Consider the following 144,179-nt stretch of genomic DNA (forward strand, 5'->3'; position numbering starts at 1 on the left):
GTGCCCTGCTACTTTCTCCACTGTTGCATGCAGGTGTTCAAAGACGAGATCTTTATATTTTTTACAAAGACACTCTTTCGGTCTACATTTTATGAAAAAATAATTCTGTAATAACCAGGAAAGACACAGCCTTAATGAATATCAATGAATTCTCAATATTATCTCTCACAGAACCAGGGTTTCAGAAATTCTTCAACTATCACGGTAGCTCATTTATTGAGCACCTAATGTGTGTTCTGAGCAGTGTACTAATGAGAGCCCAACATTTAAAGAGAGCATTAAACACTTAGTTCCATGCTCCAGTTGACTTAGGTTGCTAGAGGAAAAGTTTTTGAAATTGTGACTGTATAAAATAATTAATTTGACTAACAATTTGCACGTGAAGACCTCTTCGTTACTACACAGTTATATCACATACATTAATAAAAAGTATCAAAAAATATAAGACAATGTAACATCTTTCATCAGGCAATACAGGTCTACCAGATGTGTGATGTAGACTATACTCCGCCATGAAACTGTAAGATCATTATGGCTGGACATATAGAGAAAAATTTATTTGGATGGGATATTTGAGCTGGTCCTTATTTATTTGCTTTTGATTTCCCCTGCCAACTCATTTGTCAACCTGTGAGCCACTCTCCCTTTCCACCCTACTTAATACATACTAGTGCTTGGCTCACTCAAGCAATAATCTCAGATAATTCAAGGGGTCACCCTCCCCACATCATGCAGACCAGTGAATGGTTGAGCATTGTTTTCATGGTCAGCAAGTTACCTGGATTGTCGCTTGTGGCTTCCCATTAAATAGCTAAAATTTACAAAATGCAGAGTTGGAAAAAATTATCTTTGAAAAAATATTTTTATTTGTATGACTACAACTCATCCACACTTTGGTATAGACAGTTCTACTATATTTATCATATAGACATGTTTTGCCTTCCTGGAGTCTAGTTAAAATACAAAATTTTGTAATGTAATTCACTCAGTCATGGAATGCATTAGGTCATTATAATTGTGATCCTTTTTGTTTGCTTGAAGCAAGTACTATGGATGCTTCCTTGCTCAAAGGGATTTCTTATTCTGCCTTAATTTCCTGGCTTCTAAGTACACTAGGACATTGTGCATAGAAGATGGTCCACAGTAGATTGACATAGACAACGTTTCTAATTACCTCAGTTTAAGGAATTCCTCCTCTAAATAGCTGTGTAGGAATACAAAGCCATATAGGAGAGAATATCTTCTGTTAATTTTTCAAACCTAGTGAATAGAGTCGACGTGATTTTTTTCACCAAGTTAAAATGGGCAATTTAAGAATTTGTGACATTTTCCAAGCCATTCTGGTTTAAACACTGTTTTCTGAATGTGTTATGTCTCACTAGCCAAGATGATGGTCCTACCTTGCCCATTTAATATGCATGCCTCCAAATAAGGTTGTCATTATGTTCCCTCTCTGGGCATCCTCTTATCTTGGACTCACACATGGTTCAAGTGTTTCATTTTCAATATCACACAAACACTGAACCCTCATCAAAACTGTGAATATCCAACAGGTTTCCTGGCATTTGCCTATAATCATCTTTCAAATAAACTGTCATCACTGTCCTCAACTGACCTTGGCGGCCGTAATTGTTCCCACCTTACCTGCAAGTTTTTCGCCACTTGAAAAGTTTTGCCATGATTTTAAATTTATTCATCAGTCATTGTGAAACTGTGTCCAAAGAGATGTTACTCAGCTAAACACAGGGAAGGCCTTATCTGAGCACCACCACTGTGTCGTGGGAGCAAGCCGTGAAACTCCTCATGTTGGATCTGAGTCCATTGCTCAACATTCTACCTTTATCTCATTTGGAGGAAGAATTAAATATATGCAGCATTTACACCATTACCAAAGCGATGATGGTGATAATCAATTATCCAGATGTTTTCCTGATTTGGTGCCCAAAGGCCAGATGTTTGGAAATATCCATGAGTGGCGTGCTGTGAACACATCCAAAGCATGTTATCCCACTCTGCTGAAAGAGATAATGTTCCTCTCAGATAATCTATTTGGCTAATAATGCCTTGATATACTTTTCCTACAGTCCACAGTCCGCAAGGCAAACAGGAAACCAGAAACAAGTCAGTTCTGCAGTTGCTACTGAAAGATTCTACTAGACACAGAATCATCCCACCAGATTCCTTTTGGTCTACTGCCTACCTTCAGAGGCCAAGGAAACAACAGAGGAGGTCAGTAAAACTTACCAGCATCCACGTCACAGAAAAATTCAAATTCAATATCAAAATACAAATTTCATACACTGACTAAAGTTGTCTTTATTTGTCTTCTGGTCTAGAATGACAGTTCCAGCTCCACATGCTCTGTAGCTGTGATCGGTTCTTTCCTTAATTATGTTTTCCATGAAATTTTGCAAAGACAATACAGGAAAAGTTTATGATTATCTCCCTGGCAGCTACACATATTACTCCCATTGTGTCCTAGTTGAATAAAAAATTGAAGGTGCAGAATTGGCAGGGGAAGTTTGACTGGGTGGTAATTGAACTTTCTGATAGTGATGTAGAAATAGAACAGAGCCCCAGTAATGGAGGGAAATATGAGACTAAGTATTGGAAAGTAATTAGCGAGCTCATCACTGACAACCCTTTGATGGCCTGAATAGCTTCCAGAAAGATAAGAGTATATTGTTTAAAAAACAATTAAATCCCGCTCGCACGTTCATGGAATTATTTCTCATTTATATGCAAATAGCGAGGCCCGGATTTGCTGAATATACCAACATGTATCAACAGAGAAGCATTATATTTGGCACTGGCATATTTGGGTATTTAAAAGGCACCCACAGGAAACACATCTCCTACAGACCTATGGATCTCATAAGGTCCCTTGAAATTGTGGTCATACTCTGCAACTTGGCTAAGGTCCACCAACAAACAGAACATGTATAGATTCTAACAGATTTCTCAGGAGGTATGAAGTTATTTGTACTGACATCAGAAACAAAAGAATAATGAAAAAAACTGTTACCAGAATTTTGCCCTTTTCAGGTTACAGCCCTTATGGATGGGTCAGTGGGATGAGTGTGCTTAGTAAATAAAATGCACAACATCGAAAGTAAAAACACTCAAAGTCTGGGTCTTGCGCATGTGATTATAATACAGGAAAATGGAAAGCTCCTCCCCTTTTCCTTTTTGATAGTAAATAAAACCTAACTCCCCATTGTTGTAATCACTTCCCTTCACAATCCAGCAGTAACTCTTCATTGTGGTTCCAGTTAAGCCCTTTTCTTCAACAAATCAATACACTTCACTCCTCTAAACTCCCACCTCTTTCTTTCACTTACACTATGTTTGTCTGTATGTTATTGTCCATTCTTTTTTCATGACTGTATCTTTACCAGTTTTCAAGGCCCATGTCAAGGACTGTTGCTCAGGGCCCCCGCTGTCCACAAACACCACATACCTCACTGATGCTGCAAACTCTGCCCCCTACTTTTCTGCTCCGTGGTCAGTGTTAGATACTTTCACTGGCCGCATCTTCTATATTTTAACTTTTATGATGTCAACCTCTATTTTTTATTCACCAGGAGTGAATGTGTGCATGCGTACAGGTGTATGATTGTGTGTACATTATACACAGCTTAAGTGTCCATTTAGATTGTCAATGCTTGGAAGTACAAAGGGTATCTAATGCCACACTTTTCTGGTCTTCATAATTCCTAATCAAGTGTCTTGTCCAAAATTATCTGTTTGGGGGGAGGGTATAGCTCAGTGGTATAGTGCCTGCTTAGCATGCACAAGGTCCTGGGTTCCAACCCCAGTAACTTCACTTAAAAAATAAGCAAATACATAAACCTAATTACCACCTCTAAAAAAAAAGGCACAATTATCTGTTTGATAACTCTTTGGGGATATTTTCCTATATTCAAAAAATTGCTACTCTTCAAAATGTGTATCCACAGAAGCAGGGACAAATGACATAGTGTATTTATAAACATATTTTATAAAAGTTAAAAAAATTTGCTTCTGTGTAAACCCAATGATCATTTCTGAATGATGTTTATGGTCACAGAGATGAGCGAATATTATATAAAAGTAAGAGATGATCATAAAGCCAAGAAAAGAAGCCAGAGATATTTTGTATCAATGATGGTATCTAACTTCTCAATTATAGGAAAAATATGTAAGATCAGGAAGGAAGCTCAGTGATCTTCTAAATCAGACGAAATAACTCCTGATATGTGGAGCCAGCTGCCCCCCTGCCCTGCAGTTTTCTGGAAGCTCCGACATGGGTGCTAGAACCACACACGGTCTGTACTCTCAGTTCAACGTGCTGCCCTTGAATGGGATGGCGTTTCAGACCCATCAGCATGGTGGACTCTGGACTGTGCACTAGACTCTAACTGCACCTGTCTCTTGCTTTTGCTTCCTGTGTGTAAAGCCTGAAGCCTAAGTTCTAATTTTTAAGTCACTGTGCAAACGGCAGACCTACTTCTCTTGGCTCATCGCTGGCATCACACTGGTTTTAATTGCCTAATGTGGCTTTTCATGAACCTTGATCTCTGTTTTGGTTTTAGCTTTGGTCTAATCCATACTGCTTAAGTTTATAGACTCCCCCTCTCTGTGTTTCCCAGTACCTAGAAGAATGCTTGGCATCATGGTGTCTTAGTAAATATTTTGTTTAATTGATGACTATTACATGCCTAATTGTACTATAATTAATAGAAATATCCCTATCTCTTTGCCCAAACAAGGATGGAAGTTCCTTGAATCATATACTTTTGGAATCATATGCACCTCTAATTCCAGCTGAAGCCACACGTCCTCTTCATGACAGAGAACTACATGAGACATTGACAAGCCGGTCCGGATGTTCAAATGATTCCTAGTGGAGACTCGATGTCCAATACTTGACATCAAAGCCGTGTGACCAGAGGTCTCCCTCATGGAAGTCCAGCAACAAATATCGTGTGATGGAAATGTACTTAGAGGGCACAAATTAGTCACACAGACACTTAGTCCAGACCCTCTGCTTCACATTTATGATCTCTTATTCTTGACTCACACTTAAGACCTCTTCAGAGTTTTCTCAAAACCACCTGACCAGGTCTGGATCAGGAGTGAGTTGGGTTTGGTTTGTGGTACAAATTGCACCACAGTCGTGCAAGGGCAAAGGCATAAAGACATAAAGGCCAGGGAAATTCTTCCAGTGGGCAGACATCCAAACATTAAGTTTGGTGGAGAAATTTATACCCAGGGAGATATGAGTGAAGGGAGGATATACAGAAACTCCTAGGCAGTGGCATGTGGTTTAGCCCATCAATCAGGTGCCTGGGAAATGCAAGGTTCGAAAATACAAGACAACAAGAACCCGCAAAGACGCATGTGGATAAACTTGAGGGACTAAGCACATTGTTCTCCAATCTTCTTCCTCTCATTTCATTTCCCACCAGAAAGCATCCACTGTGGAGACCCTTAATCAGGTGAACCTAATTGTCTGCTGGCTGTTGGCTAGATCTGTCCTCAGCGTCTGCAAGGTTTGCACAATGAACTCTCAGATGAAACAGCCATGGTTGCAAAGGTGGAGACTCTAAATGAGCCCGCGCTGGGACTCCGTATCAGCACTTTGCTGCTGTTGCATGCTGAGACCTGGTCAAGGTGCCCCCCGCCCTTGAGAAGACCAGCAAACTGCCTGGTGTGTTGATTACATCAAATTCCTTCCACCTTCCAGGGGATAAACATTTGTTCCTACCATCACTTTCCTCTCCTCTGAGTATGAATTTGCTTCCAGCATCAGACCTTGCAGGGAATTTCCTCTGAGCAAGGGACCCACTTTCCAGTGAAGGGGGTGTGATGGTTTCACTTTGCAAGATCATTTATGAAGATGAGAGAGAATTCATCAAGTCATCTAACCTTTAGAGACAACTCATCAACATTTTGAGTTCTCACAATAAATATAATGACAGAAATTATTACTTACTGGACTCTGCTTTGGTGGGTATTTTAAAAGTTTAGAAGAGAAACAAAGAAAGTTAGCATACATAACAAGCTTAAGGTCATGTAGCCAGTCATTGGAAGAGGTGGATATAAATACACTGTTTGATTTCAGAGCCTAGTCTCTCTATACTGTGGCACATTATTCCTCCACAATGTGATGCCATTGAGTCAGATGACACAGCACAGCCAGCTCGTCAGCAGCTGTTCAGACGTGAGCATGCGTCTACTTGGAGAGCCTTTTAACATTAAAGGGTATTAATAATTAGTTTTCTTAGATAAAACAACAGAAATGATTGCCTGTTGAGAGTGGAACTGATAATTTCTCTAAATCAAAATTCACTCTTAATAACTCAGTTCATTGAGTGACAGTTTCAGTGTCAGTACTATAGGTAAAAATCACGTTTATCCAAAAATTTCAATTAGATAAATGAGGGGGCTCTGGTAATTTCAATAGAAGGATGGTAGAGTAAAGTGAATTTGGGATAAGGCTGCTGATGTGAATTCCCAGGGCCAGACCCCCAATCAACCGTGTCATCCAGAATTTGACCACACACCTAAGAAGTTAGGGTTGATTTCTGAGTGCAACAGAAATGTAAGTGCACAAATGTATAAGTCTTGGTGAAGTATGGAAGATCACTTCTAAAGTAGGCAATTAAATGTGAGACTTGTCAATATATTAGAATGTGCAAAGAGGAGCGAGAAACACTGAGAAGCCAATGAAAGTGATGGAAAGATAAAGACTGCTGAGGTCATTTAACGCAGGGACAAATGTTCCCCCAAGCACCCCTATTCTAAAGTGCAGTATAATGTTTACACATATAATTATGACACATACGAGATAGCTCTCCCACTCCCTCCAGTAGTATGCTTAGAGATGTGTGCAATGTAAGCATGCTTTATTTTAATGCATGTATATAAGTATTAAGAATTAAAGAATGAACTTCTGTCATCTTAGAAATACAATTTAGAACGTTCTCCCTTTGTACCGGTGTATATAAAGGAACCGCCCTGTTTAGTTTTCACAGCATTGTTTAAAAAGACTAAAGAAGCAACAGAACATGCCCTCCACACATGCCACTGCCTGAATTCTCATCACGTCATTCAAGAATTTCTTTTTCTTTTTTTTTTTTTCCAATTTCAGAGGAGGCAGACTAAGGCCCTTAGACATAGTAGCCAAGCTAAAAAGTATGTGAAAAAGTATAATAAATGCCTATGTAGGTAAACGTCAATGCTAAATATAGGTCATATAGGACCAAGCACTTTTTCCCAGAAACCTGAATTCACAGCACATGAAGTAACAATGAAAATAAAGCGGTGCTGCAGTGGCTTTAGACTTGAGTGGCTCCCAGTTGACTGGATTGGTTTTCCAGGCCCCTTCAGTGATCTAACTTTTCTTTTATGTTTCAGGATACTGATCAATAGAGACTCCCTCCCTTAACTAAGTCTCACAAGGTGAAAAAAAAGTCACTAAATTAATATTTATTTTGCAACATAAAAGAGCCAGTGCTATCTTCAAACAGTATAATTAATTGGGATTAATTTCATGTGCAAATTTTGTCATTGCAGGTGTTGATGGAGTAATACATCAAAGGACTTCACCTCTGTAAAAATCAATGCTAACATAACCTTGATTACTGTTCTTGTGGATGTCACATGCAGCACTCATCAGTCATAGTTTGTAGCAAACATCTTAGAGAACAAATGTAATTTGCTTTTTTTATTGGCATTTTTCAAGATGAGAGATAATATGCATTCATGGGGCAAGCAATTCGCTGAAAGGACACGGTGTCTGAGGGGAAGCAAAGGAGGCAGGGTGGGTGCATGTGGGAACAGCTGAGAAGAAAATTACAAGGGGGTGGAAAACATTCCTCACATTGATATGGAAACCACCAGTTCTGTTTGGGGAATATAGACTTCCCAGGATGCTTGCAGAAAAGCCAGAGAGCTTCAGTTCTATAAAAAAACAACATTTTGTAGTACCCAAAGGGGGAAAAAATAACCTAACTTTATGGTAACAGACCTTGTATAATTCTTATCCCTATTTCTCGTAAGTAACGTAGACCATCCACTATATCAGTTAGGACCCCAATGGTGGAGCAAGTGGAAGGGAAACTCAGTTGGGCTAACCTTAAGCTGACATTTCATGATTCACTGGGTAGAAAAAATTATCATTGCAATGCCATTTTCCAGATGTGTGCATCTGGAATTTTCTCTCTTAAGTAGCTGTCATTTCAGCCTTTCTGTCATTTCTCAACATTAAGAGAATTATCAATACTAAACCTATCACGTTAGCTAATCAATTAGCATGTATTAAACACCTATTGGTGTACAAATTATATAAAAATTAATTATTACTTATCTTGTAATAACCTTTAATGAAAATGAATATGAAAATGAATATATGCATATATATGCATAATTGGGACCTTGTGCTGTACACCAGAAATTGACACATTGTAACTGACGGTACTTCAATTAAAAACAAAATAAACAAATAAAATAAAATTAGTAACCATTATGGAGGAAACCTGGTGCAGAGACCTGACATATGCAAGGTGGTATATGACTGATTTCATTTTAAAGAAAATTAAGGATTTCAATTCAAAGACAAACTGTTGCAGCCTGAAACTGATAGATATGATTTCACAGATCTTAAGTTGCACTCCGTAGAAGAGAAGATTTCCATGAGCAGGGAAGAATTGAGGCCAGGGGGTAGAGCTGTACGTACAGGCATATCAGAAAAAGGATGAACAAAAACCAAACCTTAGAGATGAGAATGAAGTTGTTCTGTCCTGAGCATCTTCTTTTCCATTCTTCTCATTCCATGTGTTTTCAGATAATTTGAAATTTAGAAGGCCAAGTTTCTAATTTTAGCACTAGACGCGTGCTAAAATTGCATGTTATAAAAAGCAAATGCTTTGGAGAAAGCAATCATATTAAATGTCTTTAACAACAGAGTCTTAAATGCCTTTTGATTTTTACTTTAGTCACCCATAATGGAGGCAGCAAAAACGCAGTGACATTTGCAGCCGTCACCTTCTAAGTCGTCTTCCTCCATCCCAAACTATTCCTGTCTCATCCCAGACATACATGAAATGAACTCCTGGTTCTATAACCTCAGTTTTGCCTCAGAATTGTGTTTGGGTGTGATCTTTCCAGTATTAAAACTTAGCCTTCTGCTTTGAGTTTATGCTCGGCTAGTCCCCCTGGCTCTTCCATTATTTCAAAATCACTCACTGTCTCTTAGGGTTATAAATGTAGCAGGAAAAGCAGTTTCTCCCTTGCCCAGTTGTGGATACCTGGTTTCTCCATAACACCCTGAAACTTTGCATTTGCAGCTCTGCATGGTGATTAACTTCTGGGAGTGTGTAAATCTAGGAAAATCAGATTTAAACTATTATCTGGTCAATAAATAAGTAAACCTAATTGCCATCCCCCCCACACACACAAAACAAAAACAAAAACAACAACACAAACTACTACCTGGACCACTATATCGACATCCAGATATAAACACGACTTTGTCGTGAAATTTCTCAGGTATCTGTGACCACGAAACCCCTTAAATGAGAGAGACTCGGCGCACACAATTATCCTCAGGGCAAAACAGCCTCAAATGCCAAAAGCAGTCTTCTGGATTTCAATATTCCCTGGGATCTTGGTCTAAAAATTTCTTACTATTTGTTGGTTCTTTGGTAACTTTGAGATTTTTCTTCAGAAGAAAATCATTAGTCCACCTTTTTTTTTCTTTTTTCAGTTGTATTCAGCAGCATGATAGATATAAACCAGTATTTATCACCAATCACATTAATACATCAACTAATTCAATTACAGGACAAAGAATGCCAGGAAAAAACCTAGGTGTTTGTAAGACACACATTTGATAGCAACACTTCAACAGGAAGACAAAGAGTCTAAAGTTGTTTGTGTTAACTATCACGGTCTCAAAAATTAAGACAAAACTTAATAAAAACATACAAGGCATAATCAAATCCCCATTCATAGTGAGAAATTTGAACATAGGTTTCAGAGTCACATATATGAAGACTACAAACATTAAATAAGAATGTGGAAGGTAATATCTATATAACTGTTCAAACAGAGGGAACACAGCTTCCATAAAACACATTACACATCCTCCAGTACACAAGACGTATTTACAAAAGATGATTACATACAAGTCTAGCAACATTCTTGACAAATTTCAAGTGACCAGCTGGCCCCAAAAGCAAACAAGCCAGAAATAAAAAAAATGAGAAGTCGTACTGAACAAAAATATATACTATGTATTTAAAATTAAGTACTATGCTTTTAAATAACTCATGGGACACTAAATAAATCACAAGGGAAAGTAGGAAATATCTTGAACTTAACGACAACTGTCTGCAGCCTTAACTGTTTATATGTAAAAGAAACTGAAACATAAATCAAGCATCCGTGAAGTTTGAAAAACAAAAGCAAAATAAATCTAACAAGATAGAATGAAAGAAATAATAAGCATAAAAACAGAGATCAGGGGAAAAAACACTCCTTCTCTAACAACAATGTTAAAAGTGTATTCTTTGAAACCAGTGTTAAAATTAGTAACCTTTTCAATGATCTGATCCAAGAACACGAATAAGTATTATCAGACATGTAAAAGGTGATGTGATTATATGTCTAACAGATAAATAAAATAATTAGAGGATGCATACAGTAGTGGTATAACTCTAAGAGAAAATAATTAATAGAAATAAAAATGATCTCTACTTTGAAGGGACGGGGGAGTGGGGCACGGGCTTGTTACTGGGTAGTCATTGAGGGGCTTGTGGAGTGTTGACAACTCTGCCTTTCTTTGACCTACTTAAATAGCTACTTGCTTCACAGGAAGTTGTTAATCAGTACCTTTATGAGTTATGTCAGTATGTACTATATTTCACAATAAAACAATATATTTTTGAAATGCCTTAATCTTATAACCTAGCATGGATAACTATGTATATCTGGGGACAAATGACTGGGAGGCAGACATTCAAATACTTTATGAAAGATTTATACATTCATCAACCTGCTGACACTTGTATCGCTGACTAATGGATACACTTGGAACAAGTGTACTTAATTAGACTTTCCACTTCTTGTTTCCATGCTATAACTTGTCAGAGACATCAATTATTTGTCTCCGAAGAAGTCCTGGTAACAAGGTTGGAAATGAATCTAACTGTTGTGCATACAGAAATTCAGGAATGAATGTGTGGATTTCTGCAGCCGTAACACCAAGTTGCTATTCAATCCCCATTTGCAAGTCGGCGTCCTCTAAGACCGGGTTGGTTTATATCACATCATTCAGGCTGGTCCTTAGCAAACTAATGCAGCAGAGAGTTACTGACACCCTCTGCTTCTTTTTTTTTTTTTTTTTTTTGCCCTCCTGACTTCCTCCAGTCCTGCCATATTTTTCATGGACTTGAGGCAACCAAGACAAAAGGAGATGACAGACAGTTTCACAATTTAGGGTGAAAGACCAAAGATCACAGTTTCCCACAGAAGTCTGCATATTCAAAGAAGCCAGGAGAGAGCAGTCGTCAATGCAAAGATGGCTGTTTGGGGGGAAGAGTTTCCGGCACTTTGATCATTACTGGTCATATTTGGATGAGCTTCTGTTTCTCCTACAGAGGACCTAATTAATTAACCAAGCAACAGAAAGCTCGGAAAATTGATAGAATGCAGCTAGTTCAGGTTAAAGAATTCTTGTTGTTTCATAGGCTTGTGATTCTGAAAAGATGGGCTTTATATTAGGAATAGGAACATCATTATTCTATGTGGAAAAATGAGAAGGGAAATAATGGCTAGTTAGGCAGTATTCTCTGTTCCTATGCTTTGTGTAGTAAGATGTATGCTTTTTCATGAAGCCGTTCCCCGGATGCTGCAGACCTCTCTCTTCCTGCAGTTCTATGACAATTTTTTTTAACCTTTAAAAACTCCTTAACACAGCTGATATTATTGTTTTATTGCAATGTTGTGTGTGTGCGCCTTCTTCACTTTTCTGCTGTTGCATATTTAAGTCTTCCTATGCATTTAGGTTTAAACCTTATTATGTATCCCATATTTTAATTTTTTCTAGCCATCTGTTGTCTTTGACTAATCACAATGTTTTAACCGTTTCTTTTTAAACATGGGAAGTTATAGAAATGTCTTTACAAATATACACTAGTCCAACTTCTCCTGCAATTGGAAAAAAAAATCTGGGGACAAATATTCTGATGATAGAATAACACGAGTCATCTCCATGCATATCCACTTAATCTCATCTTTCTTTCTTAAATTTCCAACATTACCACCTATGCAGGACCTCACAGATCTCCTTTGAAAGTTTAGCCCAAAAAGGAGCAGCATTTGGTAACTATATTCCATTAAATATTTTTCAAAAATGAAAACCCAAAGGAAGCACAAATTCTGGCTTCTGTAGTTCCAGAAAGAGTAGAAATGTTTTATTAGATCAAAAACTACTAAATCCAACTGTCCTAGACTCAAATGAGGCAGAAGCATCATATTGATAACTTAACTAAACTTCCTAGTGCTCATTAAACCAGATGACATTTGTTTATCAATGATTGCACTCAACAGTGTCAGCTATTAATATCTAGCAGATATTTTAAGAAGATACTTTCTACTCTTCACAGCAACCTCGATTTTACAGATGAAGGGATATTTTCAAAGGAGTTAAATATAACTTTCTGAAAGTCACATATCTGGCAAGTGACAGAGACAGAAGAATTCCGTCCCAGGTGGGATTGACAGCAACATTCATGTGATTTTCACAAACCAGACTTTCCATCTTTTATTCCTAATCTCACATGGTAGACTACCTGTCAGTTCTCTTTTATATAAATACAAATCCTAAAATCCCTTATTCTGACTTAATTTCCCAGAAACTCCAGCCCCCTCACTTAATCTGAGGTTCTTATCTAAGAAACCCTTTTAGAAGCCAAATGATTTCCCCATAATAATTGGCAACACTGAAGCCCAGTGAGCAATCTGGCACTTAAACACATAGTGTAGAGGCACCCAGTCAACTTTGGGTCTTTTCCTGAAAACTTGTCATGGCAGTTCCTTTCCCTGAACTGCAAAATGTATAACCATGTAGTTAGAAAAATTTAAAAAAAAAAGCAGTGAATTTACATCCAGTAGGAAACAGAGGACATATTTGATGTATGTGTGTTTGGTGGGATGGTAGCTGGTAGCTACGGAGATCTGGGCGGAGGGGTTGCCTCCCAGGCATACACTAGAGGTACCACCTCCCTGCTCTCTGCCACACTTATTCTGATTTCTTGACAGAAGTGAGTTGGCCATTTAGAGTAAAGACAGATGGAGCATAGTTTTTAGCAAATTAGCTTTTGCTGACTTTTTTTCTCATGGATATGAGACTTCAGTAATTCTCCTACCTTTATTTTGTCCTGCCAGAACAAACTGAAAAAAAAAAATCTACCATATGATCCAGCAATTCCACTGCTGGGTATATATCTAGAAAAAAAAATGAAAACAGTGATTTGAAAAGATGTATGCACCCCTATTTCATAGCAGCACTATTTTAAAAAAGCCAAGGTATGGAAGGAAACAACCAAGCTGACCATCAACAAGTGATTCGTTTAAGATGTGATATACATACCCATGCATAATGGAATATTACTCAGCCATAAAAAAGAATGCAACATGGATGGGCTTAGCGAATACCATACTCAGGGAAGTAAGTCAGAGAAAGACAAATATTATATAATTCAATTATATGTTAAATCTAAAAATTAATGCAAATGAATCTATATACAAAACAGAAACTGACTCATAGACATAGAAGACAAACTTACGGTTATCAAAAAGGGGGGGAGGAATAAAATAAGAATATGGGATTAGCAGATACAAAGTACTACAAATAAAATAGATAAGCAGCAAGGGTTTACTGTGTAGCACAGAGAACTGCATTCAATACTTTGTAATAACCTATAATGGAAAATAATCTGAAATATATATATATATATATATATACACACACATATATACATAACTGAATCACTTTGTGATACGCCTGAAACTAACACAATATTGTAAATCAACTATAATAAAATTCTTGATGTATTGATATGTCACTGACTTTCTATACTGTGGACAACATTACTCTTTAGGGAGTCCCTGGACTAACTGACTAGGCAATTCTGTTAAATTAAATATTTACAAACATCGGCCTCCCTTGGCTCTTGAACAAAACCCTGAGTCAGCAGAGACCGCACAGAGAGGGTTAAAGGCATTTATTAGAATAATTATTGTATTTGCTTGAGAAAAACCTAAATGGGCATGGATTTTTCGGTGATACATGTATAGCTCCCGTCAGTTACTTTCTGTACCTTGAAACTATGCTCTTTGCATAAAGATTTGTGATTATAATACCCTCTTGGTAGATTCAGCTTACCATCAGGTTATACCTCTATTTCTCATACCACTCTCTGCTTTAGACATGATTTTGTATGTTACTCATGTTCTTACTTTATTATTATTCACCAGCATTTTTGGTTACTATGTATTTGTCATATCTAAATTAAATATAGATAAATATATTAATCTTTTCATCCTCCTCCGTTTGGAGATGAGACCTTAGATTTCTGCACTCCCTACCTGGTCCCTTTCTCTTTTTTGTGATTGATGTCCCCACATCGAATCTTCCCCAATGGATAGGTCTAAGCAAGTTATAGTAACTCCTTTCTCACCTCCAGGTCTAGGGATGGATACGTGCTTTAATCTCGGTCAAGAAATCATGAGGGAAGGGACTCCTTTCCTTGCTACATTTTTTTTTTTGATAAGCAGTCTGAGAATAGACCGTTTATTCCTCTGAGACTGGTTGTTCCTTGGTATCATTCGGGGAACTACTACAGTTAATTTATGGCTCCAAGGTTAGCTTGCAGTCAAGTTCAGGTTGCACCTGAGGTCAAAGCAGTATGTTGGGCCCTTGTTAATATCAGTTAGTTGTAATTTACTAACCTAGAGCCAACTGGACCTCCTCATCTCTGTTAGTCATTTTTTTTAAACAATTTAAGCCATTTCAGGTTTCTGTTTCTTGGAAGCCAAATGCATCCAAAATATATAAGTATTATTTTTGTTTTGTTCTCTATCTAACTCTCTCTTTTTCAATAGGGAATACCTGTTTAGATTTCCCAAAAGGTTTTACCAATGTCTTTGGATCAAAAGGGAAAATACAAAAGCAATAATCTGAAGTTCAATCTTTATTAGATCTTCAGGGAAGGTCTGCGTATGGTAAACCCCTTCTGTCTTTGCCTGAGAATGTTTTTATTTCTCTTCACTCCTAAGTGATAGGAGTGAAGCTCCTATACAATTCTAGATTGGCAATGATTTTCTCTAAGTTTCTTGAAAATATTATTGTATTTTCTTGCATTTATTGTTGCTGTTGAGAAAGTCTAGGGTCAGTATAATTGTTAGCCCTGGTAGTTACTTTTCTTATTAAATCTTCTTTGGTTACATTTGATACATTCTCTTTGCCTTTGGTGGTTCCTAATTCCATCATTATGTGTTTGGATGTTGATTTATTCTTATTTATGCTTCTTAAGACACAGAGATTCTCTGGTGTTGAATACTTTGAGCTTTTTTCAAATCTGGAAAATCCCCGGCCGTTATCCTTTAAGCACTGCATTTTCCATTTTTTTGTCCTTTAAAATTCATTAAAGTTAACTTGGTCCTTTTTATTCCATTCTCTATGTCTCTTAATTTCGTCCTCATATATTCATTCTCTTTATTTTTCTGAGATGCATCGTGAATAACTTCCTCAAATCTATCTTCTAATGTATATGTCTTGCTTCATGTATGTGTAATCAACTTATTTAATACAACTATTATTTCAAAAATTGTTTATATTTGTATATGGCAATTTTTCAAGTATGACATTCATTTCTTTTCATTGTATGCTCTACTTTAGTGTTGCTTTCCGAGTGTCCATTTCCCCCTTTTGTGAGTACTTATTGATACCTTATTGTGATTTGTAAATGCTGATGGCTGTGTCAGCTTTAATGGGTACGGTGTTCTATGAAGACCCATGTCTGTCCTTGGGAAGCACTTTAAGGTGCGTATCTTTATTTCTCACTCTGGAGACTCGCAGGTTCCGTTAAACTGGGCCAGACTTCTTATTAATTTCGCATGGTAAGCTTTTTGCTACAGGTGAGTATTATGAGTTCAGATCTCCCCACCCCCCTGCCTTTCGCATGGAGCAGGTTTGAATTTCTAATTCCAAATGCATGAACCTGCTCCTAGTCACAGCCCTGGGCATCCGGTTTCCAGCTTACCCGTGGCCGGGGAATAGAGTCTCTCACGACTGATTTAATAAGCATGAATCTGTCTATACTTATTTCCTTAGTGATTTCCTCTTGTCAAATGGCTTTAGCTATTATCTATAGGCTGATGATTTCTAAATTTGCGTCTTTAACCCAGACATGTCCTATCAAATCCAGACTCATATATCGAACACTATTTGATAGCTACTTAGCTTTTTAAGAGACATCTCAACCATAGCATATCTCATGACTGAGTTCTAATTGTTCTGGAAAAACAAACAAAAAAAATGCAATCCCCAAAATCTTCCTCATCTCAGTTAACGACCTCAACCTTCCAGTACCGAAACAAACATGACTGTTCTCTAACCATCTCACACATTTACGACCTGCAAGGAAATCCTGATGACTTCACCTTAGAATAATATCCAAGCTATGACCTATTTTTTCACCTCTGATATCACCTGTCTGGTCCAACCCACCGTCATCGCCTGCTTGGGTGAGATGCATAGCCTCAGAATTCAACTTCCCACTTTTACCCCTACCTCCCTTTAAAGTACCCATATGATCTGGCTGCTCATTAGCAATACTCTTATGACCTAATTTTCTTATATTTTACCACTCTGTTTTAAGCACAACAGTCACCTTACTGTTCTTGAATTTTTCTAGGAGTCCCCTGCTTTTGTGACTGTGGCTTCCACTGCCTGGGCACACACGTGGGAATGCCTTTCAAGACTTGCCTCAAGCCTCCTCGAAGTCATTTTTTTGGTAAAGACGTCTCAAATGACTCCACTTAGCCTCGCAGAAATCATCATATTCTTTTTATCTCTTATCTGTTTTTTTCACTTCTGCTTCCCCTCCCCTCCATGACTAGAATATAAGCTTCATAGGGGCACAAAACCAGGATTTCTTTTTAATTTCTTTCTTCTTTTTTATCTCTACACTACCAGCGCCTAGCACACAATGACCCTTAATCACTGTTTGTTCAAGGAATAACTAAAAACAAAACAACCAAACAAAAACAATTGCCTGCAGACATTTGCAGAAAGCTCTTTATTACCATTTTGATATTTCCTATTATTCCCTATTTAAAAAAAAAATACATCAATCTAAACTTATGCGGTATAGTAAAGATTCAAGTTGTTAAAAAAAAAAGGCTTCTTTAGGTCAAGGACAGAGGTTTTTTGTTTTTTGTTTTTTGTTTTTTTCTCAGTAACCAAACATTTTGGTATGCCTACTATGTGAAAGAAGCATCTTTCTCTTTTGTAAATAAATTTTTAAAAAGAACTTTTATTTCCACAGAGCATCAAGCCTAGAAAATGCTTTCTTAACCAGCTTGAAATCAATTACTTTACGCTCTTGGTGTTTGAACTAGTGCTCATTTTCAAAAGCCGGGGTAAAGTTGTTGAAGACTTGGGAGTGGGATTTCGCAAAACGAATGTTTGCGTCACGTGCACAACCAAAACAGATGACATGAATCAGCAGGGGATAAATGAGATTCCAAAATCAGCAGATAACTTCATTTTAGCATTCAGTCTGCTTCTGCATTAGCGACATGAACAACATCCAATTTATTTTTTCAACATTGCACAACAGCATCAGATACACATTCCAGCGTTCGCTGTGTTTCTATCTGTGTTCACATCTGAACCTGGAACTATTCCATACCTTATTGCATTTCTTCTGAATACATTCAGCTTGGGGATTTCATGGTGAGCAAAGAGCTCTCAGAACATAAGTTGCAATATGGTGCTTTTAGCAATTCAACATATTCATTCGTTGGAACTCCCATCTTTTTGCATTGATTTCCCCACCAACATGTGCATATACATCAACACATTTACATAAAGCATTCAAAGAACAGACACGTAGGTTTGTGGTTTCTCCCAAGAACTTTGTAAAGTTGCCAGTAGGGCATCTTTCTCTGTTGGTCAAATGTCCTTTTCAGTGTTATAAAGCATGGGATGTTTCAGAGCTTCAAGGAGTCTGCTGGAAGTGCGTCCTCTTCAGCTACATCCCTACTGTCGGGCTGAGGGGCAAATCAAATTGACCTGTCAAGGAAGAGGAAATGTTCATGACTGAATTATTTTATTCAAACTAAAGCATGTATTTGTTGTTTGTTTGTTTTCAAAGAATTGTTGGGTTCTCATAGCTGAATTTGTTTTCCAGGGAAAACTTACCTTCCTCGTCACATGACTACAACAGTGAAATACAGAGACAATCTCTTTATGCCACAGGGTTCAAAAAATTGAACACCGGATTTTTTTAAAGTTTAGTTCCTAGTTGATGTAAACAAAGCCACATTTAAGTTAGTGAGGTACAGGTAGAGAGCCAAAAAGCCAGGAATGTCTATATTTTTTCCTCACTCCAACCCACACAATGCCTCACCCTCAGCTTCTCTTTCGGCTAAAAGCTCACCTGAGCAGTAGATTATTTTTTCTTCTACAGTCCTTAATTCAGAGCTCTGCTCTGTTCCTCCTGGTCCAAGGCCAAAGCCTTCTTGCCAGCCCTTTGTCAATGCTCAGTTCAGTCCCACTGACTTTCAGATCCTTATCTCTTATCTCTGTGTCCTGTTCAAGGTCATTGACAGCCTTGCAGAGTGATTATAGATTTTTATTTAGTCTTTAGGTTTCTTCTAAACTAAAGTTGCCGGGTGTGTTGGTGGAGAGGAGCGATGAGGATTTCTTATAAAATTAAATTGTCTATTTTTTCCTGAAAAGTCAGGAAATTTGACAGCTCCTAGGACAAAATTCACTACTCATTCACTCTTTCATTCAAAAATCATTGCTGAATAAAAATCACTCTTGATTTTTATAAGCAGTATGCTGGACTTGAAGAATGTAAGTCTTTGTTTCTAAGCTTTATTGCAAAAAGGGAGACTGTGATTTAGTTGAAGTGAGTAGACACAGAAACACATAACTCTTTAAAAGAGGTCCTCTAGGGAAACAGGAAAAGGAGCACCTTACTGTGCCTGGGGTAGATGAATAGATAATTTTATAAGATCTAGGTCTTAAAAAATGAGTGTGACTTCACCAAATGTCTTAGAGGGTAAAGTCATTGTCAGCAAAGAAAGAGTAAGCTGGATGGCCGTGCCTAACGTTTTAGTATAGTGGAATGAGGGAAAAAACACCATTGTTAATCTGCTAAAATGAAAATTATTGAAAGCAATAGTCTTGTGTATTTTCACAACACAGTAATTGACTGGGATGGAATGGGGACCAGTCTGGGCCTGGCAGAGCATGTAATAAAACACACCTACATTTACTAAACACACCATCTGAACTGAGGTAGAATTTGTAGGCACTGCAACATGGACACCATTTTTATTCATCCTATCAGTCTTATTGGGGTTAAAGAACTCACGATATTGTAGGAATCTTTTGGTGAATGGAAGGTCTTCTAGGGTGAATAAAAGGTCACCTCTCAAGTTCTTGAATAAAACATATAAAATTTGGTCTGGGAAAATTATGGCCTTAATTAATATTTTTCTCTCATATCAATTATGACCCATTGTATACAGAAATTAATTTTTCAAACAGGCACGTATGTACAATACACAATAACACACATATTTTTTTTCTTTTACAAAATGTATTCTACATAAGTTTCATAGATTCATCTGTGATGGTTAATTTAATTATATTTAAAGTGAAAACCACCAACAATTTTTTTGTTAACTGAGCTTTTTTAAACAATTCTTGAAACCACATTGATCGTATTCCTTTGCTTTAATTATTTTTTGATTTGTAAGCTCAAGAGAGAAATATTATTAGCTAAACTAAAATATGCACGAATTTATTCTAGAAGTCTTTTCTCCATGTCTTCAAGATAAGGAATTTTGGTTCTTAGACCTCTGAATATTCTTCTTTCGGAAGTTAAAATGTTACTGAAATAATTATTACAGCTCAAAAATACAGGTGGACCAGAGGATGTGTAAGTGACCATTTGAAGAAGGACCTGCTTTATTTATTGTCGTTTGACAACCATTCAGCACATTCTCCTCTCAACCTTGGCAAATAGAGAGGTCCAGTGAAGAACCAGCCTGAAATGAATATGGCATTTACACATGCTTATCTTGACAGAAAAAATTGTTCAAATGCACCTGCTAGATTTGGACATCTATTCAGAATCATTAAAAAAAAAAAGTGGAAAATCCCATTTAGTGTGAATCCTTCTGAGAATCTATAATCCTGTCATAAAATTGTGCCTGGAGGATTAGCAGCATCCTTTAGTGAGACAACCTGGGGCTGATGTTTGAGGGAGTTTGTGAGATTCAAACAAAACCACACATACCCGGAACATTTTTCTAAATTTCACCATCACTTCAGTCATGCATGTGGAGAACCAACTGTGAAACTCCACTTCAGGATTCTTTTCTGTTCAGATGCTCAGCGGACACCTGTGAACAGCTCTGTCTGCCCTTCTAGAAGTCATGATAGGAACGTTCCTCCCCACAATGTGATGACCTCCGTCAGCTGAAAAATGTGAAAGTCCGTGTGTGACACATATGTGTAGTCACCATTGGAGGCATTGTTATCTTCTGGTTTCCTCTCATTTCTTTTTTTTTTCCCCCCAAAAATAAAAATCTTCATAATTTGATATTGCTTCAAGTCCCTCACATTAGGATTTACTTTGTAATGTTCAAGGAAGGAGAAAATGAGGGACATTGAATCTTCACTAATGAGACTTCAGGGAAATTTGCTGATGGGTTTCTGAGAAGGCTTTATGCTCTAATTTTTAAAAAAGAAATGGATGAAGGGAAATATATCTTTATTATGATTCTGAATCCAGCTATATAAGAATGTGCTGGTTCAGATTTGCCAAATTTTAATTAATTCATTTATTTTGGGGGGTAGACAAAGTTTATTCTAGGAAGAGCAACTCATGGAGAGATAAAGCTGTTTTAAAATTGACATGTATGTAGTGCTCATTGTTTCCAAAAAGAGTTTAGAATTTTAGCTTTCTAACCTTACATAGTTATCAAAGGAATAAAGCCAACCATAAAATACGAATCAACAGAATGCGGTAATCCAATCATAAAGGATGGTCAAATGTGCTTACACATATTCAAGAAATTAATCAACAAGTTCTAAATAATAAGCAATTCATCTGTGCCCTTTTTTTTTAGGTTCTACATATAAGTGGTATCATATTTGCCAATGATTTTAGCATCATGAGTTGCGGACCTAAGAGCCAAACTGCCAAGTTCAAGATGATGGAACAGAGAGGGGAAAGGAAGGATGGGAGACCTATAATGATGATGTTGGATTTCTAGCAAGATTTCATCAATCTTGAGAATCCCTAATTCCAGGCTTCTTAATAGATGAGAGGCTAAAGTTTTCTCATTTGAAGCTGCTCTTAAATTTTGAAGCTAAATTAAACTAATATATATATATATATATATATATATATATACATATATATAAAAATATATCTTTTATCTCAACATAATGGCTGCCTTGGCAGTGGTTCTGCCTTGGTAATTCCACCTGACAGGGGTGGCTAGACAGGTAAAGGGATCTCTTTGTAACAGGGATGGCAAACTTTCACTGCCAAAGGGTGAGTAGTGACAGTTATGAGCCACAAGTTTTCTGCCACAACAGTTAAACTCTTTATGGTGGGAAAACAGCTATGGAAAATTTGTATCATACTTGTAAATAAAGTTTCATCAGAATACAAGCACACATGAGTGTGACTGCATGCTGATGGAACTTTATTTACAAGTCTGATATGGGCGAGGCCATCGCTTGGTAACATCTTCTCTGTAACACCTGCTTTGAGAGTGTAGTAGGGACCCACAATATTTTACCTAGGAGGAAAATTATTGAAGCTGTTTCAGGAAATATAGCTATAAAATAAACCCTAACAGGGTTGGTTTTATTTGTTTGTTTTTTTGTTTTATCAGTAATGCAAGAGCCTGATTTAAGCTTTGATTGCTGTAGTCAGTCATCCATTTCAAAGAGGCACCCACTTCAGAGATCTGAAATAAACACATTGCCAACCACATGACTAGACAAGGAGCGTTCCCCAGCTGAGACCCCTTTGTTTCAGGGGTGTTGGAAAATTTTAATAACAGACCACATGGGCTACTTGCTTTTCTCTTGCCATGCTTTAAATTCCCCACTCTTAAGTTTTAAATTCACTGATAAACAGTGGGCTTGGAAAAAAAAAAGTGAGCCTGTGAAACCCTAGGCCCCCACCCTTGACCCCAATAAAAGCAGAACCCCAAGCTCACACGCTGTCTCTCTACCCGTGACCTCCTTGCGCGGCCCCAGGTGCGCTGTGTGATTTCTCGGCCTTGCAAGTAATAAACCTTTATTTTTTCAAAGTTCCCTGATAGTTGTTGCTGAAGTACATCTTGCAAACATAACAAGAACCACAACGGCCGGTCCAACCACAGCGTGGGTTATTAAGAGTCCAAGACCACACAAAACAGTAGCAGCGATGCTCAGTACTGTTCATAATGTAAACCGACCATGAGACACGCCCTAGGGTTGCAAAGGGTGACTGTGCCTGGGCACGCAGGAGGACCAAATCCTCACTCTACCAGGGAGAAACGAGGCGGGGCAGAGCATCTGTGGGGCAAGACACTGCCTGCTCAAGGGTCAGGATTTTCTCCATGGGGATAAACATGAGAGCTGCCAATGGTAATTCTTAATAATGTTGAAAAATAAACGATTAATAAGTGATTATTTATTTACTTATTAACTAAGAAAATAGCAAATACTGATGTCAAATGTCCCGTTTCTTAGCAAAAATCCTGCTGTAAGACAAGAGTTGAGACTCTCAAATTTCTACCATATTCCTTAGAAGAACTTCAGTTATAGTTTTTGCTATTCATTCAGTAGCTCTATAAATATTTCAACAATGCAGACTTCATATATCATTTACCTTAATTTTTGATTGTTTTCAACTCTGTCCTCCAGCTAATTAATTGGGAGTTTGAGATTTGCAGATACTAACTAATGTATAAAAAATAAACAACAAGTTTATACTGTATAGCACAGGGAATTAGATTCAATATCTTGTAACAAGTTGTGGTGAAAGAGAATATGAAAGCAAATATATGTATGTTCCTATATGACTGAAGCATTGCGTTGAGCATCAGAAATTAACACGTTGTAAACTGACTGTATGTCAATAAAAATATGTTAAAAAAAAAGAAGACTGAGAAACGCTATGTGTGATGCATCACATCCTCTTTAAAGGTCTTTGTGCAGCTGATTGACTCGTTTCAAATTTTTGCCTAAATTATTGCAAGACCTCAGAAGTGTAGCATTCATTTAGAAGCCATACCCATGCTTCCAGCAGCTTCTGACATGTTCTAGTCAGTGGAACTAAATTAAATATACAGATATTTATATCTGGGTCTTATTCAATATACAGATCAGAGTATGGGTCCTATTCAATTATGAAGGACTTTGCACAATTCACTTTTATACAGTTTTCCATGTGCAACCAAGAAAGAAACCAGACATTCACATGCATAGAAGTAACAAAGTATGAACAAGCAGATTTTAAGGCATGCAACAGCCCGGCGAGGGTTACAGAGAGCTGTGTTGGGAGAACTTTTGTCCAAAGGAGGTTCCCACAGAGACAAAGGAAGAGGACACGTAAATTAACACAGGTTCTCGGAAACCTTAAGTACGTCTAAGCAAGCGTCAGTCAGGAGCTCGATCTGAGGAGGGCTCCCACTTGTGAAGTGAATGAGCTGAGAGAAGCATGGCGCTATTCCTTATTTTTCCAAAGCAAGGCGACTCTTCTGCTGACGGATTAAAAAAAAAATGGCATGCTCAGCTCTTTCTCTGTTTTCATCTTTGCAGCCCTCTTGGCACCACACTCCAGAATGGACAAATTAAAATGGTTTGTGTCTACTCTCCTCGGAGAGGTTTGATTGTGGAGAGAGAGTTGAGGAGGCTTAAAACTTGATGCCTTTTTGAAGCCTAATAGTTGTGCTGGTGTAATCAATCCTAATAGGTAACATTTGGGATGCATGTGCGGCTCTCCCAGGCCCCGTTTTCACAGTAAGAGAGGAAAGGCGGGGCATCGTTGCTGGTCTACATGGGAACACGAAGGGGGCGGGGCTTACAATCAGGAGCCGCGCATGCTCTGTCTCACAGCCAGAAGCTCCTCCCCCTCCCCCTGAGTGGGAATAGGAAATGGAAGAAAACTTAACAAGGTTGCAAGTTAGAAAATGTAGTGGATTAACACAAAAATGAAGTTGCCAATCTATTCTGCAGCAACATGGGTGGGGTCAGTCCAGATAGTCTGATACCCGTGGGATCAAAGAGCCTTGAAGGGAGAACCGCTCACTGGAGAAGTATGACCAATTGTCTTCAAGTGGAAAGAACTGAGGCTCCCAGCAAGATTGTGTTGTCACGAAATTATCTATGTGAGCTTAGATCTAATGGCTTTGGTCCTCACACTCCTCTTCTGCAAGATGCAAACCAAGTGCAAGAGCATCTGGGGAACTTTGCTCCCTAAAGTTCCCACATTTTAGGCACACCATCCTTGAAGATTTTCAAGACCCTTTGATTTTTTTTCAAAGCTTCCTTTTTATTTTTGAATTTAAACTTTTATATTTTGAGATATGTGTAGGGTAATCTTCAGTTGTAACAAATAACAGAGAAATCTTGTATACCCTTTACCCAGTACCCCCATGGTGACATCCTCCATTGTCACAGTACAACAGCAAACCCAGAAATTGACATTGATACATTCCTTCAAAGTTGTTCAGATTTTACCAGTTTCACATGCATTCCTGTGTGTGTGTGTGTTTGTGTGTGTGTGTGTGTGTGTACTTAGCTCTATGCAATTTTAATCACGTATGTAGACTCACATAACACTACCATGGTCAAAATGCAGACCATTTCCATCTACAAGAATTTTTCTGTTATCCTTTCATAGCCTTCCTCACCTTCCTCACTCCTTTCTTCTTTAACCCTTAGCTGCTATTAGCCATTCTCCATTCTCTATAATTTGTCATTTCACGAATGTCAAAAGATGCAATCCTATGCTGAATAATCCTTTAGAATGAGCTTTTTAATTTCAGCATGAATACCTTGAGTCTCATCCAAGTTGTTTGTAACCATATTTAAATATATATATATTTCTGTGTAGTACCTCATGGCAGGGATAAACCAATTGCTTAATCATTTCCCCAGCAAGAGACATTTGGGTAATTTCCATTGTGTGGTTATATAAGAATAAAGCTTCTATAAATATTTGTATCCAGGCTTTTTTTCTTGAACATGTCTATTTCTCTGGAATCAATGGTTAAGTGTAGAACTGTTTGGTCATGTGGTAACTGCATGTTTAGCTTCATAAAAAATGTCAAGTGCCAGCAAGAAACTGGTTAAAACTCAACAGCCACGACTGCTTGGTAGCAGAAAGGACTTAACTGGACACGATCCGATGCTCATTGTGTTATAATTAACATTGCGGTTTAGCCTCCCCACTCCAGTGAGCTGTCCTGTGTACACCACGGGTAAGGACACGCACAAAGGGGCCAAACATGACTAAGCGTTCCAGGGACAAGAGCTGTCAATCAATCAAGAGACCTCTTCTAAGCAAGGGTATAAGAGAAAGAGGAGACAAAACCCACCATTTTCCCTCCCTGGGATCAGCCTGCCTCGCATTCTCGGAACAGTCCCTTCCCTTTATTTAAATAAACCTTTTAAAATCTTTTGCTACACAACACACCGTCATCCGACTCTAAACTTGTCCTTCAGGTGTGACAAAATTCAGGGTCTACTTTACTTATTTATTTATTTATTTTTAGGGAAAGGAGGGGGACAACCTCCCAAGTTTGGGGGACGTGTGCATCACTGCAGGGCCATGCCTGGCCAAGCAGTGAGATAGCTCTGCAGGCCACCCTGCCTGTTATTCCCAGAAGGGCCTGGGGAAGGGATGGCACTGATGGTGAAATAGTTTAAGGCTGTCTTGTGGGTTCCTCTTTAAACCCCAAGCTTGCTGGGTATAAAAGAACAGAAAGGAAACAGGCCTTGGAGGCAGCAGTGAACAGATTCTTTACTGTCGGATTATACACCATCAACCACCCACTGTGGTGACCAGCCTCCTGCTCAGGGCCCTCCTTCTAGGGGCGGTTAATACAAACAAAAATAATTCTCTACAAAACGAAGTTTCCAGTCCTCCAGACCCTCCTTCCTAACTCCCTCCCCCAGACAGTGAGCTCCTTGGTCACCAGGCCTCTCCCAAGGCCTGGGGTCTGGTGGGTGGCAAAAGAAAACAAAGAAAGAATATAAAAGAGAATCAAGTCAGCGACTAGAGTTGTAGGCAACTGGAATTCCGGGTCCCCTGGCTGATTGAGGGCCAGGGACAGGCGCAGCGGGTGTCTGCAACAGTCGTGTGTGTGTGTGTGTGTGTGTGTGTGTGTGTGTGTGTGTGTGTGTGTGTGTGTGTGTGTGTGTGTCAGGAGGCAGGACCTGGGGGTGTTGGGGTGACACCTCTGTCTCATCGCCAGCAAAAAAAAAAAAAAAAAAAAAGAAAAAGAAAAGAGAAAAGAAAAAATAAAGAAAAGAGGTGATGGGTAATACGAAAGAACAACTAAAACCAAAATCCAAAATCGCAGGGCGCTGGGGCCAGGGCCCCACAGCGCCCCAGCTGCAGTGCCGGGCAGGGGACAGGTGCCACTTGGGATGTTTGGGGCGGGAGGAGGGCGGGAGGACTCTGCTGAGTAGCACCTGGGAGCAGCTCAGGCCGCACCCTTCTCGCCGACTGGCCTCGGACGCCGACCCCGGGCCCCCCCGCCCCCCCCCATCCGCCGGCTCCCTGGGCGCGGGGCGAGGCGGGGCGCGGCGGGGCGCGCGGACTCGGCCACCCGGCGGCCGCGGGTCCTCCGGCGGGCTCAGCAGTCCAGGCGGGCGGCCAGCCCCAGCAGCAGCAGGCAGCCGAGCAGGGTGGCGGGGCGCGGCGCGGCCCCCGGCGCGCGGTCGCAGTCCAGGCCGCCGCCGTCGTCCGCGGGGTCGCAGCGGGGCTCCTCGCAGCGCACGCCGGTGTAGCCGCGCGGGCAGGCGCAGCGCTGGTTCTGCACGCAGGTGCCGCCGTTCTGGGAGAGCAGCTGGTCGTCGTCGCACACGTTGGCTGCGGGGCGGAGGGGCAGTTAACGCGGAGGGCGGCCCGGTCCAGCCCCCACGCTGGAGCTTCTGCGACTCGGACGTCGCGGCCTGGCCCAGGGGGTGCTGGAGGCTCAGGGCCCACTTGGTAAGAAGCGTACCTGCGTGGATGGTATCAAAGGCCAGGCGAGACCTGGCCCCCGCCTCCCTCCCGTCGGAGCCCTGGCTCTCCCCTCCCCGGGGCACTGGCCTTGGAGAGGTACTTCGGCTGCACCAGCTCTCCGGCCTCCAGAGCTTTGCACGTGCTCTTCCATGTGCCAGGGGCGCCCTTCCACCCTCTCCCGTGGCTCACCTTGGGTCTCCGCCACCCAGCATTTCTTTGGACAGCCTCCCCTCCTCCCCGCAAACTCTCTGACTTCCCGGAGCCTTCAGTCAACTCTAGCCAACCCCCAACTCCGCTTTTGCCTCCAACCCCTTCAAGGACCGACTCCCCACCAGGTCGCCCCAGGCCCCGCCCACCTGGCCCCGCCCACCAGCAGACCCTGCCTTTGCCGGCGTCAGTCCCCGCCACCCCGGGGCCCCACGGCAGCCGGCCCCGCCTGCGGGGGCGGCGCGCACTCACGGTAGCAGCCCTGGCGCCAGTAGTGCGTGGGGAGGCAGTCGTCGCACTTGGGCCCCGCCGCGCCCTCGCGGCACTCGCAGAAGCCTGTCTCGTTGCACCGGTCATGCAAGGAGCCGATCTGGTTGCAGTTACACTCTGGACGGACACGTGTAGTGCGCGATCAGGGCGACTTAGGCCCCGTTCGCTCGGACCCACCCTGCCCGACCCCGCCACCCTCCCAGCCGGATCTCCGCGCTCCCGGCTGGACGGCGGGTGGGGGTCTGCCAGGGTGTCTACATCTGGAGGGAAGACTACTTTCATTCCGTCACACCCACTGACTCCCTTGCCCTCTCTGGCCCTGGCATTGTGTGGCCCCCGCCAGCCCCCTCCCCTCCCTGGACCTCCGTCTCCGCGTCTGTAACCGGACGGGGCACTGCTCCCTCTCACCTCTAAAGAGCTGTGACTGACAGGTGGGAGGAGCCTCGTCGGAGGCCACCGGGCAGCTCTCCTGGGGGCTGTGGTTGTGCGCGTGTGGGGGGGGGCGGGTAATCGGCCACCATAGCTCAGTGCTGGGCCTGGGGGTGGAGGCAGACAGGCAAGGAGAAAGGAGGGGGCTGGGGGGTGAGTGGTGCCTCTAATCGGATCCAGAGTCCCCGCCCTGTCCCCGCAGCTGGCCAGTGTGACAGGCCAGTGCAGTTCCGTTGGGATCACTTTAGAGGTGATGGAATTATCTGAAGGCTGCTGCCGTAATTCAGCCTGACAGCTGCAGGTTCGTGGGCAGCCCCCCTGCGCACAGCCAGAGCTGCCCGGGGCGCTGGGGAACAGGCAGTGGGTTCCCAAGTGGGCAGGACACCTTAAGGCCGAGAACTGGCCTCTACTGGAGACAGCCTTCTAGGCTAGCGGGTATTGGTGTGGGCCATGAGTTTGTCCTCTTGGGATGGTCTGTCCCTCCCCTGCCCTGGGCCCAGGACCCATGTAGATTTCTTTCTTTACCCCAAAAGCCAGTCCTGGAACAGTTTGAAGAAAGCAGACCATTTTCCTACTGAGGGTGGAGGGCAGCTTTATGAGCTGGGCTCTGCTTATCAAGCATGAGAAAAACTTCATTTAAAGAAAGGCTTCAGTCACAAAAAGGGAATTAAAAGCCTTTGATCTGCTCCACCTTCAGGTTTTGCAAACAGGGGAACAGAGCCAGGAAGAGAGTTGCCCAAAGGCACACAGCAAGGCAAGCCCTACAACCAGTGTTCGACTCTAACTAGTGGATCTGAAACTCCAGGGTCTGCAGGGAGGACTGCATGGGGAGGTTATCATTAGAGCCGGTTCTGGAAGCTTCTGTCTTTAGAGATGCCCAGCTGGAGGGGGCCCTGGGATTGGGATTTCCACAGCCGCCCCAGGGGACTCTTGAGGCAGGGGTCTCCACGCCCCATCTCACACCGCTCTTGCACCAGGTGCCCGTCCCACGCACTCTCGCGCTGCGCCCCCGCATCCCGGTCGGCGGCTCACCGATGCACACGTTCTCGTCGTGCAGCTCGGCGGAGCCGTTGCGGTAGTAGCCCAGACGGCAGTGCTGGCAGTGCTGGCCCCGCGTGTTGTGCTTGCAGCTGACACAGGTCACCACGTTGAGGAAGCCGATGTAGCTGCAGCGGTTGGAGTGGCCGTAGCACTCGCAGTCTGGGCCGGCCGAGCGTGGGAAACACCCCGGGTCAGCGAGCAGAAGGAGTCTGTGCCTTCCTGCTGCCCCTTCCCCCATGCACTCCGGACATTTGGGCACTGGGAAAGGAAGGACCCACCCGGGACAAGCAGGGGGCGGGACCCTGTTCGGGCAGCTGCCTTGGGCCTGCTAGCTTTGAGCCTGATCAAGAACCAGTGCAGGCGCCGCCCACTAATTTCCACCTGGCCCTGTGGGTAGGGGACCAGGGAGGGCCCGTGGGCAGCACCTGCTAAAGGCCTGGCCAGGTGCCAGGGGAAAGTGCCCTTTGAAGGGATGCCCGCAGGATTCTGGGGTGATTAGAAGTGATTCATGCAGGGAGAATGGGTCATGATGCCAGACTGTGAGCTCAGGGAGGGCGGTGCCTGGGTTCATGGTGTTCACCACGTTATCCCAGTGTCAATGAAGGAGAGACACATGCGTGAATGCTGGACAAGATGGAAAGGGCCAGGAGCTTCCTCCCCATGCTGCTTTGGAAGACGGTTGGAAGGAAAGCATCCACCTGGAGGACCCTGTCTTATTAGCCTGAGCAGTTCTGCAAATTTGATTGGCATCAGAGGGCCTGCTCTTGTAGGAGCCCGAGAGTGAGCACTGCCTTAAGGTTTGTGCCCTGAGCATCTCCTGCTAGTTTTGGACCAGTTTCTAACTCTCACTGGAGGTACACGGCTCCATGCCGAGGACAACCATCTCCCAGCCATACTGCTGTCTCCTCTAGCCCTACACCTGCTCCAGGGACTGACTTGAGCAAGGCCCCCAGAGGTTGGAGTTAGCTCCTATGACTTTATCAAGGGGCGGGATTTGGGGAGAAGGGTCACCTTCCCTGCCACAAGAAGGGGGGCCATCCCTTGGTGTCCCTCTTCAGGGGCTCAACACCCTTGAACAAGAAAGCTGATGTAGCTCCCCTTGAACAAGGAAGGATGACAGCCACCCTCTGTGAAACACCGTGTTTAGCTCTAGAGGACCCAACCTCCCCTTTGTGACGGGGGAAGGAGGGACTGACAAGGTGTCAAGGCCAAGGGCACGGAGGACCTTGGAGAAATGAGCCTCGGGGATGTGCCCAGGAGGAGGTGGTGGGCATTCCCACACCATGGCCTTCTGGACCCGTCCCCTGCACCTTGTCCTTCCAGAGACAGAAAGTGAGGCACCCTCCAGGTGTCCCAAGGAGTAGTGTTGGTGACCCCTCTGTCCCACAAATCTTGCTTCAACCAAGACAAGCCCCAGGCCACACCTCCCAGGGGAGCCAGGACATGCTATTTCTGGAAGTTGCTCTCCCCGCCCTGTGCCTGCCCACTGTGCTTCTGACTCACACCTGCTCCCAGCTCCCTTGGGGAGGGAGGCCTGGAGGGGAGAGAGCTCGGTTTCACCTTGACCCAGCTCTCAGGGAGGGTTTTCTGAGCCAGGCACCGGTCCTTGTCCTGCATCGTGTCTTTTCCCCAGTGGGAGTCAGGAAAGAGGTGCTGGAGGAGGGCCGATTCGCCCTGGGTCCTTCCTCTTACCTTGGAATTCTTCAATAGGCATCACTTGAGGAGATTTGGGCCTGAGCTGGAAGAGTTTGGAGACCTTGGCAAGGGCAGGGGCAGCAGCGGAGGTACCCGCGGCTTGGAGTGATGAGAAACAAGCTCTTTTATCAGCCATGGTCCAGCTGCCCAGGGCGGGGTGCTGTCTGGGCCCAGGTAAAGCCCAGCAAAGGCTCCCTGGGTGCCCTGGGCAAGCTCTGGGGCAGCTTTGTTACCTGCTCAGATTTGAGATGCCACAGCATGCAAAACCAGGCTGGCATTTGGTCCCCCCTCAGAGACCATCTACATATCCAGCTGGATTAATCCTCCAAACTACTTCTCTAACTCCCCTCGTATTAAGCTAAATACTTTGCTGAAGCTGGAACACTCTTTGACTGGTTGGAAACATCTCTTTGCACCCCCTTCTGCTCTTGTTCTCCCCTGTCTTCTCCAAACTCCTGTGAGCATCAAGTCCAAAGTCTGAACCTGGCATTCAAGATTCTGGCATCTCCCTTTCTTCCTGAAACAATCTCCCTGCTCCAGCCAAAGCGAGCCCTTTTCCGTCCATAGATCCACCACCCACAGGTTCTGTCCAGCCACGAGCACAGACTGCCCTGCCTCCCACTACCCAGAATCTCAGCCCTGTGTTTGGGGGGGATCACGCCAGGTCCTGGGAGCACCATCGCCTTGGCTTCCCCCTGGAGGCTGTGGTGCCCTAGTCGGTCCAGAGCTGGGAAGGGTCAGCCCTGGCCTACTCTTTCTGACTCCGCCACCGTCACTGGGGAGGATGCTCAGACTCAGAGGCCTCCAGGTGCCTGGGAACTGGACCCTCACCAATTGTGGGACTGGCTCTGGAACGGCTTGCCAGCAGGGGGCGCTCAAAGCTCTGCTCCCTGTCCACAGCTGGCACTGGAGGAGAACTGGAAGTGTGGGCGGGGTTGCTGCCCAAGCTGGGGATTAGGGCCTAACGTCCAGGGAACTCTGAGCTGGGACTGGGGACAGCTTCCCTTCTTGGAGACTCAGGCAGGCCCTGTGTGCTTCCTGCGCATGTCCCCCATGGCCATAGGCGAGCCCATGCACCCATGAGTGGAGAGTGCGGCTCTGGGCTTGGTCTCAGTGCCTTCCACGACCCCTCCTTGCATCCCGCTTTGTCAGGCCATTGCTCACTGCCATGCTGCCGCCAAGCCTTTGTCCCAGCTGGTCCTGCTTCCTGGAACACGCTGCCCTCTCCCTTCATCCACTCAGAGCCACCCCACCGCAGAGCCCTCTGACCCTCTCTGAGGTCCACGCGGCCCAGGTGTCCTGTGAACACGGTGGCTGGAGAGAGGGGATTACTGTTACCAAGGCAGAGTCTCCGCTTGGCTTGGGAGCCCCCAGGGGGTGTTGGATTAGAAGCGGTTTGTGGTGAGGTCACCCCCGCTCTCTCTAAACCGCAGAGTTGGGGTGGAGGCGGGTAGAGCCCCGACGCCCCTCCCCTCAGCACCCTCTGGCCCCTCCCCCCGAGCCCCCACCGCGTGCCCCTGCTACCTCCAAGACCAGGAACTTGCCCCCATACCTTCTGCACTGGACGACCCCTGGGGCCAGGGGGTGCTCTCCCAGAGGGGAGCAGCGGTGGCTGGCCTGACCCTCTCTTGGGGGAAAGAAGAGAAGAAGCCAGGTTATCCGAGGGGCTGAGGCGGGGCTGTCCTGGGGACCCACTGAGGCATCACCCACTACAGGCCCCTCACAGGCAGCAGCACTATAAGAAGCAGCTCTGTCTACACTAGCCACGCAGAGCTGGGTTCAAATCTACGGGAGAGGCAGCGTCTACACTACCGTACCCTGTGAAGGGCACATGGAATCCAGATGGAAGGGGGCCCCATGCCCGAGAATCCGCACACTTTGGGCAGTCCTATCTTCAGCGGAACACCTGATTCTTGGAGCTCTTCCTCCCTCCCCATGTAACCCCTTGTCAGACTGAAGGGCAGAGTGTCTGAGCCCCGTGTCTGGGTCTAGACCTCTCGGTGCTGGTGTCTGGCTAATGGCTGTAAAGGGGACGTGTGATCTGGCTGAGACATCAAACGTGTCCAGAGGGTCCTCAAAGGCTTCCCATGCAACCCTCATCTGGGCACTGGAGCATCCTCCCTGACCCCTATTTGGGCCCTTTTTCACCAGGGATCCCAACGCGAGTCAGCTCCCAAAGGCCCCAGTGCCCATCTCCAAGACTTACTGGAACAGCAGGGCACACAGGCAGGGCCAGTAAGGCAAGGACTCGCTCTGCACCGAATTTCAAAGACAAACCCAGAAGGACAGGGGAGAAATCAGATTTTTTCCCACTTCTTAAAGGGATTACGCATGATGCCGGTTGGCGGGGAAATGAAAAATAAATCTACCAGCTAAGAAGTGCGGGAGACTTTCCAGCTGGGAGCCGGGAGCCGGGAGCTTCTGGACATCAAGTTGACATTAATGTGATGTTCAATGAGAGGTGGCCAAAGGACCCAAATTGGCCAGGGCTTAATTAGCGCTGCAATAAGCCTGCCCTGAAGGCATTCTGCTTTGCAGCCCCTCCCACCACCCTCCGCGGCCAGGCTAGGGAGAGGAATGGGGTCCTGAGCAGCCTTTCTGCCTGCAGCCCCTGCCCTACAGACAACTTGACACTGGCAGGAGGGAGAAACATCTGGGCCAGGGGTTTACAGGTCCAGCTGGACTCTGGTCAAAGAGCCCGGAGCACCTGTTGGGAGGCACCTGGAGAGACTCAGGACCTTTCTGGGGGCCAGGAGCTGGGGGTGGGAAAGGTTCCGGCTGGGCCTTCCAGGGACACGCTCAGGTGTGCAGGAAGAACCTTCTCGCCATGGCCCGTGTAATGTGCCAAGACCAGATGGAGGCCCCTTCTGTTCCTTCGGAACTGGGGAGTGCTGCAAATCAGGTCTTACAGGCGGCACCACCTCACAGCCCCCCAAGGCCTGGGGCAGTGGCATTGGGCCGCTGAGGGGGCAGGGAGCAACTGGAGTCAGTGAGCCCCGAGTTCCAGTCCAGCCTGTTACCTCGAGCAACTGCTTCTTTCTTTTTCAAACAGCTTTATTGAGATATAATTTACCTACCATAGAAGTCCAGCGGCTTCTCCCTAAGCCTTAATATCCTCGCCTGTGGGACTAGGAAATTAGCAGCCGCATCTCTCGGAGCTGAACGAGAAATACGATACCAGCTCCCAGTCCAGGGCATGTCCACTCTCCACCAGCTGCAGTCGGGGCCGTGATTAGTGGGGGTCCAGGCAGAAGCTCCAGTTGCTAAAGAGGAGTGATGATCCCTAAGGTGACTCAGGTCACTGGCTGTCACACTGCAGCCGCCTTCGTCCATTCATTCCTGCTGCCCAGCGCTGGGCTCAGGATGCAAAGCAGACCGTGACCTCACCAAACATCTGCTAGTCCAGCCTGGATGGAGCGCTACCTCCTTCTCACCATCTGAGTCCTGGAGACCCTCATGATTCAAACCTTACCTCGTCCAGGCTCACCGCCCTGGCTCTGACTGACCCTGCCCTTAATTCTAGTTTTGCAATTTGTACCCCTTGTGCTGTCAGAAGCAGCTCCAAAAATGGAACTTGGGTTCCTCGGCATGTGTATGTGTGTGTGTGTGTGTGTGTGTATGTGTGCACGCCTGTCTGGCCTTCCAGACAGATCACCATTTGCAGGCAGACACAGCACCCACCACGACTATTTTTGGACCAGTCTGCCCATCACAGGCTCAGCGAAAAAAGCGCAAGTCTCAGGACGCTGGACCGACTTATGTCCGGAGCCCGGAATTCCCAGGGTGACTTGTGTTCTTCACCCCGAAGAGGATTCATGGGTCAGGAGGCTCTCCTGAAATCGTTGAATCTCCTGGCTAGCCCCTGCCTCCTGCAAATGCCTCCCAGGGAGAAGGGAGGGAGGCAGAAAGAAGAGGTGTGATGTGCCACTCCCTGGTCCCAGGGAGAAGCTGGGCGAGGGGAACTTCCCACGGCTTTCACTGGCTGTGAGAGGGCTGGGCGCCCCACCCCCTAACAGGGGAGGCAGGAGAGGCCGGAGTGCAGGCGGACCTCTCCCCAGCTGACAGAGGGCTCTCTGCCTTTTGGAAATGCCGGCCCTCCCAGGGTCCCTGAGCATCAGAGAGAGGAAGGCCACAGCACTGCCCAAATAGTAAGGAGCCCCCACAGTGTCATCCCCCCCACGCAGAGGCAGGTGGGGACAGGGTGGGGGTCACTGTTGGGGTACCACTTCCTGGCTGGTGGGACCAGGAGGAACTGCCCTTGGCCACATCCTCCTGGCACCCTCTGGGAAGGATGAATCCTTTCGGACTCCTGGCACCTGCAGTAGGCAGGGTCTTGTGGGACTCCCAAGGTGACCCGAGGTGACACCAGAGAGCCACCCCCACACCCCAAGCCTTGAACACACCCCTGGCCTGGCCCTGCCCCCACACTCAGTCTTGAAAGGCCCAGCAGTCTGTAATCTGAGGACCCCAGCTCAGAGGTTCCCTTCTGCCTTGCTGATCTGAGGAATCAGCCTTCTTGGCTGACCCTGCACCCCCTAATTTCTAGGGGCGGGCTGCTGAGGGGCGATGGGGACAGAGCTGGGTGTGGGTGGAGCTGGGCTGGCTCCCTGGAGGCAGGAACATCACTGGGAGACAGGCCCCAGCTCTGAGGGAACTTTTACGTGGCCTTCCAGCCACAGGGCCCCATCCTCCGAGGTCACACCCTGTCCTTTTGGCCACACCTGTCTGGGGTCCTCCTGAGCAGTGCCTTGGGGCAGCGCAGGAGGAAGAGGATTTAGGACCTTGAAGTGAGCCCTGGATCCCCTGGCTGGGGCCCCATGACAGGTGGATCCAGACGGCCTGGAGGCCTCCTGGCCTCACGCTCTGGCGGCTCTGGCTCTGCAGCTCTAGCCTTCTCTACACTAAAAGCCAAGCCCCTGCCCTCCCCGGGGCTGATGCCTCCCACATCATACATCACAGAGAGAGGCGGGGACTCGGGCAAGAAGCGGGAAAGGGCAGGGCAGCTGGGGCTGTACCTGGGTACCCACCTGTGGGTTGTGGGGTGCTGGGGGCCACGGGGGCCCCAGCAGTGGACGTGGAGGGGGCAGGAGTGGTGGGGTCCACCCTCGTGGCCACAGTGGCCACAGGGACTTGGGGGACGGGGTCTTTCTGGGACCTGCTGATGCCTGGTGAGAGATGAGAAAAGTAAGAGAGGGTGGGGGGTCGGTGGGGGACCGAAACACAGAGGAGCAACTTACTTACGACCCCACTGAGTGGACAGGTGTCCCCACCAGATCCAGCCGCCTCTGGCCCCCTCTCTGTCCACTGGTGTCCCAGCAGGGAGCCACCTGGGGGCGAGTGTGGGCCTAAAGAGCCCTGGAGGAGGGAGGCCGCGCCCCCGGAAGCCTTTCTGAGATGTGGGGGGGGTCTGCCGCTAGCTGGCGGTTTGACTCTGTCAAGTCCTCTCCTGCCGCATCTCAGAGCAGGTGACAATACCTACCTGTCCGGGGGGCGGGAGCTGGAAGGAGGAAAGGACATAATCCAAGTGTCCTGCTTAGCCGATGCCCGGTGCTGTGAGTACTTGATGGTGACTCATGACAGTCTGTCCGTCACCCTCCCACCCTCCCTCACATTCCCTGTTGAGTTCTCAGGACTCCCCGACTCAGATGGTCTGACTGCTCTGGGACCTGAGCTGACCTGGATGCATCAAGATGCGGACTTACCTCCCCCAGCCTCACTGCAGGGGAGCGGCTGCAGAGGTGACAGCTTCAGGCTGCCCGGAGGGAGGCCAAACCCCACGGTCAGCCCCAGGGAGGTGGGGGTGGGGATTCTGCCACTGGTTGGGGAAGGTCACCCCCCCTTGCCTGACAGGAGAGGGAGAAGCGGGGAGTTCACCTGGGGGTGCGGAAGGGGACCTTTCCAAAGCAGCACTGGCCAAGAGGCTGGAGGGGAGAAATTAGGAGACAGGCAGGAGGCAGTGAGGAGGGGGAAAGCAAATGTGGCGTGATTAGAGGAGGGGTGGGGAGGCCCCTGGGCTCAGTGGGGGCAGCAAAGCCCCTTCTTCTCTCTCCAGCTCTTTCCAGGACGTGCAAAGAGGCTCGTGCACTGAGGGTCCCAGTCACCTTCCCCAGGGCGGTGACCCAGCTGTGTACTTACTGCCAATGGCGGAGCCCGCAGCGGCACCTGCAGGAAGAGAAGGGTCACAGCAGAGTAAGGGGCCTGGCCGCCACCTCCCTGCAGAGGAGGGGGAGGCAGGGCCAGGGGCAAGAAACTAGGGGGCCTGGGCACCTCACTATGTGAGGACTGGGTTGGATTATCCACTCCATCCTCACCGGCACCCTGAGAGGGATTGCTATTAGCCCATTTTGCAGATGGAGAAACTGAGTCTCAGAGCTGTGACTTACCCTAACCGGGGACGTACTGATAAGGGCCAAACATTCCACTGGGGGCTTTGCACACACCCTTCTTGTTTGATTTTAGACTCTTGGGTCCTCCAGTGCAGGACAAAGAGGCAGGGAGACATTCTCTGGAGGGCAATGGGATGTCACAGAAAATGAGGGTCTCAACCACGGGGGCAGACTAATTTACTGGGCACCAAAGAGAAACCACGGTGCCTGCTCCCTTCAGGGGAAATTCAGGGACAGCTGAACCACTGATTGGAAGATAATCTCTCAACTCACAGGTGTTGAGAGAGTTCTGCCTGCGGGCCACTCAGGCCTCACAACAGTCCCACAGGGGTTTTATTAGGGTCCTGATTCTACAGACGAGAAAACAGGGCTCAGGAGAAGAAATGGTTTGTCCAAGGCCACCCAGCTGTGAGTGGCCGAGGCCTGATCCCAACCGGGCTTTTCTGTCCCTGTGTGTCTGTGCCCCAGGGACGGGTTTGACCAGGGGACTTACGATACTAGGGCAGGAATGATCAGTCTCAGGCGGAAAGAGCCGGCGCCCAAGCTCCACCCCCCACCCCAGGTGTTCCTGACCGAGGATGGAGCCGCTCTGCGCTCCGGGAAGCCCTCAGGTGGAAGCTGGGGTGTGGGCAGGGGTGCATGTGGTGGGTGGACCTCTCCTGGTGACCCTGGCGGCAGGCAGTGAGGGAGTCTTGGAAGCTGAGCCTGGGGACCCCACAGTGCATGACCTGCAGGTAAGGGTCTCTGTTGTGGGTGCCGGGGGACCTCAAAGGATCCTTCCAGGAGGAGGATGGGGCACAGAGACAAGGCAGGGAGCAGGCGGGGAGGAGGTGGGTGAGGTCAGCAGGACGGATGAAAGGAGGCGAGACTACCAGTCAGAGGGAGGTGACAGCGACTAAAGAAAGGGTTCAAGAAATGGTTTTGGCACCAAAGAGACGGGTCAGGCACCCCGTGGGGAGGGAGCCAGGCGGGGCCGGGCTGTTGGCGCCCCGAGCACAACCTGTGTCTTTGAAGACCCGCACGCTGTGAGCCTGGCAAGTCACCCTTCAAAAGCCTGTGGAGTCGCTGCCCAGAACACATAGGACAGGACGTGTCTGTCACAGCCTCATTGTGAGGCTTCCAGCTTTGATCAGCCTGAAGTTACATAAATCTTTCACTGGTCGGTGGCAGGGGTGCCGACGGAGGGGCTGCCAGGAGTGCGCCCTGAAGGCGCGGGCGGAGCCGTCCTGCTGCAGAAGCCTGCCGCCCTGCCTGGCTTTGGAATCGGGTCCAGTTGCTGGCACCTAACTTGCTGCTAAATCGAGGGGCACTGACAGTCACTGGGCCTCAGTTTGCTCATCCAGAGAGTGGGGGAATTCTAAAAATACCCCTCCAGAGGTTACGGTGAGGGCTGAGAAGCTGTGTACACAGTGCCACGTGCAGCGTCCTTGTCAAAGCACGAATGTCAGACATCAGTGAAATCACTAGGGTGGGGGGACTGGGGAGACCCCACCCAGTACCAGCCCGGGCCCTTATCCGTGGCAGTGCAGCAGCGCCCGGAAATTCTTGGTTTCATGGAGACACCCGTGGACTATGCTGGGGGCTGATAATGGGTGGCCCCCCAAGGGTGTTCACGATGCAGGGGTGTACGGGCACCCCCTGAGGCTGGCCTCCGGCACAGGAAGGCTGAGCCAGGAGAGGAGAGGATAGTGCAGAGGGCAGGGGCCAGGGCCTCAGAGGACCCCTCTGTAAAATGGGATAAGGGAAAGCCCACTTCCAGGAGCCGCCCTGAGGGTCGAGGGCGTGGGGACCCCCGCCCAGCACTCGCTGCTGTGCAGCACCTTGTAAATGCCCCGTAAGGCTGGTTAGGAGGAATGGAGCTGCTCGCCACGGTCAGCCTGGAGTGAAGGGTCCCCACTGCTCCTGACACCCTGCGGGCCCTCTCTCCTGCCTTGGGGTCAAGAAGGGGAAGGAAGGAAGGCAGGGAGGATGCTGAGCCGCTCCCCTCGGTTCCTGAGGACGGGGTGGGCAGGATGCAGTCACGCCAGAGGGTCTGATCACAAGGCCTGGCGCTCAGGAGCTGAGTCACAAGGAGTGCGCGCGCGTGTGCCTGTGCTAGTGCCTGTGTGTCAGCGTGGGCATGCTTGCAAGTTTGTGCATGCCGTGTGTGCATGGGAGTGATGGAATCCACAGCTCCTGGAGACCGGGACCTCGCGGGGCCCTGGTGGGGAGGGGCGCGGTAGGCACACGCGTTGGGAGAGCCGTGGGGCAGCGGCAGGTAGGAGCCGGCCCGCCAGGAGCGCGTGCGGAAGCTCCTCTTGCACTTGCCGCAGTCGGGGCCCGTGGTGTTGTGTTCGCACTCGCACTGCAGGCTGCCCTCGCGCACGGAGCACAGGTTGGCGTGGAGGTTGCACTTGCACCTGGGGGAACACGGAGGGGGCAGGGGCGTCAGCGAGCTCGCGGGCGGGCCGGCCTGGCTCCCAGGAGGGGCTGGGAGGGGCTGGGAGGGACCCTTGAGGCTACTGGTCCAACCTGCCACGACTCTCCCCCGGGACAAATGTTCCCGATTCCCCACCCGTCAAGGGAACACCCCCGTCCCCGGGCCTTCCCCTGGCTCACTGCTGTGGGTCTTCTCCAAGATGAGGTGCCCTTGTCCCAGGTGCTGCATTTCTTAATAACGCAGCTTCTGATCACCTTTGCTCTCAACCGTGGCGGGTTGACAGGGAGTGAGGGGGACCTGCCCCTGGTTGTGTAGAGGTGGACCTGGCCCCAGGCTGCACCTCCGCTCTCGGCTGCAGCCTGCACCCATGCCCTTGAGGGCAGAGAGAAGCCCCGACTCAAGCCCCTGTCAATTCATCCACACATGCATTATCCATTCCTTCATTCAAATATTTATAGGCAACTCATTATTCTGAACCCAGTAAATAAAAGGAAAGAATCAAGTATTTGCCTTGCCTGTCCTATATAACTGTTCCTCCAGGTAACCAACAGTTGATGAGAGGATGTTTCTTTTTATAGAAGCATTCTAGCTGATAATTGGAGAAGGAAAGATAGAATTAGTCCCCACTTAGCGTCCCCTACTGAACAGACGGCTTTAGGCACAGAGCATCCACAGAGAAGCAACCTGAGAACAGCTTCCTGATGGGCGGATACACTCTACCCTGAAGCAGCCTTGTCAAGACACACTGAACTTGAATCTGATCAACACTCTGGACCCAGCTACGAATTCACAGGAAATACAGAGGACAGAGAAATGTACTAAACAACACCGGGGGGACGCAGTCAGCAAAATCCAGACTGTGGGAAACTCCAGAAGTGATGACATAGTTTCTAGAAAGGATGAATTGCAAAGGGGCAAAACTTGATGTGGTGGGTGGATGACCAAGATCAAGAGAAATCTCAAAGGCATCACGACCAAGGGCAGGGCGTGGACCTCACTGGGAGCCTGGTTCAAACAGCCTCTAAACTCAGATGAGCAAAACACATATTCACAAGACGACTGGAAATTTGAACACTGACTATATTTGGTGATATTAAAAAATGAATGTTTGTTAAGTTCAGTGATGGTATTGTGGTTCCTTTTTAAAAAGTCCTTATCTTTAGGGACACACACACATCCTTACAGATGAAATGATCTGATGTCTGGGATCTGCTGCAGAATAACACAGAAAGGGGGAACATGGGCAGAGATTCAGGCGAAACAAGAAGAGCTATGAGGTAACGGCTGAAGCTGTGTGTTAGGTATACGGCAGTTCATGAGAGTACGTCCTAGTTTTGTGTGGATGTTGGAAATAATTCATAATGAAAAGTTAAAGAGAGAGAGTGTGCTCTATATTTTGATATGGGAAGATTTCCAAGATATAGTGTCAATATTTGTAAAAAGCAAGTTGCAGAATAACGTGTTTGGTAGAATTTTATTTTTATTAAAATATGCAAAGAAACTTATTTATAGGGTGCCTGTTGTATGCCAGGCTCTGAGCTGGGAAGAGCAAGTCTAATGGTCGACAAAGCAGATAGGCGTCCCTGCTCTGATGGAGGATAGAGTCCAGCAGGGAGATAATTTTAAAAAATCAGTGACTGGGGGAGGGGCAGGAACTGGATAGCTGGAGCCCAGGGGATTTTTAGGGCAGTGACACAATTCTGTGTGACACTGTCATGGTGGATACATGACATTATGCATTTGTCAAAACCCAGCTCAACCCAGCTCCAAGACAGAGCCCTAACGTTAACTGTGGACTCTAGTTGGCAATAACACATCAATGATCGTTCATCAGCTGTAACAAAGGTACCACATGAACGCAAGAGGCTAGTAACGGGGGAGCTGTGTGGGGAAATGGGTATTGGAACTCTCTGTACAGTCTGCTCAATTACCTGTGAACCAAAATTAATCAAGACAATTTAAAAATAATAATCATGCAAATCTTTAATGAGTGTCAGTTGTTACTCAAAGGAGAAGGTGTCATGGGGGGGGTCTTCGCTTAGTCTGGGGAAAGCAGGAGAGGCTGCCAGGAAGAACGGCTTTCAACTAAGACCTGAAGGAGCATCCAGAGTTACTCAGGCAACTGACAAGGGCTTAATTTCCAGAATACAAACAGCTCATACAACTCAGTAACAAAAAAACAAACAACCCAACCAAAACATGGGCAGAAGACCTAAACAAACATTTCTCCAGTGAAGACGTACAAATGGCCAATAGGCACATGAGAAAATGCTCAGTGTTGCTAATTATCAGAGAAAGGCAAATCAAAACTGCAATGAGGTATCACCTCACACTGGTCAGAATGGCCATCATTCAAAAGTCCGCAAACGATAAATGCTGGAGAGGGTGTGGAGATAAGTGAACCCTCCTACACTGCTGGTGGGAATGTATTTTGGTGCAGCCATTATGGAAAGTAGTGTGGAAATTCCTTAAAAATCTAAAAATAGACTTACCCTATGATCCAACAATCCCTCTCCTGGGCGTGTATCTGGAGGAAACTCTATTCCAAAAACAATACGTACACCCCAATGTTCACAGCAGCACTATTTACAATAGCCAGGACATGGAAGCACCCTACGTGCCCATCAACAGATGACTGGATAAAGAAGTAGTGACACACACACACACACACACACACACACACACACACACACACACACACAGTGGAATACTACTCAGCCATAAAAAAAGAAATAATGCCATTTACAGCAACATGGATGGGCCTAGGGGTTATTATACTACGTGATAAACCAAAAGGAGAAAGACAAATATCATATGATATCACTTATATGTGGAATCTAAAAAAAAATGACCCAGATGAACTTATCTACAAAATGGAAACAGACTCACAGACAGAAAACAAACTTATGGTCACCAGGGAGGAAGGGGGTGGGAAGAGATAAAATGGGAGTCTGGGATTTGCAGATACACACCACTATATACAAAACAGAGAAACAACAAAGACCTGCTGGATAGCACAGGGAACTATATTCAATATCCTGTGATAACCTATAATGGAAAAGAATCTGAAAAAGAATATATGTATGTATATGTATAATGAATCACTGTGCTGTACACCAGAAACTAACACAACATTATAAATCAACTATACTTCAATTTTAAAAATTAAAAATAAAAAGTTTTTTAAAAAAGTGACTCAGGCAAGGTGGGGAGAACCTTCAGGAAGGAGGCAAGAGCGTGAGGGAAGACCCTCGGGCTAAGAGCTCAACCTGTGAGTTCTGAGATGAGCTAAGAGGGGAGGAGGAGGCCGGATGGTGACATACAGTCTGGATTCTGTCTGGAAGCCACTGGAAGGCTGGAGGTGTCCTGCTCTGGCTCCGACCTTGTATACCACTGTGGCTGCTCCGTGGAGGGTGCTCTGTCTGTGGGGATGACAGCCACGGTGGGGACAGCAGGGAGAAAGCTGCGCCCAGTGGGCCACTGAGGACAGGGGTGCCTGGCGTGTGCAGCCCTTCCCCTCCCTGACCCCCAGCATCTCAGAGATTGTCTCCCAAACACTCAACCAGCATTTCTTCTCTAGCTCGTAACATCCCCGTTCTCTTTACACCCCACCTTCCACTGGGCCGAGTGATGCTTCTCATCCGCCCAGGATGTGACTTCCCGCCTTGCATATCCATCCCGCCAGCCCCTTCATTCCGGCTCTTCTGCTCTCCTCCTGCCCTCTTTGTCTCCATCTGACCAGAGCACGGCTGGGAGGCCAGCCTTCCATGCCAAGTTTCTAGCAGCCCTGCAGATTAACACACTGCCTGCTGGCTTCAGAAGTGCCAGGGCCGCCTTCCTCGTAATTTCTCTCTGCCCTCCAATCACCTAGCAGGATGGTTACGGAAATTAGGCACATCCGTGCTCTGGAGTGCTATTAAATATTAAGCTATTAAAAATAAAGCTATTGAATATTATGTTGTCCAAGGCTTTTGGGAGCCCTGGGGAGTGCTCCTAACACAAATGAGAAGACCACACATGGCGAGTGCTTGCTGTGCGCTGCTGGGCATCTCATTCAGCCAGAGACTGACCACAAGAGCTGGTTCTGTCTTCAGTACTTCATTTCACAGACGAGGAAAAGGAGGCTCAGAGAGGTTAAGTATCTTGCCCAGAGTCACAGAGATCCCAAAAATGTGATCGGGGCTGGAACTCAGAGGTATTCAACTCCAGAGTCCAAGAGGCTAATGTGGGCTAGACTATGGATTGAAAATTTTTTTTAAAAAAAGGAAACCGAAGTGCATGTATTATAGTGGTGTGGACCGAACCGTGTCCGCCTCAGGTTTATATGTTGAAGCCCTAACCCCCAATGCAACTGTATTTGGAGCTGGAGTCCTTAGAGAGGTAACTAAAGTTATAGGAGGTCAGAAGAGTGGGGCCCTGATCCAATAGGGTTGGTGCCCTTATAAAAGGAGGTGCCCTTATAAAAGACACCAGAGCTCGCTCTCTCCCATTTGAGGACAGTGGGACGTTGGCCATCTGCAAGACAGGAAAAGCGATCTCACTAGAAACCAACCCTGCCAGCACCTTGATCTTGGCCTTCTGGCCAGCAAAATTGTGAGAAAATAAAAAAACGCCTGCAGGTTAAGGCCCACCCCCCAAGTCTGTGGTACTGTTGCAGCAACCCAAACAGACCACCCAGGCAGCTTCTGATTATGTTTAAATATGAGCATCCATACCCAAAACACCAGCAGACAATGCATCTGAGTGTATTCCTGCACCTGTCCTGGGGCAAGGGGCGGGTAGGATTATAAATGATTTCTGTTTCCTTCTTTTGTCACTTTGCATGTTTTGCTATGTTCTTTAATAGTGAGCAGGTGTTACTTTTTTAAGCAGGTGACACATGTTATTTGAAAACCGGAAACCAGGTTAGGTGGGGAAGGCGGCTGGTTCCTGAGCTCACACAGCCCTTCCTCTCAGGAGAAGCAGGTGCATCATGGACCTGTTTGGGAAACAAATATTTGCTCTGCATCACACACCATGTACTGTTTGTGATTCTCAGTTCCCAGGTCCAAGGATGTCTTTTGAATTCTGATGCAGAGCGAAGGCGCTGTCCGTGGGGGTTAGCCGGTGCTAAGTCTGTGTTATTTTAACCCCATGTTACCTGGACCCTAACCGTGTCAAGGTTTTACTGCAGCAGAAGTAAACAGGGCATGAGAAAGGCTGTTCATTCTTTCTCTGGAATTCCGACCCACTCCCACACAAGTACTGTGGGCCTGCTATGTGCTCAGCTCTGGGACAGAAACAGAGGACAACGGGAAGGCAGCTTTGGTATTTTGGATGGACCCTTCTTCCTGGGGACACTAGAGCCCAAAGATCATCCATTGCAAAGAAAGGTCTTGTGCTTGAACCTTACTGGTCAACATATATGATGCTTTCCTAGTGCCCTCACACCCTGCTCCCTGACCAACCCCTCCACGCAGTACGCATCTGCATATTAAAGGCTCTGACAAGTCCTGCAGGAAAGAAACTGGCTGATTTTAACAAATATTTATTTGCAGAATGTATTTGACCTTGGAAAGTTTTAACTTTTTTCATCTGAATTCATATTTAACATCCCACTTAGCTAGCTGGAGAGGAACACCCCAGCTGCGTGGAGCCAGGAATGTACTCCATGCCCCTGGCCTGAGGATGGGATATTTTTAGATATCAGCTACATAAAGAAAAGATGCCATCTCAACTTCGGGTGACAACATTGAACTTGGCTGGTTAAAAGTCCGTAAAAGAGCAGCTGAATCTGAGACGTCTATTGTTAATGATGATAGTACAGGGTTGTGGGACATGAGAGCTGGACTGGCCCATGAGAGGGGGGGGACAGGTGAGGGAGAAGCTGGTCCGAAGTCACGCACTCTGGACCCAAATCCAGACGTCCCTCTCTGACTCCGGCTCTGCTCAGGCCCCAGGCTGGCCAGCCCCTCCCACCATCTTCATCTCCCAGGGGGTGTCTGGGCTTCCCTGCCCTCCCTGGTTGAGCCCTGGAATGAGCACGGTGCTTTCTCAAAGAGAGAAGAGGTTCCCTGCTGGGCAGGGCTGCCAGGAGGAGCCTACACAGTGTGGGGGAAGCCTCACAGGGGCTGGCACAGAAACAGAACCCAGTCAATGGAGGTGCTTCTCAGATGTCCTGACTTTTGCAGGGAGCTCTGGGTGATGCTGCCCGTGTGTGTGTGTGTGTGTGTGTGTGTGTGTGTGTGTGTGTGCGCGCGCATAGGGCTCGACCTTTCTGGCTCTCTTTCTGTGTTCCTCTATGCCTCTCCTTGTCTCTGTGTCTCTCCCCAGCTCTGTCCAGCAGGCCTTCTAACCCCGCTTTCCTCTGGTCCTTTGCACGTGCTGTTCCCTCCACTTGGATAGCACGGCCAGACTCCACCCCCTTCTCCTAAAGCTAACACCTAGAGGGAGTGTTAGGTTCACGGCCAAATATCACTTCTGCATGGAAGCCTTTCACAATCCCTGCCTCCCATCAGCCCCTGCTATATTCTCCCTCCTCCCAGTACTCAGGATAATCAGCACCTTCTCCCAATGTGGAGCAGACAAGATGACGGGGAAGATGTGGGCAGGAGCTATAAAACAGTATGATGGTTACTGTTTATTTTTGATTACACAGGATTTTCTTCAAGTGACAAACTCACCAAACCTGGGAATCTCAAAAATATTATTGCCTAGGTGAGGCCAAATTTTAAAAGAATATTCATTTAAAGAAATTATTAAGTAAGAAAAGAAAGAAATAATGTGAGATCTCTTGATGTAAAAGATTGAAGTTGGAATTCTACCTTATGTCCTAAACAAGTCAATTCAAAGTGGATCAAAGGTCTCTATGAAATAGCCAAAACCAGGTACCTTTGGGAAGGAGATGCAGGAGTGAATCTTCATGATGCTGGATTAAGCAATGGTTTTTTTCACACATGACACCCAAACTATAAGGCACAGGATAAAAAAAACAGATACACTGGACTTTATCAAAATTAAATACTTTTGTGTTTCAGAGGATGCCCTCGGAAAAGTGCAAAGCTAAGTCACAGACTGGGAGAAAAATGTTGTGAATCTTATCTTTAATAAGAGACGTATCATTTAATAAACTCTTACAACTCAATAATGAAAAGAATTCAATTTTTTAAATGGGAAAAGGATGTGAATAGGCATTTCTTCCAAAAAGACACACAAATAGCCAAGAAGCACATGCTCACATCATGAACCAGCAGGGAAATGCAAATCAAGTCACAAGGGGTTCCTACCTCACACCCTCAGAATGGCTATTATCAAAAACACAGAGAAGGATTAGCCCAGGGAATGGCATTTGATAGCTTGTAATAACCTATAATGAAATAGAACATACGTACAATTGAAGGACTATTCTGTACACCAGAAACTAACACAACATTGTAAATCAACTACACTTCCATTAAACATACACGTACACAGATAGTAGCACATGACTGTGAGACCGTGGAGGAAACAGAACCTGTGTACACTGTGGGTGGAGGTGCGAAATGACGCAGCTACTTTGGAAGGCAGGCTGGCCCTTCCTCAAAAGGCGAGACTGACTTATGAGATGACCCAGTAATTCTGCTCCTCAGTATCTACCCAAGAGAAATGAAAACATGTCCACACAAAAACGTGTCCATGAATGCTCACGATTCATAATAGTCGAAAGGTAGAAACAAGTCTCAGACGTCCAGCAACAGGAAAACTAAATGCGATGTGTCCGCACTTTGGAATATTACTCAGCCACAGAAGGGACACCTGCGGCAGCGTGGGTGAACCTTGAACACATCATGCTACGTGCAGAAGCCAGACACAAAAGGCCACATATTGTATGAATCCACTTACAGGAAATGTCCAGCACAGACAAAAAGTAGATTCATGGTTGCCGGGGGCGGCGGGGGTGGGGGAGGGGAGAACGGGAGTGGCCGCTGGATGGTCCGGGGTTCATTCTGGGGTAAGGAAGATGTTCTGAAATTGATAGTGGGGATGACTGTCCAACTCTGTGAAGATACTGAAAGCCACTGAATTGTACACTTTAAATGAGTATATCTGGGCATGTAAATGACATTTCAGTAAAGCTATTAATAAACAAATGAATCAGTAGTTGGGATGTTTGGGAAACAGTGAAGCGGTGACCTGAATGACTCAGCCTGGGAGCCAGGGTTCTACTGTGATCTCTCGTACAAGCCTTCAGAGGTTGGTTTTACTCTCTGCATCAACCTATCACGTTGTGCCTTGAAGAAAGTCTGGCTGGTGAACACAGCCGGTACAAGGCACCGTTCTCAGAGCTCCACCCGGATGAACACAGCCCTTCACAATGGTCCTGTGAGCAACATACTATCATCACCTGCGTTGTGCAGATGGGGAAACAGGCCTGGGGCGGTGCACTGAGCTGCCTGAGGTCCCCTAGTTGAGAAGGGGGCAGACCCAGGACTTGAATCCGGGCAGCTGACACCAGAGCCCAGACTGAACGTCCGCCCTCCTGGGGGGCCGGTGCCGTGGGAACTGGGGTCCCCGGATCAGTGGACGGAGCTTCTACCCCGCCCCCGCCGCCCCCATGCACAGAGCTGAGGGGCCCCGCACAAGTTCTTCATCAATCTGAGCACCAGTTTTCTCACCTGGAGAAGGGGGAGCAACCGTCCTGGCTACGCCACGGGCTGTCGTGAGGACTGGTGACACTGGTCATTCACGAACTTGGAATAAGCCCACGGACATAAGCAACGCACCTGCCACACCACCCAGCCTGGCAAACGGGAGCCCGTGGGGGCTGGCACTTCTCCTCCTGCCCTTCCTGCTGATTGTAAGATGGCAGCCCCGGCCCCTGGGCGCACTGGCCTGGGATATTCTGCCACTGACCGGGTGAATTTAGGAGAGTCGCTAAACTTCCCTCGGACTCAGTTTTCTAATCTGTAAAATAGGGATGGCAGTGGCACCTACCTCATCCGGTTGATGGCAGGAGCAACCCAGACACAGCCCATGAAGCACTTTCTTAATGCATTTAAGTGCTTGGCAGACGTTAGTGTCCTGCTGGTTTTCTCATTTCTTGTACTTATGAGTGTCTAGACGCAAAGAGCTTTCCTTGAATGAATGCATCCGTTCTTCACAAGAACCTTATGAAAACTACTATCTCCATTTTACAGATAAGGAAATGTGCACAGAGAGGTTCAGTAAGTTGCCCAAGGTCACACAGCTGGTGAGCCTGACATTAGGAAGTGTGTCAAGCGAGCAGCAGGGTGGTGGCCTGGAGAGCGTCCAATGCTGGCTCTGAGACAGACATGGGCTCAGAAAAGCCCAGCCCACCCACAAGTCCCCCAAACACAGCATGTCCGCCTTCCCCGCCGCCCAGAACTGTCGGCTGCTAGGCAGACTTGGACTTCATCGCTGCGCTCTTACCCTGTGTCTCTGTGGACTCTCGTCTTATGCCGATTCCACTTGGATAATGCAGGCCGGTGGGGAAGACCACCAGGGGCTCCTCGCATGCCCGCCACCCATAGCCCTGCTTGCCAATTCTGAGGCCCAGCCTTGGCCAAGGAAATCGGGGAGAAAGAAGTTCGCTTTCCCACCTTCCCTCCCAATACCAGCTGCTGCAACTAGACCCAGGAGGGTGGTCCAGACTCCTGTCTGCACCTCTAGCCCGGATATCTCTCCTGCATCCATGGGATCAATTTTCCCAAGGAATTGCTTTCTGAATCTGACCTTCAAGAACCATCCACCTCACCAGAAAACCATCCCCTGAGCCGTCTGACCCCGCTACCCAGCACTTTTTGGCTCATCCATCAGGAAGCATCATTTAATAATGAACAGAGAGATGGTGCAAGGCCAGTCAGCCCAGGGGGCCTGCCCCTGGCCAGCAGTCCACCACTAGCCCATCGGGCTGTGCCCCCTCCCCGCCCCCACCCCATCACAGAATCCCAGGGCTTCGGCCCTTTGGATGCAGCAGGAGCGGCTCCGAAAGGGAGCAGGGTGGGGGTGGAGGAGGGAGGGGGAAAGCGATGCTGAGTCAGCGCTGGATTCAGAGCACACGCTCTACTCCTGATTTGCTGGGTGACCTTGAGCCAGTCACTTCTTCAGGTCTCAGACCTCTTGTTTGCAAATGGGAGGGGCTGAATTACATCTTAGATTTTTAACTTTTCTGTTTGGTTATTCGTGAGTGCCGAACACACTGTCCGACACCCAGTGGGCCCTCAATCGATAGCTGTTGAGTGAACGGAGGTGGAGGAAGGAGATAAGGCTGAGCGTCTGGCACGGAGGGCCAGCTCAGCGAAGGCCAGGCAGTGTCACGGCTGGAGCAGGGTGGTGGCAGGTGACCAGCCTCAGGGTCTTAGTCTCCTGGTCTGTAAAACTGGGGAATTGATGGTTCCCATGGGACAGGGCTGTTAGAGGATGGGACAGGCTGCCACATGGGGAGTGCTTAGCACACGGTCGGGCACATAGCGACTCTTCCATCAATGCCAGCGACGTTGCCATTGCTAATGGCCAACAAGTGACAGAGGTGGGAGCGTGGGGATTCCTGGGAACCAAGATTGGCCTGACCCGGCAGCTCCCAGCTGCTCAGCCTCAAGGGACGGTTCCCCTTATCCTTACTGTCCTGCCAACACCCCACCCCAGAGCCCCTCAGCACCAACAGCCCCCCAATCAGATGACCCGTTCTCTAGTTCCCTGGGGGCCACCACCAGGGGGACACGCCCACTGTCCTCTTAGAGTCCCTTCCCTGAAGAGCCTCCTGTCACTATGGCTGCCAGATTAACAAATAAAAATGTAGGATGCCTGACATTTGAATTTCAGGTAAGCAATGAATAATTTTTTAGTATAAGTACAGGCCCGTCTCGAAGACATCGCAGGCTCACTTCCAGACCAAAAAAGCAACATCGTAATAAAGCGAGTGACATGAACGCTCCGGTTTCTCGGCACATAGGAAAGCTCTGTTTACACTATCCTGTAGTCTGTTAGGTGTGCAACAGCATTACGTCTCAAAACCCAATGGATGTTCCTTGATTTAAAAAACACTTTATTGTTAAAAAAATGCTAAGCATCACCTGAGCCTTCAGCGGGTTGTAGTAGTAACAGCAAAGACCACAGATCATCCATCCCTGTGACAAACGTAACAATAATGAAAAAGTTTGAAATGTGGCGAGAATTACCAAAATGTGGCGCAGAGGCGAGCAAATGCTGTTGGGAAAACAGCGCCGACAGACTGCCCGACGCAGGCTTGCTGCAAACCTTCAAGTTTCAAAAATGAAATAACTGTGAAGTTCAGTCCATTTAGCGCGGTAAAACGAGGTGAGCCTGCATGTCCCGTGAAATATTGGGGACACACTTATACTAAGAAAATGACTTGTTCTTTATCTGAAATTCAAATGTAGCCGGGCATCCTGCATTTTGCTGGCAGCTGCCACCCCTGCTCACACACATGGTGAGTCATGGTCCTCTGGCCTGACCCCTGACCCCTGGCAAGGCCCGCTGCGGGGTGCAGCCACTCACCCACCGGAAGCTGGCCCAGCTGCCTGTCCTCCAGAGAGGGGGCCGCAGCTGCCTTCTCCTCTAAGTCACTAAGTGGTTCCTTTTCCTCGGGTTGATGAGTCCCTAACGGGCCCCAGGGGACCACAACCATTTGGAGGCAGGGCCCGGCCTCACCTCCAGGGGAAGACCGTCCCAGACAACCCAAGTTCTTGGGAAAACGTATTCTGCTCCTGCCAGGAGGAGACTGACGTGTTTCTCCATCCCGTCTACCCGCCGGGCCCAGCTGGGGCCTGACAGCCTCGTGAAGCCCCAAGCACGAAGCGGTCGTCAGGGCGGCAGGGGTACCAGCCTGCGCCAGGCCCGAGCATGCCCTGCCCGGCAGGGAGGGGCGGGCAGTGCCTGGGAGCTGCTGGCGGGGGCGCCATCTGGACCCAGGACTGGCACCAGCGCTTCACGAAAATCGTGCACCGGGCCCTCCCCTCCTCAGGGCGAGAGGAGCGGGTGTTTGGAGCGCCTCCCAAACAGGAGGGCGGAAGAATGTAGGTCAACTCCTGGCTGCCGGGAAGAGTGATGTCATCGCTCCTGGGAAAAGATGGGGCGGCAGTGAGTTTGGGGGCTGGTGCCGGAGCCAGGGAGGAAGGGCCAGGCTGGCTCCCGCTCAACAATCAAAGCCACAGGGATTTAAGAGCACTCAGGGGCCCCTCAGTGTGAGCCTGGGGGCAGCAAGGAAGGCCCAGGGGCCCGGGGGTCTTGGGAATTGATCACCCCTGCCCAGTGTCTCCCCTGCTTTTTCCCCACTGGTCCGAGCATCATTCCATGCGGAGCCTTCAGGGTGTGGATATACACGTTCCCGACACCTTAAAGGCCAGAGTTGCTAGAAACAAACTTCTATTTTAACGCAGCCGGCAGCGTTTTCCCATTTCTCTTGCCGGAGAGAGCATTTATCTTTGGGTAAAGACGGTTCTTTTGTTTCAGGAAAAACATTTCAGTGGGCCGTTGGGTTTATAGGGCAGTGGACTCCGAGCCCACGCTGGACTGGGAATGTTAGCAGGTGAGGGCGGACATGGGAGGAGAAGGCCGACCTCACATAGGGTGCTCCCCTCACAGAGGGGCTCATGCATCTGGGGTTGGGGCCTGGACTGCAGGGAGGAAGGACGTGGCCATGGGTGGGGGCTGGGGGCTCACAGGACCGGCGCTCAGGGTTTCCCTTCCCAGCCAGCAGGTGGCCGTGGCCGTGGCCAGCGGCTGGACCTCAGGGTCAGTGCTAGCTAAGGGCTGTCCTTTGGGGCGTTTGCTTCCTAGATGAGAATTCTCATGGGCGCTCCCCAAGCCTGAGTGAAGTTGTGACAGAACCCTGCAGCGGGGGGTGTCAGACCTTCTTTGGGGGATTCAGGGGGCGACTGTGTCCTTGACTGGGGCACAGCAGTGTGGAGAGATTGGAAGCCATCAAAGCAACAAGCAGTGGTCAGGAGAAAAGCCTAGAGAGGCGGCTGCAGCAAGGAGTGATGGGTGATGAACAGGACAGAGTTGGGGGTCGTGGGAAGGGGAGCCTCTAAGACACTGGACTTCCAGCTAATTAGTGGGACTGGGGCAGAGCTGGGGTACTAGAGGGGAGAGGGTGCCTGGATGCTGGAGACCTTGAACTGTCTGGGTCCCAAGGCTACGAGTCATGGCCCGAGACCCCGAGAAGAGGGGGACGGAGGGCAGAGCTGCTGGGCGCAGGTCTGCATGGCCTTGGCCGCCTGCCGTGACCTGGCTTTCTCAGGGTAATGTGGATAAATGTCGGCTGGTGCGCCTCCTGGAATGCAATCAGGCCAGCAGTCGAGTTCATTGGCCAAATCAGATTTGGGCTTCTGTGAGAAGTCCTTTTTATATTAAGTGCTTTAACATACATCACCTCCTCCAGTCCATTGATAAATCCTATTATCCATTATAAAGCCAGAGGCAGCTTCCCAGGGAACAGGCTGGAGGCTGCTGGAGGGGGTTGCTGAGGGGCTCCAGGGAGGGTGGCCTGGGGGTGATGTGGTGGGTATGGCCAGGCCCGGGGAGGCACCCCACCCAGGCTGATCAGGCTGGTTGACTAAAGCAAGATCCCTGTGGGAGGTCCCAACACCCAGGCGGTGGGCAGGCAAAGGTGAGGGGGGCTGGGTGTGATGGTGGAAGAGGGAAAGTGACGGGGTGAGTGTCTGTAAGCTGTGCACGTGTGTGCATGCGTGGCTCTGCAGCTGTGACGATGCAGTGGCACCCCTGTGCCCCTCGAAGGCCAGAGAAGGGGATGGAGTGGGTGGCTCCCCAGATCCAGCCTTCGGGAGCCCCAGAGAGGCGTTCTCCCAGCCAAGCCCTGAGGCATGAGGAGTTCGCCAGACAGGAGGGGTGGGGACGGCCAGGTTGTGTTCCAGGCAGAAAGAGCAGCCCAGAGGCAAGTCAGAGGCACCCAGCATCTGGGGCACGGGCCGTGATGGGGGCTGATCTTTGAGGACTAAGAGAAGGTGGGAGGAAGAGTCCGTGGTCCATGTGAACAGAGTTACCATGTAGCCCTGATTCTAAGGTCAACCAAAAGCTGCTGAAAGGTATTGTTCAGGGAAGTGACGTGACTGGGTTTGGGTTTGGGGAAAAACCTCTGCACGGAAGGGGCAAGGCTGAAGGGGTCAAGGCCAACTCCTGATGTGGCATGTGCCCCTCTCTGGGGCACAGGGCTGGCGATAGGGTCCGTATGGGAACCTGCTCAGGCTGAGAGAGTGGGATGGGAGGGGTCGGGGGGAACCCAGAGGTGGGTTTTTTCCCAGAGAGTAGGAAGAGGCAACTCCAAATAGGGGGGAGGCACAGGACTCCCCAAGGCCAGGGCAGCCCAGCCAAGACCCCCGGTTGAGCCTGGGATCCTGCAGAAGCCCCAGCTCATCCTCCATGAGCCCGGGTGCAAGGCGTGTGATGTACATGCGACTGGTGCTTGTGGAAATGGGTTCGTGCGTGTAGGTGGGGCAGGTAGGGGTGTGTGGCCCGGAGCAGGTACATATCAGGGAGCACGTGCGAATCTAAAACGCGCTTGCTACGGGTGGCACGCCAGCGAGCCTCCAAAATGACCCACTCCAGGCTCCCTCGGTTGAGGGGTAGGGATTGGCCGCCCGGCCAAGGGCAGGAACAGAACAAGACCTGGAAATTAGTCTGGAGTTGATCTGCCTCTTCCCCAGTCTGATTTCCCCTCTCCAGCCCTGTCTGTCTTGCCCATGCCTCATTAGCCCCAGTTACAGCTGATCAGGTCCTGCAAATTGCCAAGCGGGGGGCAGGCACAGGATGCCTGGTCCTCTGGGTTGGCCCGCGAGGCACTGGGCTGTGCGGGCGTACATGCCCTGATATGCTGTTAGCAGTAACGTTCTCTGTCTAAGATGTTAAGATATGGTTCTTTTTCCTGCCCACCTACTGACTAATGAAGGGGGCCGGGCAGAGAGCCAGACAGGAGCTGAGATCCAGGGGTTCAGTTTGGCTGGAGAGGGACCTCCAAGTGAGCAATGTCCCAGTGGAAACGGGGTTCTGTTCAGGTGACTCAATACTGACTCCTTACAAATAACAAGGGCTCCCATTCCCAGAGCACCTGCTGCGCATTGAGTCTTCAGCTGACCCGCGAGCTGTCAGACAGTCCTCACGACAGTAGGATCCTATTTCACAGATGGGGAGTCTGAGGTTCGGGGAAGTTGAAGAGACTTGCCCTGGGCCATAAACCAACCAACGAAAGAGCCTGAATTCAAAGGCAGGCTTCTCTTGGACGCCAAGACGTGCTGCTTCCATCCGTTACAAAGAGACCTCCTGGAACCCCGAGGATGGCTACCCTTCCTTGCCGGGACTGACATGAGGTCCTTAGAAGTGGCCTAAAAGTTAAATCTGCCGGCCTGCACCTGCCCTCTTCTCCTTACACGTGGTGGGAGGCCTCCTCCACCCTCTCAGGGTGTCCGCCCCACGCGGACCACTCTCTGCAGTGCTGCCCCTCCTCTCCACTCCCCCGGCAGCAGCAGCAGAGCCCAGCGTGCTGCGGTGCCCCCCTGCCTCCCCCAGTCTCCCCGCCCACTCACGTCCCATTGCCCTGCTCCTTTTCAGGGTCAAACTTCTTAAAACCTTATCATCATCACTTTTTTTCCCCCTCAATCATTCTTTTAACATTTTTTTTTTTTGTATTCACCCTGGAATCCACCCAAGATAGCCTTCGTCCCCAGCTCCCCCAGATCTGCTCTCTCGAGGTCACATTTGACCTTGTGTTGCCTTCACTGTCCACCTTCCCAGGGCTCCATCCCCAGCCAGCACTGCCCTCATCCTCCCCCTCTTTATCAGGCTCTGGCAATTTCTTCCCATGGCCTAGGGGGTCAGCTCTAAGCCCAGGACTCCTGGTGCCCAGTCTTGCATGCACTTCAGACTTGGATGTCCGCAAGGGCCCCTCACAACAACAGGTCCAAACAGAATTCCGTCTTCCTCCGGGGCACAGACGCTGGGGAACACCATTCTGCAGTTTCTTATAGTCAGACACACTTATCACGTGACCCTGCAATTCCACAGAAGGGTATTTACTCAAGAGAAGTGAAAGTTTTATGCTCACCCAAGACCCTTACATGACTATTCAGAACAGCTCTTTTCATGGTGGCGCCAAACTGGAAGCAGCAGGTAAATGGACGGAACCTTGGTGCCTCCAGCACCTGGGTGGGATGCTATTCAGCAGTAAAAAGGACCATGCTCGACGCCACAACATGAACACCTCAAGGGCACTGGGCTGAGCACAGGAAGCCGCTTACATGCTGCCCGACTCCATTTGTAAGACTTTTTCAATGAGACAAAACTGCAGTGAGAGAGAGCTCAGTGTTGGCCGGGGGCTGGGGGCTGGGGGCTGGGGGCGGGGGGAGGGTGTAGCCACAAGGGGGCGTCTGTGGGGAGATGGGCTGTTCTTGCTGCGTCTTGACTGTGGTGATGGTCACATGAATCACATTAAAATTCATAGGACTCTCCCCTCAAAGGTCAATCTTACCATATGATAATATACAAAATGTAAAAATGTAAAAAAAAATTTCTTCCAGAAACTTCTTCCCCTCATGAGTTGTCCCCTTTGACTAGGAACAACCTCCATGCACCCAGTGTCTCAAGCCAGAATCCTGGGAGTCCCCTGGATGTCTCCTGCTCCCTGCCAGCCACTCCATCCACTCCATTGCCACCTCCAGGTGGCCCTCAGCTCCCACCTCCACCTCTAGAACCCGGTCCAGGCTGTGGCTGGTCTTAGAAACACTTGCCTGGTCTCTCTGCTGCCCCCAGATAGCCCTCCCAACTCAAGTGTCCAAGCATCAGAAATCAGATCATGTTACCTCCCTGGCTAAAATCCTGCAATGGCTTTCCCTGAACTTAGAATAAAACCAGCTCCCCCTCAAGACGGCAGGACTGGTACCACCTGGCCCCTACCCGCCTGCTCTCGGGGCACTCACACATAGCCGCAATGCATTAAGCCTTTGGAAGACACCACCCGTGGGTTGAACACAGGGCCTTTGTGCCTGCTGATCTCCTGCTATTAATGCGCCTGCACCTGCTCCCACTGACCCTTTCACCTTCAAAGCTGCCTCCTGGGAGGGCTTCCGCCCCACCTGGGACCTGGTGTCAGGTCAGTCCTCCCAGCCCCTTTCTCTAAATTCCCCTCCGGTTGTTACCTTCCTAGCACCTTTAGGTACCTGTGGTGGTTTGGTTTGTTTATTCCTATCTCCCTACTAGACTGTAAACCCCCTGGGGCTCTTGGATCTGCAGCACCTGGCTGTGTCAGACACATAGAAGGTACCCAGTAGAGGTTGAACTGTGTCCCCTCCCCCAAGTGATACACTGAAGTTCTAACCCGCGGTGCCTGTGATTGTGACCTGATAGAGAAACAGGGTCTTGCAGATATGATTAAGATATGAATTAAAAGGAGGCGATCCTGGACTAGAGTGAGCCTTTGGTCCAGTATGACCGCTGTCCTTCTAAGAAGAAGAGATCCAGGGAGAACTGTAGAGTCAGAGGCACAGAGGAAGGACGACACGAGAAGACAGAAGCAGGGATGGGTGATGCACCCACAGCTAGAGAATGCCAAAGACGCTGGCTACGCCCAGGAGAGCAGATTCTCCCCCCGAGTTCCCAGAGAGAGCATGACCCTGCCCACACCTTGACTTCAGACTTCAAGCCTCCAGCACTGCAAGATGATAAATGTTTGAGCCCACCTAGTTTGTGGTACTTGGTTACAGCAGCCGTAGGAAAGTGACACATACAAGTGCCCATTAAATATACTTGTTGAATGAGTTACTATGATAGTGACGAAACTCTCAGAAGGAAATCCTTCCCACTCAGCGAGAGAAAGGGGGGTCCTGGTTCCCCCAGCACCGTTGGAAGGCACTGCTGTCAGTGATTCCGCTCCTAACTCACTGGCAGGACTTCCCACATCTTCTGCACCCCAGCCAAACCCAGGAACCCCCTCCCGGTGGGGCCACACCTGGTAGGTGAGCAGCCCAGGGCTCCCAGAGGAGCCTGCAGAAGTGCTGCCTGAGCCACACTTGGCAGTGGACACCCCTCCCCACATCTTCAGCACAGCTCTGCCCACCCACTCCCCTGCAGAAAATAGTTTGTTCATTCCTCAAAAAACTAAGCATAGAGTTACCACATCATCCAGCAGTTCCACTCCTGGGGAGAGAGCCAGAGGAATTGAAAGGGGGGACTTGAATAGAGGATGGTGCATGCATGTTCCTAGGAGATTCACATGATTCCATTTCTCAGCGGACAACAGTATAGTTTTCAACTGTGCATGTCCCATCTTTGGTGGGAGCAAGAGTGCAGGAAACTTGGCAGCTGTAAACTGCACCCAACAAAATCTTCGTCCCTAATGAGCTGGGATCACATATGTTGGACTGAAAAAATAAAAAGGAAGACACAAAACCATCCCTCCAAACATTCCGGGATCATGCACCACCTTGGAAATGGAATGAAAACTGAGGCCCACAGCCGGGCGGACCGCACACCCACACAGCACTTAACGCGCATTTCTGGGAGTCCCGGATCCTGAAGTCCACCCTCCTGAAAGCCCGTGTTCCCCGTAGAAGGACCTCCAGGCTGTGCCCAGCACTTACTGCAGGCTCACCACGGCCTGGCCACGGCTCTGAACGCTCTTCGTGGGTTATCTCATTTAAACCCCCTGGCTACTGCCTGCGTTTTATGGAAGTGGGAAAGGAGGCACAGAGAAGCTAAGAAACTTGCCCAGGGTCGCAGCTGAGCCGGGATTTGCACCTGGACAGTCTGACATGGAAGCCTCTACCCATTTCTTATTCTTCTTTTGTGTCTCTCTCTGTGTTAAAATACACCAAAACTCACTATATTGCCACTTTAAAGTGTATAGTCCATTGGCATTAAGTACATTCGCATTATTGCGCAACTGCCATCAATATCCTTTCCCAGAAGTTTTACATCACCCCGAACAGAAACACTATATCCACTAAAGGAATCCTCCACCCCGCCCCACCCCAGCCCCTGGTGGCCTTATCCTACTTTCAGTCTCTCTGAATTTGCCTTCTCTAGGTGACTCACATATGTGACGCACACAGTATTTGCCCTTCTGTGTCTAGTTTATTTCACTTGGCGTGAAGTCCACAAGGTCCATCTGAGTTGTAGCTATTTGGCTATTGTAAATAATGCTGCTACAAGCATAGGGGTACCCCTATCTACTCACGCCCCCAGTTCCGATCCCTCTGGGTCTCCCCCCAGGAGTGGAACTGCTGGATGACATGGTAATTCTATGCTTAGTTTTTTGAGAAACCGACAAATTATCTTCTGCAGCAGCCGCACCATTTTGCATTCCTACTATATACTGCTCAAGGGTTCCCGCCTCCCCACATCCTCACCAGCACTTGCTTACTGTTTTCTGACAGTTATTTTCTGTTTTTTTGACAATCGTCATCCCAATGAGGTGCATCCATCAATTTCTTTTTTTTTAGTTTAATCTTTTTTAAGTTGAAGTTCAGTCAGTTTACAATGTTGTGTCAATTGCTATTATACAGCATAATGTTGCAGCCGTGTGTGCACATACACATACTCCTTTCCATACTCTTTTCCATTATAGGTTACTGTAAGATAGTGAATTTAGCTCCTTGTGCTCCACAGTATAAACTTGTTCTGTATCTTTTTTATATGTAGTAGTTACTATCTGCAAATCTCGAACTCCCAATTTATCCCTTCCCACCTCCTTCCCCCACCCTGTAACCATAAGTTTGTTCTCTCTGTCTGAGTCTGTATCTATTTTGTAAATAAGTTCATTTGTGTCTTTGTTTTCAATATTCCACCTATGAATGATATCACATGGTATTTTTCTTTCTCTTTCTGGCTTATTTCACTTGGAATGACGATCTCCAGGTCCATCCATGTTGCTGCAAATGGCATCATTTTATCCTTTTATCCTTTCTCATGGCTGAGTACTGTTCCATTGTATAAATATACCACAACTTCTTTATCCATTCAACATCTATCCATCTTTTAACCTCCAAGCTTCAGTTTCCTCATCTGCAAACTGGGGGCAACGACACTCATGGGGCAGGACTTAATGTGGAAACACACATAAGGGACTTAGAAAGCCACTGGGCCTGTGAGAACTGTTCAGTAATGACAATTAATATGACTGAAGGAGGAAGCCCCACCCCCCAACCGCGGGTGAGGATGGCAAAGCTACAAGGGCCAGTGTGGGCAGAGTCACATCACACCCTTCCTTCTCGCTCATGTTTCCTGTGGAACAGCGGAGGAAGAGACCAGAAGGAGGGCTGAGCACGTAAGCACCGTGAGTGCGAAGGCCTCTGCTCTCTCTGCTCCCGCCCCCTCCCGCTGCCCACCACACACACGTGCCCAAAGCCTTCTTCCCTCCTGTGGTTTCTATTCTCATCCTAAGTTCCATCCATCTCCAGTTACCAGGGGATCAATAGGAACAAGACGTTTATGGAAGAAGACGAGAAAGCAAGAAAGGGGGTGGGGGTGGGGCAAGGGAGGAGAAAACCAGGCGGGTGTTGGCCGCCCAGGGTGAGAAGCCAGAACGCAGCAGAATCTGGGGAAGCCGGCGGGCTGACCCAGTCCAAGGTCAGAGATGCCACCTGGGTCTTCTGCCTCACCAAGGGCTTCCTGGGTAAAATGGCGTGAGGATGTCACGCCTGACACTTAACACTCACCACGTTTTAAACCTGTATCTATAGTTCCTGTTCACTTAATCAGTGGTGAATGGATCAGGTGCATAGGACCTTCACTTGACGCACGGGACCTCTCTCCATCATCTCGCACAAACACCACCTTGCTTGACTTGAATACCTCCAGGAACAGGGAACTCACTCTTCCTTTCCTGTCTCTGGCTGGCTAAGACCCAGCTGGACTGCTTCCTTGGAGCCTCCACGGGTTTTCTGGGTGGGGAACTTTGCCCCTGGGCAGGGCCTGGGGGTGAGATGGTCACCTCCCTTTCTCTCTGTCCCAGACCCAGAGTCAGCAGGATTGGCAAGGTGGCTTACCCAGATCCCAGGGTGCCTGTGCTGCCAGGGGCCTGCTGAAAACTGTCAGTACAGAGCTCTGCTATCACAGTTGGGAGAAGACAGGACGGTCTCCGAGCAGAGGGGTACCATCAGCTCATGAGCTTCCCCGGGCTGCAAGTCTGTTTTGTTTTACCTGCACACGATTTTCAAAAGTTTTTGAAATGGGTGCCAGTATTTCAAAAATCAAGAGATTTCACGTATCTGTCTGCTGTGTGCTCTCCCTTGCAACGTCAGACGATCTGGCAGTATTTGGTCCGCCTCTCTCCCTTTCCTCTCTTGACATCTTGCCAGAGGAATGGGACACTAGGGTAAGCTCTTCAAACACATCATTTTGCTGAAACCTCATTACAAGCTGGTGAGGTTGTTACTATAGTTCCATTTTGCAGGTGGGAAAATTGAGGCTCGGACAGGTTAAGGAAATCTAGCTAATTAATGGCGGAGCCAGTGTACAAACCCGGGTGGGTCTAAAGATGCCAACTTCTACCTGGGGGTTCCCATGTCTCCAACTCCCTTGAGGAACTTTGTAAAGACACAGCCTTCTGGACCTCACTCCAAACTTATGGGATCCAGAGCTCTTAGCAGTGGGCTGGGGAGGCTGCTGTCTTAAAATGCTCTCCTGTGCCTGGGCTGGTAGCAGCCATAATATCAAAGACCTTTGGATTCCATAGAGAGGTGAACTTGAGCTTGGACACACTTGGATAGGATCTTGACCGTCTGGTGTTTAGTTTAGCTGTGTGATCTCCTGATGGCCCTTGACCTCAGTCTCCTTATCGAAACACATGAAGCAGAGGGGAGAGCTGTCCCCATGGGGAAGGCTCCACGGGGCGGGCATCAGGTCCGGCTTGCTCAGTGCTCCACTTGTGCAGCCTGAGGGATTCAATAACCATCGAATGACTATTGATTAACTCAGAAGATGCATGTGAGTCCTTAGCTTGATGCTCAGCAGGAAATGAGCCTGTAGCATATGCTCAATAAATATCAGTTACTATTGTTAGCAGGGCACAGAAAAGGGGGCCGTGTAACTTCGGGTCTGAAATTCCGAGCAAATACCAGAACAGGTTTGGTCTGAAATTCCAGCACCTGAGAGCCCCGGGGTCCCCAGGCGCCTACTCAAGAACACCAAGGGCTCATCTGGGTGGCCCATGGCCACCTCTGCCACCCCATCCTGGCTCTCCAGCCTCTCTGGCTCCCTGGCACAGCTGGGCTTTCCCACCTGGAATCTGAAAAGGAAAAGCAGGGGAAGTCACGGCCCTCTGCTGAACTGTCTAACCAGACCTAATAAATCAATAACCCAAGCCAACCAGCCGCCTGCAGAGTACTTACTTCAGCCGTGAATTGATTGCGCACTTTCGCCAGAACTACGGCTCATCCCCGCCGCCCACAGAGGCTGGGTGCCAGCGGGAGCTGCCGGGCAGGGGCCGCCCTGCCACCTTGCCAGGGAGGCGAGGGCTCCAGGCAGCCCTGGTCCTCAGGTTACAGGAAACAGGCCCAGAGTGGGGCACAGACAGGTGGGCTGGAACCCCGCTCACCCTGCCCTGGGTCACCCAGCACCAGAACCGCACCGCCCTCCTAATTTGAATGAAGCTGAAAAACTGAGCCTCCTTCCTGCCCCTCTGGCCCATCCCGAGTACGACTCACCCTACTTCTGTGTCTCAGTCCCTCCTATGAGAAAAATTACCTCCACCCCTGCCTGAGGTTTAAGGTGCAGGCCCTGGCGGGCACCATCCCTGACCCTGCAGCCCACCCAGGCATCAGGACCCCCGTGATGAAGTGGAAGGCGGGCCCTTGACCGGACTCCTAAAGGTGAGGGACTCCATCCAAGGAGGTTAGAAAAGGGGCCACAGCCCCCAAAAGGGCTGGGCATCTGGTTCCCACCTCCAAACTGCTAATCTGGAGGGTCTGCGGGAGGGAGGGTCCTAAACCAACCAGGCCATTGCATCCCTAGTGCAAGCGGAGGTCACCGCAATGACCAACAGCCCAAATCCTGGGCACAGATCTGAGAGATGGGAGCAGGAACTCGACACTTGTCTCCCAGCTTCTGCAACAGCCACCATGTATCGGGCAGTTTCCAGAACATTCCTGGTTTAAAACAGCCTGCCCCGAGTGAGGGAGGGTCAGAGATCATGGGTATCAGAACCACAGGCCCTGCACGTGCCCCTGCCTGGCTCCCACTGCCAGCCTTGAACCTGGCCCCCCTTCCTGGACTGCTTGCCTTTGCCTTGGCCCACCTGGAATCCATGTACAAAGTCAAAGTCAAAGTGCAAACATCTGCTGACAGCCAAAGGCCCACGCCCCTGCTTGGCCCACTCCGCAGGCGCCACACAGTGAGGGGTTAGTGCACAAGCTTTCAGAACCTCCCTCCTCTCCATGGCGCTCTGCCCGGCCTGCACGGGCTGCTTTCCAATGTCAGTTCAAGATACAGAAATTATGCATGTGGGCATATTATATATTTTGCAAAAGTGGGACTGCACTATACACACGATGCAGTAAACGCTCTCCTGCACTCGTCAGCAGCTACATACTCGGGCCGTCTTCCGAGTCTGCTGTGGAAAGATGCCCAGGGTACGCTGTCCCAGCCGAGTTCTGGGGCAGCCCCAGCCCAAACTGGCCTAAGCTGTGCTCCTGGCCCTGATTATGCCCCGACAGCCTTGAGTCTCAACTCAGTCCTTCCTCCACCTGGCCCAGCTCTCTGACGCCATTCTTTTGACCACTACTACTTTTATTCAACAAAGACCTTTTTAGCAGGAGTTGCGCACCAGGCAGGTAGAAGCTCTGAGGGCTTCGTCACAATCTGAGGAGACAAGCATGGTCATTACCATTCCTGTTCAAGGGATGGGGAGCCAGAGGCACAGAGAGGTCCTTGTCTGGAGGCTCACAGCCAGCGGACGGCAGAACTAGGAGTTCGACCCAGGCCATGCGGCTCCAGACTGCCTCCTCCCAGCCGTCCCCCTGGCGGTTCTGAAACGTGACTGTGCACCAGAATCCTGCAGAGGCTTGTTAAACCCCGGGTTGCTGGGCCCTACCCCCTACCCTTGCTGTTTATGGTACAGCAAGTCTGGGATGGGGCCTGAGAATCTGCATTTCGAGCAAGTATCCAAGAGACGCTGATCCTGCCGGTCCAGGAACCAGACTTAGACGTGCTGCTGCCCCTCGTGACCGACCCCTTGGTTACCAGGGATGGGGCCTCCCCTGGCCTCGCTCCTGAGTGCAGACCAGAATGTCATCCACACAGCTTGGGACAAAGGCCCTGTCCCTGTTGACCAGCACATCATCTGTCCAATGAACAAATGATCTGGGACAGCGTGGAACCATCTTATCATCCACAGTCTAAACAGTTCCTGGTAGTCAAAGGCTGTTTGATCTCCTGTGACGGTCTTTTGTGTCCCCCAGAGTGTTCGCAAAACATATTCTTCTCTCAAGCTGGGAGTAAAGGAATAACTTGGCAGGTTTGCATTTTCCAAAGCAAAGTCTGGCCCTTGACTAGCTCCTGGGAGGTAACCCTGAGCCTTGGAATGTCTTGGCCAGCAAGAGTGTCTTTGTTTACCTGGGGCCTTGGGCCACTCCAGATAGTTTACCCCAATGATGTGATTTATGGTGGTGGCCTTGGGCCACGTGGTATCAGCTCCACCTCTGGGTTAAGGACGTGGGGACCAAGGTCGGCCACACCAGAAGTCAGCCACGCCTACGTGATCAAGTCCCAGTAAAATCCCTGGGTACTGGGCTTGGGCGAGCTCCTCTGGCTGGCACTCCTCCTCATGTGTTGTCACACATCATTGCTGGGAGAATCAAGTGCTCTCTGCACGACTGCACTGGGAGAAGACGACCGGATGGGTGACTCGAGGGCCGGCAGCTTTGACTGGTGCCTCCCAGAGCCTGGCCTCTGCACCTTTCTCTGTTGCTGATTTTAATCTGTCCCCTTTGATTGTAACAAACTGCAAGTGTGTATGTAAATGCCGTGCTAGGTTCTGTGAGTCCTCTGACAAGTCATGGAGCCTGAAGACAGTCTTGGGGGCCCCCAGATACAAGTGTGCATTCACTGAGTCAGTGGACAGTGACAGCACACATCCTGAACGCCAGGCTTTAGCCCAAGCCCCACCCACACTGCTCAGCCCTGCTCAGCTCCACCCTGCCCGCCCCAGACCTCCCAGTTCTGTGGCCAGAGGTGGACTGGGTCCTACAGAGGACATTTATCAAACATCATTCACCTCCCTCCATGGAAAAGGCAGCCCCTTTGATGTAACACTAGGTAACATCCCAGGTACCAGGTAATGTCTCAGGTATCAGGTCACATGCCAGGAAACAGGTACCATCTTGGGTACCAGGTAACACTCCAGGTATCAGATAACATCCCCCAAACCAGGTACCATTCTGGGTACCAGGTAACATCCCAGGAACCAAGTAACATCCTGGGAATAAGACAATGTCCCAGGAATCAGAGAAGATCCCCGGAACCAGGTAGCATCCTGGGTACCAGGGAGCACCCAGGCCTTACCTGCCTATGAGCTCGATGTTGGAGATGGCGTAGAAGTACTTGTAGAGGTTCTCGCGCTGCACGTAGGTGCCCCCCAGCGCCGGGCGCAGCAGCCGCATGCGCAGGTCGGTGAGGGTGAAGAACTCCTTGAGGCCCTTGGCTCTCTCCAGCCGCGTGTACAGGTTGTCCATGTTGCGCAGGTCGGGGCCCGCGAAGATGGCAAAGCGGTCCCGCACCTCGAAGCGCACGTGCTTCTCCTTCTTGGAGCCGGCCCAGCGGGAGTACTCCTCGGTGCACAGCACCCGGTGCGCGCCGGACGCCGACAGGTCGCGGGCCCGGCGCGCGGGCATGCCGAACGCCTCCATGCAGTCCTCCGCGAAGAACTGGTAGGGCTGCCACGTGCGCCCGTTGTCCAGCGACTTCTCCAGGACCATGACGGTCTGCCGGCCGTACTCGAAGGTCACCACCACGTCATCCGTTAGCTCCACGCTCTTGTTCCACGACAGGGTGATGTTGGCTTCCAGCGGGTTGGGGTAGCGGCTCCACATGACGCTCTGCCAGTAGGTGGCCAGTCCCTCGTCCTCCTTGTCAAACATGAGCAGGGGCGGGTGGGCCAGGTCCGGGTTGGAGGCGTCACACTCGTTGCTGCACAGGTAGGGGTTCTCCTGCAGAGGGGAGAGGACGGGGGTGGGCGGTGGCTGCTCCAGTGGCCCTGGGAACCTCAACCCAGCCACGGGTGCCCAGGCGCCTGCCCGGGATCCCAAAGCCTTTGCTCTGACGTCTGGGCACTGGGAAGCCTCTCCTTCTGCAAGCACATAAAGGCTTCCCAAGAAAACAGACACTTGTTCCTTCTCTAAGCACAGACAATAAGAAGAGTGGCTGATAGCCACGTACTCCAAGGTCCCCTGTGGCTCCCCATTGCCTTGAGGATTAAGTCCTACCTCTTTACTACATTGACCCCAACCTCCTCCCACCATAACTGGAGCCACCGTTCCTGGCCTCCTGGCCTCCAAGCCCCAGTGGTCTGTGCCTCTGAGCCTTTGCAGATGCCATTCCCTCTCCTCGACATGCCCTTCCACTCTGGGTCTGCCTCCAGGTTCCTACTCACATTCTTGACTCTTTAAACATCTCTACATTGAGACACCTTCCTAACCCTTCCAACAATACAATTAGTAGCAACAGGAGTGGCAGCAGCAGGAGTCAAAGTCACGGCCAGTGTGTGTCGACTCGCCGCCTGGTGCCCAGGATGATCTCACTTGCAGCCCTTGCTATCCTGTTTCTCTCCCATTTAGTGTCTCACCTCCAAACACAGCGTTAGCTCTGTGCTCTGGATGAAGAAACCCAGGCTCAGGAAGGTGGTGGCCCAGGGCCAAGGCCCCACTACAAAGAGCTGGGAGCTGTGCCCCAGCTAGTCTGATGCAGCGCGTGGCCATCATGCCTGTCTCTGTCCCCCCAGGACACGTGTCTGCCACATGCACAGCCTGGGCATGCTGAGTGCTTCTGGGTCCCTCTCAAGGGGGGTGTATCTAGTGGCAAGTCGTTTCCAGGTCCTTCGCACGTGCCTGGCAGGGGAACACGGGGCCCCCACGGGTGTCCTCTCCTCCCCTCCGCCCCCCCCAGCATCTCCGAAAGCTGGCAGCCGCCTCCCAGGCCCAGTGGGCACCAGCTGTGTCTCCTCTCCACAGCAGTTCACATCCATTCCCTGTGTCTGGTCCTCTGTGTGAACTCACCCAGAGGCCTGGAAGTGTCACTAACATGGTAGTTCCCCAGGGTTGGAAGGATGAATAGGTGGAGCCCAGGGGATTTTTAGGGCAGTGAAGCCATCTCGTATGACACTGTCATGGTGGAGACATGATATTATACATCTGTCAAAACCCATAGAATGTACAACACCAAGAGTGAACCCTCCTGTCAACCGTGGACGTGTGTTAACAACCCCAGATCTCTGCTGGTTCATCAGCTGTAACCAACGCCCCACAAAAATGCAAGACGTTCACAGCGGGGACTGTGCGGGGAAACGGGTATTAGGAGCTCCCCGCACTGTCTGCTCAATTTTCTGTAAACCTAAAACTGCTCTGAAAAATCAAGTCTATTCATTAAAAGGAAAAACTGTCACTACAAACCACACGCGCCCCGGACCAATTGCAGCCCCCTTTGATGAATATTTCAGGTCTCTGGTTTGCTCAGAAACAAAGCAGCTTGGATCCGAGTTAAAGCCTTCCACTGCGAAATGAGGCTTTGGGCTCCCAGGGGGAGTGGGTGCCTGGTCTCCCGAGGGGCTGACCCAGTGCCTCCCACTGCCCTCGCCAGCACCACTGCAGCGGCCTCAGGCCATCACCTTTGATGTCCACTAGTGGAGGACCACATCCTGGGTCGGTGGGCAGGCTGGCTCTGGGGTTTACTGAAGTAGGTTCCACCAAAATAGCTCTGTCCTGGATCCCCATGGTGCCAATATCCGCCCCACCCGGCCAGCCCTGATGCCGATTGCCGGGGTGGAAGGGGTACAGCATGGAGTCGGACCCTGAGCAGATGGGGAAACTGAGGCCCAGGGTGGGGCAGGACGGGCCCAGGCCTCCTTGAGAGTGGGAGGGATTTGGAGATGAGCCTGTTCTGTCCTGGACAACCTCAGGGGTGTCCCAAAACACAGCAAGACAGGGAGGGGGCCTGGCTCAGCTCATGGCAGTTCGAGCTTCCTCAAGCTCCAGTTTGAGTGATCCTGTGATGTCACTCCGAATGGGAGGGGCCGAAGGCCCCACGGGCATGGCTCAATGGCCTGCAAGGGCTGGTGAGGAGAGGGCAGCAGGCCGCCAGGGCTGGAGGAGGCAGCTCTGCCTGTGGGGGACAGCCCCTCCCCAGGCCCTTGGCCGGCCCACAGCAGAATGGCTCTGGTTGTGTCATGCGGGGTAGAGCCTGGTAGGCAGATGACCCAGAGCTCACACCTGGGCACTGGGGACTGGAGGACACCATTTGCACCCAGGTGGGCATCCTCCCCTCCCCTAGCCCAGCAATCACCCTCTTCCCACAGCTCCCCCTCCTCCTACTGGCCCTGGCATCTCATTATGCACGAGACTGTCCCCCCTCCAAATTCATATGTTGAAGCCTTAACCCCCAGGACCTCAGAATGTGACTGAATTTGGAGGTAGGGCCTTTAAAAGGGGATTGAATTCACCTGAGGCCCTTAGGGTGGGTCCTAATCCCATGTCCTGACAAGAAGGAAAAATTCTGACACATAGAGAGATACCTGGGGCAGGGGTCACAAGAAGCAGCAGCAAGAGGGAGCCATCTGCAAGTCAAGGAGAGCACCTCAGAAGAAACCAACCTGCCTGAGTCTTTAAGGGTCAAACAAACCTTGACCTTTGACTTCCAGCCTCTAGAACCCGAGACAATAAATTTCTGCTGTTTAAGCCACCCAGGTCCTAGCAAACTCACAATTGCCTCACACCCTAGGGAAGCAAAGGACAGGTTAGGGTGGGAGGAATGCTCAGAAGCTCTCTCTAGGGCCCTCCTATACGAGCCCACTTTGCACACCGGCACCGGGTGGCATCACCCTTCCCTGCCGCCCTGGAAAGCTACCCACCCAACCCTGAAGCTGTGCCTTTTCTCTGGCTGTCTCATCCTTTTTCAGCTCTGAACCTGCGCTCCTGCAGCCAGTCTCCCTCCTCCAGGCTTTTAGAGCCTAGCCCATGTGCTTCCTCCAGGAAGCCCTCCTGGCCTGCCTCATCTTTGAAACCAGTTCCCTTGTCATCCGACACAGGGTTGTGACCGTGCTTCTCTAGGACAGTAGCGTGAAACCTCAGCAGCCACCCACTAAGTTATAGTTATTACTGTCATCCTATTCATACGTTATAATAGAATGATAGTTAGATTAATATGAACAGATCTTGTATTGAATGTTGATATTACGCCTGTCAACCTCCAGCTGCTGTAAATCAGCCACACCGCATCCCCCTGCCTTCCCTTCCTCGCCCGACCCCGGCTCCTGTGGTCCCCACCTTGGGACCTCGGAGTCCTCACGGGCCCAGCTGCGCCCGCCCGGCCTGTGTCATCAGGAAACTGATGCGGCCAGCTCAGCCGAGGGGTGGGGGCTCCAGCCTGGCTGCCGGCGCCAAGCTGCCCTAACCCGCGGGCCCGCTGGCCCCCCGCCCCCGGCCCGGGAAGCAGATGGTCAGAAACCAATGAATCAGCCTGCGTATTTACCGGCCTGCGCCTGCTGCGGAGTGGGCTTAATCAACAGTGAGTATGATGAGCAAATCCCAGGCCGGCGCCAACGCAACTCCCTCTCTCCTTCTCTTCTTTCTTCCACTGCCCTCCCACCCCAAGAGCTCAGAATTCCATTTAACCATTTAGGGGACAGAGCGCCTCTGTTGAAGGTACCTTCCACTCGGAGCCCACTGCCCTTCCCAAGCATCACTGGCTCACACTGTCCCTCTCCTTCTGTTTTTCGATAGGGAGGATTCTGAGGAGCGAGCCTGGGACTTGAAGCCCATTCACCCTCACCCTGAGCGCTGCTGCCTCTGACGACTGATCACTGTGTGCGTGGGGGGGCCTGGCTGCGGGACCAGCGCCTGCCAGCCTCCTTGGTCTGCACATCTCCACTCATCTCCATGAGATCAGATTAACTAATAATGAAACAAGCCATCAGGATAAAGTGGCCAAAGACCAAGGAGAAAAAGCCAGGGGTGTTTGGGACACACCCAGAACTTTTCAGGATGGCACCAGAGCCAGCCTTTGATATGATCGAAAACGCTAACTGCTTCCTTAGACATTTCATGAATATCATGCGCACATACATAAAAAATCACACCTCTGATGAAAACCCTTGCAACTTGCTCTGAAAAAATGTGACACACCACGTTTTCCATTCAGGGTACTCAGGGAGTCCCCATCTCCCCAATGAGGAGCCCCTGTTCCAGAGTCGAGCAGTTAAGGAAACTGCTTTTGGGGTCTGGGAGCCTTGGGGTCAATCTCAGTGCAGTCCCTTGAGGCTGTGTGACCTTGAGGAAATTGCTTTGCCTTCTGGAGTCTATTTTCTCATCCAATATCATGTGAGATAATCTGTATGAAATGCCTAAAAAAAGTCCCCAAACGGTAGCAATTATTATTAAACAGCAGCTTCATGTACACTAGCCCAGGGGCTTTCCCAGCCACCTCCCATGGGAAGAAGTAAGGCTGAGGGCAGCCGGCTCCTTACTGGTAAAGCCAGGAACTTCTCACATGACACAGACCGCCTTGGGGACTGCTGGCTTGAAACAGCATGATGATCATGACATCCATCGGGTGCCAACCAGGGGCCCAGGTGGGCTGGGTGCTCTGCATCCATCCCAGCTGCACCCTCCCAGCAATGCCAGGAGGTGGGTGCTGTGAGCATCTCCATCTCATGAATGAGAAACCAAGTACTTGCCGGGCCCACATCACTTCCTCTGGATCCTGAGGGATCCAAGCAGGGAAATCTTGGGGAATCCAAGCCCATCCCATCTGCAGCTCTCCTATCTCTACAGACACAGGCAAGTCACTTGTAAGGCGGGGCAACGTAGCTGGAGGGTGAGGGGAAGGCAGCCAGCCTGGCCGCACCAGCGGAGGACGGGATGAGAAGACATGTCCTCCACGGGCACTGAGCAGGAGTGAACTATGAGCTGTTCTATAGAGGAACATTTCCTACCAGGCTTTTCTCATTTAAGAGATCTTGCCACTGTCTCTTGAATGCTTTTACTTTCATGTTATTTTTTTGTACAAAGGGTGCAGCTGGAGTCACAGGCCAGGCTGTAAACAATGCAGACAAGCTGTCGGCAAAAAATGCCATCGGGTGGGAAAGCCCGCTGTCCGCAGGGACAGAGGTAACCTACACGGGGACGTCCGGCTCTTCCGAACTCCCAGCCCCCAACCAAGGAATCCATGCAGGGGCAGTCCCCGGAACTGTAACCATGTCTTAGGAGGAGGAATAAACTTCATGCCGACTGGCCTTGCAATTCAAACCTGTGTTGGGACAAAAATCATGCTATGGCTTGGCACTGCCAAAGCCGGTGTGGGTCTCTGCGAAGTTGCTGCCACAGTGTGGAGGGAAGGGTTTTGCACCCTGCATCTGGGAGAGCGGGGTCAGTGGCTCAGCTGCTCACTAGCCATGTGAGCGGAGTCACTCCACTGCCAGGAGCCTCAGCTTCCCAGCTGGAGGGGAAGCACCACAAGGGCCGTGATCACCCCCGCTTCCTTCCCCTCTGCAGCCCAGACCTTGGGAAAGCTCTGTCCAGCGAATGCAAGTCCAGTGAAGCTGAGAACGCTGACCTCATGGGCTGTCCTGAGAATTACACTTGGTGCCATATGGCAAGCACCTGGCGTAGCCTGGGCTCGTGGGCATGGGTGTAGGGACGGCATCACGACCTTCAGCAGCCCTGAGGCCGGGCAAAGAGCAAGGTCCACGGCCGTGCCAAACACAGCATGTGTGTTATCCTGGAGGGTGGGGTCCTGTTACTTACATTCTGCAAAGGAGGGAGACAGAGCGGCGCCTCACGGTCAATGTGGGACAACAAGCCAAGGGGTCGGGCTCTGAGACACACTGAGAAACTGTCCTTCACCCCGAGGGAAAGGCCGCTGCCACCCCAGCCCTGTGCCACTCCCCCGAGACTCAAGCTCGGGTGCCACCGAGGTGTGTGGGCGGACGCAGGGAACAGTTTAGCAGCTGACAGATTTTTTGGAACCCGTCTGCCGAGTTGCCAGCTGAAGTCAGCCCCGTCAACCTCAGCTGGAGCTGGGGCATCTGCCGGTGGGAGGCTGGAGGTGGGAGGCTGCCAAGGAGAGCCCTGGGCACAGGGGGCTGGGGGGCAGCGGGGATCCCGAGGGGCACTGAAGGGAAGGGAGGCAGCACGGCTCCCTCTTCCAGAGCAGGACTGGGCAAGAGCAGCCGTGGGGAGGCGGCCTGCAGTGGAGTCAGCCCCAGCCTCCACCTTGGATGATGCTTCTGGAACTTAAGGGGAAAGTCTCTGGGGCTGGGTGGGTGTGTCAATCCCACATGGGGTCACAGAGTCAGGGTCCCGGAGACTGCCCCAACCCCATGTGCCACCTTGGGTGGCGTTCTGCCCTCTTGGTGCCTTGGTTTCCCCTCAGGAGAAGACGGAGCTCTGACTCTGACCTCCCCAAGTGCAAGTTCCTCAGCTCCACCCGAGTTGGGAGAAAGGAAGGATGCGGAGGCACAGCCCCACCTCCCCCTGTTCTAGGGAAGAAAGCCGGGGTACTGCGGGAACTCTCCTTAACAAATTATTTCCTATTTATTGGTAAGAAAAGTTGCAGCGGGGATAAATTATTAACAAATCGGAAACGGAGATTCTGTTGGGAGCTGATTCTAATTCTAGCTGCCCTGAGGTCTCTCTCTGCTCCCTCCCTCAGCTCCTCTCTTCACGCCCCCCACCCTGCTTCCTCTCTCTGTGGTTTCACTGATCCCTGTTCTGCCTCTAACTCTCCCTCCTCCCCCAGGCTTCTCTCCCTTCCCTTTTTCTTTTTGAGCAAAAGCCCTGGACAGCAGCAAGGTCACCCCTCTCCGCTCATGAATCAGCGGAAACTGACCCGTGTGTTATTTCAGGGCAGGAGCTGCAGCCGGCCAGGGAGCCTTCTCTTGCTTTTTCAATTTTTGATTCTCATTGGAGCTATTTCTTCCCAGCCCGGCCGTCACTCATGCAGGAGAAGGCTCCTGGGACTCATCCAACCTGGCAATGAGTCTCGAGAAGCCATGACGATGTCCCCAACTCCCATCCCAGACCCTGGCCCTGAGCCAGCCACAGCGAGCATCTTATGGTCCAAAGTCCACCTCAGACCCAGAGTCCCAGACCACCTCCTGAGCCTGTCCCGGCCTGGCCATAACGAAAGGAAACGTACCTCAGTTCTGCACCTGCCTGGAGCAGCCTTCCACTCTGCCTCAGGTCCCCTTTCGTTTCAACTCTGCCCACAATTTACCTCCTTCCAGAAGCTTCCGTGACTGAGCCTGGACTCTGGCCTACCCTTGTCTCCCCACCCCCAGCAGTGGTTTGCACATAGTGGCATTTGATAAACATTCTCCAACTTGGTGAGAGTCCTCACCAGCTGGGCCTAAGGATGGTATCTGCTGATACACCTGCTTGCTCAGTGTGACCTTCCTAACTCGCCTCACTGATCCCCCTGCTCTGGCACGGCTCAGAGAGGGTAAGCGGCCTGCCTGGCAGCACCCAGGGGGTACTGTGTGGTTACCGAGGCGAGTGGGCAGCAGCCAGCCTGGACGCTGTTCCTTGTCCTCGTCCCAACGAGGTTTCCCTAACAGACCCAGCCAGCAAGCCTCTCCAGCGACCCCGGGCATCGGGCTGCGCTGGCAGATGGGCCGTCCCGGAGCAGGGCAGGGCCGCGGGGCTGAACACCGCTTGGCACACTGCAGACCCAGACGGCTGTCCATCAGCCGAACAGCTGGAGGAAGTGGGGTCTTGCCAAGGCTCCGGCTAGACAAGGGTTAATCTCTCCAGGAACTGAAAATTGCATTCCTTTAAAAAAAAAAAAGATATATTTCGCTTTGTCCTGGGCATATGTGGATTCTTCCCACGGCCAGATTTCTAGGAATGTTTGGGGTGGAAAATTCTATCCCAGCTGCAGAGTGCCTGGGCTGATCCCTGGCCCCCACCCAACCCTGGCATGGGCACCTGCTACATCCCAACCCCTTGCCTGGTACCACACAACTGACCAGATCCACAAGGGCATGTGTCTCAGGCAAGAGATGGCTCCTCTCCACTTGCACACCCCCCACGACAGGGAACTCATCACTACCAAGTGCAGATAGGCCGTGCTGGACTATGCTCGCTCCTTCAAAAGTTGGACGATGTTTTTGACTCACACTCCGAGTATTTCCTTGACTCCAGGGCTCCTTTCTTTTATGTGTTTGTCCTGTTTTTGCTGGTTCTGCTGTAAACATTTTCTAATTGATTGAGAAAGGAGCATGAGAGGCTGGATTAGCAAAAGGCCTCGCCTGCCCGCTCTGCCCGCGGCGGGAGCGCACAGGCTTCCCCACCAGGGCCAGCGGGACGGCTCGGCTGATCCTCCCGCCTCCTCCCTGCATGCACAGAATCCACCTGTTTGCCCAAGCCGCTGCCTGCCTGGCAGCTGCCCGGCTCCACTCTCCCTGCCTGTCCACCCCCCTCCCCATTCGAGGCTCGCCACCCAAACAGCTCAACACTTTTATTTAACACTTTTTTAAAAAAAGTAAATAGGAGAGGTGGAAGGGGAAGGACCAGAGAAAGAAAAGGAGATAGAGAAACCGGGACAGGGAGGTGGGAAGGGTGCGGAGAGGAAGAAAAGCTGTAGCCAGAGAAGCCGGTAAAGTGCCTTATTGATTCAGGACTTAGAAAATGCTTAGAGTGTAGGAAAAGCGGCCTGCTCTCTAAAAGCTTGTGCAAAGCAGAAGCCAGACACATGCAGCCTTCCCAAAGCGGGCCTGCGCTGCTGGCATGAATATTTTATCACGGAGGAAAAAAAGCAGCTTGGAGGATTCAATGCTGGGGAGGGTGGGGTGGAGGGCAGGGCTGTCAGCTGCCCCCTCCGAGGGGCCTGGCTAGAGGGCTCAGGGCAGCTGCCACCCTCAGATCCCCAGGGCCTGGGCTGGGTCCCTCCCCTCCTCTCTGAGAGCTGCCCTTGGCTTTCTTGATGATGCGCAGAAAGATGAGGCCTCAGCGGGTCCTGAGAGGCCCAGGACTTGTGGGGACCATGGGCTGAAAGGTGAGGGTCTAAGAGGGTTGAGGTTGAAACTTGACCCCGGCAGTCCCCGCCCCTAACCTTTGCCTTGTCCGTCCCCTGCTCTGCTTCCACCTGCCACCAGACATTCCCTAGAAGACACCGGTGTGTCTTCAGCTCCCCTGCTCTGGATGAAGCCCAAAGCCAAGCTGGTCCTGGCTCTGCCCGCTTTGCCCACCCATCTCCCGCCTCTTCCTGCCTTGCTTCCATTTTTCTTTTTTCCAACCTCCACGCCGAATAGTTTTCTTAGCACCAGACATTGAGATCAGAAATTTTCGTGTGAAATTTCATTTTCCCTGTTCGTGATGAGCCTAGTCTTCCTTGCCAAGTGGAGAAACTGATGCACCGATAGGCTAGAAAGTGCGTTCGACGGCACTTTGCTGAGAAAAGGGCAGAACTGGTGTCGGAAGGCCCAGCATGCGTCCCCTGCGGAGGTGTCCCCTGCGGAGAGTCCGCTGCTCCGCCCTGCCTCGTCTCAGAGAGTCGCTCCTTGGTTTAGGGACGAAGAAATCAACTTTGGTGCCATGAAATGTACAAAACATGTACAAAATTCTTGCAAATCATTTTATGATCCTATTGAGGCCAATTTCCCACCTGTTTGGGTTTTTTTTTTTTAAGATAGAGGCACTGGGGACTGAACCCTGGACCTCATGCATGCTGAGCATGAGCTCTACCACTGAGCTCTACCCTCCCCCCTCCCACTGGTTTTGGACCCTCTGGTCTCGCCTTCCTTTCTTGTCCCTACCCCCTCATCCCACCTGGGCTTTCCAGACTGGATGCCTCTGTCTAGAGCTCTTCCTCGCCCCGCCTTTGCAGGTGTCTGAAAGACCTGCCTTCCTGGGAGAACACCCTGGCCACTCACCCCCCACCCCCACCCCACTCTGGGATGGGCACTGGATTGGTTTTCCTTAGCGCCTTTTTTGGTTAATGACTGTGTGGTCCCCGCCCCCACTGCGTGCTCTGTGAAGACAGGGCCAGGGCCTGTCACACTGCAAGGTACTTAATTAAGGTTGGCAGAGTGACTCCCCCTCCTCAGAGGGTTCCCTCTCCAGGTTCCCTGTGCCAGAAGGGGGTGTCAGGAGTGGACATAGCACCCAAACGGGTGGCGTCTATCTGTCCCAACAGCCACAAGCCAAGACTTTCTAGGGTTTCTTGCTGGCATCTGAGGAGTTAAGAAGCGTCGGGATGAAGGAAAGAGAAGGAAGTGCCTGGGCCTGCTGCTTCCCCAAGCACCTCCCGGACCTGGACAGGTGCATCGCTCTGTGGATGAAGCCCTTGGTAGGGGTGAGGGTGGCAAGTCTGAGATGATAGGTTTTGCTGCTATATATATTCACTTATTCCACAACTATGTCTAATGTCCTCTGGGTGCAAAATGGCCCTGAAGAAGCAGCAATCAAGCCTGGCTGCCCATCAGAATCCCTAGGGAGGGGAAGGGGAATGAAAATGGTTCTGGGCCCGAAGACCAGAGATTTTGCTCCAGATTGAAAGCCTCTCATAGTTGATCCAAAGAAGGGCCCCTGTGCTATGGTGTCGACCCAGCTAGTACCACCATCCCCGCTTTCCAGGTGAGGGGACTGAGAGCCCCCGGAGGCCAGGCACAGACTCAAGGGCACTCTGACCCCTTCTGGGAGCGTGGACCACTCTGCTGTGACCACCAGAGGATGACACAGAGACAGACCCAGAGGGGAACTGGCTGGGAAGGTCAGGAAGGCTTCCTGGGGGAGGGGGATTTTCAGAAAGACAGGCCCAGAAGGATCAGGGTAGGGCTGGTTATGGACAGATGCGGGGAGATCCAACCGGGCTGGGGGTAGGAGCCCTGTGTAGAGGGACCAAGCGAAGGGCAGCCAGACATGCAAGAGCTGTAGGGAGAAAGGGGTCGATGAGCTTGGCTGGGCCGGAAGCCTGGTGGGAAATAGGAGATAAGGCCGAAGGGGAGGCCTGGAGCCAGCCGGCAGCCCTGACAGTTAGCAGCTGCAGGGAGAGCCCCAGCTCTGGCCAGGCAGCCTCCTTCCAGAAAGAGAGGTTAAGAGTCTGGAAACAAAGAGCAAGGCAGAAGCCAGAGCCCTTCAGGTCCCAGGAAGCCAAAGCAAGGGTGGGGTGCCTGCAGCTCAGATGTGAGGGAAGATTCTGAGAGCAAAGTCCCGAATTGAAAAGATGCTTAAGATGAAAAGACAAGATGCTTATAGCTGGAGGGGACTCCGTGCTGCCCTGGGAAAGACTGAAATGTGGCTCTCAAATCTGTGCACCCGAGGACCACCAGCAGAGCTTGAACAAATCTTTGGCCCAGGTCCAATCCAGAGACTGTGAGGTAGCTAGTGGGGCCCCAGCCCAGGCAGGGGGAGGGGGGATGTTCAGAGATCCCAGGTGATTCCACTGTGCAGCTGGGCTGAGGACCACTCAGGTGGCATGGGGGCCCCGGGCAGAGCCAAGAGCCTGCTCAGCTCCCTGGCCTCTGGAGTCCCAGCTGTGCATATGGGTTGGGGGCCTTCAGGGAGGCTGTCCCAAGGGTTAGGAGACGTGGGGCTAATGGAGGAGAGAGCCACAAACTCTGAGCCCCCTTTCCTGCTGTGGAGACAGCGGTTCTCATGTTAGGCTCACCCGGGAGCACCCAGACCAGCCACACCAGACCTTCGGGGGTAGGTCCCTTGCCAGGCGCGGGCGGCTGTGGCTTCCCAGGGGACCCCCACATGCAGTCAACTTCTGGGGCCATGTCTGGGAGGACCTGCAATGGGACAATTCCCCATCTGGGGGTGGCACCTGGCTCTGCGGCCCTCCTTGCCTTCCCCTCCCCTTTCCCGTGCCTCCCCACCAGACTGAGAGGCCGCCAGCCCCTTGGGGCACCCGGCTGGGGAGGGCCGCCGGGTGCAGGCAGACAGGCCCAGTGGAAGGCAGACGCCTTGCCCCCTCTCCGCCTGCCCGCTGCTCCCCTCCACCTTCTATTTTTAGGCCCATTATTGTCCATTCTTGGGTGTATTTTTTCCCCCAACTCCTTCCCCAGCAAAACAGATCAGCTCCCTCCAGGCAAAGCCATCTCGCCTTCCCCAGAGCTGGTGCGTGGGAGCTCGCACGCTGCCAAACAGATATGAAATAAGTGAATTATCAAATAAGTGGATCAGCAGACTCCGTCTTGTCTCAAAGGGCAGAGGGGGTGGGCAAATGCTCCTGTTACTCCTCCCCAGCCCTCCTTCCTCAGGCCGATGGGGTGTGCCGGGGAGGAGAGGCAGACGGCGACGGTGCACTCACCCAGCACAGCCGGCCACGTGGCCGTGCACGCACGCACATGCCCGCGGACACAACCACCCCTCAGTCTACCAGAGGAGACGGATACTTAGAGTGCCTCGGGTCGGCCAAGCAGCCTGCTTAGGAGCTAGGCACTGGCTCCAAGCAGCTAGGGGTGGAGGTGCCAGGCTCCTCTACTTAGAAGCTGTGTGACTTTGGGCAAATGCCTTAACCTCTCTGAACCTCAGGTTCCTCATATTCAAAATAGGTATAAATACAGGATCTGCTGTAAGTGTTCCAGGAGGGTTCAGTGAACTACTTCCGGCCAAGGGCTTGGTATACAGTAGGCACTCAATAAATGTAAGCTGTTGCTGGTCTGAGGAGGTGGTGGAGGATGTAGACTCGAGAAAATCCTCAGACAACAGGACCAGTCAGCTACAAGAAGACAAACGTTGATTTTCCTGAGTTTAAGGGCCTGCAGAGGGACCATGGGGGCCCGCAGGTGGACTCAGGAAGGTTTGGGAAGCCCCGTGAGTATTTGCAACTCTGTGTGTGTGTGCGCATGTGTGCGCGTACACATTGTTCTAGAAAGAGCACCACAGATTCTCAAAGGGGCTGCGACCCCTCCAAGGTAGGAGGCCCTGCCCTGGGGCTTTGCAGCTGAGGTCTGGTGGGGGTCCTGCCTCCGTTCGTCCCCTCTGGGTCCTCCAGTGCCTGCAGGGGTGGGGTGGCTTTGCTCTCTTCATGTCTCTCCTTCTCTCTAAGTTTAAAGGTCCCAAAAGCTAGAGGTAAAATCTAGGAATGCAGTGGGGTTTGGAGGATAAATACATGGACTCCCTCCTGTGAAGGCAGGAAACTTACATCCCAAAGGGGGACAGACAGACCCGAGGTCACCCAGCCCCTGGCAGCCAACCCAGTGTGCAGCCTGGTCCCCAGAAGCCATAGCCAGCACAATGCCAGCCCCAGAGCTACTGGCAAGAGGTTTTGGATAGTGCCTGGGTTGGGGACAGGGACAGAGATGGCACGCCCTTTGGCCAGCTGGCATCTCCTTCTGCTGTTACCTGCCTTTGCTGTCCCCTGATTCCCCAGGCAGAGGGGACAGTTCAAGAACGTGCAGTCCCCCAAATGGGCACCGCCTGCTTTCTGTGGGCTGGGGCAGATGGGGGCGCTGTCGTGACTGATGGGGGCTCTGAGGGTCACCTGCAGGCTTCGTCTCTCATTCGCCTCCTTTTCACCTTTTGCCCAGCAACAGACTTCTGCTACGGCCAAGGGGAAATGCCCTGGTCGTGTTTCATTTCCTTTTATTTCCCCGGTCAACACTTGGAATCAACTGGACAAATGACTTGGGCAGCAGGAGGGAGCTGGAATGAGGGGTGGAGGGGGTCTCAAAGCTCCCAGGACAAACTGTGCTGGGAAGAAGGATGCCAGGTCGTTGAGGACGAGCCCAGGAGATAGGAGAGGCAGCTCCAGGAAGCCCCGGCTTTCCATCTGGAGGGATCTCACCAAATCCATGAACATGGGTTTGTTCAATTCCTTTCTACTGATGAGACCCTGAGAGGCAAAGTGACCCCTCTGTGGCTGCATCTTGAGATCCTGGGTCCCCAAGGACAGGTTTTTGTGTTCCAGAGCAAGGCAGGATGGGACAGCTATCAAAGCCCTGGAGATAGATCCTGGCTTTGTCGCTGCTGTGCAAACTTGGGTAAGTCTCTCCACCTCTCTGAGCCTCCCTCTCCTCGTTTGCAATATACCCGGCTAAGGGTGGTAGAGAGAAGAAAAGCTATGCACAGGAAGTGCTCTGCAGGGGGCACAGCACCCAGGGAGGCCTCAGGGAGCCACAGCTGAGGCCCATGAGATGGGGCAGGTGGAAGAAATACCAGGTCACGGCAATGTGCGCAAGAGTGTATCCCCGGCTCTCGCTTCCTGAAGCTCCCTGCTGAGGGGCAGGGTTGGACCACACACACCCCATGCCTAATGGCGGAGGGTGATCACTGATGCTGATCTGGCAATGACTCCGAACATTCCATGCACCATCCTGCCTCGCCCCTGTCGTCGCCCACCTGCCACGAACGTCACCTTCCTAGTCACCTTTGGCAGCGTTGCCATAGCAAGAACCACGCCCCCAGGCAGGTCGGGGCAGGAGGCTTAGAATCTCCAGGGCCTGTGAGAGGAAGCGCTGAGGAACTACACACCGGTGTGAGAGCTCACCTGAGCAGGCCAGACAGCGGACTTTACCCTTATGGCCACACCTGCCCTGAAGGCACAGCTCCGGCTCCCACTGGCCACGGGAGGCTTACAGACAGGCATCCCACAGCCCCCACCAAATGCCACCGTGTGACGTCAATCCAGGACGTGAGTGGATGGACGGAGACTTGGTGTGGAAGGCCTCATGTCCCCAGCACTCCAGTCTACTCTTCTGGGAGAGGCCCTGGCTTATGGTTGAAACTCCTGGGTCTTCTACTCCCTACCTGGGGCCCAGAGAAGTCACTCCATCCTGTTGGGCCTCAGTTTCCCCATTCAGGAAAAGGGCCGGTGGTTTCATACTGTGTTCACAGGAGCCCCAGGACTTCCGGGGTGGGGGCAGAGGGTGGCAGCAGCCACATCCAGGCAGCCTCTTTCCCCTGAGCACTCAGTTCCACTGTAGTGTCATCATAGGACGTCTGGTTTGGACAGTCTCTAAGACCTCTTCCAAACTGCATTGTCTGCTTGAGATGAGGGATAATTCTCATCAGCACTTATTTATCACCTAGTGCATGTAAGTACAGCCTGTAGAGCGAAGAGGGAGACACAGAATCTGGTGCCTGATGAGCAGGGGAGGGGAGGAGTGAGGCTGAAGCTGGAGAGGAGATATTCGAAGACCAGAGAGGTCAGAGGTTCCTACATCCCCTCCCCAAATACCCTCCGTTGGGAATCACAGTCAACATCCCAGCCTAAAAGATACGTCAAGAAAAAAGGAGAAAAGAGGGAGGAAAGGGTGAAGGTGGGAGAGCAGGGAGGGAGGGGGTGAACACCTGGGCTTCCTCCCTCCTCTGGCCTCACGTGGCAGAGTGGTTGAATGACTTAGGTCTGAGTTTGAGCCTGGACTTTGCCACTCAGTATTAGAGTCTCGGTTTTCTCATCTGTAAAATGGGGACAATAAGATAAAGGTAGTTCCCACCATGCAGGGTATTTGGGAGGCCTGGATGAAATACTGCACATAGAGTGCTCGGTGCCTCCACGGAACAGACCTGAGAGTCCAGGAATAAGCCCATACACCTACAGCAACTGCTTTCCATCAAGGAGGCCGGGAACTTTTAATGGGGAAAGAACAGCCTCTTCAGCTAATAGTGCTGGGGCCACGGACTGTCCCCACGGACAGGAATGAAGCTGGATGTTTGTCTTACGCCAAATGCAAAAATTAACTCAAAATGGATCAAAGATCTAAATATAAGAGATAAAACTAGAAGTCTTAGAAGAAAACATAGAGGTAAACATTCGCCACCTTGAATTTAGTAGTGGTTTCTTTGGCATGACACCAAAAGCACAAGTAATGAAAAGAAAAAACAGATCCATTCAACTTCGCTAAAATAAAACTTTGTGCCTCAAAGGACACAATCAAGACAGTGAAAGGCTATCTGTAGAATGGGGGAAATATTTGCAAATCATATATCTGATAAGCATTTAGTATCCAGAATATATAAAGAACATGGACAACTCAACAACAAAAAGACAAACAACCCACTGAAAAAATGAGAGAAAGACTTGACTATGTATTTCTCCAAAGAAGAACTACAAATGGCCAATAAGTACATCATATCCAGCCATTAGAGAAAGGTGAATCAAAATCATAATGCGATACCCCCTCACACCAACCAGGTTAGCCATCGTGATAAAAAACAAAAACCGAAAATAACAAGTGTTGGCAAGGATGTGCACCCTGGTACAGTGCTGGTAGGAATGTAAAATGGTGCAGCTGCTCTGGAGCACAGTTTGGCAGTTTCTCAAAAACTTAAATATAAAATTACCAGATGACCCAGCAATTCCACTCCTCGGTAGAAAGCCAAAGAGAGATGAAAATGTATGTCCACACAAGAACTTGTATATAACTGTTCATAACACTGTTATTCATAATAACCAAAAAGTGGAAACAACCTGAATGCCGATCCACTAATGAACAGATGAACAAAATGTGGTAGATCACACAGTGGAGTATCAGCCAGTCATAAAAAGGAACAAAGCTCTGGGGTCTGCCACAATATGTATGAAACTCGAAAACATGTTGCTGACTGAAAAAGTCAGACACAAAAAGTCATATCTTGTATGATTGCATTTATATGAACTGTCAAGAAACAGGCAAATCCAAGAGACAGAAAGCAGACGAGTGGTTTCCAGGGGCTGGGGGGAGGGAGAGGTGGGGGGTGCTGCTAATGGAGATGGGGTTTCCTTCTGGGTGATGAAAACATCTTGGAACCCAACAGAGGTGATGGTTGTACAACATGGTGAATAAGCTAAAATGCCAGTGAACTTTACACTTAAAAATGGTTTAAAAGGCAAATTTTATGTTATATCTATTTTATCCCAATGGAAGAATATGATGGTTGATTTCTTGTTAGGTGAATATCACCTCAGTTTTTTCTTATCACAAGAAAAAAAAAGTGTAACTGTGTGTGGTGATGGATGTTAACTTATTGTGGTGATCATCTCACAGTATGTACCTATATCAAATCATTATGTTGTACCCCTGAAATGCATACAATGTTATATGTCAATGATATCTCAATTAAAAAAATTTTTTAAAGAATTTAGAAGCAGAAATCAGAGGGAAATGATGTGATGGGCCATTACATTTTTAGCACTCAGCTTTGTTTTTCTTTGTTTGTATTTTCCTTTGATAAAATACCTTAATAAAGGGGTTTGAACTTGGCAGGGAAAAGCCTAGTGGATACACACTCGGATATACACAGGTGTATACACACTCGGAACCCCTGTATCTGCACTGGAGCCCCCATTTCATCTGTTTGTGATCAAGGCCAAATTCCAGCAGAGATTGCCCCAAAATCCAAGAACGTATCTACAGTCCTGCAGGACTCTGGATGAACTGGTTAAACTAGCCGAGCCCCATCGCTGCATAGCTGGGGAAACTGAGGCTATGGGGCTCTGCCCAGCAGCGAGGGGACTTTGCCAGGACCCAGCCTGGCCTGGCTCCCATCCTGCACTCTCTCTGCTCTGACACACCGCCCCACTCTCCCCGCCCCGCCCTGCTCCAGCATTTGGTGTGTGATCGGAGAATTAGAAACACATTTTCATATATTTAAGCAAATCTGCTGTGATGAAAAACAAATCAGAGCCTGCAAACCAAAACCGAACAGAATCAGTTTCTGCATCATTTGCCATTTCCCCATCACTTTCCTTGTCACTCAGGTCCCCTCCAGGAAGGAGCCGGGCATCCTCATAGGCCACGTGGGCCCTGGCCAGGTGGGAGGCAGGAAGGAAAGCCTAGGTCCTGGGCTATGTGACAGGAACAGAGCTTTGTAGCCTGGACCCCGTTCCTGGGGTGGCGTCGGCTGAGTGGTGAGGGTGAGGGGGCCATAGGTTGGCACCTGCTTCTTGGAGCCTGCCAAGCTCTGTTCCAGTCCCGTGGTTCATGCCCTGTGGGCCCCCTCAGGTCTCTGCCTCCCAAGTGGTCTATAGGGCACAAAAAATAGCTCAGAGTCTTGAAACAGTATGATGTACTTGGAGAATGAATAGTGCTTAGCTATTACTGGAATATAATCTTTGTGATAAAGAGTGTGGGAGAATTAGGGAATGAGGAATGAGAAGGACACACTGGAAAGTGACAGGAACCAAGTCTTGAGGTGCCTAATACTCAGTTTCGATTCTGTTCTCTAGGCAGGAGTGAGCGGTGGGTACGGTGCATAATTTAATCTGCACTCTAGACAGACAATCCAGTTGGGTGTAAGTAGAAACTGTGGTCAGGAAAGCTAACTGAGAAGCTATCCCATTGGTCCAGGGAAAGACAGAGATTCCCATTAGGATCGTAGTAGTTGGGAGGGAAGGAGCAGCTAGATGGAGGGGCTATTTATTTAGGAAGCAAGAAGTAGGAAATACGTAGATGTAGAGATAAGTGAGAGGAAACAATTGACAATTTGAAAAGATCTGGCCTGTGTTACTGGGTGTCTGTTAATTCCACTAACTGTTATGTTAAATATCAGATAACTTTGTCAGGGGTAAAGGCAGGGAGGGGCATAGAAAATGAATGAAATTGATGGTTCCTTTAGTATTTCCAGGTGCCAACATCCACTTGATCACTGAAAATGCCAGTTTGGAGCTCAAGAAAGATGTCCAGAGTAGGCATACACTTTAGAAATATTAGATTGGAGTGATAATAATGCCCAACATCCAGGTACATTTTGAAATTTCAGGTATTCAAATATAAAGTATGTTTTATGACTGCAGCCTGAGAATAGAGAAGCAGACGGCAAGTTACTGTAGATCCATCAATTGTGAAGATCAAACTGATACCTTAAACTGATATCTTAAACACTTTGTTTTCTGGAGAAGTTTATTCCGCACATTGCCTGACACTTACTCCCCTCAAGCCTGTCTCTTCCTGTGAACACGTAGGATTTGCACGGTCTATTTCTACATGACTTTGGTGTCCGAAAAGCATGTGACTGAAGCATATTAGCCAACAGAAGGAAAACAAAGTGTAAAAGAGGAAGAATGCACTCCATGTCCTAGATTAAATTACTAACCTTTTCAATCCAATCTGACTCAGTTTTCATAGGGCCAGGTAGGTGTGTTCCCTTGACTTGTTCACAGACTGCTTCTCAGAAAAGGTGATATCTGAATCTTATTTTAGAGGATGAGCTGGATGGAGGTATACAGAAGAGATTTAATAGTTACTTGAGGAAATGACCATGAATTGCCAAATCATTGGATCGAAACAGAGTAGAACTTAACAAAAGGAACTGAGAGGTTGATTGGATTAGTTAACAGAAAACACAATCTCCATCCTCTTCCTCAGAGACAAAATCCTTGCGAGAAATTTCTGTAATGTCTGAGTCCACACTTTCATATCTGGCTAAAGCCCCAACTGCTCTGTGACAGGAGGGAAGGGGGCAGGGCACACCTTTAAAAGAATGACACAGCCATGAGCACCAAGATGGCGCAAGATCCACCTCCCAGTAGACCTTGAGCTTCAACAGACCCCCATGGAAATACAATGGCTGCTAAATGGCCCTCCCACAGGTGCCAGGACCGTTTCAATGCTGACCATAAAAGTCAAAAAGTGGGTGATGGCCCAGTTCCTGGGAATCCCAGCCCCTTCCCCGAAGTGGCTGGAACAATCCTCTCTCTTGTTAGCATATGAAGTTACTGAGCCCATAAAAATGCACAGCCCTCTGAAACCCAGGGCACACACTCTCTCTCTCTCTCCATCCCTACTTCTTCCCTTTCCTCTCTCCTTCTCTCTTGCCTTCTCACCCTCTCCCTCTCCTCTCTTGTTCTCTCTCTCCTTTCTCATTCTCTCAACCTTCCTCTTGCCCTTTGAATGGCCTGCACTATATTTATGGAGTGTGTATCCCATTAAATAAATCTACCTTCACTCTACTGTGGCTCTCTCTTGAATTCTTTCCTGCATGAAGCCAAGGACCCACACTGGGCAGGGCACATCCCAGAGACTCAGCCAAGACCTGGAATACAGCCTTCCTCCTGTGCCCTGTTTTTCCTGTATCATCTTCAATGCAACTCCCATTGCTAGTGTCACCCAGGATTGCTTCATTGCAACATAGAAGGGACACATTGGATTTGTCTGCAGCATTTCACACTGAAATAGTTCTCTTTCTTGACATTTCTTCCCTTAATTTTTGTGACGTTCTATTCTTCTAATCATCCTTCAAACTCTTTAGACACTTTTTCTCAAGATTACTTTTTATTTTAAAAACTTTTTTTACAAAATAAAACACAGGGAAAGTGCAAAAATCCCTTGTAACTTTCATCTAAGTCAAAAACAAAACAAAACAAAACAAAACATTTTCCCAGCCACTCTTGAAGTCTGTCCATGAAAATTATTCTTGCCAATCACAGCTTCCTCTCTCCCCCTAAAAAGAGCCATTATTCTGAGTTACAGAATCACAGTGCTTAACTTTACTTGGATCCCTTTTAGTCTGAATTCCCCTTTCTCCTTTTGGTTGGAGAAACTGGGTTATTTAAGGAGATTGGCCTTTCTTGGGTGCTTAAGGTTTGATGTCTTCTAAATGCCTCTCATTTTACAGCCCAGGTAATAGGTAAGGACTGCAGCTTCCTTGCTTTCTAGCTAGTTTTTGGGGAGGACAGAAATGAAGAGAGAGAGAGGGAAAAACAAGATTGAACCTCCAAGCCCAGTGTTCTTTTCTATACACTCTTGCTAAATAATTAACCTTTTGGACAAAGCCTTTAGGGAAGAGAGCAGGGAAATGCCAGGGAAAGCATGTCCCTCAGTGGGGGACACAGGACATCACACTGAGTGTGTGCTTTGTGAGTCTGTGCTCAGCCACCCTGAGGGACACAGGCATGAGTATGGCGTTGTGACTCCCTGCAATGGCAGCATGCATTGAATCTACCCTTACAAGTCCTTCATGGAACCAGGATGGAAATGAGATGTGTTACTAGAAAAATTTATTAAATCTCCTGAACAGGGGACCTAGCAAGACTTGAGTGACCAAGAGATTGGGTTCGAAGTCACCAGCAAGGCACTGGTAGAGACGGAAACAGACACTTGGCTCTCCTCAGAGCCTCACGGAGGTGACCTCGGATAGCTGAGCTTACAACAGAGCAGGAATCTTCAGGCCTGTGACTCCTCGTGCCTCCGTCCCAGCCCAGGCTGTCTCCGCCCACTCCCCACTGCTCCTTCACCACCGGTTTTCCCATGACTCAAGGTGACCGGAACCTCCCCAGACCAGACCACAGAAGCCTCGCACACCCATCACAGCTCCACCATGGGTAAAGCAGGCCCTGCCGTGTGCAGAGAACAGGGCAAGCCAACGGAGCAGGGAATCAAACAGCCTCTTTTAGCATAAACATTTCTTTGCAAAAAAATTGTGCTCCATTTTCAGAACATTGACTTGTATAACTTTGAAGGCCAAAAGCCATGTGTGAGTTGGGGAATGCCTGTCATGTGAGACGGTTGTGGAATCATCTGGCACATAAGCCCCATAGAGGGGCTTCTAAGAATTTTCCAGTGTTTCCCGAGATAGAGGTATCCTTAAGGATACCCCTGCTAGAGGCCCTGAGAATATGTCCACCAGGATTGCCATACCACTAGGGTTGTCATCCATGCTGTCCTCCAACCCCAGGGTCTTTGCTCACATTGCCTTCAGTGCGTGTGGTGCCTCTGGGGTGTGCTGAATGGCTGTTCCCCTTCAAAAAAAATGTGTAAATTGCAACTTAATCCTCAATGTGATGCTACTTGGAGGTGAGGGCTTTGGAAGGTGATTAGCTCATGGGAGTGGAGCCCTTATGAATAGGATGAGTTGTTTTATAAAAAACAGAATTCCCTAAATCCCCTTCCACCACGGGAAGACATTGCAATAAAATGGCTGTCTGTCAACCAGGAATCAAGTCCTCACAGGATATCAAAGGTGCCTGTGCCTTGATCTTGGACTTCCCAGCCTGAAGACCTATGTGGAATACATTTCTGTTGCTTATAAGCCACCTTGTCCGTGGTGCTCTGTCAGAACATCCAGAATGTACGAAGATAAGGGGTATGATGCAAAACCTAACAACCACGCTGATAGCCCTGGTCTCCACTTTGCCTGCCTGCTCGGATAACGGAGACTGGTTTTATACATTAGAGCAACAAAGAAAAAATGTTTAAGATGTCTGAGACAGGTCCTAAATTCTCAGCAACACAAAATGATCAGAACTTGCACATTCTGATGCTGAAGGAATGGGGGAACAGGAGTAAGCAGGGATGCTCGGGAAGGGTTTCTGGTAAGAAGAAAAGGTTGCTACAGAGGAAGCAAGATGCTCTGGGAAAGGAAATGGTAACACCTCTTCCCTGGATCTGTCCTGACCCAGGGAATTGTGACCAAGGCAGAAAGACTTCCCTCAGGAATTTTTACTGAGGATTCCTAGAATGTCGAAAGGTGGGACTTGGATAACCATGAACTGCTCTTTTGCTGCACACCTCCAGGGGGTGCCCTTTGCATTGTGTCTGTCTCAATAGAAACTCCTAAGGTGTGTGGTGTGTAGCCAGGGAGGCTATAAATTAACCTCCTTTTGCGTTTTTTTTTTTTCCCAAAACCTTTGCTTGAACTTCTCTGGACAGATGGAGGGGCTTCAACTTCCATCAAATACTCAAAAAGGCTCCTAATGTAAGAAAATTCAAGAAACACTGCACTCCTGGGGTTTAAGATGGAACTACTACCAGAGTAGTCCTCATATTTATCACTCTTGCAAAAAAGTATGGTGTCTTAGAATTTTGAAACATGCATTTGACCCCTGTTGTTTACCTCATAATTGGTAACTAGCGTGTATAATTGCATAACTATAATTGCATAACTGCATAATTGCAGAACTAGCGTATATCGCCCCATCACGTGTGTGCTGTTCAGGGATGCCGGTGAAGTTGGAAACGGGCATAGGATGTTATGTTTGCACTTCATTAAGGTGTCATTATGATTTGAATTATGTCAGAATGATCAAAAAGTCCTCATCATTTCTCTTTTCATATAGATTTAAAATGGTGGTTATCACACTATGGATACCCAAATACAATTTTATTTACTTTTAAATGAAAGCATGTCTCAATTCCTAAATGATGACAGAGGTCTGTCAAGCTTTCAACAGTTTTGTCCCCCTCTCTCCTGGACAGTTAGAGGAAAATGGTCATGATCTTCTTGCAACAGGGAAGAACAAATCTGACTCCATATTGGATCTGTTTCTTTTACATTATCCTTTGAAGTCTATTGCTTTTGCTACAAGTTAATCACTAAAGGGATGTTGCCTATAGCTTAAAGTACACAAAATGGCCCGTCTCCTGGAACCCTGCCTCCGATGCCTAAGCTTAAGCTGAAATAACTTTGTTTAGCACACAGGAAACATCTTGACCAGGCCCACCTATAAATGGCTGCAGGAAATGTACACATCCCCACTGGAGTCTGGCTGGAACCAGGAAATATTTGCAACAATTTATCACCTTATTTACTTTACCTCCTTACCTCATCCGCTTTGTCCTAGAAAAGAAACTAACATCCAAACCCAGGCAAGATGGTTCTATGGGACACTAGTCCACCATCTTTTCATGCTGCTCACTTTCTAAATAAAGTTGCTATTCCTTGCCCCAGCAACTCGTCTCTTGATCTATTGGTCTATGTGATGTACATTACAAGCTTGGGCTCGGTAACATTATCACATCTTCTAGTTCTACAGTTATGCCAGGGTAACTCAGTCAAATGGCCAACATATGACTTGTGCATGAGAATGCATGGAATGAGTGGAATAACCCACAAGGGTTACATTAATTCCTAAAGAGCATAGAATCCATATCAAAACATCTAGGAAGGGGAAAGAATATAGATTGTTCACTCAATTCTGGAAATTCCACAGAATAAAATAAAACTGCATTATCTGAAATAATCTGAAATGTGAATAATGTCAAGAATAATTAATAAACATATGAATGATGAATTCTTAAGAGAAAATAGTAGGAATTTGGAGAGCAATGGTGGTTTATAACACAGAAGGCACTGTAATTCTGTTGTTTATGCTATGAAAGACATTCTCAGGTTTCTTAATAAAAAATGTCCCCTGGTGTCTTCATCACAGATGGACCCCTGTACTTGCTCACTCCTGTAACCAGGACACTGCCTTAGTAATTAAGGCTAGCCCAAAGACAGTTTATTACCCCTGTTCTGATACTCCTCTTGCTCCTGTGAAATCAGGAGAATTTATGATGCAGTCAAGCTACTATGCATGTATCATACAAGTGCACACTCGTATTGTAGTACTTCTGAAGAAAAGGATGGGTTATAGGTCAATAGGCATCTTTTTTAAGGAGTCAGTAACATTAGTGGTTTGCAAACAAAAGACAATTTTCTCTATAATAATAAAACATGTAAAATGCATTGAAGAAAAGAGGAGGGGAAAACAAAGAACACATCTGTCCCCTGAGATGTGTTGACCATGCCCCACCTTTCAATACTAATTTCCCCAAACTGATAAGTTCCCAGCTGCTACCACAATGGAATATCTGGAGAAGAGACCGCCATATGCTGCTGCGGAGCTGATCATGCTCAGCTGCTGGAGAAAGTTGAGCCGTGAAGCCACAGCTGTCAGGCTCTTGCTCTTTCCGTCAGAGCTCAAGATTGTGCACAGAGAGGCTGGTGCGACTGGAGAGTAAGAAGAACCCACGCATGTGGGTTAAGGGGAAGGAAGGGTACCGGCTAAGGGATTCCTAGTGGAATCCAACTGCTCCTGGGCCACCTCCTCTGGCACATCCAACCAGTAGAAGCCGAGCCCAAAGCTGTTTCTCTAGAAGTATGGATACTGGTTTTTTGTCTAAAGGAATAACTCGTAGAGTAAACCTCTTTCCTGTACAAGAGAACACAGTTGTGACAGTAACAAAGCAATTGTTACTTCCTCCCTTAGGATCTTAATCAGGGTCCACAGATGGTCATGCAACAGGGAAGAATACATCTGACTCCCTATCAGATCTGTCCCTTTAGCTCTAACCCTGTGCTCTGTTTCCTGTGCTTAGTCATGCTGGCTCTACACCTTTTGTAAAAGGGTGTCGCCTATGCCTGAAATAAACAAAGTAGCCCATTCTCAAAGCTCTGACCTTTAAGAGTTTAACATTTTCCCATTCATAGAAAGATAAAAAGTTGTAGGATAGAAAATAACACTTGTCTTGTTGTAGCTTTACACGGAGGGGCACCATGACCTGACCTATGTGGAAAGCTACAAGAACAAAGGATTCTGACATCAAGAAGTTTGCAACAACCAACATCCCCCCTCCCCATCTTAGTATAAAAGGAGCCTGAATTCTGGCTTGGGGAAGACGGTTCTCCAGGACATTAGTCTGCCATCTTCTCAGTCTGCCAGCTTTCCGAATAAAGTTGCTATTCCTTGCCCCAACACCTCATCTCCCAATTTATTGGCCTGTTGTGCAGTGAGCAGAACAAGTTTGGGCTCTGTTACAGCCACACTGAGTTTTATTGTCCACAACTCAATCTGCACGTGTCTGCCTCCAGGACTATGCCAGTGCCTTTCTCTCGTGAGAGAATGTCATTCTCTAACCCTTTGCTTTAGTTTTCATAATCCTCTTTCTTTCAAGGCTCAGTTCAAATGACAAAGAATTCTTGAAGCCATCCATGATTATTGAAAATATGCCTGAAGTCTTATTCTACCAGACTAGCTTCTGAGGACAGAAGGATGAAAAATACCATCCCCAGTCCTATTCTCCTGGATCTTACCATCAAGCTGGGGTAGACAACCATATAGTTTGAAAAGCAGAGAAACAAAAATAAATGAATCATTACCTAAGGGTAAAGATGGAGCACTTAGATACCTAACCAAGAATGTGGGACTGACATTGGATCACAATATTCCCTGGAAGAGAAGACATATAAGAGAGTTCTAGAGAATGAGTTGGCAACAGCTGGATTTCTTCTTTCATTACTTGAGGGGATGGGTGGTAAGGTTTCTGAGCATCCGGCTTCAGTGTGTGAGGGGGCTGGGATTCCCCCCACACCAAGAAGTAATTCTTTGAACCCAGCTGCAATTCAACTCAGTTTTGGAACTATCGACCCAGAGATAGCATCAAATTTCACAGGTTAAGGGCTCAGTCCTACAAGGCTGCCCTCCGCTCACATGACAATCACAAACCCAGTTTTTTACCTATGCTACTGACTGACCGACCAGCGATAGATTGAAGTTCCCAACCATACCTCCTTGCTTTTACTTGATTTCCTACAGCCGCTCATAGAACTCTGAGAATCAGTTTATTCACTAGATTACTGGTTTATTATAAAAAAGTATAACTCGCAAGGAGCCCAATGGAAGAGATGCACAGGACAAGGTATTGGGGAAGTGGCATGGAGACCCCATGCTGTCTGAGGCTACTGCTTTCCCCAAATCTCCACATGTTCACCAGCCCAGAAGCTCTCTGAACCTTGTCTTTTGGGGTTCTGATGGAGGTTTTATCACATAGGCACAATTGATTAAATCATTGGTCGTTGATGATTGAGCACAATCTTCCCTCCGAGGAGGTCTGGGGTGGGACTGAAAGCTCCAAACCTCTAATCACGTGGTTCTTCAGGCAACCAGGTCCCATCCTTGGGTATTTTCCAAGTCACTTCAATGACATAAACCTATCAACCCATAAACTAATGTGGTAGAAAGGGGCTCCTTATGAATACCAAGACTCCAAATTCACCTTTATGGTTCTGAAGCAACTTTAGGAACTGAGGCCAAGACACAAACATTATGAAAAAAGATGCTCACATTGATTTTATTCCTCAGGAAATTCCAAGACCTGTGAGCCAGGAACTGGGGACAAAAACCAAATATATATTTCCTATTATAAATAATCATACCACAAGTGGATGAGATGAAACACTATATCAGTAGATGGGATCACATGACCTAAGTTCTAGAGAAGGGAGGGTCTGTTACTCATAAGCAGAATGGACAGGCGTTTAGTGTGGCTGCTGTAGAGAGGAAGAAGGGCAAGAGAAAAAGCTAGAGGGGCAGAGTGGATGTGGTTTAAGGTATTCTAAGCTATGTCGAGGCACCTATGCTGTCTTAATAAAAATGGAAGTCATTGAAAGTTTTGCAACAGTGGAGTCAGTGCTTAGAGACGTATTTCTCCCCAAGCAAATAGTAATAAAAATAAAAGCTGTTCTGAAGAGAATGGTGTGATGGGGCAAGGCCAAGGATGGAGAACTCATAGAGTAAGTAATCTGGGTTAGCGATGGTTGAGCCTCACCTAGTGTCAGTGGAATGGAAAGAAAGGAATGGAGCAAGATTTAGGAAATAAGCTGGTCAAGTCGTAGTGGTTGCTTATATAAGGTTAAGAGGGAGCGAGATGACAGGGTGTGAAGGACACAGAAGGGCAAACATGACCATGGGAGAGGGAGGTGTAGAAATGAGCGTGAACTTGAGTGTGGGCAAAGCAGGAGTGATGAGTTCAGTTTGTGCTTTATAAAATGTGAAGAGTTCCACTGAGGGTTTAAATATGCTCATGGAGAGAAATCAAAGAAGAGGGGGCTGATTCTATAAAACTGGTATATATGTGCTAACAGAAGCTATGGAAAGTGATGAGATCCGCAAAGGAGAACATGGGACATGGAGAGTGAATCACTGGAGAGAGAGCTTGAGGTGTCCAAGATTAAGGGGGTCAAGTTGACCCTTACAGCAAATAATGGCATCCATGCCTCTAAATTCCCATAGTAATCTGCCTCCTCATCTCTATTTGGAGTCATTGCTTTACCTCTATATATTTTAATTTTGTTTATTTGCTTTTCCCCATGATGATCAGCTGTTCATCACATATCAGACATTATTTTATATGTGTTGCCTCTTCTTACACCCACAACAGATCTGAGAGATGGGTGCTATGGCATCTTCTTATTTGACAGAGATAAGGCTACGTGTTCTTCAAATCCTGTATACACCACCCCCTGGTCATACAACTGGACCAGTGTTCTGGCTGTCCTTATACTGGGCAGGGCCAACCCTGCCACTGGACTGAAGTCTAGTCAAAGAAATGTGGGTGGATCTGATTTACACTTTCAGCACTGGCCTCTAAAATACCTTCTTTGCAATACTCGACGTTCTCTTTTCACATTCATTTCTTCCCAGATACGGAGAATCCTGTGATGGAGCCCAAGTCTCTTGTGGGAATTTGGAGTTTCAGTCCTGGAATAGATTCCTGGAGGAGGGTGCCCCCCAACACAGTCATTTGAGCAGAAACACACATCAGAAAGTAACATAAGTGAACAATAAGCTTGTCTTTTGTTTGCTTTTTTGTTAGTTTGTTTATAATGACTGAATTTGGTGGGTATTTGTTATACTGGTAAGCCTGACTGATATAGAAATGAAAGGAAGAAAATTAAATTCAGTAAAGTAAAAACTATTTATTCCATGTCATATAGCTAGTAAGTACCTTTGTTGGCATGTCAATTTAAATATATCTGAATGTACACACACACACACACAGATGTATGTCACAAAATTCTGTTCTAAAATGTTCCTTTCCTCCTGACTCAATCTCAGATCTCAGGAGGGAGAAATGAATAGATGGAGAAGAAGGGATTTTTAGGGCAATGAAATTACTCTGTATGATACTGTAGTGGTGGCTACATGTCATTATGCATTTGTCAAAACCCATAGAATGTGCAACACCAAGAGTGAGCCCTAATGGACTTTGGTTGATAATAATGTGTCCATGTTGGTTCATCGATTGTACCAAATATGCCCCACTGATGAGGGATGTTGAGGGTAGAGGTGTATATACATGTGGGTAGGAAGGGCTATATGTGAATTCTCTGTATTTTCTGCTCAATTCTGCTGTGAACCTGAAACTGCTCTAAAAGAATAAAGTCTATTAAAAAAATAATCTCAGATCTCAGGATGGGGTCTCCCCCATGGGGCAAAGACCAGGACAACAACATCCATTAAAAGGAACAAATGAAGCCATGATGATAATGTCATCGCCATGCTACTGATAAGTCATAAAACTGTTGATGGGAAATCGTCCACACAAGTATTGCTTGGGAATTTGTGGCTTAGAAAATGAGTGTCAAAAGACAAGCACGGTAAGTAACAATGTGGTTTCTAGTCTTTTCCTCCCATTAACTTGCAACATCTTTGTGGAAAAATAACACACAGACCAAAGACCCTGGAAGGCATCTCCTTATCTTCAGAATTCTAGGACTATGGAACACTGAATTTTAAAAATCCCTTAAGAAAATATTCTTTACATTATGAATGTTTCTTCAGCAATTCCGGCTTGCAAACAGCACCACCTTAACTGGGATTTTAAAGCAACAAAAGAAAAAAACAGTACTAGAAATATGGGGACAAAAAGCAATCCAGATAGCATTGCGGTAAGACAAAAAAAAAGTGAAACCCCTAACAGAGCTGCTTTGCAGGCTTGTGGCTCATCATAGTTGGTAATATCGTCATTAAAATCCTATTAGTAGCTAAACAAAACATTCACGAGTAAAAATAATCAAAAAGGGCCTTTTATTTGTGCAGAATTCTTAGCAATTGGTTGTGAAATGAAGCACTCAGTACTGGAATTGGGTTTGCAATTTGAAATCTTGCTGCAAAAATGTCTGAATCACCGATGCTGCCCTCAGCTTCCCTGCAACAATGGTCATCATTCTCCTCACTGGTTATCCAAACAAAGTCGAGAAACATATTAAACAGAATGGAGATGACCTCAGAATAAATCAAGAAATCTTAATCTCTATACAGAAACATGTAACAATTTCAAAAGATTAGATGGCCACCAAAGACCTGAAGAAGCAAGATTTGGATTTGAATATAGGATAACTGTACTTTATAACGAAAGTAAGAAAAATCGTAATCATGTCCAAGTCAAATCCATCTGGATTCCCCTAGTATATTTATTCATGTCATAGCAGTCACTGCCTACGTCCATGGTGATGAAATCACACATCTGAATTTGAGCACAGAGGTGGGGAGGGAGGGAAAGAGAGAGAGAAAGAGAGACTGAATCAGCATGATGTGCTTTGGGGGAAGGTAAGAGTAATATGAGTCTGTAACAAGGAAAGGTCCTAGCTAATGGGTAAACTCAATATGAAAAGGCTTGGGTTTTTATAAATGTATGTAACAGATACAATATGTTTAATTTAATATTTGCAATAACGTAGGTTATGGAGACTTCAAGAGAAAACATGTTTTTCTCCTTTATATCTTAAACCCAGAGCTCATTTAACTTTTTTAAAATTTCTAATTTGAAAAACCTCAGTTCTAAAGCATAGATTTTTTATGACAAGGGACAAATCAGAGGAGACTTTTTTTATTGAAGTAGAGTCAGTTTACGATGCTGTGTCAATTTCTGGTGTACAGCATAATAGTTCAGTCACACATATACATACACGTATTTGTTTCCATAATCTTTTTCATTATAAATTGCTACAAGATATTGAATACAATTCCCCGTGCTGTACAGTAGAAACTTTTTGTTTATCTATCTTATATATAGTAGTTGGTATCTGCAAATCTCGAACTCCCAATTTATCCCTTCCCAGCCCCTTCCCCCACGACTGTAACCAGAAGTTTGTTTTCTATGTCTGTGAGTCTGTTTCTGTTTTGTAAATAAGTTCATTTGTCTTTTCTGTGGATTCCACATATAAGTGACATCACATGGTATTTTTCTTTCTCTTTCTAGCTCACTTCACTTAAAGTGACGATCTCCAGGTCCAGCCATGCTGCTGCAAACGGCATTATTTTATTCTTTTTTTTTTTAACCTCAGGTTTAAATAGCTGGACAATGTATATATTTCCCTCCCAGCTCAGAAAACCCAATGCCGAGAATCAGCACACAAAACTGGTCCAAATCGCCTGTGTGATCCCTGCCTTCAAATGTATTCATCGGATGACTCCCATTTTATCTTTTCTAAATAAAGGTTTTTAGGATCATAAAAAATAAATACGCCACGAGTCTGTGGATTGTTTTCTTCTTTATCCTTTTGGCTGGTTCATGCTGTGTTAGTGGGATAATTCTTTATCCAGAGCGCTGGCACTCTGGTGCCATCAAGCTGCAATGATTTTTGCCTTATTGCATTTAGTGGCACTTCAGCATTATGGCTGCACACTTCCTCAGGGAACAGGAGGGGGGCTGGAAAAAAATAGAAAGGAGCAAAATAAAGATAGAAAGAAATAATCGTTGGAGAACATCCTTAGGGAGTGAAGAAAAACAAAAGCCAAAGAAAGTAACGACTTACAGTGTTGCAAAAACTGTGTGAACCTGTTACGGGGGAAATATGTGTTTGATAGAATTTAAATTATTTAAGAGCCTAGAAAGAGATTTTACTCATGTTCTGCTTTTAAAGGAGAACCATCTGCACACGGTTTTATTCACTTCTTTCTCTTGTCCTTATTTCTTTTTTTTTCCATACCTTTAAATCTTACTTTCAATCTTTAATGTTAGATTCAGGTAACTAAAGTTATTCTGCATTGTTGTATTTCGTTTTTATTTATTTGTTTTACCACAGTTCATCTGGTTATAAGTGTCAGGATGACATATTATAGGTAAATATCACAAAGTCGAGGAAATTGTAGACAGTCTTTTTGCCTTAAAATTTACCTCACCTTTGCAATGCCAAATAACATTGGATTGTGCCCTTTTTTTTTTTTCTTCTTTTTCTGGGACATCATTTAAGATGGATATAGCTTTGATGGGGAGAGGAATGGACATTATCAAAAATGTTTTTTAAAAGCATGGAAGAAGGATCGGCCCCAACTTGTCCAAATTCAGAAATTTGACAAATCTCTAAAAAGAGAGTGACTATCATAGATAAATATTTTTTTAAGTTAAAAGTGGAAGGAAGCACAAAGAGTACCCCGCATAAAATCAGGAAACAGAGATGACTCACCATTCTCAGCACCAGTAGGAAACAAGTGGTTGTTTTTACGTCCAGCACAGCAGATTTATGCCTTTTTTTCAGCACCTCAGGTCTTAGGGCTGTCATTTGTCTATGACACAAAGAGACTGAAGCCAGCTGACCCTCACGGCCCTGTATTAATCTTTGTAAAGTCTAACAATGTGGTTTCAGCGGAGGATAAGGAAGCAAGTTCTAAATCTCCAAAATGGGTGCGCTTCCCACAGCAACACAGCATCACAATGAGAACAGACACGAGGGGTCTTGGTACCATCGCCCATCCTCCTTAGACTCAGAAGAGAAGGAAGATGTATGATTTCATACATCTGCTCCTCCTCCAAGAGCAGAGTTGAGCATGACATGTTCTCGGCTCTCTGATCATGTTGACAATGATGAGGTGTGGTGGGGAAGTCATTTCAACAGACTGCATATCCCCAAAGAAACTGGGCTTCAGTTTGTGTGCTGTGGAAGGATGGATGCCTTGGGAGCAGGTCTTAGCAGGTGCCAAGTGGGACGGCCCCTCCCCTCATGCTGGCATCAAGACGGTGGCATGGGGCCCTTCCATTCCTGGGATGAACTGCATGAGGTTCTTGCTTAAAGATAGCCAGAGATTTAAGGCACATGCTTCTTAGACAGAAGAAATTCATCAATCCTCCATTGCAGACGTCACTGTAGCACTTAAAGTCTAACTCAAAGAGCAGCCATTGTTTTTCTGGTCAAAACATTCAGGCTATAACTTGAGAGATGTTTTAGTCATCAATTTTTTAGGGAGCCATAGACCCTTTAAAAAAACACTTGTCCCCGGTCTGCTCCTGAATTAGAGGAATGGATACATATTTAATAAAGAAGTTAAGAAGGCACAATGATCTTTATAAATCTTAGGGTGCTAAATAACTATATAAGGTAGAGTCTTAAAAAACATACACAAGTTTTCACATGATTTTATATGACACTTAGACATTGTTACTATAATAGAAAAGTACCCTCATTTTATAAGAAAGGAAACTGAGCCTCAGAATAAATATGATTATTTAGTTAAGTATGATGTGATTTGACAAAAATACCACATATATGAGCACAAAATTCTACATGGTGTCCTGACATGCAGAATTGAACCTAACATTTGTCCCCCATATCCAACTCCATAACATCAATGCCGTACCACAGAGGCTGAGTGTCTGTGAAGACCCTTGGCTTTGAAGAAAAGGAGAAAAATCACAATCAAAGCTCTTCCGCCTTCCAGCCAAGCGACCTTAATACATTATTTCATCTTGCTTGGGTCCAGGTCTTCTCACCTATAACATAGGGGACATTGTATGCTAATTGTAGGGTTGCTGGAAGGATTAAGTGAAACTGAAGGCATTTCTTTCTATTTCCATTCAACTGCTTTGCAGGCATGAAACAAGGAGCCACCAGTAGCCCCACTTCCATAACCAGTGTCCCAAGAGAAGAAAAATATCCTTGCTCTTCAGACATGGATGCTCAGAGAAAGTGAAGAACGTGGCAAGACTTCTCAACAGAGAACTCAGGCCAACTGTGAGTTACCATAGTAGATATAATTTATTATTATGGAAGTATGCTTTGTGTGCCGTTGAAAAATGTGGAGTTGAGAAGCCAACAGATACGTGAGCTCCTCGCTGTTGAGAAGAAGTAAGCACAGAGTCAGGAGCTAAGGAGCTTGGTTTCAGTTTTCAGTACGTATAGTATCCCCAACAATTTAACATGGTCAGCAAGGTGAAGATGGACCTGTGGTCCACGTATTAAGTGGCTACTTTAATATTATTCAATCCACCTAGAAGATTTCTGTATACAGTAAAAATAAGAATGACAGAATACTGAATGGGTCACTGAAAAATGTGCTCACCCTAAAGACTGCAAATTCATAGACGCAAACACTGACTACAGACTTGTGATGTGCCAAGAACTGTTCTAAATATTTTACTTCCTCTATATTTAGTCTTTACTCTAATTCTGCAACTGAGGTGTATTTTGTTCATTAGATTAAATCTTTGCTGATGAGTTATGGAGAAAAGGCTTCAAGTATAGACAGCCTGACCTCAGAATCCACAGCCCATCTCCTTGGCTGTATGTACCACCTAAGTGCAAACAACACAGAGGGGAAAAATATGTGGTTTGCCTCAGCTATGAGCATTTATCTCTGTCTAGATGATTTAAGAAGGGCTTTTAGGACTTGGCATATTTTAACTTATATTAAACTGATCACTGAAATGAACACAATAATCTAATATCCAAGTTTGGGACTATTATGATGAAATAATATGAAACTATGCAGTGAATTATTATGTGTAGGAATAGAGGAATAAGAGCTTTATTTTAGCAAGCCTGCCTCATCCTAGAACCATAGACTCTTGATAAACAGCTCCATGGAGTTCCAGAGAGCATAGAATCTGACCCTCCTAACTTTATAAATGAGGAAACTGAGGCACAAAAAATAATGTAACAGTAAATGCACCTTTATCTCATATTGTTAATTAACCTTTCCATTTCACTGTTCACTGGGTAGCCAGGCTGTGCGGCCAACATTAAGGGAAGTGCCACCCAGGGAAGGTTGTTGAGAATAGACAACACGCACATTAGGCTCAAGTGGGGTAGAGTTTACTTACAGCAAGTGGGGAGAAAGGGTATGCAAGATCCAGCCCCTTATGATGTGGGTCCCCCATGGCCAGTGTCGCCACTCCTCTTCCGATCAAAGAGATCTGGCTGCATACATCCCACTTCTTCCTCCAGTAGAAGATGCATGACCTCTCTCCCTTGGGATCTGAAATACAGAAAGCTGGGGGCTTGCCTAGGGGTCAATGACACACGTGCTTTAGGAGAGAGTCCATGCTGAGTCAGAAACAGGGAAAGACATTCCCACACAAGGTTGTTAGGATGCTCTGTCTCTTGGTAATAAACTATATCAGGCCCAAGGTCCATTCTTGTTTTTTTTTTTTAATTGAAGTCTAATCAGTTTACAATGTTGTGTCAATTTCTGGTGTGCAGCAGAATGTCTCAGTCATACATATACATACTGATACTCCTTTTCATATTCCCTTTCACTAGAGGTTACTACAAGATATTGAATATAGTTCCCTGTGCTGTACAGGATAAACTTACCCTTTATCTACTTTATATATAGTAATTAGTATCTGCAAATCTCAAAATCCCAATTTATCCTTTCCTCCCTGGTAACCATAAGTTTGTTTTCTATGTCTGTGAGTCTGTTCCCTTTTTGTAAATAAGTTAATTTATGTCAGTTTTTTAGATTCCACATATAAGTGACATATGACATATGGTATTTTTCTTTCTCTTTCTGGCTTACTTTACTTGGTATGCCAATCTCCAGATCTATCTATGTTGCTGCAAATGGCATTATTTTATTCTTTTTATGGCTGAATAGTATTCCATTATCTATCTATCATCTATCTATCTATCTATCTATCTATCTATCTATCTATCTATCTATTTATCGATGTATCTCACAACTTCTGTATCCAGTCATCTATCAGTGGACATTTAGGTCACTTCCATGTCTTGGCTATTGCAAACAGTGCTGCTATGAACACTGGGGTGCATGTATCTTTTCAAATTAGAGCTTCATCCAGATATATATCCAGGAATGAGATTGTTGGATCATATGGTGAATCTATTTACAGTTTTTTGAGGACGCTCCATACTGTTTTCCATAATAGCTTCACCAAACTTCATTCCCACCAGCAGTGAAGGGGGGTTCCCCTTTCTCCACAGCCTCTCCAGCATTTATCATTTATGGACTTTTTAATGATGGCCGTTCTGACTGGTGTGAGGTGATACTCCTTTGTAGTTTTGACTTGCATTTCTCTGATAATTAGTGATATTAAGGGTTTTTTTTTATATGCTTATTGGCCATTTGTATGTCTCCATTGGAGAACTGCTTGTTTAGGTCTTCTGCCCATTTATGATGGATTGGGTTGTTTACTGTTTTGTTATTAAGTTGTGTGAGTTGTTTTTATGTTCTAGAAATTAAGTCTACCCAGGCAATAGAAATAAAAGCAAAACTAAACAAATGGGACCTAATTAAACTTACAAGCTTTTGCAAAACAAAGCAAAGTATAAGCAAAATGAAAGACAACCTATGGAATGGGAGAAAATATTCGCAGATGATGCAACTGACAAGGGCATAATTTCCAGAATATACGGGGAGCTCAAGACCCGTATATGTGACCGAGCAGAGGTTGAAAGGCTGTATGCCTCAGACTGCCTTTCCTAACATTTTAATTTCTTTTTCACTTGTTTGGTTAAATAATTTTTAAGATTCTAAATGACAGTTATGCATATCTCAGACAATTTAGGATAGAATTATGCTCAAGGTTGAATATTCTGAACATGCTTTATGATTGATTAAAATAGATTCATATCACTTTTCACAGTTAGGTGGGTAGCCCACCTAGCGATGGCTACTTGAATTTTTCTCACACCTCACCACTGTGACACTGACACACCTGTTTCACTTATTAGAACCTTGTGGTAACATTGGGCCCACCTAGATAATCCAGGATAAACTCTCAATCTCAAGGCCAACTGATTAGTAAGCTTAATTCCATCTGCAACCTTAATTTCCTTTCTTCATGTAATATACTCATGGGTGTTGGGGGCTTTGGATGTAGACATTTTGTGGGGACATTATTCTACGTACCACATAGCCTATACCCCGAACATCCAGACAAGAAGAAAAATCCCATAGACAGTCACCATCATGCCCAGGATGTCACAGAACCTTGCAAATGACTGTGGGATGATCTGACACTCAGCGACACCGAGGCTGGAGAAATACTGCATTACTGTAATCACTGCAAACTCTGAGGACTCGGCTTGGCAGAGTGATGAGGGACAGGGGTTACTCTTATCAAGAGTTTTCCTGAAGTGCTGTTTCTGGGAATATTCGAATTTTTCGCTCCCAGCCTCATCCCCTCAGTCCGTAACATTTACACCAAGCATTGGAATTAGGCCTCTATCTCTCTGTCCCAGAGCTGTGCAGGGTAAAAGGCACAAATTTCACATATAAAATATATCAGTAAGTTTGGACTGACCTGATCAAGGTGACTCAAAGTAGATGAGTCGGCAGTGATGCTAATAACAGTGTCTGTGATGTGGTAGGAAATCAATGCATGTATACAAATTAGTAAATTCTTAAGATACATTACCCTGTATATACAAGGATCATGTTACTCACACAGCAACGGACATTTGGAGTGTGCACAGTGGACACCCATAATGGCTATTTATGGCTGTAATCAGAAACTCAGCATACCAAGGTAAAACATGGTTACCAAAATGGACTAACCAGCCAAGACTAACTCATGAGATGATGATAAGATTAAAACTCTTTAAAATGGTAAGCCCAGTCCTAATCAAATACACGAAGATCCTGTGGTAAGCTAAATTATGGGTCCAAAGATGTCTGTGTCCTAAGGCCTGAAACCCACACATACATTGCATTACATGGCAAAAGGGACATTGCAGATATAATTAAGTTTATGGATCTTGAGATGAAATTTTTCCGGAGGATCCAGTGGGTTCAGTTTAGTCACATGAGCTCTGTAAAGCAGAGAATTTTTCTCTGATGAATTCAGGGAGATGTGATGAAGAAAGAGACAGGAGAGATTACAAGCAAGCATGGGAGGGCCTTGACACATCATTGTTGGCTTTGAAAATCGAAAAGGGGGATGCAAAGCAGGGAATAGGGTCTCTGGAAGCTGGACATGTCCCCAAGCTGGCATCTAACAAGGACATGGAACGTCTGTCCTAAAATTGCAAGGACCTGAATTCTGCTAACAATTGGAATGAGCAGGAAATGGATTTGCCCTTAGAGCCTCCCAGAAGGGACACAGCACTTTCCATCACCTTGACTTTAGCCTGGTGAGACCTGCAGAATAGTGTGATAATAAAATTGCATTATTTTAAGCCCTTAAATTTCTGGTAATTTGTTCCAAGAGCAACAGATAACTAATTCAGCCCTCTAACAAAGTAGGGTGCTCGCATTATCTGCACGCTTTGGGATAAACTAAACATAACAACCATACTGTTTACATGGACAATGCGTTTATACACTTCATGTTTCGTATCTTTTTTTTTTTTAAATTCTAAAATTGTGTAACGTTCCAAGATCTCATATATCCTGGCCTTCTCAGTCAAGACTGTGTGGTCCAAAGACTGCTTTCAGAGCATGAAGGGTTCATTTTGAAAGCGTTTTGCTGTCTCCACTGTTTTAGTCAGGCAAAATCAGATGATCTTAAATGCAGACCTGAAGGTGAAAAGACTTCACAAATGGGTGATTTCTCCCTACGTGGTGTTTGCACACAGGCCCATCTCCCTGTTTTAACCTGTGAAATCCTTGCAGATGAGTATCTGGGCTCTGTTTCCTTCCTCACCCCACCTCCCGCCTGGAGTCTCTGACTCACAGTCACCAGTTCAGGGGCTCCTGAAGTAAAAGCTTGGAATGAATTGCACCAATTTTCTGGGTCTAAGGGATGTCTATCTTGGTGACCCAGGGTTGTAAAGGGAAGAGTTAGCTGCCAAGAAGAGAGAAGTATTCTGCAAATGCATCTTGGAGGACATTGCATTACAAAGAAATCAAGCCGGAGAAACTTGTCCTTAAAATGAAGTTTTGTTTTAATCAAGATATTTTTCTTGCTTTTATTTCAGTCAAGCCCTCTATATAATGAAATAGGAGATAAAGAATATAATCACAGCTAAGCTACTTATGGCTTAAGAGTTACCTTCGTCCAAAAGTGACATTGAATATCCTGTTATTAAGGGTCTTCAATAACTGATTCCAAGCACAATACACTACAATGTTCCGGTTTGCAGATGATGCTAAATTGGGAGGAAAGGTCATCCCTGAAAAACAATCCTCAGGTAGGAAAAGAATTAGCTCACTGGAATACCTGGGCTAATAAATGGGAAATTCAATGCAGATAAATGCAGAATAATGAGTCTTGTAGCATGCAATAAAAACCCATAATATCACCTTAATGAGAAGGTACTATACCATATTGACCTGGAGAGAGATATGAGTTACTTTAATAAAAACCTATATTAAAGATTATTCAGCTCTATTATAATTGGGGGGGAAAATGCAGTGTGTTTTGTTAGAACTCACCTAAAGCAGCACGTTTAATCTAATCACTGTACATACTCCGGTCAGCGCACTAAGAAGAACCCTTAAAGGGGCGATTTTTAGAACACGTTAAATGAAAGCGCTTGTCAGAGACACACGTTTGAAAGCAATTATAGGGAAAACTGACCATATCCTCTTTGGTAAGCGAGACGCGTTAGAAAAGGTTGGCACACAGCTGTCAGGGCTGGGGTAGCAAGCATATTGCATTGTGAGGACAGAGCCGGGATGCTCACTAAATCCACCTCATGCTTTTCAGGATTCACTTTTAACAACGGCCGGAGAATTCCATTAACTTTTTCAACAATTACAAACCCTGACTTACAAATAGAACCCAGACACTTCTCTCTGACACTTCTGCTTATTGGAGAGTCCATTTACATAACGGAGGGTCTGGAACCCAGACTTTTGGAATTCATCTACAGATTCCTGGGAAACTCCATTAGAAAACACAGGTTGACATGTATCAATCAAGATAAAAGAGAAGAGATGGGCATAGACAGAAGGGAAATAATATGTAATCATTTGAAAGCAACCTTTAAAGGTAGCATGGTTTACCCAGTACACATAAAAATACATTTTTATAATCAAAAGTCTAGACAAATTCCTAATTACAAAACTGCCATTGGAAATAGATGAAGTTCTCTGCTCTTTGCCAAGATGCACCGAAATATGTGCTCAGGTACAAGTCAGACAACTGGTATCTCTCCACATCGGTCTGTCATGGTACGTTTCACTTTGTTGGAGGTCCCTGGGGGGATAGTGATCAAAGTTCTATTATTGATAAGCAAACTAGTACAATGCTTGGGTTCAGACTCTGGAATTGAATAGACTTGGTTTCTACACCTAGATTCTGTGGATTCTGTGACTTTAGGACAAGGCTCCATCTCAGGGCTGTTGATACTTTGGGCTGGGTGATGCTTTGTTGGGCATGGCAGTATGTTTGATAGCATATTTGGCTTCTATCCACAGCCAGCCTCTCTTCCTGCCACCTAGTTGTGACAAGCAAAATGTCTCTTGACATTGCCAGGTATTCCCTGGGGCAGAGGGTAGGGGTAAAAATGTCCCTAGTTGAGAACCATTGCTCTAAGTCCATGTCACATGCCCTCATTAAATTTCAATTTCCTCATCTGTGAAATAACAGATTTTGCCTACCACCAAGTCATAGTCACATGTCTAACTGTCTCAGAACTAGGGAGCAGGCTTCCGACTTGCCAGATGAAAAAACTGAGACTCAAAGTCCACTGTCGACTTGCCCATGGACCCACTCATCTTCGGGGTAGACTTAAGAGCTCTAACCTAGATGAATAAGAAAAAAAAAGGAGGGGAAATGAGTTTATGAAACATAGGGATGAAATCATCCTGACTATGAGCCTCACATCCCATGTGTGCCTTACCCAACAGACCTTAAGCCATCAGTAAGAAATCACTGTGGACTCTCCATTCCAATTTCTCCATCTCTCAGTGTAAATTTGGGGATTATCCTGGCTTACATTCTATTTTCTCCAGCTATATGAATATTTGTCCAATCTTGGCCGTGGTTTGTTTTACATATACAGAAGCCAGTTGTGAGTAGAGCTGGATGAAGCCCTGAACAAATGGACCAAGTCGAAAAAAATATTTGTTCTATACTGTACTGCACACTCCACCAAGAGTTAAACAAAACATGGGACACAGAAAAGGAAAGATTATTTTGCTTTCCACAAGCTTGCAAAATTGTGTATTTTCTTCTCTCTTTGAATTTTTTTTTTGGGGGGGAAACTTGTCACTCACCACGGGACCATGAGGTTTCTCTAATTTAAACAGCCTATCTTTTACCAAACATTACACAAGCCATAAAGCAAGAACTTTGCAACTTCAAATGAAGCTGTCAGAGATTCTTTCTGCCATCAGATGATTTGCAGCTGTGTGACTCATTTGTATCTTTATAAGAATTCAGGGGGGAAAAAAATAGATTATTAGCATTTCAATTCCTGTCAACTGCTGAAACTAACTAGGCCTAAAGACGTGCCTGGCTTCCCAGTTCCAGTGCTGTGATAAATGCAGAAATCAGGCAGTGATGCTGGAGGGACTTGGAAGAGGAAGGTCTGAATGAGAAAGCAAGCATCATTGGTACCGAACACCCTTACACGCGAGCTGTCATGCTCAGCTTTGCTCACATATCATGGAGACAGGCTGGGTATTGGCAGAGAAGGATGAAACCCTGGATATGGGTTTTAGTGCAGCCAGGGTGTGCACTGTCATATCCTGCCCCAACATACCTCCCCAGCCTACTGTTTTAACCCTCAGTCCATCTGCCAGCCACTCTGTGCCCCATGAATATTAAATACCATTTCCTATGTGATTCTCTCTGCCTAGAATGTTTTTATCCCCACCCTCTATGAACTCCAGCTCAACTTTCTTTCATATACATCACCACTGAGCGGGAAGTGGTGATGTAAGATGAGCTTTGGTTTATACCAAGAGGGCATTTATCCTTTCCTCTGTGCAAGGTGGAACAGCTGGGAAACAGTGATGAACGTGATCATCGTTTCCACAAAATAGATATTTAGTCCATGTTTGTGGTCTGATTCACTGGAAAATGAGTGAAGAATTAGATGAACAATGAGTTTTTTTTTTCTTTACCAAGAGTTAACATCTCTTAAGACCTAGAAGACAATTCAACTCACACAACATCCTTTCTCAAATAGGTTCGTGATTTCTCTTTATCTGACATTCTCTTTGTTGAGCACTTGCCCCCTATTTTTCACCCCCTGATGCCAAACATGTGGGTCCATTATATGGGCTAACGTTGTAGTACTTCTTACACTCAAAGGGTAATTATTATTTTTAGTTGTTTTAGTCACTAGCATTGCCCTAGAAAAGGTTCTTCCCTCGTGCAGGAAAGAATTCAAGAGTGGGGTGTAGTAAAGTGAAAACAAGTTTATTGAGGGAGATACACATTCCATAGGCAGAATGTAGGCCATCTCAAAAGGTGAGAGGAGAGAGACCAGGAGGTGTGTGGCTGTTTAGTTTAAAGTAAAAGGAGATACGCGCTCCATAGACAGAGTGCAGGCTGTCTCAGAAGGCAAGAGAGAGGCAACCACAAGGTAAGGGGTTGTTAGTTTTTATGGGCTGGGTAATTTCATATGCCAAGAAGTGGAAGCATTATTCCAAGTACTTTGGGGAACAGGAGGGAATTTCCAGAAATTGGGCCCTGCCCACTTTTTGACCTTTTATGGTCAGTCTAGGAACTGTCATTGCCCCTGTGTGTGCAAGGGGCAATGACAAGGTCTACTGGAAGTGGAGTCTTCGGCCATCTTGGTTCTATCCAGTTTGTCCTGTCCTCAGTTGCTGTGTCATTCCTTCAGTGGTTGTGCTCTGCCCTCTTCCCTCCTGTCTCACTAGTAGAAAAAAGAAAAAAGAAAATTAATATCTAGCATCATAGCATTATATTTTACAAATTCTTTTCAACTTGCACAATACAGAACTGCCAATTTTTGAGTGAGTACGTAATGAGAACAGCTACCATGTAAACTAGAATAAACAAATATACACAAGGAGAATATTTATTTATTTATTTTTTAAAGCTTAGAACTTTTCATTAGGTAACAATCCTTCACTAGGTTATGTGAATGTTTGGGAAGAGAATTGATCAGAACATAATTTCTTCCCCATTTTTTTTAATCTGTATAGATTTTATGTTGTGTATTTCTTTTTTTAATGTTTGTTTTATAAATAATTTTCCTCTTCCAGAAAGACGGTTTTTGGTGTTTTTTTCTTGTGGTTGATTCATTTTTTTATGATAAGTTTAGTCCTTTATTCAGAGTCATACACAAATACAATAATCAATGTTGCCACATGGATGAGAGGTGAACTGATTTTCTAGCTGACTTCATGGAATTCTAAGATACAAAGGCATCTCAAAAATTATCTTCAGCCACAAACATCTTTTGCAGAAAAGAAAACGGAGGTTCGTATTTGAATGATTCACTTAAGATAACGTAACTAGGTAAAGGCAGAGATGAGACCAAAACCAGGATCTGGTCTCAATTTTTCCTGTGCCTCAAAATTCCCATATGTTCTAAATCGCTGGTGAGCTTTCTTCTGCTGATGTCTTCTCCGAAGCCCCATGTCCCCATGCCACACGCTCATTTTCAGAGGGCATTGCCCCGAGAAATCTTTCTGTCTGAGGTAATGCCACGGGTTGCCTTATTCCTACATATTAATAACAGGAGGGCCAGATCCCAGACAAGTGCTTTGGCCCTAACTGAACGATTCCCTCAGTAACACAATTTCATTTATCTAAGAGGAAGTATCTGGTTGTACCGGGGGTGATCCCCCCCAAGTTTGTTTTAATTAAATGGTCTATGGATTTTGCTCAAGCATGTGACGCCTTTGTTTTCTGCCTCCATTGAGTTGATATCAACTGCCTGACTGTCCAGTTTGAAGTCTCCAGAGGAATACTTTTCCCTGTCAAGGTCAGTTTGAGGTCAAAACTGTCGGTAAATCATTTGAAGTCCTTTGCTCTCTCTTTTTGAAACCACTCATGGAACTCTGGAGATTTTATTCTTCTCCCTGGTCAACGCAGTGCTATCATTTTGGATCTGACTACCAGACATGGTTTAAGTGATAACCAAAGCATGAGAACAAACATGAAACGTGCACACTGACTTTCGACCATTTGTTCTGTCAATCTCAAACATTTTGGAACTTACTGTTTTGGCAAATGCCAGGTACCGTGTTGGATTCTCAAAATACAAACAAAAACTATTGTTTGTGTTTTAAGTCCTTAAGTCCTTAAGTCTTTAAGAGTCTTTAAGTCCTTAAGAAACTTTTGCATCAGGAAATGCATTCTGTGGTTTCTTATGACCTTCTGTCCTCCCTTCTGCTTCTTCTCAATTTACAAAGTCCTGACAGTTTTCTTCTTATTCATTTATTATTATTATTTTTTAAATCCCACGGATACCAATTCAGTTTCTCATTTTCACATGCATGTTTTGCTGTAAATAATTTTTCCAACTCAACTTCTGATTTCAAATATCTCTCTCTACAATCCCAGACTTAACTTCTATTGAATTTGGATTTCCAAGGGTAGGACATGGGAGGATTTATTTTTAAATGATTATTATTAAAGGGCTTCTCTGATTGATGGAATTATTCCATATTTTGATTTCGGTGTTGATAACATGGGTTCATGAAGAGTCATTGAACTGCTTACCTATTTGCTTATTTTATTGTTCATAAATTATACCTCAACCATTTTAGAACAAAGCTTCCCAGTTAATTATAATAATTGCCATGAGAGTCAAAGGCTTTTACACCTTTTTTTCACTTGAGAGACACTGTTGAGAATGTCATGGAAACTATAGAATTACCCTCCATAGAATAGATACAGCCATGAGCATAGATTTTTCAACACTTCAGGAAGATTCCATTTCCCCCAACATTTATCTCTGTACCTTGGGGTGAGAAATTAAAAAATCTGAATGACCATCAATAGCGGACTGATGAAATAATCTATGGATTATCCTTACAATGAAATAGCATGCAGTTACTAAAACAAGAAAAATGAAGAAGGTTCTAATGAGGAAACATATCAAAGATAGACTAACTGAAAATAAGAAAGTGCTAACCAGTGTGTAACATGTGCTATCTTTTGTGTAAAGACAAATAAACTATATTTATACATATGCACATACATTTATAATAGACATATATAAATACTTATTTTTGTGTATATATTTTTATTGAAGTATAGTCAGTTAACAATGTTGTGTCAGTTTCTGGTGTACAGCACAATGTCTCAGTCATACATGAACATACATATATTCATTTTCGTAGTCTTTTTCACTGTAAGTTATAAAAGATACCGATTATTGTTCCTTGAACAATACAGCATGAACTTGTTGTTTATCTATCTATATACATGAGTTAGTACCTGCAAATCTCTAAGTCTCAGTTTATCTCCATCCACCTCCCCCTCCAGTAACCACAAGTTTGTTCTCTGTGTCTGACAGTCTGTTTCTGTTTTGCAAGTAAGTTTGTTTGCCTTTTTTTTAGATTCTACATATAAGTGATATCATATGGTACTTTTCTTTCTCTTTCTGGCTTCTTTCACTTAGAATGACATTTATTGATATATATATATATATATATATTATATACATATATATATATATTTGTATATATATAGCATTACTTTTGTATTTGTATAAATATTCTCTAGAAGCAACAAACGAATAATACATTTTTCTGTTTGTGAGAATGGACAATGACTGAGTAGGTGGACAACTAGTGGGAGACATGAAATTTCCTTATATACTTAATTAATATTTTTTAATGTTTGAACAGTTAACATATATTGCTTACTCAAAGAGTTAAATCAAATTATTAAAAAAAAACAACAACAACAACTCCTGCCTGAGAAATTACTGCAGAATATTTACAGGAGAAAAATATTTGCAGTTTTGCGTTTTAGATGGATCAGTTCACCAAAGCTTGAAATGTGGTATGTAAGTGAGATTAAAACATGAAGATCAATCAGAAAGGTACATCAGTTATGTAGGTAAATGACGAGTCTTAAACCAGAGAATTAAGAGCCACTTAGGAAGCAGAACACTGTAACTCAGTGGTTGAGCTGTGGCTGAGTTGGGGGTGGGGTGGGGATGGGAGTGGCGGGAAGGAGGAGGGACTTGAGATAGCTGAGAAGTGGCCTTAGGGAAAAGGAGGTGAGGTCAGAATACACTGAGTTTGAGGTACATTCAGAAAGCAGATGATGTGAGGGTTTTCAGCCAGCAGCAAGCTCAGGACCTAATCTCTGCTTTGTGATGACTTCTGACTTACTGAGCAATCACAAGAGCCAAGCACTGTGCAATGCACTTACTTTGCAGCATCTCTCAACCTACAACAACCATTAAAAGATGGCACTATGCCCATTTTAAATGTGAGAACACTCGCATGTCAGTTTTTAAGTGATCGGTTCTCTTGTTCATGGACAACCACAGGCAGTTTGAAGTATCAAATTGACGTTAAAAGGGGATTCTTCCTTTGGTGCCGCCACTGTGGAAAACAGTATGGAGATGCCTCAAAAGACTAGGAACAGACTTACCATAGGACCCAGGAATCCTGCTCCTGGGCATGTATCCGGAAGGAACCCTACTTCAAAATGACACCTGCATCCCAATGTTCATAGCAGCACTGTTTACTATAGCCAAGACAAGGAAACAGCCTAAATGTCCATCAACAGATGACTGGATAAAGAAGATTTGCTATATTTATACAGTGGAATGCTATTCAGGCATAAAAACCAACAACATGGATGTTCCTGGAGAATGTCATTCTAAGTAAAGTAAACCAGAAAGAGAAAGAAAAATACCATATGAGATCACTCATACGCAGAATCTAAAAAATAAATTAATAAATAAATACAAAACAAAAACAGACTCACAGACATAGAATACAAACTTGTGGTTGCCAGGGGGACGGGAGGTGGGAAGGGACTGGGGTTTCAAAATGTAGAACAAATAAACAAGATTGTACTGTGTAGCACAGGGAAATATATACAGGATCTTGTGGTGGCTCACAGCGAAAGAGAATGTGACAATGAATGTATGTATGTTCATGTATAACTGAAAAGTTGTGCTCTACACTGGAATTAGACACAACATTGTAAAATGACTATTACTCAATAAAAAAGTTTTTAGAAAAAAGGAGATTCTTCTAATGATCATCAAACACGTGTGAAAGTGGAGTAATTTTTTGCAACAAGCATTCGCACTAGTAGATGGCTGCTAATATATTCTAAACGAATTCCTGCTCATGAGCTGACTGTCAGGAATCACTTTTAACTGGTCATCAAAGTGAAGCCATGATGGTTTCTCAGAGATCTACCCGCTACAATGACATATTAGCTGCACCATCCTATTTTTTTTAACAGTTTTATGGAAATATAATTCACATACCATACACATCACCCATGTAAGATGTATGGCTCCATAGTTTTCAGCACCCTCACAGAGTTGTACGACCATCAACATCATCTAGTCCCAAAACATTGTCATCACCCGAAGAAGAAACTCTACTCATTAAAAGTCACTTTCCACTCCTCCCATCCCTACTCTCTCTATTCTAACAACCAATTACCTGCCTCCTTTGCCTGTCCTGGACTTTTCACAGTGATCACAGTCGTACACTTCACACAGACAGCATCGTACACTGACTTTGCGATTGACCTCTTCCACTTAGCATAATGCTTCCAAGATCAGTCATTTCATTTTACTGGCAAATAAAATTTCGTGGTATGGGTATATCACAGTTTATCTTTCCATTTGTCATTTCATGGACACTTTTTTAGGTTGTTTCTGATTTGGGGCTATTATGAGCAAAGCTGCTATCAGCACCTGTGTACAGGTTTTTGGGCAGACGAACTTTCACTTGTTTCAGCTGTGTAAGTAGGAGTGGAATTTCTCGATCATACAGTAATCCTGTGTTTAATGCTTTGAGGAACTGCCCAACTCTCCTCTGAAATGCACTGTTTTTCAGTTCCATCAGCAGTACATGAGGGATCCATTATTTCTGCATTCTCCCCAACATTTGTTATTGTCCATCTTAAAAAATTCTTGTCACCTTAATTAGTGTGAAGTTGTATCCCATTGTGGTTTTAATTTGCATTCTCCTAATGACTAATGATGTTGATTGTCTTTTCATGTTTTTATTGGGCATTTTTATATCTTCTTTGGAAAGATATCTGTATATAGACCCTTAGCCCATTTTTAAATGGGATTTTAAATCTTTTTATTATTGAGTTGTAAGAGTTTTTTTTTAATGTATTCTTGATAGAAGTCCCCTATCAAATATATTTTGCAAATGCATTCTCCAACTCTGCGAGTTGTCTTTTCAATTTATTAATGGTACTGCTTGTAGCACAAAGATTGTAATTTTGGTATAATGCAATTTATCTACTTTCTTCTGTTGTCACTTGTCCTTTGGTATTGCATGCAAAAAGAAGTTACTTAATTCATGAAGATTTACCCCTTTGTTTTCTCATAATTCCTTTATAGTTTTAGTTCTTACACTTAGGTCTGTGGTCTGTTTTGAATGTATGTGTGTATGTTTGTGATCTAAGGGAAGGTTTAACTTGCACGTGGCTGTCCGGTTGTTCCAGTACCATGTGCTGAAAAGACTTATTCTTGCCCCCACTGAATTTTTTTGGCACTTTTGAATAAAATAAATTGACCATTTTGCCCATTTCTTACTGTGAAAAAAAATCCTAATTCAACATGTTTTATTTCCTTTAGTTTTGTGAACTCTAGGGTGACTCATGTGTATCACTGTCACTGTAAAGGATCCAGTTGTATATTCTTATTCACAATCAGTTAAAGACCAATATCATTTTATAGATATGGTAGCCAGAAAAATGGCCCCCAAAGATGTCCACATTTTAATTCTCAGAACCTGTGTATATCATGTCTTACATGAGAGAGAATTAGGGTTGTCATTACAGTAAGTTTGCTGACCTTGATGTGGGGAGATTATCCTGGATTAAATGCAGGGGTCCCATCTCATCCCCAGAAAAAGAGGCAGAAAAGACAGTCAGAGAAATGTGATGTGAAAAGACTCAAGCCGCCACCAGTGACTTTGAAAATGGAGGAAGGAGGCCACAAGCCAAATAATGCAAATGACTCCAGAATGAAAGGCAAGGAATTGGATTCTCCCTTTGAGTTTCAAGAATGAATCACAACTCTGTTGACACTTTGATTTTAACCCAATAAGACCTACGCAGGAACTCTCACTTACGCAGTTGTCAGGTTATAAAGGGGTGCTGTTCCAAGGCATGAAGTTTGAGGTCATTTGTTATAGAAGGAACAGAAATCTAATACAGCAGTGTTTTAGGCTAACAGTGGTCTCACCTGCGTAATTGTCTTCATGGCCGGGAGCCCTTGTGGTCATCTAAAGACTGGCTAATTTCCGACCAGTTAGGGAACACCCTACTGCCCTCCCCATTTTCCAGATGACTTTCCCTCACTGCAGCCAAGGGAGTATCTCGGGGTCTGAGGCCACATTCAGAGAGCTGAAATGCTTGCCTTGCCACATAGGCAACAATTCCAGTGTCCTCAGCTGCTAATATTCCGCCACTAAATCTATTTTAAAAAACATAAAAAGAAAAATAGCAGCACACTAAGGAAAATAAATGTTTAGATGAATTCATGTGCTTTCCACTAGAGAGGATAATAATAAATCTGCTGGGCAGTACAAATTGCCCTCCAAGTTTAAAGTCACCTCGTCACTCCCAGGGAGAGCAGCTGAATTAATGGTCAAGCATGTTAATAGAATAATGGAGCGTCCTTAACCATTTCTAGAGGAGGAAGGGGAGGGGTGTACTGGATGCTTATTTTATGGCAATTTATGTCAGTGTAAAAGTTATAAAGATTGCCAGAAAGTAAAGGAGCATGATGTAGAATCACTGGAAAAACTATAAAATCAATATCTCTAGGGTTTTCAACACTGTGCCTGGCAGGTCCTTTCATGCCTGCATGATATTTTATGTATGTAACTGGCAATGGTGATGGTGGACGATGTTCAGCTCATGGAGTTGGCACCAAATCAATCATCAAACACGAAAATGCATATGTCTCTCTGCATTTTCTCTCTGCTTTCTCAGATGCTGTCTGAGATTAGATCCTAAACCCAAGAGAAAGTTAGCCACAGCAAAGGCTGATAGGAAGAATTCTAAAAGTATCAAAATAGATAGAAAAATGCAACCAGCAGCATAGATTTTTCTAGGTTAGAAAAGAGCAATTTGTTCCAGTGGTTGGAAAGTGTTCTTTTTTTAATTTACTTTACTCCCATGACATTGGCACATATTAAAAAGATTAATATGTTTTTCGTAAAATTGTAGGAAAATGAAATCTCATATAGTTATTGGGAGAATCTAGATTGGAAAATAATTTGTGAAGTGAAAATTAGTAATATCTAATGAATGTCACATAGTCAAAACCTGGCCCGTACTTGTAACTAAACAGAAATTTCTTTAAGTTTTTATGTGTACCTATGGCTTCTTGGTAAGCCTTCCAAGGTTATTGTTTTGATGCAAATATATATTATTGGTAACAACTTCCTTCATATTAAATCCCCCAACTCATCTAAAGGTTGTACAAAACTCTAATTATCTTCATCAAAATAATAATAGTTGCAAGCATTGAATGGCTTCTGACTGACGCAGTATGTTGTATGGGAAACTATTTTCCCAGAAATAGTATCTCAGTGATGAAACTCAGAATAGATGCTCTGATCAGACTAGATTTAAAATTAGTGACGTCTCTTCATCTGTGTAAGATGTGACCCTGGTGGTCCATTGAAGACAACAATGAATCAGTTTCCATTAATGCTTATAGGTGTTTGGAATCAGGTGTCTGTTGAAGCAGGACATTGAGCACCACGCTGCTACTGAACAATAATAATACTAATAGAACAATTTAATGGAAATATGACTGCATATGAACACAAGGACTGTGGAGCCGACTGCACTGGGAAGTTTGCAGAATGAGTATGACAAATGTGGGGCTTTAAATGACCAGGCCAAGACTTGGACAGAAAGGTGGAGAGATTCTTTCTTTGATCTGAAAGGTTGTACTGTTCCTTAAAACTTCAAGGTTAATGTTTCTGAATCTCACACTCAATGTTTGGTCTACTGATGGCTAAGTGTGACATATGCTGACATATGATGATATGCTACCATATCTCAAGTCAAAAGTACAGCAGTGATAAAGAAAGTGCAGAATCCTGAGAACTGGAGGAAACATTTGGAGTGACCCCACTGAATGAGTACTCAGCAACCCCAAAGTTTATGGAGTTGTGTATTTTGCCAGCAAAACAGCTCCTTCTTCCCTGTCTGAGATGGTTACTTCCCTCTTTCCTGAAGACATTTATTATTCAGAGCTGATGTCTTGCCATGATGGGTTGACTCTTATCAAGACCGATCAGATATTATGCTAGCATGCTGCTAACTTGACTCATTTCCTAGCAGAACCTGGTAGACACGCCTATGGATTCCCACCAAACTCTCATAACCCCCTTGGTGGTGCTAAAAACGGAAATCCTTTGCACCAACTTCCCCAATGTCCTACCCCCCAGCTCTTTCAATGTTTAAGTAAACCTCTAATTCTCTGTATTCAAATGCAACCAGAACCATCGATTTTTCTAGGTTAGAAAAGAGCAATGTAAGCCTGACCCAGGAAGAAGCACCATCCACGTGGAAAGAATAGGAAGATGTATTTACATTGCCAGAATCTTGCCAAACACGTATGGGGACTGACCCTAAATGTGCAAGACCAAGGATGATGAATCTTCAAGGTGGATCGGGTTTAACATATCAGTATGGGTGCACAGAGCAGAGATTCTGGATTCAATAACTTAGCCTAAGTAATGTGACATTTTCAGACAGTTTGCTCAGTTGGTTTTCTAAATACCAGACCCATAATCTCTAAGTTAAGTACTGCTGAGATGCCTGAACTTCCCTGTCATACTATGGTAAAAGGAACTTAAATGCTCAGGGAGAGGAATGTTGGATTGGCTCCATTACATGTGCCTTGCTTAATTACCCCCTAAACATAAACTTAGAAAGAACCAGAGTATGTACCTTTTCCTACAACATCAAAAACAATGTTGGTGAGGAGGACACAAGCATCTCTAGGTACTTCTGCACAGGCTGACCTCTGAAAGTCAAAATCGTCAGAAAGAGATGTCACCACTGAAACAAACGTCCTGATTCCTAAACTCTGACATTCAGAGTCCAATGGCAGCAGCACAGTTCCAGAGACAAGGTGAGGTTAGCTACTGAAATGAAAAGGAGGGCTGGAATGGAACTCAAAATGGATAAAATGCAGAGATCTTTTGATGAGACTACTTGATATGGTATTTCTAGGACCAAAATAGATGGTCAGCCCTTTGAATGTATACTTTATATGCTTGAGCATCCCTGGGTTATGAATAGAGTCGTACTTCCACAATAGACCTATAGGTTCCTATCCAGTGTCAAATCCTGAGTTTATTCACTGGTCCAGAAACTTTTAAACGAGGAGATAGATAGTCTCTTTGAGATAATACCACCACAAATAAAAAAAAAATATTTCTTAGCTTTCCTTTAAGGGACCTATGACCATTGACCAGGATAACTCTGAACTGAAGAAAGAGAAACTCAGAGTTTTCAGGGGTTATTGAGCCTGGCTCTAAACTGAAGATAGTTTCTGGAGATGTAAACTCCACTGTGCTATATCAGTTGGAGCAAAGGTATCAAAGAGTGAATAAATCTTTTCAGTTTGAGTCCAGTTACCAGATCCAGTTACCTTCCTCCGGACCCATGGTCGAATTGTGTTTCTGTGCTCCCTTGAAGTTAGGTATGGCCACGTGGCCTGCTTTGACTCAGTAAATATGAGTGATAGTCATCTGTTACTTCTGAGTGGAAGACTTCAAGAAACAATATATAATCAGCCATGTTCCCTTCCTATGTCATAGTGACATGAAACATCCAGATGGGTTTCCCCTTATCAGCCTCAGTCTCAGAGCAAGGGCATCATAGAGAGATCTCTCACTTAGTGGAGATGGAAATGTGTCATGGTTATGAAATACAGCTTTGCTCTTTTAAGTCACTATGATTGTTTGTTAATGTAGCATAACCAGGATTGTCTGGGCTAATAGACTATGAAATATGATTCAGTCACTAAAAAGAGAGAGGAAGATATGCATACTAAAATGGAGATACCTAAGGTAAGTTAAGTTAAAAAAGTAAAGATAATGTATATGTAAATTGATCCTATTAATGTTAAGTAGGTAAACATACAAAAAAACCATAATAACAAAAATGGTTTTGCCATGGTATCTATCTATGTGAAGTATGTTACTATGCATATATAATAATAAGATCCAGAAATGCATGTAAGTCATTTTCAGTACCACTTGCCTTTGTGGAGAAGAGACATGCTTCAGGGCCAGGGTCCAATGGTAAAGGTGTGAGAAGGATTTTTAGTTTTATTCTGTGTGTTTCTCTCTTGTTTGTTTGTTTGCAAATAGACAAATGTATTTTGCATTACTTTAAAAATTATAGGAAGAGAATGAAGAGACTACTTTGCTGGTAAATTCTACCAACCATTCAGAGAAAAATCAATATCAATTCCTCTCCAACTTGTCCAAAAGATAGAAGAGGAGGGATCTCTTCCAAACACATTCTATAAAGCCAGCATTACCCTGATACCAAAACGAGACGAGCACACAAGAAAAGAATAGTACAGGCTAGTATTTTTCATGAACAAAATATTAGCAAGTCAAATTCAACAATGCATTACAAGGATCATACACAACGATCAAGTGGGATTTATCGTAGAAATGCAAGAATGGTTCAATATCTACAAGTCAGTCAATGTGAGGTACCATCATAACAAAACAAAGGATAAAAATTATATGATCATCCCAACAGATGCAGAGAAAGCATCTGACAAATTTCCACATCCATTTATGGTGAACAAATCTCAAAAGTGGGTATAGTTTGAACATACCTCAATATAATAAAAGACATATATGGCAAGCCTGCAGCTAACATTATGCTCAATGGCGAAAAGCTGGGAGCTTTTCCTCTAAAATCAGGAACAAGACAAGGATGCCTACTCACCACTTTTATTCAACATTGTATTGAGAGTCCTAGCCAGAGCAATGAGACAGAGAACATAAATAGAAAGCATCCAAATTGGAAAGAAAGAAGTAAAACTGTCACTATTTTCAGATGACAATATTACGTATAGAAATCCGAACGACTCCCTCAGAAGCTGTTAAGACTAAAGAACAAATTCAGTGAAGTTACAGGATATAAAATCAATACAAAAGTCTATTGGACTGCTATACACTAATAATGAGCTATAAGAAAAAGAAATTAAGAAAACAATCAAATTTACAATTGCATCAAAAAGAATAAAATGTCTAGGAATAAATCTAAGGAGGTGGGAAACCTATATATTTAAAAATATAAGACACAAGTGAAAAAAATTGAAGAAGTTGCAAATAAATATAAGGATATTCTGCACTTATGGATTGGAAGATTTAATATTATTAAAATGCCCATACTACCCAATGCAATCTACAGATTCAATAAAATCCCTATCAAAATTCCAGTGACACTTTTCATAGAAATAGAACAAATAATATGAAAATTTGTATGGAACCACAAAAGACCTGAATAACCAAAGCAATCTGGAGAAAAAATAACAAAGCTAAAGGCATTCTGTGTCCCTATTTCAAACTATATTACAAAGTTATAGTAATTAAAACAGTATGATGATGGGCATAAAATAACAGGACAATGGAACAGAATAGAGAGTCCAGAAATAAACACACACACACACACACACACACAAATGAGGGGGGAAGGAGATTTCAACCTTCATGATAAACACGTTAAAATCAAGAAAAGGAAAAGAATAATCATTATTTGATGTGCATTTTTTTCTCCTTTGGAATTTTACGGGGGGTAGGTTATTATAGCTGAAGTAAGTCGTAGACACAGATATGGCCCAAGCATACATGTGACAGTGAAGAGTGGCAATACCAGGAAAGTTCCAGCAGCGGTGCTTTCTTTGAGCAAAATTAATGTCATATTTTTCTATTCCGCAGACATGACCCTTACAAGAATGTTTGGTTTCATTCTGGTCACTTCCTTTCTTTATATTTCACACACCAAAGCTCATTCCTATTCTCACTTGGAATACTCTAACTCCCTTGTTAGCAGTAAGATACCATGTTTGGCTACCTGGGACAGAAACACAATTACTGTGACTTACCCGAAGAGAAGTTTTATTTGACTTGTTCAACTACAACCTGGGAAGCGGGCAGGTTAAGGCTGGTACAGTTGCTTGAATCGATCATCAAGAAAGCCGCTATTTCTCGTTCCTTCTCTGCCTGTTAAAGCACACAGCTTTTATCTGAGTAGTCTTCTCCTAATTGTAGACGAGCTGTTTCACCTCGAGGGTCATGTAGACATTTCAGGCAAGAATAAGAAAGAAGCCATAAAAAAATAAATAGAAGTTAGAGTGGGAAAGACAAAAAATATCCAACAGATTTTCCATTGACATCTCTTGGGTGACATTTATGTCACACGATCTTCATCCCCATCATCAGAAGTAAGGAAGACTGGAAACTATGGTTTATTTATCCAGGGATAATGCTGAAAATAGCGAAGTTTGTATTCTGCTTTGAAGGAAGGAGACAATGAGAATTAAGCTGCTATCCTGCAACTGAACTCTGTTAAACTTTGAAGTTCAGCTTTGCTTTGCATTCTCAGGGATAAAGCCTTCAGAACGCATTTGAGATAACTGTTATTTGTAGCTTACATTTTGTATGGGATTATTGGAATTGATTATTGAATTAATTGAATTAATTGGATATCACAAAGCATCATTACTGATTTTCTTCTGTCTCCATTATGGAACTGTTAACTTCTAGAAATTAGGCATCACACCTTTTTCTTTTGTACCTCAGTAAGTGGGCAGTTTTAGGCACAGGGAAGTTCAATATATTTGCTTATATTTTCGAATGGATGTTTAAGGCAGAATAAATAGTCAAGGAAATGTTCTAAATGTTAAAAAACAAAGTGTATTGAGTGAGTTAGATTTTGGAGTTTTTAGTTCTAGGCACAGGGAAGTTCAATATATTTGTTTATATTTTCGAATGGATGTTTGAGGCAGAATAAATTGTTGAGGAAATGTCCTAGATGTTAAAAAACAAAGTGTATTGAGTGAGTTAGATTTTGGAGTCTTTAAGCAGTATTTTCAGGCTGTTTACATTATTAAAATACATTGGCTTGTTTTATAAATCACTTCACTTTGACACATTCTGATGACCTCCAGGGACCAGAATTAGTATGAGTAGAAAAAGGGGAAAAAAGATATGATAACCACTTAATCTCGTGTGCCTCATCACTGATACATGGAACTAGAGAATATATTGGGTCGAATGTACAAAGCTAAAAATTGTTCCAAAGAATTCTGAACATGTAGTTATCAAAGAGACACTGAAGCAAGGAAATAGTGTTTCAAGGATGGAAGGGCATGCTAATAGAAGTTTAGAGAACACACTCATTCTCCCCCAAAAGCACTGATGTTTAGTAGAATACAAAAATAACGTAGTGTCATCCCCCGTCCTTCAGCACATTACACTACGATCTTGACCTTCACCTGGGAGATTGGGAAGTAAGATTTAATATTTCTTCCTCTCCTCTTCAATTCCTTCAGGAAAATGGAGGCTACTCCTGAGTTCACAAAGAAAGTAAGACTTCGGAGGAAGTCATCCTGGTTACAAAACATAACCTGCTCTTTTTGGCATTTTTAGTTGAATTGTGTACATGGTTAAAGATTGGAAACTTGTTTATCTTACTCCATTTTTATCCTTCTTTTACTTTGATGATATTTTTGCTGGTGTTGGTTTAAATGTGACTAAGAAAGATGAAAGGAGGAGACTGACCTTCTCTCTCTGTCTTGAGCCCTTACTTTCCATCCCAGGTAAGACTAAATGTATAGGTCTGAGGCAGTATCCACCCTGGAGTAGGAAAAGTACAAGTTCTGAGGCCAGTGGACTCATACCAGGAAATCACTAATTTTCTGATCATTCTGTCATTCAAGGAAGACTTGATTTATGGAAAACCCATGGATGGGTGTTTGTTAATCTTATAACTGTGTTGGATACCCAAATGACTGTGCTTCATTCAAAGCAGTGATTTTCAATTCTTTTTGTTATGATTACAGAAACCTTTTTTTTTTTATGAAATTATGCATTGCAGTTCCAGAAGCTGGAAAAGCACATCTCCACTTTTTGAGTCAGAGTAAGGAGACACATTACCTCCTGCTGTTCCCTCTTTGCTCAGAGTCCGCCTCCTTTACTCTGGAAGACAGTGAGGAAGGTGTCTGTCTAAACCGATTTGCCCAGATGCTTGTGGACCTGGAGAATTTATAGATAGTGACCTATTTCACTCTTAAAAGTGAACAGTAAATTATACAGCCATCCTATTGATGAGGTCTCTTAGAGGAAACTTGCAGCTTAAGGACTCATCTCAAAAACCATTGAGCAAAGTCATTCAATTAGCTATGATTAGCTGATATGCACAAATATATAACTTTGGATTTATTTATCTTTACATTTCACATATTGCAGGGAGACCTGATGAGCCAAGTTGTAGCATGGTATGATTTTGATGGACTTTTTTAGACATGTGAATGTCAGTGATTTGCACTTTCTGATGAGTGACACATTAGGGAGCCAGCATCTTTTGGCACCAATATTGGCTCTTCTAGTAATTATCTCAATGAAATTCAGTGCTTGGCCTGCCTGGATCTCAGTTTCCTCTGCTACAAAATGATGAGATATTACTTGAAACTCTCTCCACCTCTGATCTTCTTTTGTTCTGTGAGGCTGGACGTATCTTTGGTTGGGAAACCCGTTCTGTTCCATTTGTTGGCACAGTGATAACAACCATTTCCTGCCTGTTTAGATAGATTTCAGGAACGGTTTGTAGCACTTTGCAGCTCCACTTACAGTAAGTTATCTCCACAGATGATGAACATAAGATTGATAAAACAGTCTTCCATGAAGTTTTCTCCAGTAATAATTAACTTGAGTGTTGAACGCTGCCAATGAGATTCATTTGAGAGCAGAGCTGTTTTTGCCAGACACTTATTTCATTTGGCTGGACTCTGAAAAACCATGTACTATTGAATATAGTTGAAATTTCCCAAAATGTTTCTGAAATGTGCAGGTGGTGTGCTGTGATAAAAGTAGATTACTTTGGAAAATACTGCTCCAAATAACCACTTTTCTCAGGCAATGGCATAATTTAGGCACATTAGAAGAACAAATTGGAGAAGGACTTTGCATAAATCTTATCTGGCTATCAATATGAAGGCTCGCTACCTTTATAACCGTAGCTCCTCTTTCCAGGAAGTGCCAGCTCATAGGACTCAAAGCTGGTGGTAGATCCCCAAGCACAGTTCTTTAGCCATGAAATAAACTCTGAATATGTACATAAAATGAAGACCCTGTAAACCCAATCCCCAAGCTGAGGAAAGAATTGAATTCCCAGCTCTCTAAGGCATATCAAGTGGTCAATGTCTGGATGCTGTTTTATAAGCTTGGGCCTAAAATTAGAAAAGAAACTGAAGAGATCATTTTTCAGGATACCATTTTAAAGGATGTGATGAGCTGTGTGGGAGTATTTCCGGTTAACAGTGCTCTTTACAACCCAGTGCATATAATAGGAACCATTTTGGTTGCTGGTTGAAAATGTCTACTTCCAGAGTCATTTGAAGAGGTCATCATAAAACCTTTTGGACATTGTGAGCAATTATTATAGAAATATAGGGACAAGTACTTTCAACTACAGAATGTCAGGGTTTGTACAAGTCTGTATAGTTATTCAGATTTTCAGTCTCAGGGCATAAAAATGAGAAAAATCTTAGAGGAAAAGTGGGTAAAATAATAATCCCTTTTAAATATTTTCCTACTATGTGTTCATTTAAACATTTGTTATTCTTTTTATGACAACCACCTACTTTAAGCATAGCACAGGTTTACATATATTAGATACGCAAGAGATGATGACCAAGATTCCCTGCAGATAAGAATAGTTTAGAATATACTGAAGAAACTGAAATCCTCACATTGTAAAGGCTTTTACCAACACGTTTTTTTCTTTCTTAACAACAGGTCAGTTATGGTATGACTAGGTTCTACTCTACAACTCTGCACTCTCGCTTCCCATCTATTATGCAACCACCACTTCTGAGACAGCCAAGGGAAAGAGAGTTCTGGAGGTTCCGGAACTGTCAATCAAATGCCCTCGCTCAGAAGTCACAGACTTCACAGCTGCTCAAAGCTCGTTGGCTGAGAACGTGGCCTCACCCAACTTCAAAGGATCCAGGAAGCATAATTTAAACATATGATCAAGTAGCAGAGAGCTGGAAATACTTGATAAACAGTATTAATAATAATCAAAGTTTGCCCTTCTGTTCACAAAATATTCAGATCACACTCTCTCCTCAGACAAAATATACGTATTCTTTCCCCAAGGGAGACAACCCAAAAGGTCTCATTTCATGATGTTATAGAATGTGACATTAATAGCACATCAGGGTGTTACACGTGAGAATCTTTAATCAGGTCCACCTGAAGCCCTTCTTGATTAGGAAATTTATGTGTTGGAAAGACTAGTTAATTGCTTCTACTATCTCACAACCCTTAATGAAAGAGGGATAAGGTAATCACAGAAACAATCCACAAATTCACACAACTGCAGCAATTATCAAGTCATCTTGGCAGATATATTGAGGGCCCTGCTCTGTGAGTGGGAAACGTTTGCTGATTAGACCATGAGTCAGATTCATGGGAAGAGCATTGAGGTCACCATCCTCCACGGCTCTCAGCTCCACTTAGGCAGGCCCTTCCTTTTCCTTTATTCACACACAGCATCTGACGTGAGCCTGTGAAATGCTACCTTACTGGGAGGTTGACAGCCCAAGAGTTGCTTTAAATCTTAGACAATGGGGGAGGTTTTCAATTCAGGCTGGTGGTTCCTGCAGACGTACAATCTTCTGAGAAACTTGGCTGTTTTCCCATCTATTTAACTGCAGTAAACTTCATGCAACAATGGCCACACCCACAGCTTTTTTGTTTTCCTAGACATTTTTAAAGATTTTTTTCCCCTGCATTCCCAGGTATGTGCCTGGCCTTCCTTTAATGAACTGTGGGTCACTGTGAGTCTTTCAGTTTTCCATGGGAGAGACACTCCTTCTGTCTCCTTTCTCTCAGCTGATTTTTCACATCAAGTAACCGCTTCAGGACAAGAAGGGCGTCTGCTCACAATTCATTAGCAGAACTTGTCCCATGGGCTGTCCAACCACAATGGGTACAGAAAGTACAATTTCCCTTTGTGCCTAAAAAGCAGAGAGTCAGACATGTAATGAACAGATTCCCTCTTTAACTACCATATTTGGCAAGAGAAAACTTGTAAGACTATCCAATGGGACATACGTTGTAGATTATCGCTGCAGGCAGTGGGAGGACCACTCCAGCCTGGTGAGCACCACCGGGGAGTCTACCCCCGCCTCAGCTCTTCAGTATTTGATGACTTTGGGTAAATCAAGTCACTGTCACAAAATTTAGTTTTCTTATCAAGAGATGACTTATTCGTCCTACAGGACAACTAAGAAACACACTGATTTTCATAATTTCTGCCCCTAAAGTACAGATTAAACTCAGGAAGATGTCTGTGTTTTGTTTTTTAAGGCTGTTGAGATAAAATGCAATCCTTTGGCTCTGGGTCCCTTTCCACACTCTCTCTGGGGCTTCCCTTCTCATTCTTCCCATCTAAGCCCTTTTCTCTTTCTTGGAGTTTTTATAGACATGATGCAGCGATGTTCTGGGTCCCCAGAAGCAACTTCTGCTCTTCTGAGGAGGAAATGCTTTTGTTAATAGGGCAGGCCTGGACCCCGGTGGCTCCAGTGTACAGATATTAAGAGAGCATCTCTACCAATGTACTCAGGCAGGACAATAAAGCATCTTTACAGCTCTGACCAGAACCACTATTGATTCACTGGCATGTGCTCTCTCAATAGTAAAAGGCTGCCAGGATTTACTCGCTCAGCTTTTCCCTTTTCTAGACCGTCATTAGTCAGTGTAAAACTCCTTTAACCCGGTGGAGTTGTTGCTCTTGCTAATACTGTGCTAGCAAATTATTGATCCCAATGATGAGAACAGGAACTGTTTCTCTGGTAGAAGGATGTGCAATTGGATCTACATTCTGCCCTGGTAATTTTCCCTATAGATCTTCCAGGGGGAACGAGACAAATGGACCATTAAAAAGGGGTAGGGGTGGGAGGGAGCTGCCTAAGGTTGATGGTACATTTGAGCTAAATCCAAACTTTTTTGGTGTTTTTCAGCTTCCATTTGAAAACTTATAAACATTGCTCTTTGGCACTTTATGGTTTTGTTTTGTTTTTGGTAGTTTTATTTGGCTTGTTTTTAACTTTCTCTGATGGCCGAGGAGGAATTTTAGCTTGTGAGTTTCCTTTTTTTTTTTTGGAATTGAAATCAAGATAATCAACAATTTAGGGAGGTCTTAAGAAAGAGAAAACCAGGTCACTGACTTCTTTAACAGAAAGAAAAATAAGGTAACGCTGGTATTGAGAGTTAAATTTCAGCCGTGCTGACCTCGGTGGTTGGATTTCGTGACCCCTACTCTTCATGAAATACTTTACTCTCTGCCTTTCACCTTCCCATTTTTATTTCAGATAACTTAACTCCTGGGTGATTATTAATACAACTACATCTAACTAGGATCCACAGAGGGTCTTCCGTAGGCCTTCTGTAGCTCCCCAAGGAGATCTAGACAAAATAGAAAATTGAGTTCAGTGTCTACCTTGATACTTTAAGCATGATATTTCTTGTGCTGAGACATGAAGAGAACTTTTAAAAAACAGAATAAATGTGAAAAGAAATTACTCCCAAATTAGAGCAACTGATTTTCACCTCTAACATAAACTCTGGGAGTGAAAGCTAAATCTTGTATCCATTATGTTGACGCCAAAATCTGAACTTTGGGTGTGAGACTCTGTGTGATTGGACAGAGACTTGAGATAGGGACGTCCACGAACTGGAGAGACACCTGCTTTGAACAGAAGTATTAGAAGATAGACATGTCAGATGGCACATTACTTTCTATCTTCCTTTTGAGATGTACTGAAGGAGAGAGGACCCTCAAAACTAATTCTTTATTTGTTTACTATGGGTTGGCTGACTTGAATTTTTTTTTTTTTTTAGTGCAAGAAAGTAAATTTATATCTTCAAGGTCTCACTTGAATTTCACATCTGGAAGAAGTACTTAGTGAATGGTGGGCCTCACAGTGTTCATTAGATATGAATAATAATTAAGGCAGGAGACCTTCACTTTACATCATATAGCATATGACAGATAGGTAAGCTATTTTACATAAGCAATCTTCTGTCCTATGTAAATTCCAAAGAGATGGTTATTCTAAAATAAAATGTAAGTGCCTCTTTATTAGTCAATAGCCTACAAAGCTTAGATACAAAGTATCCAAATTTTAGCACATACTAGAGTTAGAAGGATAAATGTGTATCTCCTGTTGATGTGATAAATCCTTGGAATCAGAAATCTTCTCATTTCTATATTCTACCAAACCAGCAATTACTGTGGCTCATTCACTGCTTGTTTTGGATTGAGCTGGGACTTTTCACTGATATTTATTATAATTCTGATTTCACACAATAGGCATAGTGAACATGGTTATTGGGGGAAGGGGATGGGAAGGGAGCAATTGGGGAGTTTGAGATTTGTAAATATTAACCACTATATATAAAAATAGATAAAAAACAAATCTCTTCTGTATAGAACAGGGAACTATATTCAATATCTTGTAGCAACTTTTAATGAAAAAGAATATGAAAATGAATTTGTGTGTGTGTATATATATATATATATGACTGAGACATTATGCTGTAACCAGAAATTGATACATTGTAACTGACTATACTGTATACTATATACTGACCCATTTCAATTAAAAAATATGGAAAAACAAGCAAACAAAAAATAATCAATTGACATCATGGATCTGCCATGACATTTTGGTTTATATTTCTTGCTCTAGAGATTGAACTGAAAATTGGAACTAAGAAGAGAAGAGTAGGAAGGCTGGAGGAAAACAAGAGAAAGTTGAGAAAGAAATAATCTGTATTGTAGTTGTTTATGATATCCTAATACCATTTAATATTTGCATTATTAATGATTAATAACTGGGATTTACACAGCGCCTCCTCTGGGCTGAGTGCTCTGGCAGATTGAGGATGCAAACAATATAGAAAATTGAGCTCACTTGTCCACACTGAGGAACTAGAGATGCTTCCTAATTTGAACTAAAACCACAGAAATGAAGATTTTATCTCAATCTTTGGAAAAATTATAAAGCTATTATTTAGAATAGAGAACTAATGTATAATGTATAGAGCAGAGAGAGAGAGAAAAGAATTAGTATATATGGTTAACTTTATAAATTGCTTTAATAAAATGCCCCCAATGCATTTTGATATACATCACCAGGTTTGGGGTGGGGGGGGGGGGTTGGTTATAATATATCCCTATGCTTTCTAATATTTCATATTTAAATATTCTAATCAATGGAGTAAAAATGATATTTTTCTTATATTTTTAAGTACAATAAAATTTGCATTTTTTTTTGGCTTGACGCTACAATTTTTTGAAAATGTTAAAACCGAAAACATTTTAAAGTAGTCTCTCACAGATGTCAATAATAACAGAGAAAGCAGTTTGGATGTGATGTCTTTGTTGCCAAGACCATTAACGTATAAAATCGATGGAACATATACTTTGTGAATAATAAATAAGTAATCATGGAGCACTAAAATTTGATCTTAAAAAATAAAGCTGTGGGTACAAATACCATAATTGGAATTCCCGCACCCTGGGTGCATCCGTGAAAAGAAATGAACGTGCTTCATGCCTTACCCCAACTCATCCTTTTGAGGAGAGGGAGTGCATTTGTCACTCGTGAGGCTTAACAACTTGGGTTTAGTGAAACATGCCTGATTAATTTTGACTGAGATTTCCAAAATAAAATGAAAATGAAATCACCCCATTCATTATATATAAGAGAGAGAGAAAGGCATCTTGGTGTTATCTGACTGCTTCAAACTGATCAAGTGATACTCTAGCCAACTCCAGAAAGGGGTTTCTTGAATGAAACGAATGCCCTTCCTGGAGATGAGGAGTATTCGAGAGTCTCAGAAATTGCGGAAGTCCAGCCTCTTCACATTACTAGCCAAAAAAATAAAAAGATAAAAGAGAGAAATACCACAGCAAGAGTCAAAACAGGAACAAGAAGACAGTCTTTGTGGCAATGGCAAAGCACAGAAATCCACATTTTGAAAAACTAGAAGCTGCAGTTAAAAAAAAAACCCACGAGAAATATTACTTTAGAGAATATAATTAACTTCAAGTAGATGGCATAGTCATGTTTTATGAAGGGACTAATATAGTTAGATTATTTTTGCTTTATATGCAATTTTAATTTCTCCTACATTATAGTAATAAATTAGGCACCATGCTCTTCAGTGGCTTTGATTCATTTTTTATTTTCTGTTGTTTATTTTAATATTTCTAGATAGTTATTAAGAGACAATTTTATAACTCAGTTTTATAACTTATAATTGCAAAACCGCATTCTGAAAGTCTATACAGCCAAATATAGGCAAGAACAGAGGGAAGAGATAGTGTCTGAGTTTTAATAGGCTGTTTTTGATTTTCCAAATAATTTTCAAAGCTTCTAAAGAGGAATGCATTGATTCAGTGTCTCTCCTTTAACAAGTCTGAAGTGTTGAGACATTGCTATGTAATCTACATTCCAGCAAATGCTGGCAATGCTGGGCAGTGTGGAGGCTACAGGAGCTGAAAATTCTGCACCTGTCCTCATAGAATTTTCAAAAAATATAAATTGGAAGACAAGACAAGCACTTGTATATACAATAAAAGCACAATATTAAAATAGACTATAAATTCAAAGGTTAATTGCTTGACATATGTAATAGATGTCTTGTGACTTTCAGGATATTTGAAATTACAATGGAAAAAGAGATATTCAAACAATCAATAGAGACTAACAGGGGAGACTATTCTTTGTAATCAGCTTAGAATTCCTGCTAATTGTTTAGTGTGGATACTTAAAGAGAAACTTCTTAAGGAGAAAAGTGAAGTGCATTTCTTCTGATTGCATTCTATTCATTTTAGGATTCATAGTAATTGATGGAGGACCCAACTTCAGACTTTTGCATATGTCTATTTATACTTCATACTCCTGATCCACGATCCGGTTAGCTTAGGAATTCGTCTACTGTGCCTTAGCATTGGTAGCTGTCAATGCCTTAACTTAGGTTGGGTTCCCCAAGAAACAGTTTGAGGTGGCAATTTGCATCCACAAACTTTGTTGGGGAATACTGTTCGAGGACTTCTATTTTACGGGAGTGAGGGAAGTCAGATGAGGCAGAAGGAGAAATTGAACTGTGATGCTGTTGCAACAAAGACCTCAGCCAATCCCGTTGGAGCTCTGTTGATGGTTGGCTTTTCATAAGGGACCCACCTTAGGGAAAGAAGTCCAGGCCTTTGAACTTTATGTTCACTATTCAATGGATGAAGCGTGTCCCACAGAAGGAATGTAAAATTGAAGGACACTCGCTTTGATGGAGGAAAACTTCTGGAGAGAATCTCAATTTGAATAATCAGATGCTAACAGCTCTGGCATCTGGATTCATGAGTGCAATAGTGCTGAAGGGGAGAGCTGGGTAAAATGTGGATGGGTTACTGAAGTCTACGTTAAGGATATTAATCCACTTGGATCATTTATAGATAGTATTTCCTAGATGGTGACTCTTAGAGAGAGAAAGGCCTGTCTTGTTCTCCATCCTGGCACAGCTTAGAGCTCTTATTGGCATACAATGTAGGCTCACTAAATATTTATTGAAATAAATAGCTGAATTAACTAGTAAACAAATGACAAGTAAATATATAGATTGTGTAGACTGCTGCTTCCAAGGTGGGAAGTAGAGGATTTCCATAAAACCAAGTTTGCAAGCAAATAGCAGATTAGATTTTTATGTAATAGCTAATATACTATCTAATCATTAATCAGATTCCTTTGCTGTGTATCTAATATATGCCCTCCACTGAGTAAATTAAAAATGTGTAAGACACGATCAAGCAGCAAATGCTAAGAGCTAAATGCAAGATGCTTAAAACAAAATAAAACAAAACAAAACAAAAATAAACCAAAAAACACCGAAGAGATGTCTCTTTTTACTTCTTAAAAAAATATAATGTTTCTTTCAATACTGCTCCTTTTCTATATATTAAGATGTTTGCACAATTGAATTTGTGGCACATTTAAATGTCAAATAATAGTAAGTGGGTGACGCCATGAAAAATGGTAAAGAAAACAACATCCACCCATGTGTTAATTTGAAAATAAGACATGTGATATTTTAGTTTTGAAATTTCATTTTTTACTGAAGTGTAGTTGATTTACAATGTTAGCTTCAGGTGTACAACAAAGCAATTCAGTTATACATCTACATACATATATATTTTTTTCAGATTCTTTTCCATTATATATATATTTTGTGTGGGGTTGGGGGAGAGGTAATTAGATATTTAATTATTCCTAACAGAGGTACTGGGGATTGAACCCATGACCTCATACATGCTAAGCATGTGCTCCACCACTGAGCTATGTTCTCCCCCCTCCATTATATGTTATTAGAAGAAATTAGATGTAGTTCCCTGTGCTATCGCAGATTCTTCTTGTTTGTCTAACAGATACTGTGTATCTGTTAATCTCAAAGATAGACAATATTTTAAGTGAAGATTTAATGTGGGTTAGCACATTACAGTGACATATACTGCAATTAGGCCAAATAAGTAGTTGAGAAGAAAATATGCTTTCACTTTAGTGGAAGGTATCAATTTTGATCCAAAATATAAAAAAAAAAACAAAAGCAGCCTGCTGTAATAGTATGTACCCTCACCAACAAGAGCTAGAACAAAACAAAGAGAAACAGGACACCGCACAGAGACAAATGATCTGTGAAAACAGCCAGCCAGTGATTCCAACCAGTAGCCCCAACAAGAAGAGAAATGGAGCCTGTAGCTTTTACCATTAAGGAACCAGTTAGAGTTCCATTTCTGTGCCAGGACAGCTCTGCCAAAAAGAACTTTTGGTTCCAACTTGCTCTGTCAGGCCTCCCCATAGAAACAGTTTTGGCTTACACACGCAGAGCAAGTGACAGTGACAGTGATGCTCCAGTGACCTTGACTTTGAGATGATAGCGACACACTGCAGAAGAATTAGGAAGTTCCACCAAGGGCTGTAATGCTGTTCTAACCCATTGGGAGCCAATCCAGTCTGGGTGAGCTATGTCCTCCCCGCCCCGTGCTCTCAGAGTGATGCACACAGCTAATCGTAAATATCGCTTCCCTCCGTTACATCATTCACAGTTAATTTATATTCAGGTGGCACACACATCATTTTCTCTTAATTTCTGCCTAACAGTTCATTTTCTTTGGTTCGAATCAGCATTTCTCTCAGGGCATTTTGTACAAAAAAAAAAAAAAAAGAAAGAAATAGCTCAACGACACAGAACCTATACAAAAGCCCCGAATCCATGACAGATCTATTGAAAGGAATACATACAACAGAGAAGAAAAACTTCCCAATGAAGAAGGACATTTAAAAAAAAAAAACAAAACACAACATCTAGATGCCTAGTTTGAACACAAGGCTCTCCCTTTAAGACAGAAATGCCACCAGTTTATTATGTATTCCTTGAGTGTCCCAGTTGCAAAGAGAGGGGCACAGGAACTGGGGGGAGAAACTCAACCTTAAATTCTTCAGAGCTGTCCTGGTTGGTTTATCTGCTGTGATTTACTGTTGAGACTGTGGAGTGGCTGACCACTGATTTTAACACGAGGGTATAGAGGAGACAGATTGACACAGGTTTCATTAAAATTCAAGAAACTCAACTCCACAGAGAGCATGACTAACTTCCTTATACATGACAGGAATCCCCACAGATGGAACATCACCCTTGCTAAAGGAATTAAGTCTACCAAAAGGATCCCTGTCTATAAGCAGCCAATTCCCCGAATCTACTGGCTCATCTGCACACATATTCTTTATACTGTCATTCTTAAGTACCTTAGGGTTGCTCTGAAAGACAGGGGGCCGAGAGGGAGCAGCGCCACTGCCTTCACTGCCCCTCAAGCATGCTGGTGGCGTGGGGATGATGGGATTATAAAGTAAACACAATAAAACACAGGGCCAGAGCATCCGGTGGACACAGTCTATTTGCTGACTCCTCTTTGCCTGGGAAGAGCTCGAGATGAAATTCTTATTACAATTACACAGAATCCCTGCCCCAAATTGGCAGTTATTAAACTATTAGGCAAATGCACAAATGAGTATTGTATCTGGTTTCTGGTCCAATTAACTTTCTTCTTCTTCTTCTTCATCTCCTTCTTTTTTTTTTTTTTTAATCTCTCTCTCTGGTCTCTGGCATTATGCTCTTACATTCCACATTTCATCTTCAAATATTTAAGTTGTCAAGGAAAAAAACTAAACTAGCCATCAGACATTCATTATATCGTGTCAGACAGGACATGAAGGAGACAGCTTTCTTTTTGCTTCCTGTCCTCTGCTCCTGTCAATCAAAAGCCCTGTAATTAAATGGGGATGGGGATGCTTTCAAATTAAGAACAAAGGAGGAGGCGTTTAATGGGAGGAAGAGGAAAGTAATTAAAATAAATAAATAAATAAAAGTGCTGGCTGGGTCTATTGTCCTCAGACGAGCTGTCCTGAGCAGAGCTGTGGTTCCATAGTCCCCCATCCCGCCCCCACACTCACCCCCAACTCATTCACCTCAAGTGTCTGCTGAGAAAACAAGGCAGATTGTATATTAGATACACTGCTTAGTGCATGCTGGGAGTTCAGTCTAAAATTAAATACTTGAATACATTAATGATGTGCACTACATTTTTTTTCCCCCTCATTTTCCAAATGAGACTTGGTCAGGATAAGCAGAGAGGCATACACGTTAGCATGCATACAGTTATCAACCTAAAGTCATTCCGTAATCATCTGGCAGGTTTTCTTGAATTAGGAGTACCTCCCACACCTCTCTAGGGGAAACACGATTCTTCATCCCGCCAGCAGCCCTCAACTCAGGCCTCTTTCATGGTGAATCAGGTTACAGCCCCAAGCAGGCAAAGGAATCATAAATGTTCTGCCAGATTTTGAATTGCCATCACCATCTCCCTAGGCCAGTGAATCTTGTATCGGTCGGTTTGCCTCATGAACGTGCTTGCAGAACATACTTTCTAGGTTTGGGGATTCCAGGAAAAGAGGGGACATATCATTCTGTTTTAAAGACAATAATTATGAAGCTTATTCATTGATGATACCCTGGTTTATAGGATTACATTAGAATCTACACTATTTAATCGTGTTTCTGGGTGTGTGAATAAATGGACACCAATATACATAACGGTTTCTCTTTGTTCTAACATCAACATTACATTTCAGTTTTTTTTTCATATATATGTGCACAATCTCACGGACACATGAAGATGTTTATTAAAACACATCATTGTTAATGAATAATTTGTATCCTAAGGGTTTGAAGTAATTACTTACGTGCACCCACACACTTTTCAGACGCTGAGAACCCAGAGGTGTTGCTACTGTCTTTTTTCATTAGGAGAAATTATGAACAAAGCGTTTTATCTTATTTCCATTTATTTGAGAATATGGTAGCACATAAGAAGCCCTGACCATGGGAAAACTTACATTTAAACATATTCTGAAACATGAAACTTGCTTGATTAATGCGAAGTCTTTCTTATATAAAATAAGTACTAGAAATAGTGATGGGAATTAAATAACAGAAATTCTTGCCTAATTTTTGCCTAAGTACTTCAAATTCACATAGGAATCAATGCAAAAATGTTTTATACTGTAGCAAACAACAGCGCAATCTTTAAGCAATAATCATATCCGACCCCATCTTACAGAACAGTCGGCCAAAGCTAAAACTATTGCTAACGAATTTTTCACTCCTCTGTCACTCTAATAAGGCCAATTAGGAGACTGGGGATGGGGCCCAATTTTGAATTGGCTTTCTGTGCTGTGGCTATGATGCTTTCACGTCTATTTATCTGTGTAGTTATTTCCCCTGACAACCGTAAAATGAGTTTTTTTACATAATTTCATGAGTACCCATGTTATAACAATGAATTAGTGACTCCCAGATTCCAAGTGGATATTTTGTGGCTTTATTACAAGGCTTTGTGTCAGAATCCCGGCCAGCCAGCGCCTCTAGAAGGAATGGTGCTGATGGAGATGGATTTGCAGACCTGACTTTATCGAGTTCAATACAAACTCCGAATTTCTCTCACTCTTAAAAGGAAACCGACTTTGATGTCAGCAAAAATTATGGGGAAATTTTGGTTCTTTTCACATGAAACCCTATAATTTCCAGGAAAAAATAAGGAGGGGGGAGGCGTTGAGTGATCGCACAAGGACATCTGTTTCTATGGTGGTTATCTTCCTAGCTAGCTTAAGGTATACTTAGAAACAACAAGAACTTGATCTTGAGAGTTCCTTGACTCTGCCTTAAAGGACAAAACAAAACAAAAACAATAATAGAAATATCTAGAATTTTGAGTTTGGCCTCACCCCTGCAGTATTAAGTACATCTCCAGAGCCGGCGGGGCAAAGAGTTGTCCACCACGGAAGTGCATATGTCAAGCACCTGCTGCAAATTTTTATCTGTGCAGAACCCAAAGTCATTTTTCATGAAGTAGAGAGGTGTGACTGGATACAGGTCACCATCACTGGGGCTGAGTGAAGCATTTTGGTACTGACATCCCGTGAAGTTATCGGGAACACTGAATTAGCAAATACTGAACCACACGTGGTTAGGTTCCCAGCCACTACATCAATCAATACGTAAGCTTGTGTGTGTGTGTGAAGACACTTATTTAATAAATATTGTCCATTCATTAACGTTGAACTCACAGCCACCTGCACTGTAACTCATGCCTGAATAAAGCTTACCTGACATGTGCATTTTCTCTGTAAGGCAGGTTCACCCATACTTCTTACACTTAGGACCTCTAGACAGCTCTTCAGTGCCACATTTGGGGGCCATTTTAAACTGAGAACTCACCAACAAAAGATGCAAAACAATTTTTTAAAAAGTGGCACTAAATACATGGTGAAAAGCACCCTCATTTAAAGCGTGACAGCTGAAACAAGGAAGCAAAGCCTCGTCCTGTTCCCCCCAACCTGGGAATGTGCGGACTGAGTGACCCACATTTTGTACTGCCCCGTGCGTGCCCACAAATGATCACAAGCGTGCAGCAAGTACTGATTGGCGGGTTGCAAACAAATTTTCATGAATAGGTAAATTCACAAATACAGAATCCACAGATAGAGAATCCATGAATGGTCAGGATTGACTGTACATTCACCAGTGTTGCCCTCAACCCAGGCTCTATCTAGATCCCAATTTAACCTTGTACTCCATGCAAGTAAGCACCCCATAATGAGCAAACATAATAAACACAACAATTCTTTCACTGTCTCTGTCTCATTCATGCAGCTCCCAATAGCTCCTCATCCCAATTGCTTTGCTTTGTGTCCACACCTCCCAAAACAAGCAAAGCTTTCCTGGCCTCTTCTGGGGCAAAAACCACAGCATGGCTTTTGCAAAAGCAACATTATTGTGGCCGCATTGTCAATGAATGAAGATAAATAAGGTGGAATCTGGGGTCTCCCTCTAGCAAATCACCTTATCGTTTAGAACTAGATCCTGTAAAAGTATTAGTGAATTGAGAAAAAGGAAACATAGGAACACTGGCTTCTGTGGCTTCATGGGGTTAGGGTGCAATTCCGGTGCAATGAAGCCCAGGCCAGGTTGTGAGTCATAGTCTTTGGGGCACAAGGAGCCCAGTGGCTGCCTTGACCCGAGTATCATGCTCTACATTCTAACCTGATTTCATTCTAATATGGAGGATGTCAATAGACCCAGTTTGGAGAACTGGGTGGGACTAAGGCAGGAGACAAGAGGACGACTCTAGCTTTCAGGACCTCATTATTCCACCTGAAGCTTAACATTAAGTGAATATGATTAATGAGGGATTTCTTACAGTCTCATATTTCCTGTGGATACTTCTCAAATCTTTACTTGTCCATGAAATCAAATACACATTGGAGAAATTGTATGATCTTATGCAGTCAGACCATTTTGGGAAATTTCCAGATTCACAAAAAGCCCCAAAGAAAGAATTATATGATCTATTTCATCCTCCAGGTCTTTTCCAGGAGAGCTTTGTGGATGATCCCTCATTATGTACCGTGTGAGAACCCCTGGATCTTCCAGGGCTTAATGTCCTCTTGAAAGGATATTATGTACTTTATAAGCAGCCGCCCCCTCCACACCTCAGCTCCAGCCTGCTCATTTGCCTCCCAGGTATTTGCAAGGAACTCACTCTCCAGAGGACTTCTGCCATCCACCATAGCTAGGAATTCTCCTATATCCCAAAGCAAGGAGGCACTATTTCAATTATCTGATACGATGAAGTAAGTAGGTTTTATTTAATAATGTAGGTGCAAACAAAGAGTTATCAGGGTTCCTAATGTAGGTTAACCCTGGAGATATTGTTACTGATTAGAGATGACACATTACACCAGAGGTTCTCATGGGGAGGTATAGGGCCATCACAGACCACACATTTAGACAGGGACCACTTCAAATACTCTAAGGATTTCTAATTTATGAGAACAATCTTCAGGTCAACAGTCATTGCTTGAACACTTCTTGAAAGACATTTTACTCCTAGAATATAATATTCACAATTTTAGAATAAAGACTGAATCTCAGAGTTTGAGCATAAAACCATTACATCCTCATGACTTCATGACAAAACCAAAGAGTGGCTGCTGTGTTTTCTTCTCTCTCCCTTTCTAATCACTTGCTTTGAAAGGTGAGGCAAACATCCAGAAGAAAATATTTAGTCATTATTTAAAAAAAAACAGTTTGGTCTCTTCTAACATTCTCCAAAATAATAACATACTTGATTTGCTTTATTAAAGAGAAATGTGCAATCAATGGGTGTGCCTAGAACATCTTCTGGTTGTTTCTAGATGATAATAATGCCTGTGGGAGGTAGGAGGAGATCACAGAAGCTTGGGGACTCTTTCCCTTTGCAACATTTAAAAAAAAAGATGCTAATGTTTAGAAGAGGTAGTGACAGAGGTGGGGAAAAGGAAATAGAAAGCTACTGTTTGTGAGTCCATTAGACTTGAAGTGTGGATAAAGCAACAGACATGAATGAATAGATGCAAAGACAGAGGGGCCTTGGGATTAAGTGTTTGGTACATTTCAGGGCTTTTCATTACGTTATTGAAATATACAAACCAAAAGGTTTCACTGAAAACAATTCTTCCCCATTTGAAGCTTCCTGTAAATCAGATATAAGCATTATCCAGTTAAAACTACGCATTAGTTAAACAGAGAAGGCCAACTGGCAGACCAAACACTGAGTTTTCTTGTAGCAAAGGAGTTTCATTTGGGTGTGTTTTATTTGAGATTTTTCTATTTGTTATCCTCTCTACTGTTACTGCATTTTTTTTTGTAGATAACCTTTTTTAAAAAAATTGAAGTATAGTTGACTTATAATGTTGTGCTGTTAACGATATTCTTAACCACCATTCCCTTTACCATTGACTGGCTACTTTGGTTGTCTAGACACTTGAAGCATTTGTACTTCAAAACCATGGATTAACACTATCAGGCAGGTAGGTAGGAAGTCAGAATTAATCTTTACAAAAATGTATAATATAATGCAGAATGCATTTTCCTCTCTGTTGTCCACCTTCTGCACTTGCGTTAAGAATTCTAGGAAAGTTTTTGGATGAACCTTAATCAAGCACTTTGCAGAGGTCAAAGTAATGATACTGTGCGAGTCATATTATCCACAGTCATGATTTCTGATGAGCAGGATGCACTGGTGCAAAGGAAAAGCAGAAGGACGAAACCTCATGGCACACAATTTTTAAGACCAAAGTTTAATTAAGAAAGAGAAAGAACACCATGTGGAGAAACTTAAGAACAAAAGAGTTCCTAAGCTCCTAAATGACTTTTGCGGTTTGTTTCTGTGTTGGTTTACAATTCTCGCTGTTTTATTTTCAGTAGTGGCTGGGGTTGGGGGCATATTATAGTATTTTGGATGGATGAGTTCTGCAAAGTGCCAGACAATAAAACATCTGTTATAAAACGTGTGCTATAGCTTTGGGGCATGGACTGAAACCAGTCAGTGTTATTTTGAAGTGAGAGAATGAACGGCCAAAAAAATGAGCACAGCCTGTTTTATTATAATTATTATTATCATCATCATCATTATTATTATTATTATTATTATTATTATTATTATTATTTTAAAAGATCATTTTAATCTAAATAAATTTTTCCTGTATTGCGCATTTCACAAATACTTTACCATTGTTGCTCAACATATTTTTGTAATAGTCTATGAGATAGAAAAAAATATATATATACATTAATCCTTCCAGTGTTTCACTGGTTGAATTTATTCCTAGAGATGGTGTAAAGAAGACACAACATTTATTTGTTCAAGGCATTTTTTTATTTTATCAATAATTATGGAAAACAGCCTGCAGATACCAAATTGGGCTGGGTGAGTTGATGAAATAAGAGGATCTTAATACTTCTTCAATATTCCCAAGAACTTATAAATGATACAGTAGGAAAAGTCATTTTTATTTTTCAGATAAATAAAAGGGAAAAAAAGTGTTCTAAAGACCCTAGGATCCAAGGATATTTAATTAGAGAGGAATAAGTAGATCATGTGAAGCAGCAGAATCACGTAGTAAATATTAAGGAGCTGGAAACTAACATACCGTGAGCATAGAGCATGGCAAACTGCGCTTGTGTCTGTCAGGCTAAGCTATTTATGCAGCTATCTCTGTATCTGTATCTCTCCACATATCTCTGTCTTTATCTCTATCTCTATTTCTCTATCTTTTTCAGCGGTTTTCAATTTTATAGGTTTATTTCTTACTCTGCCTGTATTCACTGAGGGACAAAGATGTCTTTCTTGATGGGATCCCACTGTAGATTGCTTCAATCTTGTGCAGTCTTCACGTTAGCACATGTTTCTAGGTTAAGGGAAGAAAACATAGATAACGCTATGTTTTCACACGCTGCCTCTGACATATGTTTATCCAGAAATGACATGTGTCACTTATGCTCGTAGTTGTTGACCACAGCCACTCATATAGCCATTACGAAAGCCAAGGAAAGACACATCTGGACAAGGAGACTTGGAATTTTGTTAGTCACTAATTGCATCCATCACACCACTTTACCATGGATTGGTAAATTTTATTATCATTTTATCCGATGAAATCTTTTAAAAAAACAATGCTAGTAGTAATAGCTATCAACTACATAATGTTGATCTAAACAATTTATACATCCCATTTAAATGAGCAATTGTTAACAGTGTGGTGAAAGAGATATAGAATAAAACGTGCTCAAATAGATTCCCAAAATTTGAGAAAATGTTTTTAAAGCTATGTGTTTAACTGTATTCCTGAATCTGCTGAAAATTAAATAAATTATTTGAGGCTATGTTGACTGGAAAAAAATGCACAACCTAAAAGTTGAGAATTATGTCTTATTTTGTGGACTTACTGAGGACTTATGCCCAGGAGACAGCCTCTCAGATAGCTTGATAAGAGAAGGGCCAGGATATATAGGAGTTTTGGGTTAAAAAAAAAAAGATAATCAAACATCAAAAGGCTACTGCTAACTAAAGAAAAAACAGATATCTCAAGTTCATGAATTTGATAAGTACAGGAAGATGCATGAGTCTGGGATTAATGAAAGTATTTCTCTGACATGCACCTTAACCGTCTAAGGCCAGTATCCTGTTTTTCTCCATCCTGAATCCCCTCAGGGAGCATCATCATGGGTGGCTGCAGTGGCTGCAGGCTTGATGGCTGCAACATCCTTTGTTTACTGGTATGGCAGGTGACAGATATTCTTTGTCCACAACTGAAATAGAGAATGGTTACCACTGGAGAGAGAACAGGACAAGTGCTGGTGAACTCACAGTGGGTCATTTGCAATTCTTTTATGGCTTATAAACGAGTTTTAACAAGATACGGGGAGTAAGTGAAAAATCACATATATTCAAAAATCTGAAAAATTGGAATTGCAAACCAAGATGAAAGCCACTAAAATTTATCAAATAAATATGTAATGTCTATGTACATGTAATATGAGAGAATAAAAAATGGTTAAAGAGCAAGAGATTGTCAAAAATGGTAATATGGGAGGAGGTAGTTCAAGATGGTGGTATAGGAAAAACCCGAACTCATCTCCTCCCACTAACATGATGAATATACAGCTACATATGAATTGCTTCTTTCTGATAAAGGACTGAAAACTAGCTGAACAGTTGCTGCTCAACAAAGGATAAAAGAACCACAGCAAAATGGGTAGGGAAGGCAGAGACATGGTATCATCAAACACCCCAGAGTCAGCATGGCATCCCAAAATTAGAAGGGATGTCACAAATTCTAAGACTCTCTGAGAAGCAAGAGTTCTCTGTTCCACATCGGACACCCCAACCCTTGGGACCTGCTCCAAAGAGATGAGTTCCTAAGAGTCTAAGTTTGAAAACCAGTGGGGTTTTTGTCCAGAACCATAAGGCTGTAGTGAATGGAGATTCCACTCTTAAAGAACTTGCATGGAGACTCACTCACCGCAAGACTCAGAGCACAGGCAACAGTTTGATGCCAAGATCAATGTGAAAGAGACACATCTGCAAATCTTACAGCATCTGCCAGAGGAACAGGAGCCTGCAGGCGCTCTCTCCAGGGGCCAGGGATGGAGGCACTGGTGAGCACCAGCGTTGCTCTCTCCCTAGAGTCAGTGCCAGTGGGTGTGCCCCATCTCCTCACCAGTCCGTGGCCCCACCAAAGCTGGGCAGAAATGTGCAGCCCACACAGACAATGCCCCTTGTGAACCTGGCTTTGGTGACCAGGGAGATCATGGTTCTGGGCCCTAAGGTTCTGAAACAATGGAAAGGTCAGTTCTTGGCAGGTTAGCACCCACGGGGCAGCACACAGATAGTAGACTAACACACAGCCCAGTCTCCCTGTGCAAAAGGCTAATTACTCATCTTGGAGCTTCTGCCTGAGGGGCATGCTTTGGATTTACCAGGCCTCTAGAGACTAAGGATGTGCTGTTAGGGGATGCAGGCTGGGGGATGCCATCTCCACACTTTCCCCTGGCCTCACTACAGCTTGCTGGTAGCTCCTAGAGAGGAATTCATACTCAACTGAAGTTCTAATTTTTTCCAACTGTCACCAAGGGGATGCCCCTGGATTCCCTGGTCTGGAGGCCAGCAGGTTTTATGATTACAGTCCCAAAGGACTGTAGATAGGTATATATTTGCATACTTTAAGAGCTGCTGTCTGAGGGTCTAGCTTCTAATAAGATTGAAACTAAGTGCTAACTGAGATCTCTCAGAGAAAGAAAGCACAACAGCACTCATAGATACAGAGAACAGATTGGTGGTTGCCAGAGGGGAGGGTAGCTGAAGATGGGCAAAATAGACGGAAGGGTTAAGTGTTACACACTTTCAGTTGTACAATAAATAAGTCATGGGAATGTAACGTACAATATGGTGACTGTAGCCAGTAACACTAAATTGCAAATTTAAAAGTTGCTGAGGAATTAAAACTTAAAATTTCCTATCAAAAGAGAAAAAAAAAGATAACTCTATATGGTGACAGACGGTAACCAGACTTGTTGTGGTGATCATTTTGCACTGTATACAAATGTCAAATCACTGTGTTACACGCAGAGCTAATAAAGTGTTGCGTGTTGATTTTACGTCAATAAAACATTTAAAAATAAAGTGGGTTTATTAAAAATGGTAAGGTGGATTTGACACAGAATCAGTTTAATCTTCTAGTTGAATTTTAACATTGTAATTAGAAAATAAATGGATTATTAAATATAAGATTAGACAGAGCTGAGGAGATAATTGGGAAGTTGGATGATATATCCAAAAAAATCATCTAAAATGCAATCAGGGATGCGCTGGTAATACCGCACTTTCAAAAATAACCCTTAATTTGCAACATTGGCCAATTTTTAATATTTTCATCTTAGTCGCTCTCAGCCAATGATGGTTTAAAAACTGGCTCAAAACGTTTCTGAGTATTTAACAATTGGCTCTTAAAAACTGCTGTAAGCCAGTTCCAGTATACCACAAAATACAATACAATGAATCAACAAAAGGGAACACATGAAAGA

General features: G+C 45.3%; 1 protein-coding gene across 1 annotated transcript; it reads right to left on the reverse strand.

Annotated features, from left to right (window-relative positions):
- Positions 1-25,801: 25,801 nt before the first annotated feature.
- Positions 25,802-66,901, reverse strand: LOC140688917 (netrin-G2-like). The gene is made up of 7 exons (XM_072948889.1): positions 66,769-66,901; positions 65,490-66,321; positions 39,791-39,963; positions 37,314-37,340; positions 29,475-29,642; positions 27,996-28,130; positions 25,802-27,401 (listed from the first exon to the last, which is right to left on the reverse strand). The coding sequence occupies exons 1-7, from the start codon at positions 66,899-66,901 to the stop codon at positions 27,166-27,168; spliced, it is 1,704 nt and encodes a 567-aa protein (XP_072804990.1). The 3' UTR covers positions 25,802-27,165.
- Between the last annotated feature and the right edge of the window lie 77,278 nt (positions 66,902-144,179).

This window comes from Vicugna pacos, chromosome 24 (assembly GCF_048564905.1).
Source record: "Vicugna pacos chromosome 24, VicPac4, whole genome shotgun sequence".
Taxonomy (NCBI): Eukaryota; Metazoa; Chordata; class Mammalia; order Artiodactyla; family Camelidae; genus Vicugna; species Vicugna pacos.

Excerpts from the sequence above, each read along its gene's own strand:
- LOC140688917 (XM_072948889.1), bottom strand. The coding sequence starts at position 66,901 with ATGGCCACGCGCTGCATCAGACTAGCTGGGGCACAGCTCCCAGCTCTT. Across the intron at positions 29,643-37,313 it reads TGCGGGCTCCGCCATTGGCA|ACTGCGAGTGCTACGGCCAC; the intron begins GTAAGTACACAG and ends CGGCCGGCCCAG. Across the intron at positions 28,131-29,474 it reads CGACGAGAACGTGTGCATCG|AGTGTAACTGCAACCAGATC; the intron begins GTGAGCCGCCGA and ends GTGTCCGTCCAG.